This window comes from Ochotona princeps, chromosome 19 (genome assembly GCF_030435755.1).
Source record: "Ochotona princeps isolate mOchPri1 chromosome 19, mOchPri1.hap1, whole genome shotgun sequence".
In the NCBI taxonomy this organism is placed as follows: domain Eukaryota; kingdom Metazoa; phylum Chordata; class Mammalia; order Lagomorpha; family Ochotonidae; genus Ochotona; species Ochotona princeps.
In genome coordinates, this window is record NC_080850.1 from 34027162 (window position 1) to 34149617 (window position 122456).

The 122456-nt window shown below is 47.5% G+C and overlaps 2 protein-coding genes across 2 annotated transcripts; both read left to right on the forward strand.

Moving 5' to 3' along the window:
* The first annotated feature begins 10662 nt into the window (after positions 1–10662).
* On the forward strand, positions 10663–108095 carry TRPC7 (transient receptor potential cation channel subfamily C member 7). Its single transcript, XM_058677900.1, has 12 exons — positions 10663–10748; positions 11189–11966; positions 37193–37375; positions 66624–66788; positions 72921–73137; positions 82391–82624; positions 85813–86077; positions 96285–96480; positions 100821–101042; positions 101559–101639; positions 106181–106256; positions 107392–108095. Exons 1-12 carry the CDS (start codon positions 10663–10665, stop codon positions 107559–107561), a joined length of 2673 nt encoding a protein of 890 aa, XP_058533883.1. The 3' UTR covers positions 107562–108095.
* Positions 108096–116942: 8847 nt separating this feature from the next.
* On the forward strand, positions 116943–117808 carry SMIM32 (small integral membrane protein 32). The gene has a single exon (XM_036497095.2). It carries the CDS (start codon positions 117412–117414, stop codon positions 117727–117729), a length of 318 nt encoding a protein of 105 aa, XP_036352988.1. The 5' UTR covers positions 116943–117411; the 3' UTR covers positions 117730–117808.
* Positions 117809–122456: the final 4648 nt, after the last annotated feature.

The window sequence follows — 122456 nt, forward strand, 5'->3', positions numbered from 1 at the left end:
GTTTCATGACATCTTTGTCTACCCCTAAAAATCACTAAGACCATTTGTTCTGTCAGATTGTGGGGCTCAACAGGGCTGCTTGCATCATCACCTGGCCCTGTTACAGGAGTGTTTCCCTGCCCTGGACTTCATCGAAAGTTGGCAACATTCCATGCTTCCCAGAGTACAAACTGGGACAGAGTTTATAGATGTAGCCTCTGCAGCCTCTGGGACACAAAGTTATCACTGTGCTTTGTTCTTTATTAGAAGACTTCAAGACACAGTACTCTGTCCTTTACTTTGGAAGGAATGTGCCAGAACTGACCTGATGGACATTGCAGTCCACATCAGGAAGGAGTTTGACAAGAAATACCATCCCACTTGGCACTGCATTACAAAGTCTTCCACCTCCAAGTGCCAGCATCCCATATGGGTGCCAGTTCATGTCCCAGTTGCTCCACTTCCAATCTAGCTCCTTGCTTGTGGTTTGGTAAAGCAGCAGAGGTTAGCTGAAAACATTGGGACCCAGCCCCCCATGAGGGAGGCCCAGAGGAGGCTCCTGGTTCCTGGCTTTGGATTGGCTCACCTCTGGCCATTGCAATTATTTGAGGAGTGAGCCATGGTACAGAAGATCTTTCTCTGTCTCTCCTCTCTGTAAACCCTATCTTTCCAATAAAAATAAAATATTTTTTTTAAAAAAGAAGAGATGTGCCAGCATGCTGGACTCCTAAAAATTTTGGACTCAACAAACCCAAAAGTCTTCTATTTTGTATGATTTTATTCTCTATCATCTGGAGTGCATGTGCCTCACTAAAGACCTTCATCATGAAGACCACCTGATGCTCGTCTAGACCAATCAACAATATCTGTAAAATAAATCAATGTTCTGTACTCAGGAAGTTCAGATCCCTTTGAATTCTTCTAACAGACAGCTGGACATTTAACATAACCCCTTAAAAACTAAATATGTATTGTGTCCATGCCACAAGAGTTTGAATCTTTTATTTTCTTTTATAACTTAGGGTAGAAAATATGTTTTACAAAATAATGACAACATATCTGAGGCCTATTAATCTACCCAAACAAACTAAATCTGGGTTACTGGCTGGGATCAGAGCTACTATTTGCTTAAATTTGAAATCATATAAATTTCTAATTCTATCGCCGGTGGGATCAACAGGAATGAATCATCATAAATGAGGATGTCTCAAGGATTATCATCTCTAATTTATCCCTAAGTGATTTAGATAGAAAATTACATTATTAAGGGTATCACTAATTCCTACCACTTTCCTTTCCAAAGAAGGAAACATAATCCATAAGATCTTTTACTTTAACATCTTAGCTGGGGGTGGGGAGCTGTAAGCTAAAGGCCTTCCATGGGCCTGGTACGGTAGTCTAGTGGCTAAAGTCCTTGCCTTGCATGTGCCAGTTACCATATGTACGCCAGTTGGTATCCTGGTTGTTCCACTTTCCATTCAGCTCCTCGTTTGTGGCCTAAGGAAGGCAAAACCTTTGGACCCTATACCCATGTGGGAGATCTGAAAAAAGCTCCTGGTTCCTGTCTTCGGGTTGGCTCAGATTCAGCTGTTGTGGCCACATGGGGAATGGATCAGCACATGGAAGATCTTTCTGTCTCTCTGTAAATCTGACTTTCCAATAAAAATATTTTTTTTTAAATAAAGGAGCCTTCTGTTTGGTTTTCTCTGATGTGACAGTGCTTAACCCACATTACTAGGATTCGATGTGGAGGCTGCACCAAATGTCAAGTATACCAAACTCAGTTATCATTCTGTGATGAGGAAAATTATCATTAGGTTGGTTCAAGGACCCAGTGGACCTCTTGTATATCCAATCTTTTCCAGAGCTCCATTTACTATATGGTCATCATGTGCCACCACCATCTAGTTACTGATTTATTTTAATGTTATTTGAAAGGCAGAGAGCGCTCTTTCATCCACTGGTTCACTCTCCAAACGCCTGCAGAGTCGTGCTGGAGCCAGAAGCCTGGAATCAGTCTAGACCTCCCACAGGAATGGCCTAGACACAAGTGCTGACCATTACTTTCTGCTTCCCAAGCTGCGCATTAAGTAGCAACTGATTTGGAAGTGCAGGAGACTGCACTCACACCAAGCACTGTGATACGGGCTGCTAGTGTCCCAAGCGGGAACTTAACCATGGTGCCAAAGGCCTTCTCACTTCAGCATAATACTAAGTAGTTCTTTGCTCATTAACATTCTGTTGAAATGAGCTAAATCTAATTGTTTCTGATTATGAAGAAAATAAAAGTTTTTCATCCTTGCATAATAGAAAATGATCTAAAGGAAAAGGTCTTAATTTGGAGAAAAAATTTAAATGTATTATACTCAACAAAGCAGAACCATTAATACTGGGATGCTTGTATGAGGACAATATCAAACTTTTTAGAGTTTTAAATAGAGATTTACTTAAACTTCTCCTGAGTTTGGAGAACATTAAAATATGTCACACATGCCTCATATGGGAACTCTTTTAGGTGTTTTGTATATACTGTTTCAATTAATTTTCACCATAACTATGGGAGGAAAATCATTTTAATCCCTTTATTATTCACCATTTATGTGTGAAGAGTCTGAGACTCCATGACGTTAAGTATTGTGGCCAAAGTCACACAGTTAATAAGTGAACCAAAAGCCAAAGGTTGTTCCTCACACATTAAATTGTCTCCAGAGTAAATGCTAATATCACCTGAATGAGTTAATATAATCTTATTTACATATAAAATTATAATGGACTTGTATAAGACATATTATGAGCCAACTTTCATCTTAAATATCATGTTTGTAGTCTTTTTACAGTGCCAAGGATTACTCCAGGAGTCAGCTTCAAGGAATGAGCACTCTGATTTACTGTTCAGCAACCCACACAGGTCCCAGAAATAAGCAGAGTTTCTATCTTAGCCAGGCAATATTTCGATTGAGGAGGTTTCTTTCCATTGTTTATGTTTTTGAAATTCCTTTGTGTTTTGAGAATCAGACACCATTTAGTAATGCAACAGCTACTAAAAATATTATGGGCTGTTGGAAAAATAGATTTTTGCACTGGGAATTTCAAGATACGAAAAGTTATTAACATTAAATGATTTCTTCCTAATTCAAGATAGTGTGAAGCAAAAGCATAAAGCTAGAAGACACATCTCTCACAGAAGACAAAGTGGGGTGTGGCGCTGAGGCTTAGCAAAGAAAGCTACTTAGTCACACTTTGGGCTCCACTGGATTTAGTTTACTTCTCAACTCCCTACCTCTATAAACACATAGACCCAAAAACCATTCATCCCTCAGGCAGAGAACCAACTCATTCCTCATTTTTCACCTGTTTAAATCAGTGAATATTCTGCCTCAGGAGGCGAAACACTCTGCCTTATATAACCTAGGAGTGTGCGTGTCTGTGTGTGTGCCTGTGTGCTGTGCAATATTCTAGGAGGAGGAGGGGTAGGTGGGAATTCCGAGAGGCTATGGTAGGAAGACAGAGTTGCTGCCTTCCTTTCAAAGCTACATCTGGCAGAGGGGTGGGGACTGTACCAAGCCATCCCCATGCTGCATGCTGGTCTCAAACACGGATGCTCCTCTGTCATATTCTCTGAGACATTTCTCCTGGATTAGGAAAAGGACGGCAACACGGGTCTGCTCCACAAGGCGGGTTTTTACCCTTGCAGCACAAAGAACCGGGGAGCGCGTGTTTGCATCCCTGCAACTCCACTCTCTGGACCAGCTCCGCGCTTCAGCACCTTGGAGAGCGGCATTACCCAGCCGCTGCCCATGGGGAGCCAGATTCCCGCGGCTGGGCGCAGGCTTCCGGGCATCTAGAAGCGGACGAGCCTGCGCATTTTACCCTCATGTAAGAACTACCACAATTCCTTCTATCGATTTTTCTAGTAGAGGTTGCTTTCTAAATGAAAAAATAGGATTAAACTTTTACCTATTAGCCCTCCCTTGGGCTTTGATTAGATTTTTAGAACTGAGTGTGGATTTGAAATCATTCTAATGTGTTGAGTTGTTAAGTGAATTCTTTTTCTCATATTGGAAATCTAAGTTTACAAAATAATTTAGAAATAGAAAACTGCTCCTGGTTGCCTAGTCCATTTCTGCTGGAGTAGTACTGCTTTATTCCTAAAGGAGAGTGTGTGTGTTTCTGTTTTATTACTGACAGCTTTCTAAATGGGTGATTTTGTGGTTGTGTTTCTCTTAATATAAATACAGAGATGAGAGGAGGAGGGCCACATTCTAATAAGAGTTATCATTGAAGAACTACAGGTGGCAAGAAAGGTTGTTATGCTTTTTACTTTGCTGATAGTATAGTGTGAGCTGTATATCTCCTTTAGACATCCATTACAAAATAACAAATCTGCTCTTAATAAAACAGATACAATCTGGCAGAGCTCAGACATGATCTTTGATACTCTGTATCTCCTTTAACTTTGAAGTGATAAATTCACTTGCATATGATTGAGTAGACAGAACCAAGATGCTACCGCTATTAATTGTAATTTAAAGGCTTAGTGGATTCAGGTTAGATTTGAAAAAGGCAATAATGATTGACTCTGTCTGATGACACTCCAGTGAATTTTTGCCTCAGAATGCCACCTGCTGGTCGGCCCTGTTTCTGAAGCACAGGGCATACATCAGTTTTATGAATGAACTCACATTAATTCCAGAATATTCATTATGGATTTGATGCAAAACCTGTTCTCTACGATATTTTTAACAATAGCAGTGACTCAGTTGTTTAATAACTTATGAAGGTTCTATGCCACAATTATAATTTCACAAATGGTTATTTGCAAAAATACTTGCTCCTAAGCTTAGAGGCCTGAAGACCAACTCCCTGAGGCAGTAATTAACCCAGAAAAAAAAAATCAGAAATATGTGGAACCTTGCTGAGGCTAACTGCAGAATGCATGTGGTATTTTGGATGAGCACAACCAGAAGTTCTTGCTCAGTAAAAGTGTTCAGCACTTCCCCCTATATACATATTCAGCATGTCACTTTTTTCAGTGTTGTCATTTCACAATTTAAAGGCCTCTCCAGCTTTGCTGAAACAGATCTTCATTTCAGACTCATTTATCACAGAGGCCAATGGAAAAAATCAAAAGATTACATGTAACCATTTTATTCCAAAACTGACTTCTTAAATGCAACTATTAGAACTTGTTTCAGCTATAGCTGGAGCTATATACAATGAGATACTGACATCCAGTTTCTTAACTCTACTTCTAAACAGGCAATGACCAATATGAAAAGACAGGAGCAGCAGTTCACACAAAGTACTACTGAAATATGGAAAACAGAGTAACTTCCCGAAATGGTATTATTAGGTTAAAAAATAAATTATAAAAGAACCATTTATTAACATTCAGTAATACTCAATAATATTTTTCAATCCAAGATGTACTGGAAAAAAGTACCCCACATTAGCAGAATTATTTGTAAAGTATATCTTAATACAATATATGGTCATGAGTAGCAGAGTGATAGGTTGCTTACTTCCTTTAGAATCTGGTAAATTTATGGACTCATGTATATCATGGGTGGAAATTAGGTGGTATCATATATATAAACATGCTCATATAGATGTTGCACAAATTGTCATCGGTAGCTTAGCTGGGAATCTGAATGCCTTAGTTTCACAATTAACATAATTGTATCAAGCTAATTTTAACAATATGTCACTAGAGCACTTACTAAGCACAGATAAGTAATTGACATCTATAATCTCACCTCAGCCACAACAGAATAAGGAAAACGATATTTAGCAGAAGTGTGGAAAATGGAAATCTGTAAATATTTTTAGCATTATGAAGCAGTAGAGACATCTCAATTTTCTGCCCCAGTCACTCAAGGGAACTAATATACCCTCTGATATCATCTGTCTCATCCAGCAACTTACCAGCCAGCATTTAGTGGAGCTAATTGGAAATCAGTTTTATGCTGGAACTCATATCTTCATTTAAAGTTGTCAGTCATATAGAAAAGAACAGCTATGGGACGATATTGCTCCTGTATTTGTCAAGAGGAGGATTCTAGTCATCGTTAATATCTCAATTTCACTGATCTCCTTAAATCATCAACACAGATCAAATATTTAAGGACTGATTAAGTTTATGGCAGTAACTATACACCAGGCATCAGGGTATTACGTGCCAGGTGAATGAGCCATCTAAGTCATTCTCCTGCCCTCAATGTTCCTGTATTCTAATGGAAAACTTAGAATGTAAAGAATCTTAAGGAAAATGCAGGAAGCAGAACGGATAGAGGTAGTATGCCAGCCAAAAGCATGGGCTTTGAAATCAGACAAACATCCTACACACCCACAAGTTAGGTAGTTTCAGGAGAATATTGTATTTATCTGACACTCATTTTCTTATCTGTTAAGTGGGAAGGACAAGGACACTTAACTCATGCAGAAGTTTATAAACATCTTCAATAATAATCCATGTAAACCTAGCATAGTGGCTGGCAAGTGGTTAATATGCAAAAAGTCTTAATCATGATAATTGAAAGCATCATTTTGGAAAATAGTTAAGCTTATCACATAATTTATTTAAGAAAATATTTCCTATAAAGCACTTAGCACAGGTCTGGCAATACGGCAAATGTGTAATATATGCTAACTATTACTATTATATAATCATTTTTTTGAAATAGCTGAGCTGAGTGTATCAGTGTAAAGCTCGTGAAATGCAAGCCAATTTAAATAATTGTGTACTTAAGTGTATTAATGTGCAGATGTCATCATTATTACCACAGGCATTTGAGGTTTTCTAGGATCCCGAGTGTCTGGCATGCATGATTAAATGTTCACTGTGAGGAGGGCTGGGTGTTATTACTCCCTTTTGATTGATGACAGGAGTGAGAGTTAGGGGAAGACTCCAAGCCCTCTAGATGCTCCTGCCCTGTTGCTCCGGCCTGTCAGAATAGAAGCACTTGGGAGAGGACACAGGGACTAGAGCTGGGCTTTCCTAAGCACATCATCTGCATCCAGGAATCTGGTTTTACATTCAGTTCAGAAATGTTCCAGGTTGAATTTCTTTTGGGTTTGGGTAATTTCCAAAGACCTCTGATGTATGTAGCAATCTTGGGGGGGGGGAGGGGGGACACAGATATCTCTAAAAAGACATGATGAAATGGCCTTTTCTTCCCAGTAATTAGTGGCAAGCTCTGTCTTCCAGAAGACATTACGGTCATGCTCATTTTCAGCTGGACTTCAGGTGCCAGATTCCTATTTTCATGGATTACTAACATCTGGCTCCCTTCAAACTGGGTGATGCATCTGTAGGAGCAGCTTGATAAAAATAGAAATGGAGAGATCAAGAGGGAGTTTAATAATCAGTCCTGCTCTCAAATATAGTTTTGTTTTCATTGGAACCCTTCTTCTCAATGACATTAAATGTCAATGTATGCATTCAGGAAAATGAAAAACACAGTATCTTAACTGAGGTGTTTGATGAGTCTGATCACTCAGTATTTCAATAATATATGCAAATAAGTAGACATTGGTATTCAAAATTCATTTTTAAGAAAAATATTAAAGTAAGAGCAATTGTACATCAACTGCATGTTAGGAAGAATCACTTCACTCATTATTGGCCCTAACTCTGTGGTAAGATCACAAGAGTCCAGAGGCCTAACTCACTGGATGAAAGAACATAAGCTTGTCACCAACTACTGGGGACCAAAGCACCCGATCATGCTGACACGTCATCCTTTGCAGGTTCTTTCCAATTCATGTAATACCTATGGCTGGTGAAAATATCTGTAATATCAAGATTAAATTTCAAAGATATGTGAGAAAATATAAACATGGGTATATAAATGTTAAGAAGGAGTCAGAGCTGAGAGGAAACCCACAGTGAGGTGAGAAGGCCTCCATCAGTAACTGAATTCACACGGCTCCAGGATCCACTGCAGCAACTCCCAAGGAGGAAGCGAGCAGCATGCCCCATGAGCTTCTGCTTGGTATACATGTCCTGATGGTTCATAAGTCCCCCAGTGTAATGCTAAATTCTACAAAAGAGGAAAAGACAGTTTTGTGTACCTCAAGGCAAATGTTTAAAAATGGAAAAAGAGGCTTGTTTATTTCTTACTGGGTGTCTGCTTTCAAGGTCATTGAGAAAAATGCAGGACAATTGGTGAGGACATTTTCATTTCTGACAAGAGCTGATTAAGTTATGGCATCAAGATGTATATGATGTTCCAGCCTTATACTGAAATTCTTTCCCCTAAGGCTTAGTCTTTTCATTTTAGCTACCTCAGCTTCTTCTCCTAAAGGACTAGAATACTAATACATTGCTTTTCATGTTTTGTTGCACTTTTTAATGAGAAGCATTAGCAGACAATACCTGCACATCCTAAAGTTCATAGGCTGGAGAATCTGATATTTGTATGACTTTAGATGGGGTACTTACATGTTCCTAGTGAAATGTTTCTTTGTCCTGTCCTGGTTCCGCAGCCCTTACATTTCCCTTGGATTAATCTCCCTGAGGCTTGCTGCTATGTAATAGCTGCATCCCTCTTGAGCAGATTCTACTGGCAAGTGACATGAGTCCTGCAGTAGTGCCTGCCTCTTCCAAGACTGTTGAGCTTTCATATCTGATGGACAGCTCACATGCTCCCAAGAGAAAACTGATTTCTCTTTGGTTTCCTTCTGATGGCTACGCCCTCCGAGCTGCCTCACAAAGGGATAGACGTCTATCAAAGAACAGGCTGAATAACTCTGTGAGAAAGATGATTAGTCTAGCATGGGCTCAGCCTTCACCTGGGTCTGGATGGATCACTGTATCACCTGAAACAAGGCCCTTTGGGTGTATGCATACACACACACACTGCTGTTTTCAACTCAGTCACCTTTCTTTCTCTCTTGAAAACCCCCAGTTGGTAAATCCTTCTCTGCTCTAAAGGTTTCTATGAGATTCCCTACCTTTGGTCTGCCATTGGCACCAACAAGCAGCCACTCTCCCTGGACTGACAGTAGTGTTGAAGGAGATGGGCTCACAAAGAGCTCATGGACTTGAATCCTCAGCATTTCTTCCTCAGCAATCTTTCCTCAAAGTGCTCTTCCGGACAGTGGACAGCAGCTCAGACTCCCTCCTTGGAGGGTGCAGTCTCTCTCAGGTTTTAGCACTTACAGTTGCCTTTGGAGGCAGTTGTCCATAATTACTCCTTTCATTTGCTGCAGTTGAAGAAGCTGCTCCACTGTACAGTTTAGTAGCTGCTCCCATGAGGAGCATGACTCAGCCTCAAGTACAACTGAGTACACTCAACCCCACTCTTCTTCTTTGCTCCAGAGAGAAGCTCCCTACAAAGCTAAACTCAAAGGGGCTTGTGCAGGTCAAAGGTTAAATGAGCAGAAAAACTTAATGGAAACAAAAGATTTGACATTCATAACACTGGATGACGTAAGATTTCCTAAGTCTCAAAACACTGACACCAGAGAAAATAAAAACAAATCCTAAAGTACTTGTTAGATCAGATATTCTTTTTTTTTTTTTTAAAGATTTATTCATTTTATTACAGCCAGATATACAGAGAGGAGGAGAGACAGAGAGGAAGATCCTCCGTCCGATGATTCACTCCCCAAGTGAGCCGCAACGGGCCAATGCGCGCCGATCCGATGCCGGGAACCTGGAACCTCTTCCGGGTCCCCCACGTGGGTGCAGTGTCCCAAAGCATTGGGCCGTCCTCAACTGCTTCCCCAGGCCACAAGCAGGGAGCTGGATGGGAAGTGGAGCTGCCGGGATTAGAACCGGCGCCCATATGGGATCCCGGGGCTTTCAAGGCGAGGACTTTAGCCGCTAGACCACGCCGCCGGGCCCGATCAGATATTCTTGATAAAATGTATGTCATTCTAATATTATTTGAATAATGTAATGGGGCTACATTAGAAAAGTCAAATAGAAAAAACAGGAGAAACAGAAAAGTTAAGCAAGTCTAAGTCAGTGAGCACTTAGAAAACATCTGTTTTGGGACCTTGTTATCTAAGACCCAGAAGAAGGGACCTGCTTACGTCTCAAGGCTGAATAGAGATAGAATATTTGGAGCTGAGCTCAAAATAAACAGTATTTGTATTCACTATACTCTGCCATTTAAAAGACTTCTCAAACTACTGTTAGGCAATTTGTCCAAAGTCACAAGGCTGGCATATGGTGGAGCCAAGATTTCTACTGCAAGCCTACTGACATTAAAACCTGTTTTTCTAGTCTCCTTGCTCTTAGCATCTTCATTTGAGATGGGGACATTAACAGGATCCTCCTCTCAGTTTTAATACAAAAAATTATAAAACTTGACAGGTGGAAAATCTTAGTACCTGGCATAAAATAGGTACTTAATAAATATGAACTGCTATTACTTCTAGTATTTGTATTAATCTTCAGACTATGCATTCAGTTAGAAGTAGATCTATCATGTAAGTTGACCTACCACTTCCATCCACATAAAAACTCCCTCTGGAATGCAGATACCCTGGCAATGACTCCGAACATCTCTGCTACACCCTGCCCCTTAGCAGGGGCTCAAATTGCATGAAACTTGGAAAGCACAGACTCCATGGAGAAGAGCACAGGATGAAGAAACTGATGCTCACATATTACTGAGTTTTCACCACAGGGAAAGCACTCACTAGGCACCTGGGCCAACAGCAGCAATAACTATGGGGGCCAAGTCCACAAGGCTACCCCAGGAGATCCGGGCATCTCAAGAGACACAAAAGAAAAAAATAAAGCCAACATTGAGCAGGTACCTTCTACATGCCACCGTACAAAGTTTATAATCCTCCTACAGACTCTCTGGCACACAAAAAGTTACCTAAGTTGTACCGTTAAGAAAACTAGCACAGAAGGATCACACTACTGGCTCAACTTTATGAAAACAGAAATAAAACCACTGCCACAAACCTCACACACGTTCCCACCCCCATCTCCTATTCCAGTCACCTGAACCAAGAGATGGCAAAAGCCAAGTAAAGAAGTTGGTGTACTACCATTTTAAAATCCAGTTCGGGAGCCAATCTGCATTATGATGATGATTCAGACTATGAGCTCTAATAACGTTTCACCAGTTCTTTAAAGGTTTCTAATTCTTTTTCTACCTTGAGAGTTTATGCTTCCCCCAAGCCTGGGGAGGAACCGCCAGGCCCCTAGGAGAGTAAATGAATGTCTCTGCCTTACCGCCCACAGGTTGGGGAGCAGCACCTTCAAAAACATGCAGCGCCGGCACACGACGCTGAGAGAGAAGGGCCGCCGCCAGGCCATCCGGGGTCCTGCCTACATGTTCAATGAAAAGGGGACTAGCCTGACGCCAGAGGAGGAGCGCTTCCTGGACTCTGCAGAGTATGGCAACATCCCGGTGGTCAGAAAAATGCTGGAGGAGTCCAAGACCCTCAACTTCAACTGCGTGGACTACATGGGGCAGAACGCACTGCAGCTGGCCGTGGGCAACGAACACCTGGAGGTCACTGAGCTGCTGCTCAAAAAGGAGAACCTGGCACGGGTTGGGGATGCACTGTTGCTGGCCATAAGCAAGGGCTATGTGCGCATCGTGGAAGCCATCCTTAACCACCCAGCCTTTGCACAGGGTCAGCGTCTGACGCTCAGCCCGCTGGAGCAGGAGCTGCGGGATGACGACTTCTATGCCTATGACGAGGATGGGACACGCTTCTCCCATGACATCACGCCAATCATCCTCGCAGCGCACTGCCAGGAATACGAGATCGTGCACATCCTGCTGCTCAAGGGTGCGCGCATCGAGCGGCCCCACGACTACTTCTGTAAGTGCAACGAGTGCACTGAGAAGCAGCGTAAGGACTCCTTCAGCCACTCGCGCTCGCGCATGAATGCCTACAAGGGCTTGGCAAGTGCCGCCTACTTGTCCCTGTCTAGCGAAGACCCTGTCCTCACTGCGCTGGAGCTAAGCAACGAGTTAGCCAGACTAGCCAACATTGAGACTGAATTCAAGGTAACTCCCACTCACCACCTCGCGGGCAGACGGCCCTGTGTGCGCCTCAGGTGTGTCCAGTAGCAAGCTGGGTTACCTTCCGGTGGAAGAAAAGGGTAGGTCAGGCTCACAGGAAGTGAGGGAGACTCATCTCACTTGAGGTAGATGGAGGCCAAGGGAAAAACAGTACATCAGGTAGAAAATTCGAGCCTACGTAAATGCAGTAAAGAGGTGACTTCCACACGGATCCATTAGGAAGCAAGCAACACACGAGCAGGCTTGTATGTTGTAGCTCACCTCTGCACACATCAGCTCAGCTCCAGGGAGGGAGCTCAGGAAACGTTGGGGACACGTGACAGCCTGAGGTCTGTCCCCAGTACGGGGCTTAGAGGTCTCAATTATTTCACATGTGTTTTTGGCTTGTCTTCTTCCCCTCTCTATCCCACCTTGGACTGTGTTCATCTTGGGTTTGGTCTCAATTTAAAGCTAGAAAGATTGGGCTGCAGCTTTTCCTGAGCCTGACAAGCTATTGCTATGGTTCTGACTCTATGCTGAGGAGGAAATACATGAAGACAATAAAAAAAGAAACTCTCCCAGTGGAGCTGAGTTTGTTACCCCTCCCCTGCATAGAGGGACCCAGGGCAAGGTCCTGTGTTTCAGACACCTTGAGGACTGCTTGACCTACCAGTCCAGGCCAAGAGATACAGCTCCATCTCCAAAGTCCATGACTCAGTCATGATCCTGTGCATTTATTATCATCTGACACTCTCTTAAAAGAGAAGACTGGGACCTAATATAGGAAAGTCTTTTGGCACCATGTTTAATAATAACAGCAAACCTTCAGTGGGCACTTAATGTGCATCAGGCACTAATTGCTTTGCTTACATGTGGTCACAGGGGTAAGAGCTCAGATGGCTAGTAATCAGTAAAAGCACTGCTTTAATAATGGAGGCCCTAAGATCCCACAACCAACTCAACAACTCAAGGAAACCAGGAGCTAGAGGCCTTGCTCATGCATTCAGCTGTTCAGTCTATCATCTCTCTAAATGAAAGAGGGATTCCCCAGTGCAGAAGGCAAAGCTGAGAGAATAGGAATCACAGCTGGTTCCTATTCTCATCTTGCCTCCTGACAAGGGACTCTGCACAAGATGCAATGGCACATAAAATGAAGTATCACACACAAGCCTGATGACCAAACATGTCACCAGCAAGTGTAAGTTCATTATCCAAACAAGATGTCAATGCAAGAACTATCCCTGGATAGGACATGAGTAAACGGAAAAGGGTGGGGACTTAGTCCCAGCAGAGGAGAATCCCTGACCCTCGGCTGTGTTGTTCAGGAAGATCTTAAAGGGGGAGACAGGACTGAATTGGACTTTGCTAAGCAGAAGAAAAAAGAATCAGTGGAAAAACAGAGCTGGAGGATGCAAATGAAGATGAGATCTAGGCTGGCCCAGAGCAGAGAGTTGACTTTGTGATCAGAACTCAAACTCCTCCTCTACAAGGGTGCACACAGAAAGACCAACAAGATGGGCTGGGGGCAGACCTCAAAGGACCTTGCATGTCAGGCTTTGAATGTTAGCTTACAGGAGAAAGAATATTAGTTAAAGTTTACGATTTGGAGGCAAATGTGATGAAAACTAGTGCTTGAGAATTTACTCAATTAGTACATTATGTGAAGTGTGAGCAACCGGGACCAAATAAGAAGAGAATTCAGTTGTGCATGCAGGCCATGGAAGGTTGTCTGGGGGTTAGGATCACTCAGGATCCAGAGACAGAAAGACCAGACCACTGGAAAGCTCCAGGGCATCACACACTGTGGATAAAACATTCCATGGTTAAGGTAATTTCACTCCCTCAGTTCCCCCATCACAGACCCACCCACAAACGGGACACACCTTCCTAAATCTCATGGCTTCATCTAGAAAATGGCTGAACTTGGTAGATGTCGATATAGAGATTAAACAGTGGCACTCCCAAGAATGTAACTGTTTCTCTTGTGTTTGGAGAACAAATCTCACCTAACAACATTAAGGCCAAGGATATCCCAGGGAAGGTGATAGAATGTTGCTTGTTCCCCAGTCTTCAGACTAATTGTTCAGAGGGCATATTAAAAGAAATGGGTAAGCCAATTAATTAAAATATTTCTGGCCAAGCTTTTTTTTAAAAAAAAGGTGCAAATTTATTTTTTGGATTGGATTATGTGGAAAACTGCACAATTCACTTTATCTCACATTTGGGAGTATGCCAGTCTTACTAAATCAATGGATGCTAGACCAACTTGTAGAAATGTTGCCATTTGTTGGCTTTGTTAAAATCCAAAGTCTGGCATACTTTAGTATATGCATAATGTCTAAAATTGGAAATTTGTTAAAAGCACATTATGGCATTTTAATTTTAAAGAGCAAGCTATGAAAATTGTGGACAATTAAGGACAGTGCTAAACATGATGACAAAATCCTCCCTACAATGCAATGATTTACTTAGAATAAGAATGAAGATGGATGCATTTACTGGCTATTAACATCCCCCAAATTACCTCTGAAATAATGTCTTTCAGCTCATCAACAAATGGTGCATTATAAATGAACATAACTATTCCTTTACAACTTTATTACTTATTCAGCTTTTCTTGTATGTGCATTCCTGACATTATAAATCATCTGAGAAAAGAGAGCAGCTTAGCAGGAGACAAGTCAGGCTGTAACGGAAGAATAAAGAGCAAGTGGAAGTGTACTAAAATGCACACTTGATGAGTCTGTAGTGCTTTTAAGGGACAGTGTGTTATTACTTATAGCCACATGTTGTGGTGGCAACCCAATGCCATCAGTTCTATAAAAAGCTATCAGGGCCTCATTGGAAATATCACATATCATCCACTTCATCCACTAAAATACTCACCTGGGAGTGACTTTTCCTGATGAGCCAACGTTATCCATGAAAACATGAATTTAGTTGTCCCAGCTACTTTTTTCAGAATTATTTTACTTTATTACCAGTAGAGAGTCTAGTCATGAACAAGAAGCAAGGTCAGTGGCAAGCCTCCAGTAAATTGTGGCAGGAGTCAGTTGCCTGATAGCAAGCCATTATTTTTGGTGTGGAAATTATACAGCTGCTCAAGGATTTCTTAAATCTCTCTAATCTTCTTGGACTTAAAAAGATATTAAAACTTGATGTGGCCACTGGGGCCTGCACAGTACCCTGATGGGCATGTGATAAGCCAGTGCACACTCCACAGAAATGCTTTAGTGAAAGCAAGGAGGGAAATCCCAAAAGGATAATTTCAACTGATGAAGCAAGTGATTGTTTACCTATTGTTTCAACTCTTCCTAGACACACAGCCTCAACAGAAGTATTTGATGTTATGATGAAATGGGGAAGCTCTAAACACAGAGCTGCTTCAGGGAATAAAACCCACACACATTAAAGAACTGCAGACCAGTCGCTTGCTGCACTATCTAGTATATGGAGATTAGGATGTGTCTTCTTAATCTTAGCCACAGTCTCTAAAATGAGGTCTGGGAGCACTAAGTGCCAATGACACTGGGGCTCATTGGCTTATCAACACAATGGGAGCCAGAGAACACGCAGACCAGCCCTGTATGGTTCACAGGTTGTTCATCCTGGTCAAACAAGTTCTTTCTCTGCAGAAATACCTCTACTGTACAAAAGTAAAAATAATTTGTTGATCTCAGTTGGATAACAGCTCCCATCCCCAAGAACATACTGAGTTCTCTGCAGCTCTTCAAATTAGTCTTCTTGGTTTTCTTCATTGATCATCCCTGTGATAAAATTACTTAGGATCCCCTTTATTTTGCTGGTACCTTCCCAGTCAAATTCCTCAGCATTTTGTCTACATGTCACTAGAAATTTACCTTTGTTCCAACTCTCTTATGGCAGCAACAATATCTGGTAGGTCAGCAAGAGGGTCGCAAGGAAAAATATGACAAGGAAATATTGGAAGAGTGTTTAAGGCTTTAGAAGGAAAAGGAAATAAGACATGATGAAAGGCTGCCTTTTCCCTTTCTTGTTTTTTACTTCAACTTAAAAACATCCAATGTTCCTGAGTTAGAAAACTATAGAAGGCCAGCGCGCGCATACACACACACACACACAGAGTATCTTGATTATTTAACATCTTGTCTTTGTGGAGAACAACAAAGCTATGACTGAGAAGCTCTTCCTGTTCACAGAGTGTCAGCAAGGCTTTTCCTATGCATGAAGGAATCTTTTCTTACAGACCTCAGTGGGGAGTGAGGCAAGAGGACCAAAGCCTGCACTCTACTAAAGTGTTGGTATGTTCTCTGTTTATCAGTGCACTGCTACCCATGTGCATTATGAAAAACAGGCGATGAATTGTGCATTAATGTTGTGCTGTCATTTTAAAGCCCATAAAAAAACTCCCTGGGCCTAAAATATCATAAATTAAAAATGCAAATAATGATAAATCAGACCAATTTGCCACCTGCTGTGATTTGTACTGAGATCCCATTGTGGAAGGTAAAGCTGTTGAGGTGACAGTGTGTAATCTGCTTGCAAACTTCTCAAATGGACCAGGAAGAAGGGTAGAGGGAGGTAGTGACTTCATACAGTGAGGGACTTGGGGAACTGGGCTCGGAGTACATCTGCCTTCTGGCTGTCTGCAGCCAGGGAAGCCCAACCTGGGTTGCAGTGTTTGCACCAGTTTCCCATACACTGTGAATGTTTTGAAGATTTTAAAATTGCATACAACAACATGCTAGGAAAATATATCGCCTTGTTGTGTGAAAGCCTGCCTGGTAAGATAAACAAATGCCTGCTTAACACACAGGAAATGAATTGAAAATTGTTTCCTTTTCCACAGCAGAACTGTTTTCTTAAGTTCTGAAGCCAACAGATCTTAAAATATAAGCGTGTGTATTGGCAGGGGAGCGGGGGTATGCATGCGCTCCAAGTTGGGGGTGGGGGGCAGGATAAGAAAATCTCGCAGGAAAATCTCCATAGAAGGTACATTTGCCAGTGTCACTCTATCCCCGTGCTTGAGTGTGACGCAGAACATTAGGAAAGGTGAGGAGGATCACAAATATTTGATGGAACAACAATGGGGTTACCCTTCTCTGAGCATACACAGGTGAGCTGAAGGCAGAGCATTTGTGCCTACCTACCAGCAAGTCCACACTAGGACCATGGTTATAGGCCCCATATCCAAAGGCAAGACCAAGGGACTGGTTTATTTCTGGAGGGGAAAAATTATATTCTGTCTATGGTAGTTTTGTCTTTTTTCAATATTTCCGTCTAGGCATCTGGAGGAGTGTGTTTACCAGAGCATTCATTAATGAGTCATCACAGGAAAGTAAATTAATTAATGTGTCCTTTAATTGTAGTACTTCATTGGGTCACAAACAACGTCTAAAATCAGACGATGTGTCTCTTCCACAGTTTGTGCCGAGGGTGTCGGCCGTCACCGTGAGTGACAGGTATTCAGGTGGCATGTAGGAGGGCACCGTGCTAGGACAGCTCTAGTAACCAGGCTTCACTTCCAGACTAGGAGAGGAGATCGCATGTCTTGGTCCTGGAATCTGACCTGTTCTCCATCACCTACTACCCACAGAATCTTAGAAGTTAACTTTCACACTTGAAAAACAGAGTGGGAAGGAGGGAACCTTTTAGTTGTAACCTGTCTAAACTGAACACTTCTTTTCCCATCCAAACATTTGCCCTATGTGGCCAGCTCTGCAGGTGTCACCAGGAATCACAACTTACTAAAAACTGTCATACGTTATCCTGTTTAACTTCCAGAAAGTTTAGGTACAAATTGAATATTCAGTAAATATTAGCTTAGTTTAAAAAAAAAAGTCACTGAGTGAATTGAGACTCCCAGAGTCTTAGTGAGGATTAAGAGAGATTAAGAACATAAAATTTCTTCACAAGAACCAAGCACAATCAGGCACTATCAAGTTTCCATCAGACAGCCTGGTGGAGATCTTTCGTGCATTTATCAAGCCCACTAGATTTTCAGAGCCACAACTTTTCCTCCAATTTATAAATTTCCTCCAACTTATAAATTTCTGCATCTCTACTCTGAAAGTCTTCTTGATTTCCACCAAGCTTCCCACCTATTCAGCAGATCTTTACATGTGAGCTCCATGGTTAAAAATAGATCAAGGGAATATTTCCCGACTGGAAAAACAGACCAATGAAACTGAAAAGCCAGGAGTACTGCTAAAATGTTACTGTGAAGAGCAGCAATGTGAGCTTGAAAGATGGAAAAGCAAAAGTGAGGAGGGAGGAGCTGGGCAGGCACAGCCCTTGCCAAATACAGAATATTTTTTGAAAATTATCTCTGTGGAGATTTATCACCATGCACAAGATTGAATGGAAAAAAATTACCACAAAAGTGCAACCATCAGTCTAAAATATCAGATACAGAGAAAACTGACACAGTTCTTTGAGAAAATTAGCCAATGAGCAGTAGCACAAATTACATCAAATGGAAATGCAGGAATTTTCTCTGGAAAACAAAAAGTCACAGTGCTGTGTCAACTGGTCACAGGAGGGTCTCCCTCATCAAGCATGCTGCGCACACCATCAACATGGAAGGCTGTGTTGTCACATTCAGCATCAATGCAGAGGTGAGCACAGGGTGAGTCACAGGACAGACATTCAGAGGCATCCTTGTCAGGGAACGACCCCAGGGTTCAGCATGCAGATGGAAGGCTTGGTGTAGGTGCTGGAACAAAGTGATGACCTGGATAAGGTCCCTGCCGTGCAGTAGTGCAGCCTTCTGAAAGAGGCAGGCCCTTGGCCTTTGTATATACACTCACAGAGACAATTGCAGCATCACCAGTCATGCTAGAAAACAGGCTTCCAAAGGACTTAGTGGGGCTCCTGTATTCATGTCAGGACAATCTGCAGGGTAAGCAGTGTTCACAATGAAAGCCATGGATACACAACAGGTGAGAAACGACAGAGAATGGTAAGGATACTCCTAGGAACACAGAAACAGCACAAGAAGGAGTGCAGTGCCGAGAGCGAGAGGCCCAATCAAAGACTCGGGACTAGGCGAGCACAGGCCACTTGCAGGGCTCAGAGGGAGACGTGAGAGGTGATGAGGATGATGAAGAGGGCTTCACCACTGGTCGCCATGGAAGAAACTGGGACTGTGCTGTAAGGGGAAGGCAGAGCCAGCGGCACTTCCAGTGGATGCCTAGGTGACTCTTCTTTCAAGTTTAGAAAGACTCACTCTTCCTGCTGTCATAAATGGACTGAAGAGGGAAAAAATGAAAGGTGTTGGAAGACCCTGGGGAATAGGAGACCTTCCCAGGAGGGTGAGAGGCCAGCATATTCAGAAGGACCTGGGCATCTCAATCAGTGGGTGAATCTCCCCAGACAGAGCCATGGCACTGGCAGGAGGGGACCGTAGCCTGGCTGATTCCAGGATGGCTCTCTTGTCCATGGACTTTTTCCAGACCCTACTTCTCTATGGCTGGAGTCTCTGCTTCACAGTGAAGCACCAGAAAGGGTGAACATGTTCAGCTTTGTAACTGCTTCTCTCCAAGGCAGGAAGCAGGCCCAGAGAGATGAGAGGAGGGGAGGAGGACGTACTCCAGGCTCGGCCAAACTGATCAGTGAGCGCACTGACACCATGGGGGCTACTAGGAAAGGAGTTAGAGTGTGATAATCCCACAATGGGAAGAATTTATTGGATTTTAATCTTTCCACAACATTTCCCCTATTGCAGGGCCCTTTTTCTTCCTCTGTTGGCTGTAGGTGATCAAAAAAAATTTCTCATTAAAGGAGCAAAACAGCTGAAAATTAGGTCAGATCTGTGGGCTGGAGAGAAAGCCGGAGGTCAGTCGAGCCAGCAATGTGGGAATTCCATCAAAGCGTGTGCATGTGTGTGTAGTGTCTGTGGGAAGCAGCCAGACATGAGGTGGGCGGACAGCTGACAGGAGCAAGCAAGGGAAACTTGGTCCTGGGGGCACTGTCTCTCTCAAGTATGAGAAAGAAAATAAGTGTTGGATTTACAGAAACAGGAAATACTACTCATTATAGACTTTTTAGAAAATATAGAAAAGCAAGGAGAATTTTAAAAGCATGAATCTTACCAGCTAAGAATAAATCATATTTCCATGTATTTCCTCCTCCTGTTCCTCCTGCTCCCAGGCATACTAATTTGAAATAATCCCTTGATACAACGAGTGAAAGATTACCACCAGATTTGTTTCTCCTCCATGCTTTAGCACCAATATCATTCTCTCACTCCCCCTCCCCCTCCCCAACACCCAACTGCAGCATATTTAATGTATTCAGATACAGGTGTCACTGTGTGTGTGTGTGTGTGTGTGTGTGTGTGTGTGTGTGTGTGTGTCTTTCCTTCAAAAAATAACATTTCTCAGATCTACATTTTCGAAGTTCTAGAGCAGGGGATAGGAAACTCCCTCCCCTCCCGCACCCCGAAGAGCCATTTGGATATTTATAACATCATCTGGGGGAGGGGAGATATACAAAATTATCAACTTAAAATTAGTCTGCCAATGATTTATTACATTCCAAGTCCCATATGCAGTAACCTAGGCAGGGCCAGACCAAATGACTTTCACAGGCCTCACATGGCCCACAGTAAGGCACTACCTACCCCTGTTCTAAAGACTAAAAATGCTTAAAGAGCATCAACTCCTGTCATCTTCACCCTTACAGATTTTACATTCTAACTGAGATTGTGGAAAAATAGATTGTTGATTTGTGTGTACCTGTGTGGGTGTGTAGACTTATAAATTACACGAAAGATTTCATTTAAGTAGGATCATGTAGTATCTGTCTTTTTCAGCCTGATTTACTTCACATAATACAATGTCCTCTGGATTCATCTACATTGCCACAAATTATGAAATCTCCTGTTACCTTCTGCTAGATAGTACTGATGATATGTACGAGTACAGCACAGTTTCTTTATCCATTCGTCCATCACTGGAGCCTTCAGTGGCTCCCCAGCTTGGTTACTGGGAAGGGTGCTGCAACGAACATGCAAGTGCAGACACTTCCTCAGCACTGATTGCTGTCCCTGAAGGATTCTTACACTTCACCTGTGTAGTACTTCTCGCTTCATTTTTAGAAATTTCTTCTGCTATAAGGGGCAAGTTCCCTCACTGTCTCCGTAGAAACACACTACTTCATTTGCTCCCAAGATTTGAGATTTGATCCATTCGCAAAGTTGAAGACTCCTATTTGAAAATATCAATGAAGAAACATAATTTAATTAAGCAGAATGAGGTTTGATGCTGGAGGAAATGATTACCCATTTCCCATCTAGCCCCAGCTACATATTTTTCAGCCACAAATTTTAAACAGAAAGTTAAAGTCATATTCAAATTGGTTTTAAATTTTTAGGATTTTCCCCCAAGTTTTAAATTATTTTAGTGTTGCATTATTCTTTCGCTATTTATTATGTTGTTATTTTATTTTCATTATTATTATTTTAATTGGGGGAAGTGCTGCAAAATGGTAACAAGTCATGCCTCCTGCGTTTCCCCCATCAGCTAAAGGATTATACAAAGCTGGCAAATGACACTGCCACCTTGAAATCCAAAATACAAATACATTCAATGCCAATCAGGAAAACTGAGATTTGATTGAAAATTACATTTGATTGAAGAATGAAAAAATCTCCATTAGGCAGAAGTAACAAGGCATAAATATCAGTGGGCCTTGATGAACTAAGTATGTCCCTCTTGGCTTTCGTTTTTGTTTTGTTTTCATTACAAGCTATGTGAATACTCCGTATGATAGATGTCACACACTCAGACAGTGTAGAGACAAGGAATTTTATAATCAATAGGCTTCAACTATCCTGTCATAGGATTTCTTTTCAAACATATACTGCCTGAACTATGCCCATGCATTGTCCTGTAAGCTCCTATCATATGGATCAGGTGGTACTATATCGTCGCCACTCCTCTACTGACACTGCATGACCAAGAGGTCTTCAGAAGAGGGTACAAGCTCTGTTTACAGAAGAGGCTTCACAATGCAAGATCCAGGAAAAATAAGTAAATTAAAATTTCGTAACAATATAGGGATATGAAAATGCCCGAGGTTGAAATTTTCTAACGTATATTCTCAAAAAGGAAAAGGCTACCCCAATGCTTGGTAGCATGGTCGGTCCTCATATTACTGTGATCTCGTCATTTCCCAACCCTACAATGTGAAATTAATAACCATGTCCTGTTATCCTGGGCTATGGAATAAACGGCTATTTACTTATCGACAGTAGTGCTTATCCTATCCTGACGGCCACACTAAGATGTTAAGCACTGTATGTATGCCAGCTCTCCTCCCACTTCTTCATCAATCTTTCCCATCTCTTCTGTACTTTTGAAATACAGTACATGGTGTCATATACTGGCAGCTGTTTGGACCTGGGAGGTCAAAGATGATGCTTGCCTTTGGCTCCAGCATTCTGCATGATAAGCACCAGGGCACAGTCTCTTAATAGCTCTGCCCAACTTACATATTTTGCAAACAAGGATTTAAGCCTTTCCCCATTTAACGTAGGAAACTTGGACCAAAAGGCTTTGGTCTCTTCCCCGGTAATATCTAATTTTGTGTGGAATACTCCAAAGAATTTAGCCAATTCCTTCTGTCAACACCATCAGCAACTTGAGGCTTTATGCACTTAAAACTGGTATTTTAACATAAACATGCAAATGAGCTCTGGGAAGTGTGTAGGTACGGGGAAAAATAAATCAAACTGAAAAAAATCAGGAGCAGAAATGTATTCCTCCAAATGACATCTTCTCCAAAACTGCAAATTTAGAAACCAGATTTTAAGCAGAGTGTGGAATCTGTGTTTTAGCCAGAGCAAATATTTAAGGTGTTCTCTGATGCTAGTCAGATTCTGGAAGGGTCACTTGAGGGAAACAAACACCTCAGAGTTTTGTGGTCAGACTTTCCCCAGGAGACGGCACATGGCACAGGTGATACAGCATCCTAAAGAAAGGTGCTTTATGGAAACAGCACAACAGGGCCTTCCCAGGTGGGTCTCAGAGAGGTACTGAGTCAGGAGTCCGTGGCTTAGTCATTTCACCATGCTGCAGCTCGCCTTCCTCATTCAGGAAGTCAGGTGTTCGGAGGAAATAACCCCTTAAGAACTTTTCACTTCTCTACTACTTTCATCTTCTCATAACATCTTCATATAAAACATCCATATTGAGATTTAAGAAGAGATTGTTATTCCCATTTTACAGCTGAACAAATAGACAGGGGTTTAAAATATCTATCAGAAAATAGCAATCTTCCTCTGGGGTGTCTGATCCTTGTATCAGATGAGATCCAATCTCCAGCAGGGGACAGGACAGGTGAAAAGAGGTTATGACATGTGGTAGAGAATGAGCGAAGGGTTGTGAGAACACAGAGAGAATTCAGGTAATATCCAGGTCATGTGGAGACTTCTCTAAGACAGCATGCGTTGAAGTAGCAGCCTGGCATAAGGAGGAGACCAGAGTAGCCCAGCAGGAGAGAGAGTGAATCCAGAGGCATGAACAGCTTCCACACAGGAAAGGTGTAATTGGAGGAGAGCTGCATCAATATAAGTGGTTCATGTTGGTAAGGCAGGCTGAAGGATGAGGAGAAAGATCTTGTCTTACAGCTGTTTAAGCGAGGGAATGATGGGCTAGCCTCTAGGTAGAAGAAGGCAACGTGGCAGTCATAATTCAAAGATTGGTACAAAACCTCAGACATGAAGAGTTGAGACCCTAACTGTGGGGGCAAGGCGTAGGGATCAGATGTATGAGACACTTATGTTTCAGGATCCAGAGATCTTGCTAAAGACTGACAGAACCCAAGAGGAACTCAGGGTTTCTACTGCCAGAAGCTGAGTGGATGGGGACTCCATTTGTCAAACACGAAGCAGCAGACAGGTTCTGGTGTTATAAGGAAGACTCCTGTGTTGAGTTTGGAGCTTTCCCATTTTGAAGGGCCTGCAGGATTTACCCGTGTCGATGAGCCTGGCTGGATAAACACAGCCTGGAGTTAAAGACACAGGGGAGCAGCAGTGCTTAGGTGAGAGCTGAACTGCGAAGACGGATGAAATCACGGCAAAGTTTTAGGCTCTTTGCAAAATAAGTATAAGTAGTACTTGCAAGAGTTAGCCAACCATTTGTTGAATCGATCAGATTAAAGTAAAAAACTGGAATCTGGTTTTCCTGATTAGATTTTAAATGTATTTTAAATGCTTACTACTCTGCTTTTAATCCATGTCTTCTGGGACTTTTAAAGAGTTGTGGCAGTCATCTACGTGTTAGATAATGGGCCTTTAACAGTCAGCTTTGGCTCCCAGACTGTCTCACTGAGCCAAATCCGTCTCTTAGATCAATTCCCTGGTAGCCAAATATGAGTTCTGACTCCTTGACTTTCTGTAACTAAGATCCTTGAATCAGAGCATAGGTATTAAGTCATTTTATATAACATTTACTAAGTCCCATAATGTGGTCTACTCTGAGCCAGCTTTCAGATGCATGTAGTCGCTCAGTCAGCTATCCCACCACTGGCAACACTGAGCCCTGTGACCCGGTCCCTCGACCCTAAGAATAAACACAAGACTGGGGATTTCTCCAGGGATACCCCAGAGCTACAGCAGAGCCACCTCCAAGCTGAGCTGGGAAAGCAATGCTGTTCTCAGGTGGCACAGAGGAGCACCGGCTCTGGCTGCAACACAGGGCACAGAGGCACCAGAGGCAATCCTGGGCTGTGCTCCTGCTGTGGAGGACTCGCAGGCACTGATCTGCCAACCGGCTTTTGTTTTCCTTTTATAATTAGCAGGGCCTTACACTTGTTTAATAGCTACTCTGCCATCCAACTACTAGCCCTCTTAATCTACAGGAATCACAAACAATTTTTTTTAGTTTTAGTTTTATACATATGCTGCGCTTTAATTGCTCTTTGAAACAAGCCTGGTGCACATTTATTATTCTGAAAATGGGTGAGTCATGACACCATCCTTCAGAAAGATATGTTTTCTGGTGATGGCAATTCCAAATTAGTGTTTTTCTGAAATGTTTTCACAATACAGTGTTAGTACAAATGAGATGCATACTTCACATTTGCTCTGAACTTTTTAGATCATCTTTCTGTTATTTAAAAAAAAAGCTGTCAGGAATCAAGTAGGGCAAACAGCAACCCTGGCCAAAGGGCATCAAAGCAGAATGTCCCTCTCCAATACAGATGGTTTTTCATTTCAACCCAATGAAAACTAGGTAAATTTAAAAACCATAACATACCCCCAAATTTTCTTCTACTTACATTGGCAATGTATGATAATGTAGAAAATGGGTTACTACATATGAAGAAAAGGAAAATCACTTACAATCTCACTGGATGGTAACATTATAAGGAAATCCCTGCCAGCATTCCACAGTTCAAGCAGGCCACACAGAGATCATCGTTTTCTCTCTCTGTACCTTAAACCTTGCTGGTATCAAAACTTAAATATTTCCCAAATCCATTTTTATTCCCTGCCACTACTGCACTAGGTAGACTGCCATAACAGATCCCACCTGACCCTCTGACTCTGGGCTAAAGCACTCCACAAAGGCATCCTCTACACAGGGCTGGGAGACCGCATCTAGGTGCATATCCGACCATGACCTTCTCCCACTTTGACCCAGCTATCCCACTTCTAGGTAAATATCCAAAGCAAATGCAATCAGCATGTGAAACCATTTACTGCATTCTCATGTTCATTGCAACACTATTCACAATAGGCAAGATAGAAAATAAACATGGGTGTAAATTAATGGATGGAAAAAGAATGATGCAGATATGGCATGAAATATTATAAAACAAATGATATCTTGATATCTGCAGCAAACTGGGATAGAATTGAGGTCACTGTGTTAAGTAAAATACACCAGACACAAAAAACAAGCACTGCATATTCTCTCTCATATGTGGAAGGCTAAAACAAATAAATCTGAACTTGGAATTGGGATTGGTAGAGTAATAGGGTATGGGAAGGGTAGGGGACAGAGGACACAAAAAGGTTAGGTAAACGGAACTAGTGGTTCACAGCCTGAGGGGGCACCAATAGAACACAGTAATGTATTACCAACTGTACCAAAAACTGGGAGGGAGGAGCCAGCAAGCTGCAAGGACGGAGGAAAGGTGAGGGGTGGCGATGCTGATTGCCTGACTGGTCAGTTTACGCTGTAAGTCTGTGTCTAGATACTGTGTTACATCCCAGCAAAATTAGAAGACAGCATTTAGAGTAATGCTAATACTCCTGAATTGTGAATATTCACAACCTGCCACGCTGAAAGGAAAGCAGCGGACCTTTGGCAGCCCATGCTCCATATCAGAGAAGACAACCTGTATGGTCCTGGTACTGCTTATTTCTTCAAATCCGTCTTCATCTGCCACTCTCTGCTCCTAACTACATAGCTCCCTGGATATCCACATGTCATCATTCTGAGCCCTCTATTTGCCTTCGCTATGTCACACCCTCAGCTTGGAACGCTCTTCCTCTGCCTCTTGAACTGAGCAACTCTGATTTAGCCTAACTCTGATTTAACCACTGACCTGTTTCCTTCAGGGCAACTTCCCTCTCCTGCCCAGACCAGGGTAAGAGCTTGCCTTTGATGTTCACGCTCCAAGGCCCTGAGCCTTTTACCAGTCCGTTATGGCAACAATAAGATCTGTAACAAACCACTCCAAACTAACAGCCTACACAATCACCATTTATTTTCATGTTCATAAGTCTCTAGGTATATCTCACTCTGGGGCCCAAGACGGGTAGATAGGAGCTACCAAGGGCACACTCCTTCTCGGCAGCAATCAGAAACTCACAGGGACCAAGGGAAAAATGCATGGTGCTTCAGAAGGTCTATTCTTAGCCATCACGCTATCATTTTCACCCACATTTCATTGGTTAATGCAAGGCCTGTGATTAAACCGAACATCACTGGCAAGAACAACATTCTTCATGGAGGCAAACAAGGAGAGAGGAAAAATACACTACACAATCATCTATTCTCGTGTTCATTTCCTAAATGCTTTCTATTGTGTAAGCCAAAATCTTCAGATCCTTCATCTCCTTTCCTTCCTTGCTCATTTTGTATCGAATTTATCAATATTTCTTCTTGACTGTATCTTTCAAAGACACCCAGAATTTGATCGTCCTCACTCATTGCCTTTTGTGGCCAAGTCAGGTTCACCTTTCCTCTGGGTAACTGTAACAGCTTCTCTGGTTGCTGCCTGCCTCCTTCCGCTCTTGCTGGTTACAATGTATCACAATGTGATCAGAATGGTCCCCTTAGCACATAAACTCTAGCTCCACTTTCTGAAACCCAGTGACTTGCCATCTCCCTAAAATCAAGCCACGGTCCTGACACTGCCTGCTCGAACTTGGCCACCTGTCCTCCCCACTCCAGGGGGCCTCATCTTTCCCTGTTCTCCTCTTGCCCTCTTTGCCCCAGCAGCTGGCCTCTCACTATGTCTCCAAAGCCCCTGTTGCTCTCCCACTTCTGCCTTTGTACTCTTCTCTCTCCCTCTCTTCACTGGAACATTCTCCCTCTCTGGAACATTCCTTCCTCATACGTCTATGTAATTCTTTCCTTCAACTCTCTATTCCAAACCACTTCCTCAGATTTACCTTCTCAGAGAGTTCCTCACCATTCTATGTAAAACAGCAGAGCCCCATTTGCAGTCCTCATTTCACAGGAAAACACAAGTTTTCTGAGCCAGGAAGGATGTTTTGCTTGTGACTGACTGTCAGAGCTAGAGCAGCACCTGCCTGCCACAAGGAGATTCTTGGTGAATAATCTGTTGGATGACTGACAAGCACTTACTTCGTAAAACTGAATGATCAGCTCGTGTGTCACTTGCTCCTTGGGAGAGCAGCCACGTCTTTTCCTGCCTTCTCCAGGGCAAGGCAAACCTCCTGACACACAAAGGCTCGGAAAGCACATGCTGAACTTGACAGAACATCTCTAAGTGTGGATTCCTAGAAATCACTCGTGCTTTGGAGCTACCAGTCATCTCCTGAAGTCTGCAGCTAACTACTACTTCAAGACATTCCAGATGAAGTATCTTCCCAAGAATTCCAAATGTAATAGAACTCAGTCTTTTAAAACAAAACTGAGAACACCTCATTCCAGTTTATTGCAGGACCTTCCCTTGACTGTCTGACTACTAGCCCACCTGCTAGTGACTCAAGAACATGGTATGTTCAGTTCCCCATGCCCAAGGACAATCACGTCCCTGGTGTTCCCCTGGCTGTGGAAATTCAGGTTAGTGCCTAATTCAGCTAAAGAACCTTTGTCCCTTAATAGTGCTTCACCTCTCCCTTTTTCTCCGCACCAGACATCCCTTACACACCCTGTCCATCATGGTCATGTTCAAGGTTTCAGAGTGTGTGTCTGGGAAGTGGGCATTTCCAGCAAATACGTGTTTACCAGTGTTCGGATCCTGAACTTTGGAGGTAACCATCCCTGAGATCAGATCCTGTGTCTGGGCCCCAGGTCTCCTGTAAACAAACAGTGGAGATGTAGCCTCTACTCCCTACATCTGCAGGAAATCCAGTGAGCACCCTATGTAAAGCCATAAGCCTAAGGCCTGGCATACAGTGACCTTCAATAGGGGACAATTAAGAGAGGTTAAAACAGTAATAGGCCCAGCTTTTAAAACTGTCTCTCACTCTAGTGGGTACAGAGATCCATCAATCACTCATGAACCATGCTTTGGCCAACCCCGTGAGGGGACAGGACAGGGAGGCACAAGGAAGGTGCCACTGCCTTTTGTGAGTGAACATATAGTGCTTCCCTCCTCTTCCAACTAAAGCATCTTGACCCATTTCCTGAGTGACATCTCAGAGAATGCACTTTGCCCTAGATGTATGGTTGACAAAGTTTGTGCGGCCATGCACGAGAGAGAGAGAGAGAGAACACAAAAGGAATATAGATGGAGGGAGGATGGCCCATTGGAACCCCAGTGAGGTCAGATGGCTGTAAGGTGTGAAGTATGAGATACAGTGGAATCTGCAGTTTGGGTTCACTGTAGTTCCAGTAGGAAAGCAAAATAGCTCAGAAGCTCTTCTGGGTCCACACACAAGGGAGCAAAAGAGCATCTTTTGAGTAGGTAAGAATGTACAATGGATATACATAAATTCCTGCCCAGATAAAAAGCACAAACATGTTTGTTTAGTTGTGAGAAATCATTCAAAATATTGAAAATATATACAGATTCTGCGCACACTTGCACTGTGGTTCATGTTAGCTAATATCCATAGCAACCCACATGCTGGTCAATATCCTCTCCCAATGGAACCTGGGACTCGGCACTCCCTCCTCCTGAAGTGTCCACTACCTGATGCTCTTCTCTCCCCTGCCTCAGCTCTCCTCAAAGCCTCCTGATCCCTGCAGCTCAGGTGGCATAACTGAGTCCTGTCCCATGGCACTTCTGTCACCCTGTGATCTTCACCTACTTACTTGTATTCTTTCTTCAAGACTCAACCCCTCAAGGGTAAGGACTGTGTTTCATTAGGACTGCATTTCCAGTGACTGACACACAGAGGGTCCTCAGATTTGCTAAATCACTGGGTATAATTCTTGAGCCACTAACCAAATAGCTGACTTGTTTCCTTGACAGACAGCCTGTGTCCTTAGGCAAACCTCTGAGTCCATCAGAGGGGATGTGCAATCCATTACTCTGGGATTTCACAAATGTCATGCTGATGTGCTGAGGGTCCTGCTCAATGTCGGTGGCTGCCAATTAAGTAAACCAAACACCAGACTGGAAACCACAAAGTGCCAGTGGAGACGGTGGTGCGGGCCCTCTACAGGCTCAAGGCTCAGCGACCAGGGGCCTGCACCTGCCTTGTGAGTGGTCAGGCCTATACCCCCAGCCCCTGTGTCACTGTAGATACCTTCCTGCAGAAGATGCCACACAGTGAGGCTGTGTGATTGAACCCACAGTTCTTGATCTTCCATCACTAGTCTATTAGATGTTTCTTCTGTTTGAAGGCCAATTCCCAAATAGGTAATCTACATGCTCGTGTTCTCTGCTAACCTGTAATCCCAATATCATTATAATATTAGCCGACACCTGCCTCCTGTTATGTTTAATAACCTACATGGATTATATTTTTGCAGTCTTTCTCTTGCAAGAACCCTATAATGTAGTGAAATCATGATCCCCATCATGTAGCTTGAACTAGAACACAATCCAAGATTAAATTACACACTCAAAATCCCACCACCAAAGATGCACAAGAGCTGGAACTGGAATCCAGACATTGATCACCCAGACACACTTCTCATGCAGCTGCCCTTCAGGACTGGGATGTAAAACTCTGAGATCACCCACAACACACATACACGTACACATACAATCATCTTTCCCAAATCCTGACACACAACACAGAGGCCCATTGCAAAATGTAGGTAATACATTCGCAACGCATAAAGAAAGAATTCCTGTGGAGAGCAGATAAACTCAGGAAGGCAGTAGGTAACCAGTGGCAGAACTGGAAACAAAGCCAAATCTTTGTGGAGGGTGACTTGGACAAGGAGCCAGCCTCACCCTGGATCTGAGGACCACGGAGCTGTCTAAATACTCTCTTCAAAAGATGAAGCAGGAACACTGGCTGTCCCATGGACTAACCTCGAAACATCTTTCTTAGATCTGTATTTGCCTGGATGATCATTTGGATCGTGGATTATGGATACAGTGAAGGTTAATGAAACAACTGTGTGCAAAACAGCTAGAACAAGGACTGAAGCTTTTCAATTTTCATCTGCAATAATGAGCGCAGGTTCTTACTCAGCGCTTCACATCCATTAATTATTTCAGTGATTCCAGTTATAATTAAGAAGAGTTCGTCTATGTCTGTTAAATCTTAACATGCAGAGTTCTCCCACCCATCAGCCTAGTGGGGAAGCACGGAAGGAATGGCATTAGGGAAAGATGCAGATCTATCATCCTGTGTTAGCCACAGGCACCAGGCACCTGTGTGCCCAGCACTGTGCTCCAGGGCCTCACCCATCTGGCCTCACTGAACCCTCAAGCCATCATGTGACGAAGTCTCCTTTGTCATCATCACAGGAAATCGCTGTCTCCTAGGTTGCCCTCAGAACATGTCTGGAATGCTCCAGAAGGTTCCTCCATCATTGCTCCATCTCATAATCCTTTTTCTTCATCTCCAGATACCCTCCTACTTTGCCTCTGTAGACCTCAGGCTCCACAGAGCCCTCTGAGAGACTGACGCTGAACATAGCTGCAGCCTTGTCAAGTGGGGTGGGTTTGCTCCCTTGGTCTTCACAGCACTGGGCTCCTGCAGGAGAAGGTGGTTTCCTTCCTGATCCTAGACTCTTCAGACCTTCCTCCTCCCTTCCTTAAGAATATCCTTCTTGGAATTACTGTTCATCAGATCAAATAATCCATTATCCCTTATTGTTGCAGTCTGCAGTGATACATCATTCTATGTCATTTCCCCATTGCCTTGGTTCTGCTGTTTAAATTCTTATTTTATGATTTTGTACAAAAAAGTTTTTATTAACATACAATACTTTGGGCCCAGTTTTATGGAATACAATGCAATATTCCAACACATATACATTGTATAAACCAATCAAATTAGGCAACTAGTCTTATTTCCTTGTATTTTCTTTATGTGTGGAGCCCACTCTTCTAGTTCTTTACACAGAGCTCCACCTCCCAGTTCTCCACACGGTGCATGGCATCTAAGTCTTGGACACCTGAATGTATACACAGATACTCACTTCCCCAGCGGTCCTGACTTCCACCTCACCTTAGTTACCCTGAGCTTACCTACTCTCTTCATGGTCATGATCAGTAAATGCAAACTCTCCATCATCTAAGCCCAACAAATCATACTCTGAGAATAGCAGCTCTATTTCTTCAACCTCCCTTGAACACCCAAATTCTACCAATCCTTTGCTTCTCTCCAAGGTCTCCAAATCACTGATCTTCATCTTTCCATGTTCCCTGTTCCTGTCAAGGTCCTGCCTTCCCTTCACACCAGCTCATAGTCCATGAACTGTCACTACAATCACTCCCTCATGTACACTTCAACTCCTTTGTCCTTGATCTGGAAAGAAGGAAAGGAAGGAGGGAGAAAGAAGAGGTGCGGGGGAGGGGGAAGGCAAGAAAGAAAGGTTTGGAGAGTTCTTACTGTTTATTCTAGCATTCTTGCCAAACACAACCCCACCCTAGTTGGATATACTGCTATAGAACTTCCAGATCTAGGTCTGCTCTTCTGATGCACAGAAAGGCAAACACTGATATCAGAATAGTGGAAAGGAAGTAGGTGTTTATTCCAAAGTGCAGAGCAAGGAGTCAAGTAGCTCCAGCTTAATTCCTGTGCTCACCAAGGAGTACGAGGAAAGATTATTACAGGCTGATGCAGGGGTTGCAAGGTGCACGAGCAGCTTGTGTCCAAGTTCCTGGCTGGTCACTAACCTTCCTCTGACTGGTCAATGATCCCATACTCTTTCACGAATTTAAAGTGAGCTTCAGTTGGTCTGGGAACTTATAGGAAAGTGGTAGTTTCTTTCTGTCCTGGGCCTGGAATTCCCCTAAACAAATCCCTTCAGGTAATGCTGGCCAACAAGGTCTTATCCACTGATTAGTAAATGAGTTCTTGACACCTGTGGTCAGAACATTAGGGCCAGTTGTACAACTTTCTCAACTCAGAGAATTTCTTTTGATAAACAAATGCAGCACTGAGGAAGACAGATGACAGGCTGGTTCCTGGATATACATTACAGAGTTTCAGTCTCAACATCAACTACTTAACCAGTTCTCTGATTCCTTTTGCAATACAACTACTGAGAGGAGATATCTGCATCCCTGGCTCCAATCTCCTTCCTCTAATTCCCTTGTAATTCTCTCACCACACCCTCCACTCTCCCAGAACTGCTCCAGACAAGTGGGCACTTCACGGCCAATGCTCAACTCTTAACTGGTCTTAGTGATAATTCTGCTATCAGTTGGACAAGATAGTTCTAGCCACTTCATGAAATATTAGAATGTTTAGAAGACTTTTATTACAACCCTTATGTTCGTGAAAATATTTCTTAATCTCTGCCTAAAGGTCAAAGCAGAAGCCCATCCCACATTTACAGCAATCCTGTTGCTGCTGCTGCTGATCTCTTATTTGTATTTCAGTTGCAGTTTGTGATAAACATGTTGTCTCCATATCTCCACCACTGGGCCCCTGAAGGGAGAGGAGGAGGGAATGGATTTGAAGCCTGAGCTATTTTTTTTAATGCAATTTCCAAGGTCTCCATTGAGGAATGAGTGTTAATTATCCTGCATTGTGTGGATGTCTCCGCAGCATCCATCTGAGAAATTCACTTAACTTCTGACCCACTGGGGTAATGAGCTTCACCGCCTCTCGCTCTCCTCTCGCTCTTCTGATCTAAGTCTGTCAGTAGTTTCGAGCAAAATAAAATAAAATGGAGAGTTGCAATTTTTAACCAAAGTTAAACAAACTAATAATTTCCTGAAATTGATGCTGTCAAAACAAGAGCCTAAACTGCAGGAGTTCAGTATATCAGCAAGTCTTATTAGGCAGTTTTCTCTTGTCCTCTGTGTTACCACCAGAATTTCAGCTGAATAATAAATAAGTTTTGGAGATTTCCGACAGAAGGAAAAGGAAGAAATTTGGGGCTAGTTGACAACCAAAGAATTTTTTTTCTCATTTGCGCTGAATCAAGAATAAGAAACAAATGGAGGGCGAGTGTTCTATAAGCTGTTCAACATATTTACCTAAAAAGCTCAGAGTCAAATAAATTTTGGGTTGAAAACCTCAAAGCTTTAATGATAACATTCTGATCCTAAATACTCTGGAAACCTTCAAAGCTATGTCAAACTATGTTACTGAGCATTTTACCCACTGTCTTAAAATTTTTTTGACTTGTTTTTATTGGAAAGGTAGACTTACAAAGAGGCAAGACATAGAGATCGTCCATCCACTGGTTCACTACTCCCAAATAGCCACAATGGCCAGAGCTAAGCCAATCTGAAACCAGAAGCCAGCAGCTTCTTCCCAGTCTCCCATGCAGGCATAAGGCCCAAGGCCTTGGGCTGTCCTCAACTGCTTTCCCAGGCCACAAGCAGGGAGCTGGATGGGAAGCAGGGCTGCTGGGATTAGAACTGGTGCCCATAATGGATCCCAACACTTTCAAGATGAGGACTTCAGCTGCTAGGCCACAGTGCTGGGCCCAAGACATTCACTTTTAAGAGAGAAACAACAGCATTTTTATATGCCGACCCAGTAGAGACAAGGAGGAACTGACGATGAACAAAACGGGAAGGGAGACTACAGGAAACTTGACCTCTATAGGTGGAGATATTGATATTCAACATGCAACTAAAAGAACTAGTCCTGGAGCGGAGCAGGCTGGTTAATCCACAGCAAGAATAGAAAACAGAGTACATGGTACATAGACAGGTACATGTGAAGGTAGAAGCATGTGGAGTTTCTCTTCTGATGACTCATATTTTCTTAATAAAATAGGAGACAAGGACTCAGAGTTGGGGGTGAGGGAGATGTGCAAAGACTCTTTGAAGACAATAGGAGAGCAAGTTACCCTACAGCACAAAGGGTCACCAGAGACCAGAGGTAGTTCACACCATGATCAGTCATGCCAGTCATGTGTTCTCAGCCACAGTTGCTATGCAGAGGCAGGATCTGAGTGCTGGAAAGGGACAGCCCACCCACACCAGCCTTTCATCAAAATAGGAGCAGAGGAAGAGAATCGATGGAACACACATACATGATTTATAATTCTAAAATAAAAACTCTCAAAATGGAAGGCAGGTATCTAAGAGGATGCATATCAGTGTAAAGGGAGTATTGTCAAAGGCATGTAGGCCTGCTGAAATTAAAGGATTTCTGCAGTCGGGATCCCAGAGGGACTTACAAGAGGTATGTGGTAGAGAGAGGGAGACTTGAAGTTGGGATCAGAGAGGTATCTACCACCCTTTCTTTCAGCATCCTTGCCATGACACCTCCAACAAAGGCCTTAGTTACATCTTTCCCCAACCACCTGCAGACAGCAGAAAGTTTATGTCTTCCAAGCTGAGTGTCTAATGCAGACAACAGAAAGCAGTCTACCTGATTTGGCTATTGTAGTGCTCCCCCTCTTGATGGCAGCCTGGCTAAGAGAATTCCAGGAAGTAACATTCTATAATGAAGTGGAACCTTTTGTCTTCTGAACTGGACTCAACCTAGACACATACTGAGGCTCTGAACATTACAGCTGGACTTGCTCCTAGCTTTCAGAACTGTGGGCTGAAGTTTAGGTGAAGTCTTTTCTACTTCCTTTCCTATAACCCTCTATGCACTCTGGGCAGTGGTTTCCATCAACAGAGGAGGTCTGGTCCAATGTCCTTTTTTTTTTTATCAGGGAGACACCCTGTTCTCCAGGAAAGAATGATGCAGCCATTGGAATAGGGCTCAGAGACTACAATCATGGGAAGGGTTTATGGGGTGAGGCAACCACCTTGTTCACTCTATGAATTTGGTGTTGCATTTCCTACCTCTGGTTCACTGTAAGGACTCTGTAGGATATCTTAGCCAGGATAAGGTTTAAGCAAGTTTTCCTTAGCTCTACTTTCACGCAGGCCTGAGGGTAGGTTCTCAGCCACTTTTTCTCATGTATCACTCAGAGATTACATTTCTCACTAACTCATTTTTCATTGCTTGCTACACAGCAGACTCTCAACAACAAATGAATGGACATGTGCATGGGTGGATGTTAAGGACAGAGGAAGACATAGCACAGATCTGTATGTTATCCCCCAGCTCTGGGCTAGGTGCTAAAAGCTAAACACTCCAAAAGGTTTTATCTAATTTTTCTCCATGACAATGTACCTGGGCTAAGCAGTCATTTTTTTACTCAATTTCACTTCCATTTTTTCTACCCTTCTCCAGCCTAAATCCTATATAAAAATAAAGGGTAGCCATTCTCATCTGGAAATATTTTCTTGAGCCTCCTTCTTCTAGCAATCACCCATTTAGCCCTTTCTCTAAGTGACACTTGGAGACAGCGTCCTGGAAGAAGACAAAAATCATGAACTCAGAAAAAGTGGCTGAGCTCCTAGAGCTGGACAGGTTCCCCACAACACACCCTACTAAGGAATTCAGCTTCTGTAAAAGCAAACCACACTCCTGTTTGCTGACCACTACTTAGTGTTCGGAGGACTGTTGACAATGATTCACATGGAAAGTGACATTTGACTCTTGTGTTGTCTCCGAATAGACTCATTTCAACTAAGAAACCAACAAGGAGGCCCCTAGGGGGAACTATTTCGTGGTAGTAATGGGATGAGAATGACTTAAGATGTTCTCTTGTCCAGTGATCAGATCATTTTCTGTATCTAAGCAGTCTGCTTGGGGATAAAGAAGTCAGGATGTCACCACAAACACAAGTCAGACTCTGAGCAAACATGCAGAAAGGTGTACCTAGGGGTAGGGGAGTGGTAAGCAGGGGCAACTCATTAAAAATAAATAAATAAATAAAGCAATGACAACAAAAACCTCAGGCCTAAAAATGTTTATTCTAGAGTCACGACTTACCACACAAATGGATGTATAGTAAGAAGAGATTCTGATAGATTTCAAATTGCATTTGATTTTAAAATGTGTAATTTACACACAAGTTGTCTGGCTCATAAAAGAAAGCCCCCAGTGTACATTTTGGCCCCAGTGTTAGCACAGCAGCCACGCCTCTCCAGTAAACTACCCCTGGGAGCAGTCATTGCTGCAGGCGGGGGTACAGCAGGGGAACATTACTTCTATCAGCCTTAGACGTGAATGTCCTCATTGCTCCTTTCTCAGTAGTTGCTAGCAACTGGGCACAGGAAGCTGCTGCTTTGAAAGAGCTCAGTGTGCAGCGTGCCGGGCACTCTACTCATTTACAGAGCAAGGTCAAAGAGAGAATCCTGCACCTGTCCTCAGAAATTGTGACTCAGTAAGTCTAGGACGAGATTTGACAAACTGTAACCAAGGTGATTCTGACACAGGTGGCCTATAGACCACAACTTGACAGGTGCTGACTCAGGGAAAATGTCCTACACATTGTGTGTCAGGGGAGACTTCCCTGCCTTCTGGATCCAGCATGCCCTCTGTTCCAGAGTGCTCTGTAATCTCATACGTGTGAACAGTTGTTGTTCAACACTGCTGTGCTGGACAAGCCCATCTGTGGGGCTCACTGTGCCACACCCCTGATTTCTCTTTATTCTGTTAGAACGATTACAGGAAGTTATCTATGCAATGCAAGGATTTTGTGGTGGGTGTGCTGGACCTGTGCCGAGACACAGAAGAGGTGGAAGCAATTTTAAATGGTGATGTGAACTTTCAAGTCTGGCCCGACCACCACCGTCCCAGTCTGAGCCGGATCAAACTCGCCATTAAATATGAAGTCAAGAAGGTAAGCCTCCCTCTCCCTCCTGACCATCCTGCCTTCCTGTACAGGGCTGCTGCCTTAGCTCTGTGTGCATGTCTATTTTATGTGCCCACAAGGTGACTGTGATGACACCTGAATTCCCTCTGGGCTGGGAAATGCCCCCTTTGCAGAGCTGTGCAGAATCTTTCCCATCACCCTCTTTCTTGACCTCAAGCCCCTGTCCACCAAGTAACAGAGACTGAGATCACAAGAATTAGTCAATAAGTAGACCTGACCCTGGAGAACAAAGAGATTTTCAGCCTAACGTCACCGTGAGGGCTCCTATTAACTAGAAAGCCACTTCCTATGTCTGTAGAAGTATGTTACTCCAGTCTTCCGATAACATTTACATTGTTTTTTTCTGTGTGCCTGGGAAGTATCTGTGTTGAAAACAGGGTAGAAGGTTCGTGGGATCCACAGTCCTGGGAGGCTTACAGGAATGTCACTCCAAAGGGGTATCAGAGTCAGTAGGAAGTTCCAGGTAGGATTCCACACTTCAAGGCCATTTCCACTCAGGAGCCCTCAGAAAAAACAGTGGCTGCTCAGAACGAAGTCCTGCAGAGTAGAGGTCAGTTGTGTTTGCACTGGCTGCAACCAGGACTCCCTCAGAGCCTGCTCTTGTGTCACCCGACATCATTCATCCTGATGAAAAGAGAGAGCTTCCAAGTCCCATCCATTCAGATATCAGAGTGCTTCTCACATAAGCAAAGCAGCTGGAAAGTTTTTGAGGGGACTTGGGGTTGTTTTTGGCTTTCATGTGGTCAAAACTGACTGATTTTTTAATGCTCTCAGATGAAACTCTGGGCAAATTTCCTCTTCCGCGATTATCTTAACTGCTGTGAGGTAAACCAGTCTTCAACCAACCACTTTTATCTGTGTTAATTATCTAAGGATCACTTTCAATTTGATAAAACATTCCTGCCCTTTTACTTTAATAATAATCATAAATGGTAAAAAAAAATTGCTTTTCTCTAAACTCTGCGTCCCAAAGGTAAAACCGATGAACCATGCATGGCAAAGGGGGCCATAGAGATTATTAAATTGGGGAGGGCGGGGATTAGGGAAATCAGGACGCCATCTCAAGGATAATCCTCTCTTCTATGATCAGGGAAGCTCATTTTGTATCCCAGCCCAAGAACTCACTGAGACTTTTCCCAAAGTATCACAACCACTTCCTGAAGCTGCTGATATATCAATAGCCCTGACCTCAAACAAACCCAAACAAGCTGGGAAGGCTGCTACGTAATGGTAACATGGAAATGGTAAAGTTGAGCTGGAGTTCCCAAAACTACCAATGTTCCATTCCTTCTCCAGGCCAGGGTATCATCCTGCTTCCCAATACAGGGTAAGCTACAGATGTGAGGGAAGCCCCCAGAACATAAGATGCTTGGTGTTCAAGGATGATATCCACAGTTTTGTCTATTAGTGAGCAATATCAACATTCCAAGGAAGGCAGATGTTCACCATTTTCTTGAAATACAGATTCAAATCCCCTGAGCAACACCGCCACGTAGGATGCAGTCACTCAGTTAGTTCAAAAGTCTAGGCTCTCACAGCTACATGTGCCCTTTCTTTGTCGATTACCAAATACAAAATGGCAAGTAATGAATGAGAAGAAAGAGTGAAACCCAGGGTGAGCATGACAGTTTAGGTAAGAATAAAAAGGTTTCATAAGGGAAATTATTTGCTCTGCTGGTATTTGCCAATTAGGAGAGCTATAAAAGATCTCAGGAAATATCCATCATGAATGTCAAGTGTCTGCTGCAATCCATAGGTACGAAGGTGATAAATGACCCGTATAAAAATGCCTTTCAGCGAGCTCCAGTGGATAGATTTTCTCAAATCATGTATGCCACTGTGCAATGGCAGACAGGCTCCTGGCTTTCCTTGACATTTATTCTATTATGAATTATCAGTGAAAATACTTAATATAAAAGGCTTATTAGTATTTTAATGAACTTCCATTTTATGTGTAACATGCTTATGTGGACACAATGTCATCCTGAAGATTTGTATTCTGAAATAACTAGTATTGAGGCCTATTTAGAATTATCTGATCTCTTATAGATGAGACACAGAGATAGATATCAAGTATATTGGGGCTTGGAACACAGCTCCTCAGAATCTGTCCCTGTGATGGCAAATAAACCCATTAATCCAATGATTAAAGTAAACAAGTTGTTTTGCAGAGTTCAATGGGTAACTATAGGCATTCTCTTAGAAAGACAAGAAGAAAAAAACATTTTGTTTTCAAATAAAGACCTTGAACTAAACATGGCTAGCATATTCCTTTGCATGAAAACACATCAAACGCATCACTACTCTTAAAAAGACAGGTATAGTATGTATTACTGACCACAAAACTCTACTTTGGGAAAATCAGGTTTCCATATGTCAGTCTTTGGAACGCTCCCATAGAACCACCTTGCATGTCCACGAAATGTCTGGATGTCAATGAAGTGGCTGCTACTCTGACTGCTGCTGTGCCCTGTGCCATGTCTATCACTTGCATGTTGCATCTTTCCAGGCTGCTCTCTAATGTTTCACTGGCTGGCTGGCTTAGCCATCTTCCCATAAATCAAAATGTCACACAAGTTGCTTACAATGCTGCAACTGTAATAGGTGCCATGAGACTTAGGAATAAGACCGCGTGAGAACTTTAAAAGGTGGATGTGAGCTAAGCAGTGAGGGCAGCGAAGGCTCTCTGAGGAGCTTATGCTTACCTGAGAGATCAAAAAGGGTTACTAGAGTCAAAGATGGCACTTCTGGCCAGGAGAGCACACGTTCAAGGCATAGCCGACAAACCTGAAGTAACAAGAATAAGCTGGAACAATGAGTCAGCCACCAAGCAAGAAAGCATATAGAGGAGTGGGATGGAAGGTGAACCTAACGACAGGGACTTGTTTATTTTAAGAAGTTGATCAACATGTAAATATCTGATTTGAACCACACCTGACTCACAGGTATCTCTAGAACTTTCCAGAAAATGTAATCCCAGTGTCCATTCAACAGGGCCCAGTGAGCTGGTGGACGTGCACTTTGCGTGCCGGTGAGAGCAGCAGGGGGTCCATCCTTTGTTCGGGCGGAATGGAAGCACAATGGAAATACCCCTGAACTGTTTTATTGCAGTCATTTTTTCATATCTGAAATTGTATTATTTCATATTTTGAATAAGATTTAAAAAAATAAATGGCAGAGGTATAAATCCCAAAAAAAGGGGGGCTAGCCCATGCAGAGCCTTGCAGAACGATTTTGTCATTTAGAGAGAGAATAAATAGGAAGTCATTGAAGGACTTTAATCAAGGATGCTTAGAAAGATCAGAATAGATGGAGACAGAGGGTTCTCCCACAGAGAAAACACTGGAAGGAAAAAAAAAGCAGGCATGTCTGCAGCAAATGTATCAGGTAAGCAGTCAGGCTATTTATTACTCAAGATCAGTTAAGTCATGCTGGGCTGACAGCAAAAACCCAAGTTTTAGTGGCTTTTAACAACAACGACAAAGTTATTTACCCACCTTACATCCATCTTGGAATGACACCCACTCAAATATTGATGCTGACCAACTCCCACCATCCTATATGTTTCCTCCTTGCCAGAGGAACACTCAGTCCTAGACAGTCTCACCCCAGCAATGGCCTGCTGTCACCTGAAGGGCCGTTGGCCCCACCTGCACTCACTGTGAGAGTCCTGCCCCTCCCTGTCACAACAAGGGTCAGGAAGCAGTATCCTGCAATGTGTCTAAGAGAGGAAATTAGAGCTGTTGGGCAAACAGCACTCAGGATTACCACAGAGAAATAGTGGACAGTGCCACATTGATGACTTCACCTTCTCTGTAAACAGGAAGCATTATTTCCCTGGTCCAAGCCAGCCTGAAGAAGCACAACAATGGGAGCAATTCTGTGGGAGGACTAGAGATGGACCCTGGAGCCAACAAACCAGCCAAGACTGAGATTCAGAATTCTTTGGCAGTGGCCTACAATCATTCTTATTCATTCATTCTGATTCACTCATTCATTCTCTCTCTCTCTCTCTCTAGTGATTTTTATTTTTTGTAAGTTTTTTTGTTTGTTTGTAAGGCAGACAGAAGGTGATTCCCAGACACTGTTTGAGTCCCTAAAAACCCAAAACAGCCAGGAACACCATTGCCCAGGTGGATGCCAGGGACCCAATTTCTTGAGCCATTACCTACTGCACATTAGCAAGGAGTTGCAGTCAGTAGCCAGGACAGGATGTTGAACACAGGCACTGGGTTATGGGATGAAGGCATCCCAAGGGCCAATTCACCCCAGTGCTCCGCAGCTCCTGCCTCTGGCCTGCATCCTTAATCAAAGTACATTCTCCATAAAGCTTAATTTTTGGCTCTCACGCTTTGGATTCATCCTCAGACACAGGGCCAGAAGCAAAGTAAATATGCCCTCAGAGCAGACTGCAGGGCGGGAGCAGACATGTTTAGGGGAGACGGTGGTGGGGTCACCAACTCCCATGTCATCGCTCCATCTAAAGGTAGGTGAGGGCCTCCAGTCCCATCAAAGCCTCTTGGTTTGTTTTTCCAAGACATAATCCTCTCTCCCCATCTGGGAAAAGTCTTCAGAGAAGGAAACAGGATGTGTCGGAGCAGTAGGGCTAAGGCTGGGAGCTTGGCTATGCTTCCTGGATATGACCTCTGTGATGTGTGGGCCGGCCAGGGCCTCACGGATCCAGAGGACACTGCTCCAATTTGTAGGAGCCTCCAGCCTGACCCTGTGTGCAGAGAGACAGTGATGCTCAGTGGTGGGCGCACCCCTGGTCAATAGCCATCCCCTCCCGCATGTGGAGAAGGACACTCTGGAGAGGATGAATACCCTCTGCTGGGTCCCTTTCATTTCCTCTGTCTGCACAAAGCACAGTCAGGGCCAGTGAACAAAGGGGACCCAGGGACATCAGGGCTTTCTGGAGGATTCTGAGGGCCTGGCAGCCATTCTCCCACTGTGTTTTCCTGCCGAGGCATCACTGTAGCAGATGCTCAGAGTCAGGAAGATCAGAGTTGTCGCAAACACAATCTGGCTGGCCAGGCACTTCCCCAAATGGTGCCGCATGATGCCCTCAAGCTGCCAAGCACTGCTGGAATCCACAGGAGTTTGAAGGCATCTTTCATCACCCTCCTCAGAGATCCCACTAAGTATTTTCTGGCTCAACCCTGGCCACAAAACTGATCCCTGTCCAGTGTTCTGGCTCAGAAGGACCTGCCTTTTGCCTCTCTTTGTCTTATTCAAACAGCCAATCTTTGGAAGAGAAAGAATAACCTAAGTGGTTGGCATCCTTTTCTTGCCTGAGGGGGGGGAAAAAACTTCTGGGAAAGGAATCAAAGAACCCCCTGGGCAGGAGTAAAGCATTATGGTCAGGAGTCTGACTGCCTCTGTTCAAACCCCAAGTCTTACATTTATTAGATGCATACCTTCAAATAAATTATCTAACTTCTAGAAATTATTTATAACTTTTGGGCCCCAGTTTTATCATTCATATAATGGGAATACATGACAAACAGCAGTCAGCATTTACTATTACACATCCTTAGAATGCAGTGAGTATACAATAAATCAGCCACTGGGAGCTGTCTGCCTTAATAGTTTTATAAGCAGAGATACTTTAATTTTTATTTTATTTTTAATATTGCTTATATGACTGATGTGTACACCTGTGTGAACTTGTCAACCTCAGCACCATAATCTGTTGGACCACGTAACTCTTTGCTATAGAAGTGTTCTGTGCATCATTGGATATTTAGCAGCATCCCTGGCCTCAATCCACTGGCATCAACTCCCCAGCTTATAGTAACCAAAAATGTCTCCACAGATTGTCTCAAATGTCCTGAGGACAGAGAAGAGGAAGCTTAAAATCACACCCTCCTGGCCTAGGAGCCTGACTCTTCCACTGTTGACCCCGAGGGCAGGAACTACCTTACAAACGTGCACTGGATCTTGTAGAGCAGGGATTCTCCAACTCAGCTACCTAACAGAACTTTCCAAGCCTTACCAAAATCACCAAAACCTGGACCCCCACCCGTGGCTTCCAAAGCCATGTCTGGGTAGGGTCACACTAACTGGGTATGTGTGGCAGGCTCTTCAGTGATTCCCATGTCCTGTAAATGACAGTGCTGGGGGCAGTGGCAGGATCACTCCACATCTGTCCCAAGGGCACCTGCAGAGTCGTGGAGAAGCAGCAGGGCCTTTCCCTGCAGAAAGGAACTCAGCTGGACCACTGCGCTCCTCCCTCGGCTATTCCCCCAACTCACTAATGAGGGCTGACTCCCCTTTACTCCAAGCAGGGGGAAAGCAGGGTGTCCCATGCTTCCTCTGCCCCCTCAGGCATGCTGCACACTGTCTGGCAAGACTTTCTATAATACAGTTTTGCAAAAAAGATTCCTGATCCTCCAGGCAAGGGTCCTCACAACCGGGCAGAACATGACTGCCTCTGGCTGTTTTGCCGTCTTTTGTTTAGCTCTTTCAAAAGATAAGCACTTGTACAAAAAGATAATCCTCTAGCGTGTGTTTTTCTTCTTGGTTATCATGTTGCCTAGCTGCGAAGCCTTAGCTATATGACTATCATTCTGTTTGTTGTTAAGCTGCGTTTGCGAATATAGTCAGAACCTTGCAACCACTGCATCCTCCTGCAGGGTCTGAGGAGCACCTAAGAGAGGAGCAAAACTCTCCCCATCCCTCAGAGACACAGCTGCAGATCAGATGCATTTGCTAGCCCCGAGTGCACAGGACAGCAAGCGTCATTTTCACACTGGCTCTTCAGTCTCAGAGACAAACCTGAAAGGTTATAGTCTACTCTGAGGGCTAGTAACTAACTCCAGGAATGCAGTTAAGGACTGACCCCACATTTCTGACTTATTATTTCTATACTAAATGCTGATATATGAATTTGAAGTTTTACTGAGTATTTGATATTTCAAATATTCCTCCCATTATGTATCACTATAAATTTTCTTTAATTAACCTTCAGCTGCCTCAAATCATTTAAAAATTTTCTTAATGGAAGGGGGGAGATTTGTAAGCTTAACTGCAAGTGTAAATCATTGCTTAATAAGGACATTTTAGTTTATGAAGCCCAAGACAGTCATAACTCACCTGGATGAGTACAACAGCGTCTAACGGGCTTTCTACCGCTTTCCTCTCCTTCCTCCCATCCTCCTCACCTACACATAAAAGCACGCAGGCAACAGTCAGAGAATTTTTTAAAATCAGAGATCATGTTATGGCCTCACTTAAACCTTCTATCTATGGATCAACAAGCCAGGCACAGTCCTGGCTAGTCCTCACTAGCAGCAGCACAGCCTAAGACAAGGATTCCCAAGTTAGCACTTCAGGAAAACTGGGATCTCAGGAGAAACATGCAAAGCAGGGGCAGAGCCACGATAGGACAGGGCAGAGCCACGATGAGACAGCTGAGCTCACAGGTGCTCTCCGAGAAGTCTGGCGTTAGCACGACCTCATGAGGAACAACGGGATGTGAGTAGCACCACAGAGCTGTCCCAGGAGAAGGCTGGGAAGTGACCACTGCACACCTGTATCCGCCGGTCATTAACTGCAGGCAACCCCCAAGGGGAGAGCACAACGTCCTAGGACTGTCTGGAAACAATGGTCTCACAAGCTGAGAAGTTCTAGAGAAAGGTATGGCCATGAACTTCAGTAGTCAACATCCCTAACAGCTGGGGCTGGATGCACCCTCCCAGGAAGGGCAGTTCTGGCACCACATGAACACCTTCTTCTCCAACCTTAACAGTGGTCCACGCAATGCTGCCTCATCTCCTTCCTTCAGCAGGCCTGCTCCTGGCTAGTGCCCTCCCCAAGGGTGGGACAGGTGCCTCTTCCTCAGCTCTCTGTTGTCTCCTCCTTAGCGTTCCAAGGGACCTCCTGGCTTGCGACGTGAACTTGGCTGCCATCCTGCTTCCTCCCTCAACAGCCACTCCCTGTCCTGGTGCCCTCTTTGTCATGAACATGATTTTTTGTTTATTTGTTGACTGTTGCCCTCAGCAAGGGAACTTTATGGCAGCAATTCACGTATTTCCAACCTAGGACAAATCTAGGCAAGTAGAAGGTTCTCAAAAATAGTTGTTAAGCAAGTGAGAAACTAAGAGAATGACTGTGCCACACTGAGCTTTCTCTTGGTTTTTGTTTTCTGAAATATAGCGAAGTTCCAAGTTCAAGGTGAGATGCATTCCAAAAGCTGCTGAACAAACTCAGATTTCTCTTGAGGATTAAAGCGGGATAAACAGGAAAGTATTCCAGGTGGATGACTAGGTTAGGCACCGTCTCATTCTTAAATTCCTATAATTACCGTCACTAAGTTCCGTGGAAACTTGATTCATGACTGATGCTCTTATTTTACTTAAAAACACAAAGAAGTCACCTTAATATAAAACATAATTTAAATAATAATAATTTAGCCTCCAAATTGCATCAAAAGAAATTAATCTTAGAGTTTTTACCCCCTTCATAGTACACTTTTAATAATACACTTGCTTAATAAATATACTTACTATAGAGGTATAAGTTTTATAAGTTTTCTTTGTATAATCATAACACATTTATTGGCATACTCGAAAGTTCATAGGAAATGGTATTAAAAGAGGTTTATTTTGGTACAAAATTTGAAATACATGTACAACAGGGTTCTTTAAACAGTCATGAAGATGTGTTTTATGAAAAAACAATACATGAATTTCAAAAATTGTGGCAAAATAAACTTATCTTGTAGTTCTATTTTTCCTGACCTGCTCAATGCCCTGGTACTTGTGCACCATGAATACTTATCACTAACTGTTCGCTGTACACTCATCATCTCCTAGTCAGCCCGCGTGCATCTGTGCTTGGTCCTCTCCTGATGACTGTCAGCAGCTGGAGCAGGCTTGAAGGAGGAGAGGACAATCGGGTAACCCCAGCCAGCAGCTAAATCTGTGGACAAGTTAGGATTAGACCAGGACCTTGTCAATCAGGAGCATGCATCCCATACGACTGCACAGCGCTGAGGCCCACCCTTTATCAAACAACTAAGGAAAGAGTAATTCAGATACAAATGAATGGGGTGGGAGGTCTTCATGGAAGAGGAGAGAGTAACCTGAGTCAGAGCTCAGATGAGAAGGGGGAACACAGACCAAGGAAACAGCGTGGAAGTGCAAAGGGGAGATGGCATTTGGAGACCTGCAGTTGGTCTAGGGGTGGGCAGAGGGACGCTGGGGGAGAGAGCCATACAGGAGCTGGGAGGGCAGGAACCTGGGCTAGAGGGAGAGAGGGCAGGCTCGGAGGCCTGGCCTGCCAAGTGCAGCGGCTGAAAGGGCAGTGGGGGTATGGGGTCCCCACTGCAAAATAGCAAGGGCTGCTCCAGGGAGAGGGGACGGTTATATTTCCAATTCTGCTGCACAGTCATCATTACAAAGATAAGGAAAATATTTAAAAGTTAAATTATGCTGCTCATTCTATGCCCCCTGTATCAACTGTTCTCTTACAGTATTCTAATTCTTTCCCAAATGCAGATATGTATTCACATACTTAGACCAACAGGGTAAATAATTTTATGACATGATTCACCAAGCATTTGAATGTGAACATTTTTTCTGTTAACATAAGACAGATATCCCATGGTTTGTATTTTCTCTGTCAAGCATTCAGTTTTTCAACATATTTATGTGGAACTATTATCTCTACATACATAGCTTTCTTTCCTGTTCTATTATTGCTTTAAATTAAATTTTTCGGAGTGAGGCTACTAGGTCAAAAAAACATAAACATTTGCTATGTTTCTACAGATGCAGTGCAAAATTATTTTCCCAAAGGGATACTAGTTTTCTGTTGCAAATGGTATTCAATTGCACAGGTTTCCTCAGTACTTTTCCAATACTGAGAAATTATTAATACTGTTTCCCTGACTCAGTAACTACAAAATACTTTCTTATGCTCATTTTTGAAGTTCATTCTTCTGAAGGTGTGTGGAGACAGGCATTTCCTGTCATGTTCCCATCATATTCCCAAGGCTCCACACACTAGACCATTAATATCCCCCAGCATTTCTACACCGAAGCCTTAATACTTTCCATGTTGATCTGTCGGACTCCTGCGCAACATAGAACTTTCCACACATCTATGACCACACTGTGGTGTAGTTCTACAGGTAGTTTCACTTTAATGAGTAGTAAGGTTTGAATGGTGTATACAGGAAGAAGCTAAAATGAGGGGAAGAATCCAGCAGGGAGAATGAGGAACTTTAGGATATGGCTGTGTTCAAAGAAAGAACTTATGTGACCACCATTTGGAGGCAATCAACAGAGCTTTGCATTCAGGTCACGGATTCAGTCTATCACTTCCATATGACAGGCTGGACTACCAAAAACTGGACAGAGTGCTCCGATTCTGCAACTTCCCTAGCAGAGATCTAATTTACGTGATGAAGGGCACAGGACACCATTTCAGAGCTTGGAGGACTTCATGATAGGAGGGTTTGGCGCCAGACCCAGGGCAGGACTGGACCCACAGTGGATGCGGAAGGCATTAGGGCAGAGGACAAGGAAGAAGGAATCGGGGCTTGAAAGAAACCCTGAGAAGAAAAGGTAGCTGAGTGTAGGGGGAGCCAACAGGGGCAACATCCCTGCTCTTCATAAGAATGCTGTATCCCCATGCAGTCCCTACCCTGTCTTTCGTGCTTTACTGATGAGGGAAGCAAAACCCAGGAAAGAGGTGCAAACACCACCTAAGGAGCTGGTAGGAGGTGCCGCAGGGACATGAGCTGGCATCTGTTCTGAGCTCTGTTCTTCACCACCACACTCTGCTGGTGTCCAGGGGCTGAGATAAGCTGCCCCATCTATCAGGCTGCCAGAGGCACATTCACAGTGAGTTAGGGCCAAGGCAGCCCAGGAATCTTAGAAACACTAACCTCTCAGCTGATCCTCAGAATATTTTCAGTGAAAGCAACATCTTATACCTGTTCTAAGAAGGACCTTCGCTTAGTGCGCAAAAAGGAAATGTTTAAGTGTTGGCTAATTCCGAGGCTGTTCTCAATGGCCATTAGGGTGAACTTTAATGAAATTAAGACCCATTAGGGAGGATTTACAAAGACAAAGTTCCAAGAGCCAAATCCATTAGTACCAGTTACAGACCCTTAGCAGATAATGAACCACTGCCCAGAGAAAATGGACTCTGTTCTATGGGGTCAAGGGACACAGAAAGATAGACAATGCTCTAGTAAGGTTCTATCAAAATTGTGACTGCTTATCACAGTTACAAAGAACCCATAAACACCCTGCAGGTTCTTCACAGATTGTTAAAGATGTGTTCCTGAAATAGCCAACTCCCTTCCAGACAATCCAAAAATGTATGTTTCTGCAGAAAACACATACCTTTCAACATGATATGAAAAAAGATTCTACGTAGAGTCACGGTTAGAATCATAAGCTCTGGAGGGAGACGGCTGTGGGTCACCTTAGGCAGGTCACTCCCTCTTGCTTTCCCCTCCTACTAGACCATGAGTCCAACAGTTCTTGCCTTAGACAGTTTCAGTACGTACTAAAGGCTGCGTAAGAGTACAGGCCAATGCTGTCTTTCAGGCATTGTTCTGGGCATATACAGTGAGGCAGCCAGTCGTTAAATGTTACGAGTGGCAAACAAGGCACAGCCCATTTCATGCTGTCATACTCTCTGACTTTAAAAAAAAAATACATATTGCTAACCTTGATCTGCTCTGTCAGATTGTATTGTATGACTATTTTGCACATAACTTTTATGTGCATATATACATTAAATACATATTCACCAGAGAAACAGGTACAACCAGTATGAATTTGCTGTATGAATCTTAGCGATAAAAAATTGTCACATGTTAACTGCTCCTTCATTTAAGTCAAGTTCTAAAGCAGGTGTGTCTGTGTTCACAGCCTGGCTGGGATTTCAGATAAATCACTCAGTCTTTCTGTGCTTCATTTGCCTCACACGTTCAGTATATGCATATGCGTGTCTGTCTGAGACTTGTTGCAAGGATTGAATTATTTATCAAAATCACTTAGAATATTTAGAATACATGAGATAGGGCACGTGTCTCTTACCCTGGTTGCCAAGAAACTGTCTCAGTCACTCTGGGACATCCTCCTCTGTGTCATGACACAGTCCAGAGGACTCATCTTTTTTTTTTTTTTTTTTTTTTTTGCAAAGTCAGATATACAGAAAGGAGGAAAGAGAGAGAGGAAGTTCTTCCATCTGTTGATTCACTCTCCAAGTGGCTGCAACGGCTGGAACTGAGCTAATCCTAAGCCAGGAGCCTGGAGTCTCCTCTGGGCCTCCACGTGGGTGCAGGGTCCCAAGGCCATCCTCGACTGCTTTCCCAGGCCACAAGCAGGAAGCTGGATAGGAAGCATGGCTGCCAGGATTAGAACTGGCACCCATATGGGATCCCAGTGCATGCAAGATGAGGATTCCAGTTGCTAGGCCACCGTGCTGGGTCCGAGGACTCATCTTCACATCCTTTGCCTTTCTGTGGACACAGTAGGCCACAACCAAGTTCTATCTATCCCAAGCAGACACTCGAGCTTACGGATCCAACAGACTTCCAGGACCACCCACCAACCTCAGACATTGCAGCAGGTGCTAGGCACACAGCAGGACAGGCAAGAACCCCTTCCTTCAGGAAGCAAGACCTCTGGGCTAGAACTAGCACAGGGGCCCTCCGCTGAACTGCGACAGTGAAGAACCATCCCTCGAACACTCTGAGATGACTCTCATTTCTGGCTCAATCCACCTCCTGGACCGAGTTCAAGTAGATGTATGCCTCCTGATGGGGACTCCCAAGCCCTACTCTGTTCACACAGTCTCAGCAAACGCCTCCCCAACAATCAAGCACTTTCCCCTTCAGCCTCTCCCCTCCCCTGGACTGCAGTACCCTCAAGAAAGCCAACATGTGGTCCTCAGAAATCCAGAAACCAACACACCTCCCCCATGCCAAGAAGCTGTTAGCTTCTTCTTAGGTCAGGACAGAGAGACAACACATCCTCAATGTCACCCCCCTCAGGAGGGAGAAAAAAAAAGCAAGCTGTGCTCCCAAACATGTCTTCACCCACGGCAATTACCCAGGCTCATCTCCCAGTCCCAGGCAGGTTATTCAGATGATGTCCACAGAGACGGGCTGAAGGGAGGAGGGTGTGTGAGCCTCCAGGAATGGTGTGGCATCTAGACCTCAGAGCATGTGGAAGAAAGGAAGAAGCCAGAGGGAAAATGACAGCCACTGGCAAGTTACAGGATTCTGAGACTACTAATGCATCAGGGTACAGGAGCCAGACCTCAAATGACCAGAAGGTCTAGGAAAACCAAGATCACAGCTTAGGAGGAGAGGAGCAGAGAACGAGCACCCAGTTCAAGAGGAGGTGAATACCAAGGAAGACACTCGTGTCCAACAGCTCCATGGAACCAATGAGATGGAATAGTGGAGAATGAACTGGGACCTGAACAGAAGTGTTCCATTTACCTACTGATGCATAAAATTCAGTGGCTCAGGAAAAAATATCTTTTATTTTACTCATAATTCTATAGATCAGGAAACTGAACAGGGCTTAGATGAGAAGTTCTCGTGCTCAGCTGTATTCACCTGGTTGGTGGGCTAGGATGGACGGTGCCAGAAGGCTATACCACTTGGCTGCCACCTCGACTCGGCTCCTTCATATAGCCTCTTTCCTCCCTGGGGTTGCACTGAGCTTCCCACAGTACAGAGGTCTCAGAGCAGCTGGTGATATGTGCGATGGTGGGGGCAATGGGAAAGCTTTCCCAGGAGGGAAAGCAGATGTTGGAAACCCTTAAGCCCTAGTCTTGGAAAGCTCTACTGGATCACTTTCACCACATTCTGCTGGTGAAAACAGGCCAGGGCCACACTCCTCACCTCACAAAGGGGTACTGATAAGTTCCCATTCTAGAGCATGTAGAATTCTACAACTCTAATGTGTTCCTATTCTAAAGACATCATTGTCACTAGATTTGGAAATGCCATCTGCCCCAGGAGGAGAGAAGAACTGGAGCTGACACTCGTGGGAGTATACTGTGTATATGAGGATATGAGGCAAAACAGCCATTCATGTTACAGACTACACAGCAATTTAACATACCACATACAACACAGCAATAAACAAAGTTCTTGTTGTTGTGGAACTCTGACATTCTAGTGCAGATTCTGATAAGTGATGAAGAGAAAGCAGAGGAAGTAAATGGGAAAGGACTGCATGGGAGCAGGCAGAAGACTTTGGTTTGAGACAGGATGGTCAAGCAAGACCTCGGTACATCTCAGGAGTTATAAAGAGGCAAATACAGTAACAAAAGCGGAGCATGAAAGGCAAGAGTCAGATTATCAAAGGCCTTTATAGACATGGGTAAAATGGGATTGATTTTTTTTCCTAGTAACACAAAATCAACCTTTCATTTAGCCTGCTGTCTAGACAAACCAGGCTCACTAGTCAAATTATGCCCCCTGCCTGCCATGGGGAAATGAGGAAGGGAGAGTATAAAACCCAGCCCTATGCCCTCTAACGCAGCCCCAGAGCATTGGGCTTCCATTCTGCCAGGGGCTGGTGTCTTTCCTATAGGTTTGAAATTAGAGACTAGAAGACACCCAAGTTTTCTTGACAGGAAAAAAAAAAAAAACATAAGATTTCTGCATAGCTCCAGATGGCTTTGTAAATTAAATTAAACCCACAACTGGCCCAGGAACTTTCCCCATCATAATCACATTATTGATCATTAACATTTAAAGAGGCTGTAAACAGACGACTGGACATTACAATAAATGATTGTTGTCCACGATGCAGGTTCCATGAATCAAGTGTCCCCGGAGCCTTCTGAGACTGTCTGATGCTGTAATTCAAAGAGAGGATGTTGCTCTGCTCTTTGGACCATGGGCTACAGTGAGGGCAGGAATGAGGGATAACACATACATATGCACAAAAAAAGCAAAGCCTACACTATAGATCTCTGATGCACAGAATTAAAAATTGTGTTACCACTCCCTTAGTGTTCCCAAGGCCCCTGCTTTTTCCAGTCACATGTGGTCTCCATCTTACCATGATTCCCAAACCCTGCAGAGTCTCCTGTCTCCTATCACTCCTCAGCAACAGTCACCCTGAGCAACCTGCACCCCGCCCCCCGACAGGCCAGGCTCTGAGGCTTCAGCAGTAACAGCAGAAAGACAGTTTATTAAATGTCTGACCCCACCTGCCCTCTGTCAGGTCAAGTGCTCTGGGCACCATCAGTCTGTTTGCAGATGACACAGACATAGCTGTAATTTGCTCAGTATCACACAGCAGTCACAGGCAGAGGCCAGGTTTAATCTAGGATCTGTGTAACTCCAGAGCCCAAATGCTTGGCAGCTCCCTCTCCTGACTCTCTTGATTGCCTTGGAATAGTGTTCTGATTCAAAACAGAAATCCCTCCCCCAATTGGGGAGGGGATAAGGGAATATGGAACTGTATCATAAAATGATAATAATAATAAAATGTTAAAAAAAAAAAAAAGAAATCCCTCCCCATGTTGGCAGCCTTTCCCTACCACCCCTCCACCTCCAAGCTGGGCTGGATGCCTCTTCCCTGCTGTTCAGGGTATCCCTGGCTAACCCTGTGATAGCACTCTTGGGACTACTTTGTGCGTATCAGACTGCTTTCCCGGTAGGGTTGGGGAGCCCTGGGATACAGGACAATATGGACCTCTGTGTTCCTGGTATCTGACTCAGTGGAACCAAGATGAATGAATGAACAAATACAGATACAGAGATAAATTTGAATGTGGGCAAATTTGACTTTAAATATTTCATATCTCATAGAACACAGCTTCTGTTCCTGAAGCATTTGAACATGCTAAGACCAAGAAGTTTTTTTATTTGCCATGGACTGTCATATAGCAGCAATCCAAGTAGGACCAAAATTGACCCAATCCATCACAAGATTTCCTGTGTACACCATGGCATGAAAAGTTGGTTCCTGAGGCCAAAGAACATGGCTTCCTCTTCAAACAGCAAAGACAACAGTTCAGGGAACCCTGGCACTGAACACTGTCTCATTGCATCCTCTTTACCATCTCAAGTAGGGGGACCAGAGTTCACCTGCATGACTGGCATGTCCCTTCACAGAAAGCCCTTCAGTGTTTGGGATGCGGCAGATTCCTCAAAGAAGTGAAGGTCACAGATGCAACTGTCCAAATGGGAAGCCCAGGGTGGCAGAATAGGACCAGGGCAAAAGAAGTCAACATTTACTGAGGGTCTTGTCTAGGCATGTAAGTCCCCTGTGTAAGTAATAAAGTCCCGCAGGGCACTAGAGGGTACAGAGAGGCAGTGTGAATCACAGGACTGGGGGGGGACAGGAACCCTCAAAAGTGCTTACTGTGCTGTACATGTGAAGAATTGTTGTGGCTGTGGAAGAGAGAGGAACTTAATCAGTCTATACACCCCACTGTATATAAGTGCCCAGAACCACAAGATGAAAGAGTCTGAACTGTCTATATTGGGTATTTACTAGTCAGATGGATGCTACAAGGTAAAAGAACAAGAAAATATAATTAGTTTTTAAGAAAACATGACAGAAAATTTTCCAGAAGGAAATCTGGACAAGACCTAGGTGGAGGGGTACCTGAGTTTTGAGATGGTCCTTGGGCATTCCGCAATCTCTCTTCTTGAGGGCCAAGATGAACTGTATATAGAAAAGTAAGAGTTTATGTCTGGGATCTTTCACCTTTCTCCACTGAGAGCGGCTAGCTCATGTACCCAGATGGAGGTAAAATGAAATAAGAAGAGTAATCTTCCACCTCAGATCACTGGAGGCAGAAATGTGCATGCCTGAACCCAGGCTGAAAGCAGCTGTGGAACACGGGAAGGCACTGCTTCACCCTGGGTATCAGCCCCAGGCACTCTGCCAGGGAACTGCACTTTCATATGGGGGGAATAACGGATATGCAGAGAGACATTCCTGAAATCAATGGACAGATGCCTAGAGACCAGAACTGTGGAGAACAAACAGATGCCCACATGTTAAGAAGGCATCAATGTTCAGAAGAATTCAGCAGCTAGCACCACCTGGGACCTCCTGGCCCCCAACAGAGCTGAAGCGAAAATCAGCCCATGAGGGCATGGCGGAGGACACAGGGCTGTTCCCACATGGCAGCAGCATGTACCAGAGCAAGAGGCTTCCCTGCACGCAGAATCACAGATCTACAGCAGAGATGCAGACACGCAGCAGAGGCTTGGCCTGGGTTCTGGATAGGCCCACCCCAGCTCTCACAGAAGGGGGAGTAAGGAGCTGAGGTCCTGCACTGGATACATTCAATAACAGGAAAAACGACTTGAGTCAAATACGGGTGTCTGAACTAAATAGGAATACATAGGAAGAGGCTCTCATTAAAAAAAAAAAAAAAAGGAAGAAGGGTAGGAAAAGAAAGAGAGAGAGAGAAAAAGGAAGAGGGGAAAGGAGAAGGGGAGAGGAAACGGAAGGGGAGTAGGGAGGAGAGAAGAGGAGGAGGGAGGGGAGGGCCAAGGAAGGGAAGAGAGGTGAAGGAAGAGCAGAGCAGAATGGAGAGGAGAGGAGCGGAGCAGACCCACCTATCCCTGCCATCCAGTCTGAAAGAGCCCAGATGATTTTGACTGGGGACTTAGCAAGCTTCCCAAGCACAGGGACCTTGTTCATTGGGTCTTCCATGCTTGGTGTCAATAGCCACTAACATACACCCTGAGCAGCGGAGGCCAACTGTCAACCCGTGGGACTTAGCACCTGGCAACACCTGGAACATTTATACTCCACACACATTACTTCTAATTCTTGAACCAATGACAATGCCATTATTTCAGCATTTATGACTCACTATCAAAATACTGGCAATAGTAACATTTCATAAGTTTGGAAATTTAAAAATTACAGCTTAAAATCAGTGACGCTAAATCTTGAGTATATTTTAATTATAAAATAATTTGTACAAAATAAGTTTTACAGAAACCAGCACTATAATGTAAATTCAGAATAACCAAAATTATGTTAAAGTATCACTATTAAATAATTACATAAATGTAAAATACAGAAGATGATTTTTAAAGCAAAGGATATCAAATATGTTACTGTTGAATGTTCAGCAGATTTCACTGCAAGAAATATTTGGAAAAATTTACAGACAGTTCTAAGTAAATTCTAAATACTTCCCTTTGGTTCCTTCATCTGCTTTCAACTGAGTGTTTTGATAATACAGAAAATCTTTCTTAAAATGTTTGAGTATCCCCACCCTACCACGACTCCACCAACCTACAATTTTTATGTTGCTCTAAAGATGTGCTTTATGTTTGAAGAAAACATCTGCATTTTATTCTATGCCTTTTCCCTTTAGCTTGCTATGGATACAGATTCCCCTAAGGCGTTCCTGTATCAATACCTACACCTTTGAATGTATGTTGTGTTGGTAAAGCCTTCGAACTGGAGGAAGAATTATTCTTACAAGAATAACTTGATTTTTAATGATCATCACTTCTTCCTCTATATAAAAATCATGGGCAATTAAAAAAATTAATGCACAATAGAAGTGATTTCTATTTCTTACTTCTATTTCAGAAATATTATACCACCAACAATGAAATAGCATTTTGGGACTTAAAAACTGAACCATGAACCAAAAACTGAACCATGAACCAAAAACTGAACCATGAACCAAAAGCATTTTTTAAGTCGCTAAAACTCCCCCAGGTACTCATGACTGCGGCCATTTTACACACAGAGAAACGAAGCTGAAAGTTAGGCTGCTTGATACCTCATTAGGCAACAGCGGAGTCAGGACCGGCACCCGGGCAGGCTGACCCCAGCGCTCATGTCTGTTCCTGACACCACGACACTGGGTACCTGAGAAATGGCACCCCAACCATCAGGAAAATTGGTTACAATATGGAAACACCTTGGGCAATTGTGCAGTCAGATTTTAGGCCCAGGCAACTGTGTGGAACCCATAGCTCTTTCTAGCAAGATTCCAGTATCCCGTGGGATTTGGCAAAGGGTCTGAGATCTTAATTAGGTCTTTCAGCAAAGTGTCTTTTCTTTTTTTCTTTTTTTTTTTAATAGAGTCAGCAGTTTTCAAAGCTGTAAATCTGGACATGAGTGGCCTCCCGGTTAGTCTGGTCTTGGCAAAGTGGACATCAGGAAGTTGAGCCACTATGAAATCAATTCAATCACTAAAACTTTAATCTGTATGTGGAAAAAAAGGCTGGGATTGCATTGTGGGCATATGGCTTACTCATTTAAGAGAAAGAAGTTGCTAAGAAAACGCACTGTCCCTCTCCTTTCATAAAACTGGTTTTTATATAAAAGTGCCATATAACTGACAAGCAGGTGTAAAAGTAGCTAGAGATGAAAACTCTAGAAGCATCTTCAGTGGTGACAGCCCTGACCTTTCATGAGCCTACAGAGAGATCACAGGGGTTCCCTGTGCTTTGGCAAGCCTGTTGATTTTAAATGTTCCTTGTGGAAACACAACAGTTCAAAACAGTATCTTTGGAATCAGTCCAGGCCCTGTTATAATCACTCTTGTGGTTGGTTGTAGACAAGTTAATGTCTTAAAAATAGGAATATTAGGCAAGTGTTGTAGCAGGGTATATTAAGCAGCCTCTTAGATACACACACTTTCTTGGTTTGAGTCTGGCTATTCTGTGCTTCCAATCCAACTTCCTGTTTACATGCCATGAGGCAGTGCATGATGGTTCCTGCCACCCACAGGGCGGACCCCAAGGGCTCCTGGCTCCTGGATCTGGCCCAGGACTAACTACTACAGGCATCTGGAAAGTGAAGCAGTGGGGGAAGGTTTTCCATTTGTCTCTCCTCCTCTTTCTGCCAACCTGCCTTTCAAATAAACAGGTAAATGTTTAAATAAATTAAATTAAATACAGATATAGCCATTTAAATTAGGGATATAACAATAGCCCCTCGGGGAACTAGTGTGAGAGCTAAGTGATACAATGACTGTTAAGTCCATAGCCTGAAACAAAATAGATGTTCAACATATATTAGTTATTCCTTATTATATTTGTGTAAATATTTTCAATTAATGTTACTTAATTGCAGTATACAGTACATATAGCAATCAAATTATCCTCATCTAATACATAAGATAATCCTCAAATCTCATTTTAGATCTACTCCTTGACCTTCTGCACAAGAACACAGGAGCCCAATAGTTCAGTCTTCATCCCCTTGTCTTTTAGTAGAGATCTGGAGACAGTTAAGCGGACATCAGACCCTGAGTAACAAGGGACTTGTTATATTTAGAAACTATTCTGGGACGATGAGTCACAGAAACATTATGAAGCAAAATCTTAAGACTACTTAGAAGAGCGTTCAGTTTATCAGTCACTCAGTAGAAGTTTACAGAACACCTATTATGTACAAGGCAAGGCTGCACGCTCTGGGTGGTACAGCTGGCTCCTTTAAGGACCTGAGAGGCAGCAGGCAAGATTCTGTGTAAACATGAGAATGGCTATTCACAGACTCATGAACTGTGACTGATGCTGAACAAGTCATACAATGAGACCCAAAGGAGCCAAAGACATCTCTGGGGGCAAGCGACTCCGCGGGATGGGGAGGCGTAGGGAAGTTGATCTCAGAATCTGATCAGAATCAAGCCAGAGACGAATAAGATGGGCCCTCTCTGAACACAGACAAGGGTTGGCCACTTAGGTCAAAGTTTGGGGGCAATATCAAGAGCTACCTGGCTGGAGGGGAAAACTAAGGAAGTGCAGGGAAAAACAACAGTGGGACAGTTTGCTGAAGTATCTCCCACTTCTCTGATCTCAAATGAGAGCTTAATAATCACTGGTTGGGAGAAGTCTCTGCCCAACTGTGCAGAGTGACCTCTATGTGAAGTGGTCACATGGCAGAGGCACAAACACGGAGCCAGCTGCAAGCTGACACTGAGCCTGCGGGGGACTCTGGCCATGGCAATGAGGCCAGAGTGAGGACCAAGTCACTCTCCAGAACATCCTCAAGGCTTGCTGCGCCAGAAGATTCCTCCATGGGACATCACAGCACTCAGCATCCTCCTCGAGCAAGGCCAGCCACAGCCCCTGCCTCAATGCTACACTCGGCATATAGCCCACTCAGGAAGGTGCCCAGGGCTGCTTGCTTTGGGCCCAGCCCCTGAGAATGAGGCATGAACTGGTTTGAGGCTGACTTTTTTCTGGGACAACAGATGCTGCTGAGTCATGGGTGCAGTCTTCAGAACAACTCCTCAGCTGAACATTAGTGCAAGTAATCCCCGTGGTTTATGAAGACAAGAAATTTGCCTAATGAAAGGTGGGAGAGTTTCCCACGTTCTGTTGGGGCTCTGGGAAATGCAAATACAGAACAGCCTTTTGAGAATGACTGAGCACACGGCCTAACTGCCTGCTCCCTCTGCTGTTTAGTAGACTTCCAGAATGGCTCAGTGAGCAGCTTCCCAAAAGGACTCCCAGGAGTGCAGAGAAGCAAGCAACATGGCAGTCCTGCCTAGGATCTGGTGTGTACACGTGGATGAACAAGCAAGGGACATTAGGACTGACAGACATGCGTGTGTAGTCAAAGAGCAACAAGGGGGATACGTGACACACACTCAGATCTGAGAGAAAGGGGAAGTTTCACAGCAGTGCTGCAAAAAAGTGAAGGGGAGTACAGTGTGCCTTGGCGTAGCTCAAGAAATCAAGCACACTGATTTATGGCCCAAAATCCCCGTGAGCTAAGTCCCAATTCCTACTCTTGGTTCACTTCTGGGCACACTTCCTCCAGAAGAGACTAGGAATAGTTTTCTGGTAAGCTCTGTAAAGTTACCAGACTAACTGCCTTTGCAAACTAAGAAAGTGGTCATTTTCCAATATCCTGGCATTTCTAACATGAACGTAAACTCAGATGAAACCTGAATTCCATTCCTCATGTCCCTGGAAAGGAAGCCACACTTCCCACCTCCTGCACTTACATAACTGTTACAGTGCTGGAAATGTACCACACGGCAGGGACAGGGAGCAGGAGGACACATGCTTTGGTCCTGTGGCTAGCACCGGGTTTGCAGTCCGAAAACAGAGAACATCTAACTGTGCCACTTACTCATTCAAACTGCTCCCACCTATGGAGCACCACACCAGTGACAGCAGCGGCCCTCTGGCAGGAACTGCTTTCCCAGGAGAGAATCACACAGGCAGACAAGCATAAAAGGATAGAATTCCATGGGAAGAAATGGGATTCACACAGCAACTTCTACTCTGGCACAGAAACTCAGAGACTCACTGTTCTCTCCTGAAGGATACTACCCATTGTCCCAGGCGAGAGATAGAGATAGAGATAGAGAGAGAGAGAGAGAGAGAGAGAGAGAGAGAGAGACCGAGAGAGAGAGAGAGAGAGAGAGAGAGAGAGAGAGAGAGACCGAGACCCAGAGCACACTGGAAAAGATGCACCGGGAACTGTGCTGGGGAGAAGGAACACATAAAAGCAGCCAAGAACATCCACTCTGGAGTCAAGTGTGAATAGTAACGTGGATTCTATGCTCCACTAACAGTCACAGCACCATCAGCCTTTGGACGTAAGCTTAGGTGTCACCTTAGAGCGCAATAAGGATTCAATGAGAAAATGTCCATGATGGGCTGCTCAAAGGTGAGCTCACCATGGGAACACTCAGGAAATGTTTGCTTTCTGGCATTTTATGACGTACAAGGAGCTACAATCAAGACAGAAAGTCCATGCCAACAAAAACAGGACAGTTCAAGAGGTCTCTGAGAGAATGGAGAGAACTTGGGCTTTAGAGCAGAGTTGGAAACTCGGCTTTCAAGCTGTGAGACCGTGGGCAACTGAGATGATCCAGCAGCAGTCACCTCAACTAAAACAAACAATAACAAAATCTCTATCTGGAAATGTAAATACTCCATTTCTGGAAGGTTATTGTGGAAATTGCAGTCAATATAAAGTCCCTTCCATAAAGGGACTCAATAAAAATCAGAACACTGGGACAGTGACCTACAGCTTTTGTTTTGATGGCACCCACGTCTGAAGACTCCTGCTGCAGGTGGGCTCCTTCTCCTCACCACCACCATCTTTCAGGGACTATCATGAGTTACGTTCCTAAGGGGGCCACCCTGGAACGGCAGAGCTAAATAAATAGGTCCAATGAGCATGGCAATAACTCTAATCCTATACCAAAATGTCCTATGAATTTAGAACTTATTAAAACAATGTCATATTTTGCTTTTTTTAAAAATTGTAATCAAGAGACTGATTCTCTAAGGCAATTCAATTCTTAAAAATACCATGTCTATATGTACTCTGAATCGACAGCACCACCTCAGCAAACGCTAGAGGTAAAAGAACTATTTACCTGCACAGCCCTGGAAGGGGGAGCTGGGGGCCTGGTGGAAGAAGAAGCAGTAGGAATGACAGCAGGAATATCCACCTTCAGTTCTTAATATCAGCACCAGGTCATACAAGGCACATCCTGCATTCATTTTCCTCTTTCAGAGATCACAAGATAAGGGCCATGAGGTGATTGGCTCATGCTCACAGAGCTAGAAAATGGCAGATCCAGCACTTAATCAGACTGGTAGCATAGAGAAGAGCAGTTTGAGGTGAGTTATCCAGGAGGCTCCACACACGTGGAGCTCACATGAGCTTCACAGAAAACAACAAACAATTCAGCAGAAATGGAGCCCAGAGCACATACTGATGACTGAAGGAGCGCTGGGTATCCATTCATTCACCCAGCAGGGAGGTGTGCCTGCTCAGGAACTGGCAGGGATTCATGCTAAGCCTCACTCCACTTCCAGATTTGTGCACAAGGATGGTGACTTTCATCTCCAGTGCCAAGCACGGGGCCTGGTGAGAGGGATCCTGAGGAAAAGCTTGCTGAATGCATGAGTGATAAAATGAAAAAACAATAACTGACCTTTCCATCTCTCTCCAGTCTCTCAACTCCCATGACTTGAGAATGCTCCCCAAAACAGAAAGAAAACTTAGCATCCCTGAGCCCAACCCTATGAGAGGCCCCAAACAGGAAATGGCAGCACAGAATTAGTCTAATTTCAATTTACTGTCCACACTGAGACCAGCCACTTGGTAACTGGTGTGGTCTCTTTTTTTGCCTATGCAAACAGTTTTCAGGAGAAAAGATTTCCCTAAGCAAATGCCAGTGAAGAACCTAGTGAAAACTCCTTGACCACAGTCACATCAAACAGTCGTCAGGCCTTCTGATGATCTAACTGTATAAAAGAAAGTTGTTTTCTCCATAAAAATTTTGAATTTCATGAATTTTTTTCTCCAGCTAAATTATTCTTCAGCTTATCAAATCATGCATTGACACAAATCATTACTGTGTAAATGAGGCCTGGCATCAGAGAGAAAGTTCTGTACTTGAGAGCTGCAGAAATCCTACAGCCTCCAGGTTAGCTCTCTCTCTTCCCTGTAGAAAGGGGGAAATGCAGGGTGTCAGAGCTTTGAAGGCAGGAGAAAAAAGGCATCCAGGGAGCAGTGCTCTTGGCAGATCCAGAGGCCTCCTCCACCCCGCTCTGACTGAGGGCTCTGCAATCAGCACAGCGTGGGCCTCAGTGTCTGTCCAACAGAGTTGATGGTAACCCTGACTGCCCCCAGCAGGCAACAGCCTGAGCCCACAGCCTATACAAACCAAGCTTACCAACAGTGGAACATCGGGAAGTAGGAACTGCACAGACAGGAAGTGGTCTAAGCCATCCAGCTAAGTTACAAGAACCTTCCAGTTCTGGCCATGCAGAAAATGTGTAAAGGCACCAGTACTTCCATGAAGTGTCTGCTGAGACCAGATGGAGATCAGAAATAAGGACTGAAGGCCAGGGTGGAGTCGTATGGAGTGGAAGGGAAGAAACAAGGAAACAGGAGGCATGGGGGAGAAAAAGAATTAACAAGAAGATAGACCATTGGTTAGTTTTTAACCTGTTCAATGCATAGCTTTACTTTTTAAAAATTTTTATTTATTTGAAAGGCAGAGAGAGACAGAGAAATCTTCCATCCACTGGTTCACTCCTCAAATGATTACAACACTGGGTCTGGGTCACACCAAAGCCAGGAGTCAGGAATTCAATCCAGATCTCTCACATGGGTGGCAAAGGCCCTGACACATTATCTGCCACCACCTGGGTGTGCCGTAGCAGGAAGCTGCAATCAGAGGTGGAACTCTGCTCGAATCCAAGTACTCTAATATGGAATGCACACACATCATATAGTATCTTCACCAACACTGCAAGTGCCTATCCCTACCCAATATTAACATAAACACAGGATACACTGTTTCCCAGGTACTGCTCTTAGCACCTTACTAACTCACTTAATCCCCTTCATTTTTACAGAAGGAAAGCTAAGCATGAGAAACACTAGGAATGAACCACCAGCTGGCCAGCATGTGGCAGGGCTAGGACTTGGAGCCCAGCAGCCTTATGGCTTAACCATCCATAAGGGAACTCTCACACCCTGTCATCTATGGATATCTCAGCCATGAGTGTTAGAGTTACAGAACACAATCCTAAAATACTCAAGAGCAAGTTCATTGTTCTTCAGTGACTATTTTTTTTAAAGTGAGACATGTCCTTATGGGTGAATATATAGAGAAGAGAAAATGACAGAAGATGGTTTTCCTCCATAAAATAAAATATACATAGTAGTTAGTGGGCCAGTTAAAGGTAAAAGAGGATGGGGCCAGTGCTGTGGCACAGCAGATTAAGCCATTGTGTGTGACTCCACCATCCCATTTTAAGCAAGGATGCCAGTCTGGGCTTCCCACTTCTAATCTAGCTTTTTGCTAAGGTACCTGGGAAAGCGGCAGCAGAAGGCCCAAGCTGGACTTCTGCCATCCACATGGGAGACCCAGATGGAGTTCCTGACTCCTGACTTTGCCTGGTTTAGCCCTGGGCCAATGCAGTCATTGAGAGTGTGAACTAGTAAATGGGAGATCTTCCTCTCTGAGTGTCTTTCCTTCTCTGTAACTTTGCCTTTCAAATAATTTAACCAAAAAAAAAAAAGCAAAGTAAGAGTCAAGCTGCAGCAGCTGAGAGTCCCCGCTCATACTACCCAGCCAGTCAACAGTGAAGTGGATACGAGGGTCAGGGAAAAATCCTAGCAGAAACTAGCTTTGGCACAATGGTTGTCACGTCAAACAAGACAACTGGAACAAACGTGCCATCAAGATCACTGGCTTGCGAAACAATCGTGGACCAGCAGCCTGTGACTCTTGGGGTTTGCTGCCCAGCCTGGGTCACCCCAAAGACCTATTTCCATTACAGAAAATCCTGAGTACTCTCCTACCTCTCCTCAGGATTTCACGTCTCTTCATCCTGTTCCTCTCCCAGTTCAAAGGATGGTGCATGCCATTTACAGATGTGCTTTCTCTTTAAAAAGCAGCTGCCTAGGCCTGTATGCCACCACACCTGGACACAGCCTCAACTCCAGACCATTTACAACCCCCTGCTACAGGGAGTGTGAGGCCACCAGGGAAAACAAAGGCAGTCACGTCTTCTCTTCCCTTGAAGTGTGCTGTGCTGTTGGCCAGAATGGCTTGGGGCACAAACAGCCTAGGAAAGCTCTCAGGTGATACCCATCCTCTCTGACCATGCCATCCTTTGTGGGCCAAAGAAAACCAGCCGCAGACAGCATCGGTGTTGAGCTTTCGTTCCCTTCTAGCTGCGGCCTTCTCTCCCACGGTAACTCTCCTCCCGCCTGAGCTCTGCCTGCCTTTGTTCCCTGGCCTCGTGTTCTCTCAGTTAGGTTTTCTTTGTGTCCTCCTACTGTGTTTCATTGGCTACCTTCATTTGCCATGGTTCAGGAATAATATTTTTTGTGCTTCAAAAATCATACTGCAAATTCTTTGATGCACACTGCATCCTATGTAAGGAAGCTGTCTTACAAGACCTGTCAAAGTCCAGAAATGTGCCCATATAAAGATACATTTCCAATTGGGCTCTGGCTCCCAGCTGCTGTTGACTTTCTTGAAGTACTAGATCATAACTCCCATCTACAGGTAAGCAGCATGTCTGCAGCTATATTGTCTGATTATGGAGGAACACACACAGCTGCGGAAATTGCAGTGGTCTATTCAGAGGAACAGCCCCAGAAGAACCCCCTCGAGCCCCTCTCCCAGTTCAGCTGGGACCACTGACTCCCTCTGAGATAAGCTGGGGGCAGCAGGGATAGTGTTCATGGTGGTATAGTTCAGATTTCTGTAGACAAGTGCTGACTCCTCTGCAAAGAGGCAGCAGAGGAAAAAGCCTGTGTGGGCTCTTCCCAGGTCCAGATGAGAGACCAATGGTGGGGACCACGACAAGCATCCCTCCAGAGTAGCTGCAGTGCAGCAAGCCATGCGCTGAGTAAAGTCATCATCTCCTGCTGTTCCATGGACATGTGTTCCACCCTCTGAGAAGGGCCATTTCAGCACCCACAGAAGGTTGGCCGTTGAAAATGAAATCGCCTGGCCCCCTGCACACTCTGGGACTGCAGGCTCTATATGATGTCCTCTTGCTGTGTGAGGCAGAGAAGGGCCAGGACACCATACCACCTGCTGCTGGGGATTCTTCTCGGTGGTGGGGAGAACCCACCACACTTACTCTTGGAGGAAAAGGCCCTAATGGTTGGGATGAAGACAGTAATGCCGCAGGAGAACTTCATCTGCATTCAACATCTGAGTAATTTTATTGAAAAATTACTGCAGGGCAAAATAAACCTTTACGCATGCCTCCACATCTGCCTACTTTGGTGGGTTCTCAGAAACTGCAGGCAAGAATAGGTCACCATCTGCATTAATTTTCAAACCACTCTAATTTATACTGTTCTTAGAATGAAAAGGGAAGGTTTCACATTTCCCAGGAATTGCTCTACATTTAGTTCTCTTAATATCCAATGAGGCAAATGGAATGGAGATTGGCATTTTATGCTCCAGAGTAATCAACTGAGAGGTCACCTCTTTGAAAACTAGTCAGCCTGTCTTTCCCAGCGCTTGGCGTGTAACATTCCCATACCACAGGGGTGTTCTCAACAGAGCCCACAGGCAGGCTATCCCAAAGCAAAGCATGGCTTCCTCCTGCTACAGCGGTCAGGGAGATCAGCTAATGTGTTTACTTTTCACAAATGTAGACCATACTGTCACAATTTTTACGTAAGTATTGTCTAATGACTGAGACCTGGGGTTAACATGAATAAATAGCCACATAGCATCAAATGTGTACAAAAAAGGAATGTTTTCATCAGAGCAACTAAAAAAGCAATGGGTTTGTCTATGCTTGGACCATAACGGGCAGAAAAGAGCTGAGCCCCCAAAAGAGTCAGATGCCCCTTAGCTTCTTTCTGTACCTCCTCATTCTCCTCCTCTTCAGAATGGAGTTATTCTGCCGCTTAGTCCACAGAGTGGAAGATAACTTCCAGGATTACACATCAACATCCTCCTAAGTAAAGCATCTGCTTCTCTCATAGACTATGCCAGGAGAGAACACGTTACAGAACAGCTGGGGTCCAATAAGTTATGTGGGATGAGGGGAGGGGGAAAACAATGTTACATGGTATGAAAGTTCTATGCAGAAAGTCCCAAAAGAGGGTGGCAGTGGTCAGCAGGGTGCCTCATGACCCCGAAGGCAGGCACTGCATGACATCACGGGCATCCAAGGTGTTGGCATATTCCTTGGAAGCTCCGTGTACTCATGCTGAACACCGCTGGGATCCAGGAGGGAAATGCTGAGAGATGGAAACAGGCCTCTGGAAACACTGTGAGCCCCTGCCCCTAGACCTCAGAGGAAATGGGAAGGGAGCCTTTTTTACAACATTTACTCCTCCAAAAACAATGCCATGGTCCGTTTTGCAGATGAGAATGCTGAGGCTCCGTGGCTAGCCCAAGTCACCTAGCTAGTAACCAGCACAGCAGACCTCAGGCTCATGTCCATCTCCAAAAGCCTTTCCATGCTTCACTCATTCCTCTTTGTGTTGCTGCCCAGACTTCCCAGGGCATAAAGTGTCCCTGTTCAACTCAATAGCCTGAGTAGACCCAAAAGATGTCAGCCCTCTGTGGGCAGAACACCAATTCAGCCAGTCCTGTGAGGACCCTGACCGTAGCACCAGCTCCCTGCCTCCCCGCCCCAGCCGCTCTGGCTCCAGAATTCTGGTTATCTCCCCCTAGGTGGTATGCAATTCAACTGCTATCAATGCCATTTTCCTGTTTTGTTTTGTTTTTTTTGTTTTTGTTTTTGTTTTCACAGTTCGTTGCTCATCCTAACTGTCAGCAGCAATTGCTTACCATGTGGTATGAAAATCTCTCAGGCTTACGGCAACAGTCTATCGCTGTGAAATTCCTGGCTGTCTTTGGAGTCTCCATAGGCCTCCCTTTTCTCGCCATAGCCTATTGGATTGCTCCGTGCAGCAAGGTACAGACTGCTTAAGGTGCATGTCGTTGGCGGTTATTTTTTTCTCTCTTCTTAGCATGACCTGAAGATTATTCTGTTCAAATCAGCAGCTGAGCTCTTTACACATTCAGAGACAATAGTTCTGAGATACTTAGCAGAAGTAGAAAACCAAATGAGGAGAAATCTGAATGCTTTTTTCATCACTTAAAAAATCAGAGAGAAGAGCAATAAAATGACTAATTTTAAATATATGAGGGATCATCTGAAAAAAAAAATCAGTAATAGAACAGAGAGAGAATAAAGGCATACTTCATCTTCTAATTACCCAGGGTGCTAAGCATGTCCTCCAAACCCATCATGCGGTCATTACAATCATGGTTGTGGAGCAGGCAAGCTGGTCCTGAGTACTTTCCGCTTGCTAAGCCCTTTTGATGGGATATCTCATTTCTCTACCTCAAGTACATGATGTGTGTGTGCTTCATGAAGTCTGTTTAGATACGAAAAACACGTGCAGGGCTACAATGAATGCAGCTCCCACTGGGTGCTGCAGACCCACCATGACACCCTCCTGCTTCCTCTGGCCTCCTTGATGGAGTTTGGGCCCATGTGAACAGCTAGTCTGGTCATAAGCAAAGAAGACTAAGAAAAAAAAATACATGACTGGGTTATTTTTCCAAAGGGGAATGTCAAGTTCATACTGGTGACTGGATAAGCGGATCCTACAGGTGCATGTCCTGTTGCCTTCTCCACCGTCCGTCCCCACAACCCAGCCAGGGGACCCAAAGCTACAGAGCATACCAGCACTCCCAGATTCAGGCAAGAGTCAGGGCCTAAAAGAAATATCACGATATATTTCAAGAGTTTAAGATTGCCAGTAAAGGTTCCAGAGCTGTAGTCACCTAGTAACACATTAAAAAAAACAAGGAATTCATCTTAGATAATCAATGCTCAATAAAGAAAATATGACTCCAAGAGGACTCATCCCACAAAGAATTTCATCACTAATGAGGTTAACATAAGTGTCACCAGTGAAAATGACCCTCTTGTCAACTCCACTTAGACAGAACTGATGCCAGAATGACGGGCCCGTGACTTCGGCGCTGCTGCAGTGGCTCTCACACCAGACAGGCAGTGGGCTGACTGCCTCAGAGCAAGTGAGAGGGCACGAAGGCAGGTCAGGGCTTGAACTCCTTCGTCTGTTAAATGGAATTAAAAATGAAAGGCCTAATTATGAATATTCACAGTGCTCATTTGTTAAAAACTTTGTTTCTAGAAGAGTCTATCATGCCATGGACCTTTGAATCAGAATTTCTCAAATACACAAGAGCAATTTAAAACCCTCACAAAACCAATGTGATCAAACCACAAATTTATTTTTGTGCCAAAAAAATGTTAAAATCCATTCATACTTTTTCCATAGCATGAACCTTTGGAAGACACTCAGGCATGCTGCTGAAGGCTGGTTTATTTGTTTGGTTGGCTGGCTGACAATGCTGCCAATTTTCACTTTTGCTGTGAAGCTGAGTGTCACAGCTTCCAGGAACCTGGGGCTAGCCAGCAGCAGCAAAGCGGCGTGCCTCTGCCTGCCTGATGGCGCAGAGACAGGATGCCTGCTGCTGAAGAAGACCTTGTACTTTTCTGAGATGCCTAGAAAAGAATCTTGGTAAACACGCAGACATGTGGTTGCAGGGAGGGAACTCTGGAACGTGTTGGCCCCCGTAGATGAATTCAGGAAGACAGCACCACCGGGAGCCATGAGACACACGGCAGCTTTTTGAGTCTTCTGAAACATTCACAAGGAAGCAATTGCTGGACACTTTGGCCTACAATGGGTATTTCCTCTCCTCTGTTCAGATGTGTGATCGGCATTTGGTGTACTCAGAACTTCCAGGAAAATTAAAAATATAAGGTTCCTCCAAATAAATATCATCTGATCGCTGAAACAGCTGTAACCCCCATGCACTTCCTAGATTTCAGTGCAAGAGGGCATGCGAAGGGCTAAGGGCCAGGTCTCAGTGTAGCAGAAGATGACTGCTGAGGGCCCCTGCTCACTCAGGTGAAGGAGTCTCTCATTGAAGTGCTCGCCAAGCTTGCTCCAAGGCAGCCAAAGCACACACAGCCCATATGTTTTTGACTTTCATTTCACCATTTAGAATAAAATCACTTCAGCTTAGGAGTGATTCTGCTAGGGTTTACGAAGACACCCCATCTGCCATGTGACAAAAGCAGCTTCTTTGCATGAGCTTGTACTGCCCAGCACCCCACATCCTCCCAACAGCTGGACAGAAAAATCTACTAATGGCCTGGGATCCCGCCTCCCAAGGAGTCATTGCCTTGTATCTTTCTATATCTGCGATGCCAACAACAACAGAATCAATCCCATTCTATGGACCCCACATTCTAATATTCAACTTCCCTCTAAGGAATCAGACTTCAATATTATTTTATAAATGTATTTGTAAAATATCTCTCTCTGCCAAACTTTATCAACTGGCTAATGCCTATCAATGTCTAGCAAATGTTACAATTTGTTTCCAATTGAATGGTACGTTTACATCCTAACAGCTGGTGTCCTAATTTAGAAACTATTTCAAACATCCAAATAACTTGATTAGCCTGCTGAAATGATCTCATCACCCCGTTCATATTGTTGTCAACCTATTATTACATACCCTTAGACTTCTAGAGGGTTGATAAGAAAGACAGTTCAAACAACAGACAACAAAGTTAAGAGGATCCAAAGAAGTTCAGCTTACTAACATGTTAGCTGAGGGGGGTAGCTAAATCATAGATGTTACATATGGTGATAAATAAAGGCTTGCAGAATGGGAGAGGTATGTTGGGATCAAGAAAAAAACCAGGATTTTGTCTGTCATTTTCCAGTGTCATCACAGACAGGGCCACAGGAAGGCAGCTCGCTGGGACAACAATGAGTTCATATCTATGTGGCTGCAAGCTAGGACTTCCCGCAGAGTTCTTTAGCTTCTCAATAACGGTTCAGCTGCCAAAAGGGTCTCCTTTTTAAAAAAAAATTAAATCTTATTTTAAAGACAGAGTTAGAGAAAGAACATAAGAGAGACAGAGAGACAAAAATTTTACATTCACTGGTTCAGTCCCCAAGTGGCTGCAATGGCCAGAACTGGGCTAGTCTGAAGCCAGGAGCCAGGAGCTTCCTCCAGATTCCCACGTGGGTGCAGGAGCCTAACCTCTTGGGCTATTTTCTGTTGCCCTCCCAGGAACATCAGCAGGGAGCTGGATTGAAGTAGAGCAACTGGGACTCAAACTGGTGCCCACATGGGATACTGGCACCATAAACGGAGGCTTAACCTACTGTGCCATGGCACAAGTCCATCACAAAGGGACTTTTTGGATGATTAGGCTGTTTGTCATCCTCTGCTATTCCATCAAGATGCACAATTTAAACTGCTTGCCTATTAAAATTTCAGAGCTAAAAGAGTAACAGCCACCCTTTGGGGGTTCAACCAGCAACTCTATAACAGGTAGATACAGGCTGAAGTAAGTGCCATGCAACTACGGAAGAAACACATACGCTGTAATTCTAAATGGGTGACAGGAGATGCTGACTTCATTTATTACCTGTTAAGCTTCACTGTGCAATTACCCTTAAAATTAGTCCTGGCAGTCAAGCAAGGAGAAGTAGAAACAATTTTAGAATCCTAACTGATATTGTTGCAGCACACAATCTAGAGTCCTTACCACCACCTAATTCTTGCTTGGAGAAATATCAAAGTGTCAGTCACTTCCCCTTCTCCATCCTCCCAAACATGAGCACCTAGTAAAGACCAAGAGGGGGAGAGCAGCTTTTAAAGCCAAACAATGTAAAATAGGGCTAATGTAGCCACATGGTCAAGGGGCCAAGTAAGAGAAGGCAGGTCCTCCTAGACCAGTTTCTCTCAACACTTTCTCTATCAGAAAGCTGCACTAAAAAAAAGAAGGAAGAAAAGAAAAAAGAAAAGAAACAATCCCATATAATTTAGGGAGTGTTCCCACGGAGGGAAATTCTGTAGCAGGACCCAGAGCACAGATGCCCCTCCATTGCCAGTGCTTCTGCCCCCAGGTCCAAAACGAATGCCAGCACCTGTCCCCTTGCTGGGATTAATTTCACCCCCCTTGACAAAAGATCAAGACACAACAGGATAAAGTAACCCACAGAAAACCTGTGCAGCTGAAATTTAAATCAAGTCTCTGATCCAGAGATCCACCTCTGGGCACTACCCTGGTACGCGTGCACGCACACACACACATACACATCTATATTCATAACACCAGCGTTACAACCTTCAACTCCTAATGTACACACCTTAGCTCACTTAGCTGGATGACCTTAGAATGTACTTGATTCAGATCTTGAGAAGTGTCAGGACTTTCATAGAAACAAGTCAAAACTACCATGTGACAAACCATACCCATTCCTCTTCTTTCCTTTGGAACCCTACTTTGTACATTCTATCATTCAATACCTATTCAGCCCCCAGGACAGAATGTGGGTTCACACTGTTATTAAGAACACCACATTAGTGATACCTAGTAGAGTTCTACTTTAAACGTTTCAAGAATTGGGAGCAGTGCGATGGTGGGACTTACTGAGAAATACATCATTAATTTAACCAGGATCTCTCTAACATTTGAGAACCACTCAATTTTAAAAGTGGCCACACTTCTTTCCTGAAGGTTTGATCCCAAGTTTGCCTGCATTCAGTTTTATAACTTGTGAACTCAGCCCTTGCCTGACACCACTGGCCAACAGTGAGTGTAACGTTTCAGACAGGGCACTCCGGTAGTACAGGCCTGGGAAGGGATGCAGGAAGCATTCTCTTTATGCTTCACCACAGCTACAGCCATGTCCCTAGCTTGTGAGACCACCAGGTCTATTAGGAGCTTACGTCTGCCATTCTGGGTGAGGCCCAGTAGCATGAGACACAAGATTGTGCAGACCAACAAAAGCAGATGCCCTCCACCCCACCAAGTGTCCAAGGATGCAAGTCATCTGAGGCTAACTTAGTTGCTTTCATGCTCGGGTATCTCCTAGGGTAGCAAAATGGTACCCAAAAAGCTTGCGTTCTGAAAGCTTGCATTTCCTAAAATGGTCTCAACTCACAGGCTCATGGTGACGCCCGGCCTTCCGTGGGGCCTGCATTTCAGGCTCTCCAGGCACAGCGGTCAGCATGCTCCCTCTCCTGAAGTTCTGCTGCCTCTTTCCATGCCTAGAGCCGTCACTTGACCCATCCTGAATCACTCTGTAGCTCAGAGCTGTTGGCAAATACTAGCTGACTTTTCTCCTTTCTTTTGGCTCATCTGGCAGCTTTGTTAAAGGAGATGTTTTCCCCAAGAGTAATTTGCTTCAAAAATAATCTTTGAGAGTAAAGTAGGGAACATCACAAAAAAAAAAAAAAGAGAGAGAACCACTGAAATGTCTGGAACTCATCAGACCCATATCAAAGCGCTACCACTTACAGCGGCCCAGGAGGGGGAAGAGCCTCCCTTTCCTCAGCTCACTTTCACCCCTTGTGACCCCCACGAAGCGAGGAGCTGAGTCCAAGCTAAATGGCCACATCACTACAGAGCATTACCTATACCATTTCTATCAGAATTTTCAGTAAACATAATCATGTTTCTTGACTAATCCTGTGCAGGAAGCTAACAACTTAGAACAGGTAACAAAGGAATAGCACTTACGAAGACACAGAAAGACTAAACATCTAACCAAAAGGCCCAACCAAGTGGAGGGAATAGCACAGTATCTCCTCAGTGCACTTTTTAAAGCTGGGAAGTTTTTTCACAGACTGTTTTTCCCTGATTCGACAGGCATACAATTAACATCCATGTGGCTGGGGACTCTGTGCAAGCAGACGTGATGTGATGGCAACTCAGTGTATCCCGTTCAGTTCTCTTAGCCCCTCCCAGTATGTCCTCTAAACAGGAAAAAAGTGAAATCAGTAGGAAAAAAAAATAAATCTGGCCAAGAAGCACTTTCAACACACATGTAAAAGAGAATTGTTGTCTGGGTTTGGTTAGTGCTGCCTGTCTTAAGACAGGTAATGCTCCAGTTAGGGTGCAGTAAACTCAGCGTTATAGACGTGCAGTCACCAGGAGTCGCCAGTTTAACTCATCTCCCATGCATTTTGTTTCCAGCTAGGACGAACCCTGAGGAGCCCTTTCATGAAGTTTGTAGCCCATGCAGTTTCTTTTACAATTTTCTTGGGACTGTTGGTTGTGAATGCTTCAGACCGATTTGAAGGCATTAAAACGCTGCCAAATGAAACCTTCACGGACTACCCGAAACAGATCTTCCGTGTGAAAACCACACAGTTCTCCTGGACGGAAATGCTCATTATGAAATGGGTGTTGGGTAAGCAAGCCTTGCTTTGGTTCTCTCCACCCCTAACTCTGACAGGATAGGACAGTACTGCGCTCTGACTTCCAGACCGCCCTCTCCTCTCGAGTGCACTGTGGGCAGACAAAACAGGGAGTGGACGATGACCAGTAAGAAAGGTCAAGTCGTTGGTTTTACAGGTGCTGCTGTAAAAGATGTACTGACTGGTATAGAAACTCCAATTCTGAAAGAAAAATGTTTCATTAAATGTGTTTCCATTATACAAAACTGGAAATAACCATAAAGTGGTTTTGCATGAAAAATATGTTAGTTTGGCTATTTAAATGCAGTCTCCTAAAAGCCTTAGGACATGCATGCTGCTGAAATCTGCCACTGAACTGTCCAGCAAACTGTCCCAGTGTCCTCACTGATCAGTTAAGAACGGCTACCTCTCTCTTACCCAGTTCGTAAGAACTAGTACTAGTGGGAATAAGCAAAATTAAATAAAACCAGCAATGGCTAAAATTGAAGAGGTAAAAGCGTGCCAAATATTTGCACTAACAACTATAAAATTTGTTGGCAAAATAATTATCAGTTTTGGTAGAACCAGACAAAATATTATAAAACTCATGATCAGTGATACTGCAAACAAGTAAAACCTACCAATAATTTGTAATGTGTACATCAATTTTTTTTTTATTTGATGGGAATCTTTTTAATAAAACCATAGATTTTTCAAATGAAAATTTCAACTGCACAACACAAGGATGTGACCAATTAACTCAACTGACTTAATGGTTTTCACCCCAAATTCTGTTATCCTGACAAACATTTCATACAAACATTGAGCCCAAAAATACTCCATGTTAGAATGCTTGTGCTATCAATCAACAAGATCACAAATGAATAAATACTTTAAGAGATAATACCACACACAGACTGTGCTAAGTGAAGTTTCACTGTGCTAACTTTTACTATGCTGAGTGGAACCACGAGAGCACATGATTTAAGAGCAGGCTGAGAACACCTGTGAGACTGGTCTCTGCTGAACAGGCACAGAGAGGCCATGGACGGATTAATCCAAGGAGCAGAGGAAGGATAGCATACCCGGTGGCAGGTTCACAGAAACTAGAACTGACCAGCAAGCCAGCAGTTCAGATCTATAACGGGGGAGTCATGGGCACTAAAGTAGGGGGAGGAACACACAGAAATCTGTTCCAGAATGAGTTCTGCAGCCTAACCTTCTTAGTTCCGAACCTACAGAATCTGCTTCAGTTCTTCCTAGGACGTCTGCCACAGCTTCGGAGTTTGTCTCTAGTAAGCACTTTCACAACAGGCACGTTAAAAAAAAAAAAAAAAACAACAACAAACCACCTCACACACTGGATTTATAAATCAAAGTTTCAAATACAAACAGCACCAGTAACCCATTCTTCCTTTCACTCTGGAGCCCCAGAAAGGTGATGCAACCCTCCTTGGCCTTCACTTGGAGCAAGCAGAGCTGCCCCAGGTTAATGGCTCCTGACTAACCATGATGTTTCATCCCCAGTCCTCAGTATCAGAGTATCACCCCCGGGAAAGGGATGCATCTCGAGTCAGAGCAACAAAACTGGGCATGCTTGGTTCCAGCTTCCACCCACCTAAGAGCAGCCTGGTTCTCCAGGATGCTAAATCGGAACTAGTATGCAAGGACAGACTTCTCGTTCAGTGATCTCCTTACTAAGTTTCAGAAGCTCAGTATCATTTATAATATCAAATCTTTAAGACAATGCCAAAATCAACAGAAGAACATATGGAACCTATGAACCCATCCCTCATCTTCAACAAGAAGCACCTCATGGCTGGCCTGGGTTTCATCTGTTCATTTCCCAGTTCCTTCTCCTTAATCTGAACTACTGCGAGGTAAACACCGGAAATCATAAAACTGGATATGTAAGCACTCTTGTGCAAGTTACTAAAACTTCTCTTTTTCTAATCCTTTCTGTGTGCTTCATGCTCATCGTTCTTGGTAGTGTCTATGATTTTAATCCCAAACGGTGAATTTTTTCATGGAAGATACTATATAGTTAAATCTGAGATCTTATTTTTTTCTAGCTCCATTTGCTTCTTCATCATGTTTGTATTCTTTAAACCCTTGAACACATGTGTATTTATACTAACTCCTTCAAGGGTCCACATCTCTGTCATCGCTGGGCTGGTTTCTCTTGCCTCATCTTTCTGCTGGTTATGGTCACCTTTCTGCTCCTTGACATTTTCTGACTGAATGCTGGGCACTTTCTGTGGAGCATCCCAACTCCGCTGTCCTCCTGGGGAGAGCGCTCTGCGCTGACAGGTTGCGGCATGTTTTTAAGAGTACCTCTGTGGAAACTCTGCCATGGGATTATTTATCTTTGTCCCATTCATTGCTGGGGTATCGCCATCAACTCTGTGCGGGCAGAACTCAGATTGTTCAGTTTTGCTGCTCCCTGGCTGCTTGTTCAGGCAATCTCATCCTATGTGTGCATGCCAGCAAACATTCAAAAGATCTCCTAATTAAATTTCTGGAGTCTTTTTGCTGTTGTCACTGGGAGTGAGCTGTGTAGTTTTTGTTTGCTTGTTTGCTTTTGCACTGTGCCTTTCTCCCTGAAGCTGTGCCACATAACATCTAATCGTCTCCATTTTCCTGAACTCTAATCTCTGTCTCTTCAACTCGGTAAGAAAGCCTGATATGCTTCCAGGATCCCTCTCCTGCACTACAGACTACACAGTTTAGGAATAACAGTCCCATGCTGCCTGTTCCCAACGCTTTTGCTTTTTTCACTGTTTGTTTGATTGCCTGTCACTCTATCATGGCTGGTAACAGAAATCAGGAAACTTTTGCTAAAGCAAAACCAGATAAACACTGTCAAACATAATAGAAAACTAGTGTTTTAAATATTTAGTTGGTAATTAAATCTCTTTCATTGATAAGCTGAATAGCCACATGACTTGTTTCCTTTTTTCAGCTCTGGTCAGATTTTACCTTATCAAAATAGTTAGGCGGGTGAAACACACTCTCTTATTTGCCACCTCTGGTAACATGAGTGACTCCAGGCAGACAGAACATGTGCTAAAGCCCAGATGCAGGAGTAAGCTGGACATTTCCAAGAAATAGTGAAGAGAGTTATATGGCCAGAGGAGCTGAATAAGAAGTGGAGGTAGAAAAGAGATCAGAGAGGTGGCCTTCACAGAATTTAGAGTGCGAAAACAACATCATATCATTTCAGTTCTTCAAGAGTCACTGGCTGTTGTCTAGAAAAACGATCATTACAGAACAAAAGCAGAAGCAAGGACGCCAATTAGGGGACCTCTGCAGTAATCCATACAGGAAATGATTAGTCTGAAGAAGTGGTTAGGTGGTAATTATAGTCTGAAGGCAAAAAAAAAATAGTTAAATTTACTATTCGATTATTAGAAGCAGAGCAGCCAAGGGCAACGTGAAGTGCTTCAGCTTGAGTCATGGTATCTAGAAAGTCAGTCAGGATGAGAAAATGTGGAGAGCAGCTCTGAAGAGGGAGGTGAGATCAAAGTGAAGACTTCAATTTGAAATCAATACATATTAGACACTCCAGTGGAAATGTCAAGTTAACAATGGATATGCAACTCTGAAATTCAGAGGAAAGGTTTGGGCTGAAGATACTAAAAGGCACTTTTATGAAAATACAAAGTTGATGAAAATACGTATTATTTTTTTAAAGTATGGAATTTTAAAACTTTTTGCACCAAAATAAATTCATTTTTAATTTCATTTTTCAAAAACTTTCTCAAATTCCATCATAAACTCTGGCATACTGGTATATTCAAAACAAATTATATGAGATGACCTGGACTGAAAATGTGGACAAACTGATAACCAAGCCCTAAGGTACAATAATGCTCAAGTACAGAAAGATGAAGTAGCCAGCAAAGGAGACTGGGGCAGGAAGAAGGCCAACGCTGCTGACGCACAAGCCAATCCAAGTAACTCTATCAGGCACCAGGGAGTGATCACGTATGTGGAATGCTGCTGCTTACAGCACCGTGAGGCTGACTCCTGCCCACTGGTTTTGCAGCTAAAGTTCCTGAGTGGGTGACAGGGAGGAAATCCATGCAAGCAGAAGATGTGGCCTTATCAGAAAGATGGACACTTTATCACTGACAGAAGGGAAGGTAGAATTGAAGGACCAGGGCACTTAGGAGCATGTAGAAGTTCTTGGAAATTTCTATTTCCTCATATTTTTGGTCAATAAATATGCTCCCACTACACACATGTGTGTCTGTGTATCACACATGTTAAATATTTATTTTATATTTTCTTATATTATCTGTATCTCACAGGTACTGTGGCAGGTACTAAGGAAGAAGATATCTAGAACTAACATCTTCTTATCTTAAATACCCCCTTATTACTAAAACAATAATAACCTTGGAGAAAAACACCTGAGTCTTGTGTTCATGTAGAGAAGGTTCTTTGTGCCGCCATACCCTCCATCCTGCACCTGATCCACTGTGCTCAGGCATGGAGGAGCTGACGCTGCATCAGACACCTGTGCCATGGATGTGGACTTGTACTCCCAGACACCAGGAAGGCCTTGTATCATCTAGAAACATAAATGCTTAACTCTTTTCTCCCAGGACATACTACACATACAACTGCAGCATGCTGGACACTTGGTTGTATAAATGCCCAAAGCCTTACTCCCACTCTATCAGCATCCTCTCTGCGGCTGACAGGAGCCTCGGGACCCTCGCCAGCTCAGTCTGCTCCTCTCTCAGATGAAGGGCTTGGCAACTGAGGTGCCTGGGCTCGCCAGTCTCTCTGCTTCTGCCCCTCCCACCCCCACACCTCAGTCTCTTCTCAACGTGGGAGCCAGAAGGATCCACTCCGAACAGAATCCCACCTTGTCACTCTCTCCTCAAAACTATAACGGACTTGCCAGCTCCAGACTAGGATATCTCAACCACAGGCACAGGAACAGGGGGTAAGAAGAGACAGAGAGGTGGGAAGGGAACCCAGGACAACACAGCACCCAGGAGGCAAAGGAAGAGCATGACTGAGAAAGGAGGCATGGATTTTTCTGGCAGGAACTACTCTCCCACCAACAGTGGGGGGGTGCCTTCCTCCCCACAACCACACCAGCAGATGTGGTTAGCAGATTTCCAAACATAGGCCAATCTCACTGGAGTTAGGCAGAACCTCAATGTGGTTTTTATTTGTATTTCCCTGATAGTTAGGGAGCCTGTGCATTTTTTCCTAAGTCTATTGGCCATTTGAATTTGTTCTTTTGGAAAATGCTCATTTCCTTTGCCCATTTCTTCACAGGGTTGTTTGTTATACTGTCCTTTTCTGAAGCTCTTTGTATTTCCTGAATATCCGTTTCCTAACAGCTGGGTGGTATGCAAGGATTCTCTCCCACTCTGTCGGCTGCTTCTCCGGTTTGCTGATCGTTTCCCTTGCTTTGTAGGAGCGTTTAGTTTGACGTGGGTCCATTTGTTTATTTTGTGTTTGACTGCCTTGTGTTTTTGGTGACTTCTTAGAAAAGACTGTTGCTTCTTAAACAGATACCTCCTTACTGGAAATTCAGTTGGTGGTAGGAGGTATAACTGCCTAACACAGTAGAAAAATGCAATTTAAAACCTGGGATAAGATGAAAGAGCTTGGGACTGAATACCCAGGCCTGACCATGTCCTTTCCTCTTCAGTGGCTTTGCCTCTGAATCCATGCTCACATCTGCTAAATGTGAGAACTCAGCTGCTCCCTCACCCACACCACTCAAGATTATAAAACATCTGAGGGCCAAGCCAAGCCTTAGCTCCAGAATCACACATTCAGGTTGGGTCAGGAGCAAAGTTCTAAAATCTGGAGGGGAGTGGGGGATTCCTTCCTAATGCACTCTCATAACGATGTCTTCATTGACTTAGCTGAGTCCCAGGTAAACTCTACCACCAACTTGCCAAAGCTCCTCCCAGCAACGAAGATGTGTCTGTGTCCTGTTCATCAGGGTGAGCCCCAGCTCCCTGAGCATGAGCTAAAGTAGAAGCTGCCCAGTGTCCACCCGGCCTTCACTGGCCTCACCTGCAGACATGCCCCAACCCCACTCCTTCACCCTGAACACCGTACCAGGAAGGGCCTGCTCTCCCTCACTCCCACGGCCACCATTTGGAATACCCTGCCAGTCCCTCACCATTCACCTCACTGACTCCTGGCTCATCACTCCAAGTGTCACCTCTTCCATGAATCCACCCCTTCACTGAGTCAACAGATCTATGGCAATAGCCCAGTACTCTGCTGGGCCCCATAACCACAAAGATGGCCCTCTAACTCCTGCAGCTCCACAGTTCCCTGGGAACTGTTCATGACAGCAGCTGCCACCCTCCAGTGCTGCTCTGGATGGGCACACCTGTGTGCAGCGCTAGACTGTGCTTGCTGGGAAAGTAGCCATTGTCTTGGTTGCTATGGCCCGAGAGAGATGCCTGGCAGAGAGGTACACCCAACCACATCACCTAGGCACATAAATGAGTACCTGATCGGTGAAAGTACATTTGTGCCTTTCAGAGGGAACGGGAGGAGACGCAACAGTGGATAGCAAGGATCCAGGACTGCTGGTGTGATTTGGAGCAACTCATATTCCACCTTCATATAGGATTCTTCATCTGCAAACTGGGTTCACTGCAGTCACTATTTCTCAGACTAATACAGAAAGTGCTTAGCACAGGGCCTGGCACCCAAGGTACTCAACTATTGCTATGTGTTACAACCAGCAAGAAGAAGGAGGAGGAAGAGCCTTGCTGGGCAGATTTTAAATAGACGACTACCTTGAACACACTGATGCTAGATTTGCCCCCAAGGTCCTGCCGCTGTGGCAGGGTGGGTTTGGATGTTATAGCCCTTGTGGGCTGGTAGCCTCTGAGCCTATTTTACCACCTGTGAGTTCACCAGACAGCCATGTCCAGGACCAAAGGGAAGAAGCTTGCCTGAGGAAACCAAGAGGCAGACCGAGGGGGCTGAGACAGTGGAGAGGAAGCCCCGGGAGCCAGGATCATGGGTGTACAGGCCTTCACAACTGCAGTTTCTCAGGACTTTGATGGGGCACCCTGCTTAAGCAGCCTGACTCAGGAACAGGCAGAACCACCTTTTGAACTGGGAGGCTCTTGCTCTCCAAGGTGCAGGCCGTTCCTCAGCACCTGCTGACAGCAAGCTATTAACTTTTTCAGCAACTTTCCAAAGGGGTTCTGGGCCAGGTCTGCTCCTCAATTATCAGTGACCTTGCTCTCTGAGCAACAAGCAGCCTTGAGTGAAGGGATCTTGCCTGAAAGGGTGGCAGGTGCCCAGCCTCCTTGTCCCTGAGCCCTGGAGCTCTAAACAACTTCCCTGATTGACGTGCTGGAGGCAAAAGCCAGAGCAGCCCAGCTTGGATAGAAGATGCTGAACCACCCTTGGAACCCTGGAAGCAAGGGGCCTCATTTCACTCACTAAAGTGCCTAATTTCACACATTTCTTTTTCATTAAGCATTCCTGCTGCTCAGACCCTTGGGCCCTTGTTATTTTACTTATGGCCTTGGAATAATTTAAATTAGTCTGGGTAAGTTCATATTTAAATTGAGGAAGACTGGTACAGGCATTTGACCATGGAGGAAGAGATTTGCAATGCCCAATGAACCAGCCACTGTATCGGTCAGAAAAGTCAGTTTTCCGTAAATAGTTTGCATTTAAAATTCATACAGCTTTCTGTGTTTGAAGCTACCCCCACAACCTCATTTCATTCCTTCCCTAAGTATAAAATCCTAGGTCCATCCACAAAGCAAGAGACTTACCCAAAGCCACATAACCAGGAGTTAGTGGCCAACCTAGCACTTGAACCCAGTTCCCCTACCCTCAACATGACAGTCTGTGGCTCTCCTCCTGCCTGGCTGCAAGGCAGTTCTACCACGACAGCACCAATTTTAATTCTGGCAGAGAGGAAATGGTTTTTTTCTGGCATGAAATGGTTTTTTCTAATAACACTTTAAAAAGGCCAATCTGAACAGGCACACACGAAAGTACATTTTAGCAGCAAGGAAATTATTATTTCACTGAATTATCCCACAAATTCTGACAGGGCATGCTTAAGAAGGGGCTCTGTTAAGAAAAAGGTCAGGGTGGGTGGGGAGAGGGGAGGGTGTGGCAGAATGTCTTGCAAACCAACCTGCAGTATTCTTTAATATTTTCTGCCTTGGAGGCTGCAATTTGACAGAGACATGCTTCTCTTCATCAAACCACCATGACACTTCTGTAAATAGCTGCTCTAAATTACTCTTCTCCCAAGAAAACCATTCCAATTCCTTTCAGTGGGTGGGCCAGTTTCACTAGGGGAAAAAAAAAAAACAGGTATGGGGGAGAGGGGAGGAGTCCTCAGTGTGGACTGGTCCTGTCCAGCCGCTCAGGATCCACACGTGGCTACAACACTGGACCACGCAGGTCATGAAGGATACAGGCCCAGCTACCTAGCCACTCACAGAGCCGGTTTGGCCAAGCTGAGGCATGTGGTCTGTGTTATCTAGCCGGGAAAACATTTACCCTTAAAAGACGATTAAATAACCAAAGGGGAAGAAAAACAGTCAATAATCCCAAACTAACCATCACTGACAACGTCACAGAAATACAGGGAAGGGCGCCCCACTTGGGAGTCAGGGGAGAAAAGCTGTTTTTCTTACTGGTGCTTCTCCAATTTCCTTTAACTCCTAACTGAATGATTCCTTAAAACATGCCAGATAAAAAAAATTAAGAAAATATTGGGGAAGGGTCGGGGGAATCCCAGAGCCTATGAAACTGTGTCATAAAATGAAATAAAGTAAATAAATAAAAATGAAAGCCACACATACAAATCTGCCTATCTAAAAAAAAAAAAAAAATGGCATTTGGGAAGTCTTCAAAACGCCCAGGGAAAACACATATTATTTTTTAAAGGCAACGCATGAATTTCAAACGTTTTGCGGTAAATTCACCTTTTAGTTCCAGGTCCCTGTGAGCCTTGCTGGACGCCAGGAGCCCCGGTTGCTGCTTCAGGGAGAGGGGCCTGCGAGGGTGGAGCGGCCGAAGGGGGCGTCCGCCCTGCTCCTCGGCCAAGCCGGCCTGCACTGACCCCCGGGCCTCTGCTGGACGCCAGGAGCCCCCGCTGCCTCGGGGAGAGGGGCCTGTGAGGGTGGAGCGGCCGAAGGGGGCGTCCGCCCTGTCAGGGTGGCCCTGTCGGGGCGCCCCGGGCCTCGGCCAAGCCGGCCTGCACTGACCCCCGGGCCTTCCCGTGTCCCGCAGGCATGATCTGGTCCGAGTGCAAGGAGATCTGGGAGGAGGGGCCGCGCGAGTACGTGCTCCACCTGTGGAACCTGCTGGACTTCGGCATGCTGTCCATCTTCGTGGCCTCCTTCACGGCGCGCTTCATGGCCTTCCTCAAGGCCAGCGAGGCGCAGCTCTACGTGGACCAGCACGTGCCGGAAGACACGCTGCACAACGTCTCGCTTCCGCCTGAGGTCGCGTACTTCACCTACGGTGAGTCGGAGGGGCCACGGCCAGCGGGGCCTCAAGCGTTCGCGCTTCCGGCAGGCACCTGGTCCTGCAGCCGCGGGCTGGGGGTGGGGATGTGTCACGGGGCGGCATTGGCTGGTGGGTCTCTGTCCCCTTCCCCTCCAAAGGCCTGCGGTAGGATTCCACTAAATTATATTTCAAGTTTTGTTTTAGAAGGAGAGGAGGGGGAGACAGAGACCAAAGCCAGGCATAGGAAGCCGTTGCTGGCCCCCTCGCTGCTGCCTCCGGGGGTCAGCAGGACCCTGGAGCTGAGGTGTCCACCTCAGACACTCCGTCCCTGCTAGGACAGACCGCAGCCACTGCTTTCTGTAAGAAATGCTTCGCTTTCCTAGGCAGGTCTGAGAGAACTAAAGACGCTTCCTTGTGTCTTAGAGGCCATGCTTTGTGTTAGGAGTCCCCATCAAGGTCAGTGCTCAGCGGAAGCCTTCATTCTTTGGAGTTAGTTGGCTGATATTTTCGGAGGCCAAAGAGTCCTGGCTGGAGCACCCAGCTGTGCCGAAAGGATTTCACTGTGTCTGACTTCCCCCTGGGAGAGAGAACAAGCAGCTCGGGGATACAAGCTGGCCTTGTGTCTGCTGGGAAATGAAACTCATGCTGAGTGGCGTGCTGTCCGTCCAGGCTCGGCCTGCCCGGATTCGCACCCCACTCCTGTGGCTTGCTGGGAGAGCTTGCCTGCCTCGCATTTTCTTGGCCTCCATTTAATGCTAAGTTTCAAATAAAACGTATCAGCAGACACCAAGTGCTCACTGATTGGTGAGTCATTCCCACAAGAGCCCTTTTCAATCCTCTGTACCAAGACAAGAAAGCGAAGGGGCAGCAGGTGTGTGTTATTTGCCAATAGGAGCTGGACACATCGTAGGCACTTGTGGACGGCAGCTGCTGTACCCTGAGTGTCCAAAATCTCTCTGGATGACACCAGCCAGCTCCTGGGACCTCACTCTGCAGTGGTGTGCAGAGGGCTGCCCACTTTCCATGTACATCACGTTACCTGTAAATGTGGTGGAAAACCCCAATCAACCGTCCCACCTCCCACCCCCACTGCACCCCGGCTTGGCAAATCCAGGCTCGTATATGTCCCTCCTAAAGGCGGGAGGACCTCGGCACTGCAGTAGAGACTGCCTTCCACTGTGTCTCCCGCTGCAGTAATGCCTGCAGTGCCACCAGCTGAGCCGGCTAGCCCTCTGTACATTGTATATCTCACCGTGTCCTTGCTTGGGTGGTTCATGGATGCCCTTGGAGAGCTGGCAGAAGGCTCAGTCATGGACTAAGGGCGCCCTCTTGTGGTCAGCTGGGGTGTGGCGGGCCAACCTCCACCCTACAGCGCCCCTGGGTGGGAGCGACCAGGATTTCAGGTTGCGGGGCGGGGGGGGGGGGGGTGCAATGTTTTCTCCTGGAAATATCACCAAGAAGAAAACCCCGCTGTCTGAATCAGCATGGTGCTGCTCGCTCTCCCCCAGTCACTATCCCAGAGCAACAATTCGAGCAGGATACTTTTCCACAAGGTTCTCCCCCTGGTCTTCAGCTGGATTTGTCCTAAGAGATGATAGCAGTGGCTTTGACGGTGATAGCCGAGGTTTAGGATAAGCAATTACAGGCATCAGGAAAGAGTGAGTCCTCTTGGGTGTCTGTGCACAGAGGAAGTCGGAGCCTGCTTCAGGTTACCCACGTGTGTTATTTACCCAAAGAAAGTGACAGATACATTGGAGAGCACAACATTTGTTCTCCTTGTCGTTTCGACTTATGATCTTGATACGAACAGTCTGTAATGTTCTATTTTCAAATGTCATTGGGAATGCACTACATGAAACTCAGGACCTGGCTTTTACTGTGAGCTTCTTACCGCTCTCTATAATTATTTAACAGAGCCTAGCTTTGAAAATAGAGAGTATGTTTCTTGTTCCTCCAATGCCTTGGGGTGCCAAGAATTGCTATGTAATATCTCTGCTAGCTGCATTTCCCAGGTCCTGAACAGGACCCCATACCCCAAATCCAATCTTAAAGACGGCAATCATAATATTCACTCTACAGTACTATTGTGAAAATTACAGCCAGTGTAAGCACGAGGGCTAATTCAGTTTTCTCAATGTTTTTCAATGTGTTTTCCTTAGTGTTTTCTCACCGGGAATGCTGTTGGCTTTTCCAGCAGGGCAGCCGTCCTCTGCAGGGCTGTCTGCAACATTCTAGGACGTGAGCAGCCCAGGGCTGCCCCTGTATAACTGTTGTGACAACCACTCCCTTCCCCTAGGGAGCCAGCACTACCCTCACCTTCACAGCAGGTGGCCCAGCTTTCTATTCCTTGTATGGTTGGCACTGGCACTGCAGTGGGAACAGGCTGGCAGGTCTGCTCAGTGGCAAAAACACCCCCAGAGGCAGCCGAAACCCCTGGTGGGGGCCAGCGACCACCAACCAAGTTCTCACCCTGTCTCCCAGCACTCTTGCCCACAGGGGACAGAGCCCTCGTGATCCACCTCCCTGCTCGCGGGCCTCAGCTCCGTCTGAGAGCACATTTCTCAGCACATAGCAGCTCCAGAACAAAGCCCAAGAGAATTTTCCCCAGTCAGGTTCTTCCGGTCTCCAGTCCTGGAACTCACGTGAGGTCACATCTGGCTTATTGACCAGTCGCCTCTTGTGGCTAAGAGCTCACTGCGTCACTTGGCCAGCATTTCTCGGTGTGCTGTGTGCCAGACCCTAGGCTAGCCCTGGCCCTGGATGATTCCACTCCATCCTCAGCACCACAACCCAGGGCGTTGATTTCATCGCCTCTTGACAGAGCAGGAAAGGAGGCCCAAGATGCTGACAAGCACCTGCCCGAGACCGCGCTCTCTGCTGCCACCTCCTGGTGATGTGGCAGCACCGCCACTGTGTGCGGAGCGCCATGGCGGGCAATGCAGACAGCAGGCTGTGTGGCAGGTCTGCAACAGGTGTGCGCGGGAGGACCCCAGGAACTACCGAGGATCAGGGCAGTGGGAGGAACCAGAAGTGAGGCAGGGAAAGATGCTCCAGGCAGACAGGCCAGCACGTTCCCAGAAAGGGTGGTATCATCCAGCTCCTGGATTGACTTAAGGACGGAGGCAGGTACGGCCAGGGATGCATTAGACACCTCTCTAAGGTGGATCCCGCTCGCTGCGACTGACCCGGTGGTTTCCCTGCAGCCAGGGACAAGTGGTGGCCTTCCGACCCCCAGATCATCTCGGAGGGGCTGTACGCCATTGCCGTCGTACTGAGCTTCTCACGCATCGCCTACATCCTGCCGGCCAACGAGAGCTTCGGGCCCCTGCAGATCTCCCTGGGGAGGACCGTGAAGGACATCTTCAAGTTCATGGTCATTTTCATCATGGTGTTTGTGGCCTTCATGATTGGCATGTTCAACCTGTACTCCTACTACCGAGGTGCAAAGTACAACCCAGCCTTTACGACGTGAGTATCCCAGGCCTCTGCCTGAGGGTCTCTGGGCTGGGAAGGGATGTGGGGGACAGGAAGGGGTCTCTGGATGGTCTGTTGGATTTCCTTAGTAATTAAGGTTCAGGCTATGCTGTTGCAAGGATGACAGACCTGAGCTAAATCCTCACTGGGCATTGAATGGCAGGAGGCAGTGGGTATCAAGGGAACCTGGCAGTGCGAGCTTCCAAGGTCATTCTCACAGTAAGCTTGCAATAGAGGGAAGCAATGGATATTGCAATTATCACCTGTCACCTTGTACACAGGACCCTAGGGGAAACGGGCACCCGAGCACATGCTTGGACCACGGGAATTGCAGGCCCTGAGAAGTCAGGCAAAATGGAAACAGAAAGCAATGTCTCAGGATAGGCGGGCACCAGGGTCCCTGCGCGGAAGCCCATGGTGTCTGAGCAAGGCAGATGCTGGCTGCTGCCAGCAAGTGACACAGCTCAGGCATGAAGAGGTTCCCAGGGGGACCAGATGGCTGCACCACATCTCAGAATAACCCAGGCTGGAGGGTAATGCGGGGGCATACCTGAGTATCGATCTGCTTGTACAGGGGGTCTTCCTGCACAGAGGCCAGTCCGACTGGCAGATGCTACCACCTTGGGCCAAGTATTTCATGGGCTTCCCGGGACACTCCCTATCACCCCAACTCCTTGGAATTAAGAGTTGACAGTCTGACATAGGTGCAAGTCACCCAAAAGCCAACCTGCTGTAGATCTGGCACAGGCAGAGCCAGTGTGCCTGCCCAGCATGGGACGGGTCCCACACAGGGCCTCCCGGTGCTTCCCCACTAAAAGCCTCATGGACAAGAGTGAGGGAAGAAACAGGACGAAGGAGGGCAGATCCAGAGCAGTTGAGGAAGCGATGGACAGTCATCTGACCATATGGGCTTCTCTTCCTCCTCCACTGCGCTGGCTTCTGTGCGACCCCAGCCCTTACAGAGGGTCCAGCCCCCAGTGCCACAGCACACGGGAACATGATGAAGGTCTTGACTGTGGTGGGAGCCCTCCTAGCCACAGTTTTCTACAACATGAAGCCAGAGTCTAAATGGGGAGAGGACTGGGGTCTTTGGGGAGTCATGGGGAAAGGTAAAATAGCTTGTCCCATCTGCTAGCAGGTGGATGAAGACCTGGCAGATGTGATGGGCTCAGACAGAGAGGACCACAGGCCTTCCACAGAGAGGCAGGCAGGCAGGCATGCAGCAGGGAGTAATGCATGGGGAGTTTATCACCACCAGGGCCGCTCCTGACATGGACTGCACAGCTGTAAGTAGGATTTGATTAAACCGAGGGTCAATAGAGCAGTGAGGCAGAGAGGGGAAAGAATGGATTTTTTGCAAATGCCATCTCTCACCTCTGTCTGAGCTCTGCAGTACATCACCCCTCGAGAGATCGACCTCAGTATTAGCAAAGGTGGATGAGGACAGAGGAGCTTCATGTCCCACAGGATGCAAAGCTGTGCCTGGTGTGCCACCAGGCCAATGACAAAGCCAGAAGCTGGCTCAGATGCATCCCCAATACCAGCTCACACAGCCCGTCCCACCGCAGTCTTACCAACTTGGAGTTTCTGTAGGGGAACTGTGGGCAGGGCAGACATTCTAGAACAAAAGGAAAGAGAAGGAGCAGGGTTTCTCCATTTGTGGCAGCTGCCAACCCCCAGCATAGCCCTGTCTTAATGCCCCATACAACAGCCCATGATCAGCAGTTCCGGAACCACATACTGCACCTGCCCCAACCCAGATGGCCTTTTCCTCCAGAAGGCCTCAGAGACCTCAGGAAAGGGACTAGAAGCAAATGGATGGATCAGCTCGGCCAGCCCAAGGTGTGGATGAACACAAAGCATGAACAGGCTTAGGAAAAGCAGTGGTTTCAAACCACATGTAGCTGCAACTGGGGGCAGGGAGGCAGGGAGGCTGTGTACCCCCACATTCTAATATATGTGCTCTGAGGAACATGGGATAAGAAACACAGATCCCATTCCAGCCCCATCATACACCGAGAGAGCCGGAAGCCACCCTGGGCACTGTGCATTTCCAAAGCAAGGGGCCTGTTCATCTAAGTGGGAGACATTCTGGCGCTGCCTGGCTCTGTGCGGGCAGCATGTTGCAAGCACTAAGTTGGCCCGGATGGTCAGAGCCAGTGGGAGAGAGGCCTGGAGTCAGAGCTGTGAGCATTCTTGATGGCTAAATGTCCTTCTGGCTCTTGGAGGGCTGGGCTAGCTCGAGGGTCAGGGCTTGGCACAGAGGGCAGGATGGGTTCCTTAACACCTGGTGGGTTAGGTGGGGCCACCAGTGCCTGCCAGAGTACACCTGCCACAGCTCATTGTCTCAGCCACTTCTACAGAAATTGCAGGTGACCAATGGAGAGGAGGAAGGAGCATGCCAGTCTTATGTTCTCAAAGTAGAAAATCACAGTGCCGACACAGATAAGAGAAGCCCCACCTGGGAATGCACCTGCTTGAAGGCAGGTACACAGTTCAGACTCTTGGGACTTTTGCTGTTTGGGGGGAATACAGCTTGGATGATATTAAATGGGCTTATGGAGGATTGTTCCATAACTCCTTTGCTAGAACACACATATTTCAAAAACCAAGACTGTCTGACTGGGGGGGGGGGGTGTATGTAAGCCCTAGGGGCCCACCACCGTGGCTACATTAGAAATAGAAACACAGGTCCCTGGTTCACAGATGAAGTATGGGGTGGGCATGTGGAGCCAAAGGTACTGCTTGATGGCTGCAGCTGGACGGGCACACAGAGAGGAAAGGGCAGACAGTGTTGGGCCAGGGAGAAGGAGAGAGCCCGGAACCCCTAACTGCCCCCCATTTAAATCTGGTGGGAGACTAAGCTTGGGCTGCCTCTCAACAACTGACCCCAGCCAGTCACCGTAGCATCAGCATCCCAGGACAGCTGGGCTGAGCCTGCTTTCATCAAAAGTCACGCCTCTCCAGAGGTTGCTCTGTCTCCCCAGGAATGACTTTAATGGAAGGAGCTTTTGCAGTGCTAGGCAAAATTAGAAGCTTCTATTTTCCACAACACCTAATGGAAATTTTCCACACTCTATAAGGAGCACCAGACACCAATTTGGCCCCACCCAGTGTGTCTGGGTCATGGAAGGGCTAGCGCGGCCTTCTAGCCATCCTGGGGTGGGGAAGGCAGAGAAGAGGGACTGGGGCCAGAGGAGGGGCCCCTAAGGCTCTGTGCCTGCAAGCCTGAACCCCCTAAGGAGCCCTGCCCTGCCCCACCCTGCCTGCCAGGCCCCGTGGAGGATGAGCCTCACACACAGCAACTTAGCCCTGAAATGTAGACTGCAGACATTCCTTTCGGAGTCAGTAAGGGACTAAGGGACAAGAGTAATACTGAAATATCATTGTTGAACCACCCGTTGTGGCACACACATGCATCTGCTCCTTGTGTGCTGGCATGGGTCCTAGACTGAAGGTCTGCCAGGTGCTGCCCCTGCACCGGGCCCCAGAGCCCAGACCTGCAGAACTCCGAACCCACCTTCCACCTTTAGCACTGACATTCCCAGGTGGCAGCCAAGTCCCTCGGGAAGCTGCATCCTTTTTCTGTGGTCTTCAACACAGGAAACCCAATAACTACTTAGCCCCACTCTCCACCTGCTACCTGGGAACCTCCCCTGGGTAAGGCAGGTTTCTGCCTCATTTAACAAACTCCGGGCCAAATTCTACAGTAGGCCCTGGGGTCACAGAAGACAGGAAGTGAATTTTCTTACTTGTGGACAAATGAAGATTCAGAGGTTTAAAAAGGGGAGTGGGGGACACATAGGAAGGGGCCCTGCCTGGTGGGGTCAGGGACGGGGACCCCAAGCAGAGGAGCCGGCGGATGAGGTGAGCGCATTCCGTCCTGACTGGGGCATTTCTGCACTGCACGTAATGCAAACTCTGGAAAGTTAGAGAACCGTGAAATCCCAGAGCCAAGGTTGCAGAGCCCTTTGAGCCCCCAGAGTTGTAGCGTGTCCACAGAGGCCTCTGGTTAAGAAAGAAAGATGTGGTCAGCTCTGCCTTCTGTGGCACCCTGCCAGGGATGCTCTGGGAAGCTGAAAGGGCAGCCCAAGCTCGGCTCCAGCAGGGTGCCCCCCTCCACGCCAGGGTGATCTCAGCCCCGCCCCCAGGCACCGTGCAGCCATTAACCCCACCTTCCCAGGAGGGAAGATGTCTGCAAATTCAGGGAAGGTTCTGAGAGACAGGAACTTGAAAGAAAGGCCACCCCAAGGGGAACCTAGGTAGATCCTCAAAGGAGGCCGGACTGCTGGATGAGGGCTCGTGGTGGCCAAGGCGGTGGCACTCTGAAGGCGGAACGCGTAGATCTGGCTACCCAGGGTTCCTGCTGGGCAACCAATGCCAGGCTGTGCCATAAAACTCATTGCAACCAGTGACCATCCCAAGAAACCAGGGACAGCATGCCCCACAGCCACAGGACTGGGCCTGCTACACTCTGCTAGGGCAGTGCATGCTGACTGGGTGTTGCCCGCTGGGGCCTGGGCATGCACCCAGCCTCCTGGGCTTTCACATCTTCCTCGGTCAGCTCCCACCTGTCTCACCCCTAACCACACTCAACTCACACTGTGAAAGCCATCATCTCTTGCCTTTTATCTTTTGTAAAAAGATTTATGTATTTTATTTGAAAGTTAGGATTACAGAGACAGGGTCTTCCATCTATTGGTTCACTTACCAAATGGTCTCTGGTCAGAGCTGGGCTGGTCTGAAGCTGGGAGCAAGGAGCTTTTACTGGGTCTCTCACATGGGTGAAGGGGCCCAAGGTCTTAGGCCATCCTTCGCTGCTTTCCCAGGCCATGAACAGGGAGCTGGATCAGCAGTGGAGCAGCCAGGACACGAACTGGCACTGCTGTTGGATGCGATTGCCCACAGGCACTGCATGAGCTTGCTACACCACTGTGCCAGCACCTTTCATCTTAAAAGCGCATGGCAGGCAGAAGAGCACAAGGGGCCGCCGGACCTGAATCGCAGCTGTCTGTGGAGGAGCCAGTGCCGAGACCTTCTGGGGTCCCAGGGGGTGCAGGCAGGGCTAGGGAAGCCTGTTGTGGCAGAAATGCAATTTGAGCTGTTCTTTTCTGGACACTGCTCTCCAACCAGAAATATCACCTCCAGGACTTTGCTAAGATAGCCCAGATTGTTGCAACAGACTCCACAATGACCTAATGTCCATTTCTGTGCTCTCCATGCTTATCCTTGATGTGGGTGTTAGAAGTCCACTACCTTGGCGCCCCTGCACCAAGCAAGAGGCCAGAGGGTTTAGAGAGAAGGCCTGGCGGTGCACCCATGAGCTTCCCAACATCAACTGCTTCCTGCCAAGTCTCAGGCCCCACCTGGGTCCTCCATCTTGGTTCTCAGACCAACTGGCAAGAAACCTCTCCCTCTTACTCAGCAAGCTCCAGTTCCAGGATGCAAATAAGGTTGAAATGGTCACTCTTCAAGGTCACAAAGTACCAGGAAACTGTGCTGTGGGGGCCTAGCTCCAGGCACACAATCAGCAGAAGTGGTACTCAGGCAGGGCTGCGGCCAGCTGGGGAAGACCCATGCCATCCCTCTTGCCCCACTTCCTCAGCATCCATTCTGTGGTCAGATGCTAATAGTTCTGGACTGTAACAGTCAAAAGTGCCATCCAGGACCCACAACAGCGCCAAGAGGCGTTGAGAGGTGCCAGGCTTTCTGGCTGTGGTCCTGGAGGAACTCAGCCCCCTAGCAAGCTCCTTCTCTGTTCCTTACACCTCCCTCCACCACAGCAGCCAGGGCTAGGGTGGCTGGTGGGCGCCCTGCCCCTTTCAAGCAGAACATCTTAGCACCACGTCCGCTCTTGTCTTCTGAACTGGAGAAACAAACTTTTGAGACAGCCGAACCTGCTGCTGAGTTTTTTCAACCTGCACGGTGCAGATTTGGGTAGTTAAGTGAACTGAACTGTTCAGAGGGAGTCGCAGCCTTCTAAAAGCAGCAGCAATTTTCCTAACAATGGCCCTAACCCCTCAGGCTGTTGATCAGTTTGTTCTCTGAGCCCATCCACAAATGCAATGCACTCTTTGGGAACCTGTTATTAAAGTCTCATTATACAGGCGAGACAGCCCTGGTGGAGAACTGATTACTGATTGTCTAGCCCGCCCTTCCTGCGTGATAAGTCAGCCCCAGCCTACATCTGCACACACACACACCAACCACCACCAACACCCACCTTCTCAGCCTCATTCGCAGGCACTCTGCCTCTCTGCCTTCATTAGCAGTGCCTCTTATGCTCGGGTGGCCTATAGATCACCTTCAGACAGACAGTCACAGATTAAAAGACAGCCTGGACTGGAGAAACCAGAGCATTTGCATGAAATCAAGGGCCTGCAGGTAGGAAGGAAAATGACACGTATTCATGCAAGTCAATGAGCAGCCAGTCATTCCCTGCCTTCAGTCCCGCGGGAAGCACCCAAGGCGTAGGCAAGGCAGCGACAGGCAGCCTGCCCTGGCTTTCAACTTTGTTCAAATTGTCTTCTTCTTCTTTTAAGATTTGTTTATTTTTATTAGAAAGCCAGATTTACAGAGTGAAGAAGAGACAGAAAGAAAGATCATCCATTCACTGGTTCACTCCCCAAGTGGCTGCCAACAGCTGGAGCTGAGCTGATCCAAAGTCAGGAGCCAGAGGCTTCTTCTGGGTCTCTGACGCCGCTACAGGGTCCCAAGACTTTGGGCCGTCCTCGACCCCTTTCCCAGGCCATAAGCAGAGAGCTGAATGGGAAGTGAATCAGCTGGGATATGAACCAATGCCCATATGGGATCCCTGAGCATGCAAGATGAGGACTGTAGCCACTAGGCTACCACACTGGGCCTCTTGTCTTCTTTTAAGTTGAGACCACCAAAAGGGGAGAAATACATTTGTTGTGGACATCAGTGTATTTCTGTCATCTGGTGGAGTACCTGGCACCTAGTCCCAGCTCAGTTGACTAAGTGAACAGCTCAAGATAATAGCTAGCATCGGCAGGGCTCTTACTGTAGGGGTAGCTGGGGCTCGGACACCACTTGACGCAGCCATGGAGACTTGAAGCCAGGTGAGCACCTTTGCCCTTATTTCTCAGCTATCTCAGTGCTGCCTCCTTTGACTGACACCGTTGAAGGGCTCTCTGGCAAACTGCACAGCCAGCAAAGGGGAGTGGGACAAGGATGGGAGCCAACAGCTGCCAATGTTCCCGTAAAGACCCTTAGGTTCAGCCTTAGCACCGGCTGGTTGACAGTGCGGGCTTTTTGTGAGCCGAGGGGTGGCGCAGTAAAGGTCTTGTAAGACTCAGTTGCTGAAAGGCATCCCCCATTACCGGGCTTCCGCCCCATCCCTGGCTTCCATGACCCCACACAATCCTAACCCCCAGATCCAAAGCCTGCACTCTTGGGACCAGTTATGCCCCGTTGACTCCATTCCAAGCCCAACCTTCTCCCTGAGAATGTCACTGTAGGCGTCCAAGATCAAAACAATGCAAATTTTCCTTTCCTGCCACCTATTAAACTACAATATGACACTAGCATGACATCTCCAGGCAACTGCAGATCTCTTATCACCATTTTTTTTAAAAAAGGAGCTAGCTTCCCAGGTATAAACTATAGATTAAAATATTGCTTACAGTTTAGGCCAGCCAATTGCATGACTCAGTCTGCAGTATCCCCTCCAGTAACAGCATTACACTGAAACTCCTTGGTTATTCCACTGAATTTTTATGTCTAGAGCCCCCAGAAAAAGCAGTGACTAGTCATATTGGTGATGCACCAACTTCTGTAAGGAAGACCTTGGTTACCTAGTTCATTTTGCTCCCTCCATAGAAGCAGAAACCACAGATGATCTGCTTCAAGAGCTTAGAAGAAAGTGCTAGAAATGCCATCTTTTGGCTAAGACCCCTTCCTGCTCAGTAGTCTATAACTGGTTTTTGCTCTGAAGGGGGGTGTGGCTTTCAGTCTAGCAGCCTTAGGGACTCTGGGTCCCTTGTAATTAGAGTCTCCTGGAGATGACGGCCAGGTCTAAGTCCAGAGGTTAATCCTTAAGCCACAAACGAGAAGTAAAACCAGTGTACACTAATGAAGACTTTCTGGAAGCTACACAACCAAACACATCAGCCTTATGAGCAAGCCAAACAGTCTCCAGTGAGGGGGACTGGCTGTGGAGGGTCCATGGCACATGGTTAGAGACCAGTCAATATTCCTTTGTGGGAATATTGCTTCCCAGAGTAGCTCCGTCTCCTTCAGATTATTAGGGCATAATGTTTAAGTGGAGGTGCCAAGGACAAATCAGGGTTTGGTGGCAGAATTCAAGGAAGAAGAAAAATGAGAACAAAATGTGCATATGTATATGCTGACCTGAGGCCCATTTTCCTGATCCAAATGCAGCAGGCACCCCTGAATGGGACCTGCCATCGCTTGCCTCATTCGTATGAGCCAGTCGCTTGCAGGGTTATCCAGGGAAGACAGCGAGGTTGAGTTAGGAGGAACAGCTCTCAAGCACGGCAAGGGTGCTCCAAGTCCCAGGTTGTGCATGGCCAGTGCCTGGCCTCGGACCAGCCCCTGTGCGCCCCAGCTCCGCCCTCAGGTGTGCAGCCTTGGGTTTCCAGTCAGTCCTGCCAGGAAGGGAGCAACTGCTAGAGGCTGAAGCCCTGCCACCTCCTTCCAGTCTGGAGCTAGGGGCTCATCCAGTGAATTGGGACTCTCCCTGCTACTGTTCTCATCTACCAGGGGGACAACCAGAACTTCATGCTGTGGTGGGAGGACAATCCCACGGTGCGCATGCCATGCAGTGAGTGATCTTTCCCATGCAAGTGGATCCTACATCTCGCATGCGAAAGCCACTTCATCCACCCTTTTTGCAGTAGCATCCAGGGCAGGAGCTCAGTCCCAGTTATTAACTTCCAGCCCCCAGCTAAATTCCTGCTGGCACAAAGAGGAATTCAGCTTGCAAAACCCGCAGTTGTCAAAGACACCAAAAACAGAACATGGCAACACAAACCTGCTTCCAAGATGAGTTCTGCAGACTCAAGAACACATCAGGAATGAGCCAGACAGCTGGCTAGACAGGCACCCCACCCACCACCTGCGCACGCTGGATCTCACAGCCCGAGGGATGAGTACTAGTATTTTTGTACATCTTGTCAAGTAAATACCAGTCCTTCCAAAACAGATTTTTGTAAAATCCTTTTTGAGATGCAGCTAATCCTGGCCATTTGTGGGTGAGTGTCGAAAGCCTGAAATGCTAAAGGGTGGGGGGAGTGCTTTGTCATAAGGGTACCACAAACTGAAAGAACTGCATTTACCCATTGAGATCATTGACATGTTCGATCCAACCCCAGCCAGCTGTCAGACTGGATTTTGTGCCATCTGCCCTACCCAGGGTTCACAGCCATGGGGCAGGGACTCTGATATGAACTTGAAACTTAACTTAAAACCATTGTTTTTCAGGATCCCCATACTCTAGAGTGGCCAGAGAGCAGGGTCCTGAAACCCAGCAGTTCCCCCAGTCTACACACACATAATGTGCAACATCCACCTTGGGGAGCTGCAGTGGGCCTTAGGCCCCTACCTGGGTATTCACACCAAACCCCCCACCCTTATTTCCAATCCTTCAGCCCCAGCTGAGGACTGAATATGCCTGTCTGGCTCAGGTATGTCACCCGAAGGGAATGAGGAGGAAGCCCATGGCAGAGGTGCTCAGGAAGATGACGTGAGCTGCTGTGCAGGACGTGCCCAGCAGGTGCAAGGCGCCAAGGATGCCAGCTCGGTCTCTGGACGCCACCCACTTCCCCCAGGGAACCTCCGTGGCTCTGCTTCATGGGGATCCAGGACGTGTAAGAGCCACTGCGGAAGCAAGAGTGTGCTCTCTGAGGCTAATAATACACAGGAACAAACATTTACTCTGGTGCCCTGGTGTTTAATTCTGAATTTTTAATTAATAAGAGCCAGATGAAAATGATAACACAGCCAGGAGTCCCAGTGAGTGGTGGGGATGGAAAAGAAGGAGCTGCCCTTTGCAACACCCTTTCCAAGTTGCAGAGATGGCAACAGCTCATTACTTGAGAACGAAGCCTCAACCCCCAGCAGCCCTGACCCCCAGCAGCCCCTCTGGTGGAGCTGGGAACTTTGTCACAAAAGCATGAGCCCATGCCAACTGTAACAGGACTGTCTGCTTCCTTTGTAGGGTCGAAGAAAGTTTCAAAACCTTATTTTGGTCCATATTTGGCTTGTCCGAAGTGATCTCGGTGGTGCTGAAATACGACCACAAATTCATCGAGAACATTGGCTATGTTCTCTATGGTGTTTACAATGTCACCATGGTAGTAGTGCTGCTCAACATGCTGATTGCCATGATCAACAACTCCTACCAGGAGATCGAGGTAAGTAAGGCCAGTTCATGGGCAAGGCACTCCGTCCCCTGGGTTGGACGTTGCTACCAAGCACAGCAGGGATGGTGACAGCATCATGTGTTAGTCATGGGGAAGCCAGGGCAACAAACAGTAGGGGCTCTTCCTGCCCAAGGAGTGCCCTCACTGCTTAGAAAAGAGCTTCCAGCCAACTCATCCCCTGGCACAGCCAGCATCAGCCACACAAAATGGCCCTACTGAGAGCAGAAGGAACCAGGAATGTGACTCATTCCTCCTGGGACAGGGCACAGGTGGCCCACAGCACAGCAGAACAACTGTCTACCAGCCCACAGCACCATCAGCCTAGCACATGTTTGCTGCTCCGGGGGTGCTGCATGCCAGGCCTGTGCTGGGCACCAGCAGTGTGGAGATGGACTAACACATTGTCCTCTCACTGTCGGAGCATCCTCCCAACCCCCACAACACTGCAGTTCAGCAAGGAAAACTCACATGACCCTCAACAACTCACCATGCCCTGGAGCCAGCGCAGCTGAGTTCAGGCAGGGACAAGTAACAGTGATGGACTTGGCAGGGAGCAAGGTTCCGGCGGGGAGGCACAAAGGCCATTTAAAGATAAAAACAGTTTTACCAGACAGATAAGAGGGTCAAGAGAAGGCAGCAGGAGGCAATTAATCAAAACGGAAAGCACACAAACCAGGAGCTACTGACTTGAGCCGTGTTTAGACCAGCTAGAAATGGAGACAGAGTCAGGCCTAAACCTCATTCAACTTAAGATGGTTTCTCAGAACAGTGGTACATTCTGTCTGCTGGAGCGGAAAGACCTCCAGGTTTCAGTGTTGTGTAAACATTGCACATGGTGTGTGCTGTCGTGTTAAGATACGGACTGCACACTCAGGTGTGACTGGGTAAGCATGAACAAGATAAAGTCCCTGAAGGACCCAAAAGAAAAACACAACAGGGTCCCTGCCGAGGTGGGGCTGGGAACATCCTATCAATCATGACCTACAAATCATGCTACTATTTTACCCATTCTACAGTAAATAATCTTTTAAAACTAAGTAATGTGCACTGGCTCGGTATCTTAGCCTAGATCCATGCACGCATGAATGTGACCTGCCAAGGATGCTCATTACAACAGCTGGGAATAGCCTATGAGCATCAGAAATGTTCAAGACACAGTTTAGAAAGCCATGCACCTTCCAGGCAGACAGACCCCTTTACAATAATGTGAGAGAACCTCTTAAGATATAAATGCAAAAACAAAAAAAGTTGCAGAAAGATACCTGCAGGTGAGCATTATTGATATAACAATGCAAATGCAAACAGAAAGAAGAGGCAGGAAAGAAAACTCCTCAGATGCTCCTCACTTGACCTCTGTGAAGAAGAAATTTGACGTGAAGCACACGATCGACTGCCTCTTTGGGTGTGCACTGGCAGCAAGCTGGGGTCAAAATCAGAACCCAATTTTGACCCTGGTACCCCAATAGGGGATGCAGGCAGCCCAAGTGGCAGCCCCTGCACCAGATCCTATCCCTGTGTATTTCCTATAGAGAACTATACAGAACCTGGATCGTTACAGCTGCCATCGAATGCACTACCACCTGTGTGGCTCATATGGTGCTAGTTCTAGAAGCTGGACACCATCAAGGTGCTGGCACCTCTGGTTTCTTCTGAGGCCTCTCTCCTGGCCTGCTGTGTCCTTGAGCTCCGCTGGACCAGTGCCCTCCTTTAGGATTTCACTCACCCTTCATCGTCTCTGTAAGAGTTGCTTCTCCAAAACTGCCACAGCCCAAGGTGCTAGGCATCCAGGCTTCTGCATGTGGACTCCCAGGGGACAGAGGTGAACCCAGGACACACACCTGCCCAAAGGGGAGAATATTCCAAACAGCAAGAGCAGCTCTGCCAAGGTGGAAAAGGGCAAATCCCACAGGTTTTTGAAACTGGTTTACCTGTAAGAACAGGGTCTGGCAGCCCAAGAGGGCCTGCATGCAGAAAACTAGAAGGTACTGGAAAACCCCAGCATCTCTGTTTGCTCACTTCAGTGCCTGTGGCTGGTGCAGGAAAAGCTGTGTGATTGGCTCGTACCACGGTGGTGCAGGAGTTGAGTGAGCTCACTGCTGCCCACTGCTCTTCCTGTCCCCACGCACCCTGAGCTGAGAAGCAGCACCTGTCAGCACACTTTACTTGTAAATCTTCCTGGGAGCACAGTGACACACCTACTGAGGCACTCGAGCACCCCCTGTCCAGGCCAGGGACTCGCCTGCCCCTGTTTTCTCCTAGGACCCTCTGCCTCCCATCACTCTGCCCTGTGCCTCCATCTTGCCCCGCCTCCGTCTCCATCTCTCCCTACCACAGCTTTCCTCTTGGCATTTAAGTCAGTCTCTTGATCTTCAAAAAAAAAAAAAAAGGAGCCTAACAATCTTCAGCTCCCAGCCCAGCTCCCAGCCTCTACCCACTGCTCTGTCCTTGACTGCCAACTTTTGCAAAAGTCTCACACTTCTCATTGCCTCAGCTCCAAAGGCCGCCAATGGGCAGCCTCTTCCAACCCCCAGCTCCTCCAGCCTTTAGGTCAAGGCCAGCTGATGAGTTGTTGAACAGACTCAGGTCATCAGCCAGACCATGCATTCCACCCAGGCAGGGACTATGAGCACAGACACTGGGTGAATGTGTGCTAAATGACCCCAAGTTCACTGCCAGCCTGGCCTAGGCTGCAGAGAGGAAGATCGTATTTATGAAGGGCTTAGTAAACGCCTGGCATCGCTGGCTCTTTTTCTGCATTTGCTCCTTTGATTCTCACAACCATAGAAAGTACGCGTTAGTGTCTTCAGGTGACGGTGAGGAAACCGAGGCCCCGCCAGGCTAAGTCACCTGCCACGGACTTGGCCTACCTGTAGTAAAGAGCAAAAGCAGGATTTGAACCCCAGGAGGCTCTGGGACCTGCCCTCTTATCACTGTGCCCCCCCATTTCCTCTCGTGGCCACCAGGCCTGAGCCTTTCACAAAACAAGGCGTGACCTCTGCCCTCACCAAGCTTCTAGCACATAAAGGTGACACCTAGGCCAGGCGTTGGTCTTCAAGGAGAACACAAACAGGGGGCTTGGTCCTGGCCTCACACTTACGGGGTACAGCCAGCAAGCTGCCTGGGTCCATGCTGGGGTCACAGCTACCTCACTGTGCAGCCATGACCTGTGCTAATGGGCACAGGCCCAGTGGCTACCTCGGGGCTTTGGGAGCCAGGCCAGATTCCAAATCACATCCTCCTCCCAGACATTGAAGTGCCATCGTAAGATGCAGTCAAGCTAGAACTAGCTTCTTCTCCCTGAGCACACCAACCAGTAAGATGTGCACTTTCTAATAAACAGTGTGGTCCAGCAGGGGCACCCACTCACCATCCTAGGTGCCCAATGAGTACCTGAAAGGTGGTTTAGCATGCCCAGCATTTGGCACAATGGTTAAGATGCTGCTTGCGGGGTACAGGGGCTGCACGTCCACGCCCAGGTTCCCACTGCTGGGTATCCTGGGAGGCAGCAGGCATGGCTGAAGCACTTGTAACTCTGCCGCTCATGTGGGAGATCCAGACTGAGTTCCAGGCTTCTGGCTTTGGACTGGGCCAGTCCCAGATGTTGTAAGCAACTGTGAATTGAACCTTCAGATGGAGGAGCTGTGTGTGTGTATGTGTGCGTGTGTGTGTATGTGAAATAAAATGAAAATAAGAATTTTTGAACAAAAGGTCAGAACATGGCTAGTCCAGATTAGATGTACTATAAATAAAAGCTTGATGCTGAATCCAAAGCATAGGGTGTGCAGGAGAAAAAACACACACTACTTATTAATGTTTTTACAATACTTATGTGTTTAGAAAAACAGACTCTAATGGACCAAATGCAAAGACATCACTGACTCTGATTCTGCTTACCATACATAACGTAACTGGTAGAAAATTCACACTTACCTGGTGGCTCATGTCTGTTGGTCAGCACTGCTCCAAAGGCTGTGTCCCTCACTGTCGTGGCACGTGGCAAGCCAGCGAGCACAACTGCCAAAGTCAGAGGGAAACACGTTGGGGTGGCCGTGGGAAGCTGCGAGTGGCGAAGGCCAGCACCCGTGTCCAGGGGGGCTGCAGTGAGTGCCCAGCAGGTCAGCAGAGAGCCTCCGGAGGGCCTGGGACACGTGCACCTGTGCAGAGTGAACGTCCAGTGTCCAGGCTGTGTGGGCAGGAAGTGGTGAGCCCCAGGGCACTGCAGCCCAGCTGGAGAGGTGCTGAGTCAGCCACGTTCCTCTGCACCACGGCCCTGGCTCGGTGGCTCAGTGGTGGCCTTTGATGGTGGTACTGTGGTTTCCTTTGCCCCACAGGAGGATGCAGATGTGGAGTGGAAATTTGCACGCGCCAAGCTCTGGCTGTCTTACTTCGACGAGGGACGAACGTTACCTGCTCCCTTCAACCTAGTGCCAAGTCCTAAATCATTTTACTATCTCATACTGAGAATCAAGATGTGCCTAATAAAACTCTGCAAATCTAAGGCCAAAAGCTGTGAAAATGACCTTGAAATGGGCATGCTCAACTCCAAATTCAGGGTAGGTAGCCTCTGAGGTATAGGGAGAAGGGAGTTGGTGTGTGTGATTTGCAAGCTGCAGCTGGAGGAGTCATGGCTTCGTGCCATCCCCTGGGCACATCAGCTAAGGCTCCCAAACCCAGCAGAGGCTGCACGTGGCACCAGCCCTTCTCATGGAAGGTCCTTGGAAAAGAAGATGCGGCAGGGTGCCTGGCTGAGCAGCTGGGGCGTGCATTTGAGCCCTCCCTGGCAAGGAACTGAGGAAAAACTTCCCTTCCCACTGTCGCCCCCTGCTGCAAAGTATCAGTATTTGCCACAAAACCACATAGCTCTCTAACTCCGTGCAGAAGCTGACCAAACTCTATCCCATGGCCCTGGATTACCTGCATGGAACAGTCCCCAGAGCAGCATACCCGGAACAGCATGCTAGTAGGAACCCCAGGGAGACCACCCCCTCCCTGCACGCTGCTCAAGCCCCGCCATGTATATTGGTATATATGCAGTCAAATGTGATTGTGGGTTTTTTTTTACCCTCCAGAAGACTCGCTACCAGGCTGGTATGAGGAATGCTGAGAACTTGACAGCAAATAACACTTTCAGCAAGCCCACCAGATACCAGGTAACTACCCCTTTCACAAGCAGGGACGCAAGTAGCTGCCACCAAGACATGGGGTTAGTCCTGAAGCTGTGTCACCTCCCGAGAACACAGCTTCAGCCTTGCCTTCACTGAACAAAACGGTCAGAGTGGCTGTGGTGCACCAGGAACCTCCTGTGGCCACAACTGGGGTTTCTGCCTTAGTGGCACCTAAGTGTGGGAAGGGACGGGAACCCACAAACATGGGAACATACAGACAAGAAGCAATTCAGATTGAGCAGAGTGCCAAGCCATAAGCAATATTCAGAACGGCGGGATCCAGGGATAGGACGAGAAGCAAGGACCTCAGAGGGCAGAGGGCTTACCGGGTAGAGGAGAAAGGCAGGAGATACGAGGCAAGCAGAGCCACAGGGGCCCCGGCAGGGTCAGGGCAACAAGACCAGCCTCCACCCCGCCCTGGGCAGCAGGTGGAGTCCATCCAAGTTCATTAGAAGGTCAAGGTAGAGGTAAGGCTACAGGGTAGAGAGGTGACGACATTGCGTTCACGCCTTTACAAAGCCACCTCACTGCTCTAGGTGGGGACACTGGTGCTGGGAAGTGACAGTAGGGGTACAGGGGCAGGGATGGGGGAGTGAGAGTTGACAATACACAGGTTCAGTTTACCTTGAGAGCATTTGCTGGTGGGCTGCAAGGAGGCAAGGAGGGCCCAGTGTGGCTCCCAGGTCTCTGCCAAAAGCAGCCAGCTAGACACTGGGGTCTCCTGTGAGCAACCAGCCTCCAACCACAAGTCTTCCATATCCACGGTGCTAACGTGTGTAGCAGAACTTTTCTTCCTGCAGCACCGGCAGCACTTTGGGAATGAACGCCCACATCTGGGCTGCGTGTAGTCGCCCTGCTTGGGAGCCCCTGAGTGATGGCAGCCGTGGGCGATCGTTTCTGCAAGCACAGCCACTCTTGCCCCGCCACGGTCTCTCTGGGGTCAGCAGGTGGACCCACACTAGTCATTGGCTCACACATGTAAATATGAGTCTCTCCTGAGCTTCCCCCACCCCGGCCTGGAGAACTATCCCCCTTCCCAAAAGGGAACCATTACAGATGCAGCAGCCTGGAGTCACCCATCCAGTAGGGGCTCAAGCCAGCTGGGCAGTGAAGAGGGTTTAACGGTACAATTCAGAAACAGCTCAGCTCTGAAAATTTTATCGGATGACACAAACTAAAAACCAGGCAAGTGGGCAAATCATTTAATCGTGCACAAAATTGGAACTGCCCAGTTTGATCTGCTTTGAGTTAGGTTACAGGCCAAATCCTTTGGTCAGTGGAAGGATTTTTTTTAATCTCTTGCCCTCTCAGAGAATAGTATAGATTATCCTTGTCAAAGGGAAGATAGAAAACCTTGAGCAAGTTAGGGCCAAATCTAAGTGGTTGAATCTGGGTTTTGACCAGAATCAACCTCTGAGATAAATGATGACCACTAATGGGTGAATGTCCTGGAAGCCCTTTCCCAGTCAGCTCCAGGAGCAATCACTTCCCTCTCCCACCATCTCAGGCTCCTGTCTGCCTTAAATCCTCCTCCCTACCCCTAAGAACTTCCTGCCACGTCTTAGATCCAGGGCGCAGCGCAGCCCCAGGCTATTGGCGACCTTGGCAAACTGGCTGCTCACCTTGTTATGTTCTGAATCCAGGGAGGGAAGCCCGCCAGTTACGTATTTATAGTTGTCACAGAAAAAGAAAAACTAAGGTGGAGGCAGCGGGCGTTAGATGGAGAGAGCCGAGGGCACTGCAACCAGGGGTGGGAGCACCCTGCACTCATACAGACATCCCCCTTTACTGAGCCCTGTCTGGTCCCTGCCGGGCAACCTCCTGAGCCATCCTCTGCTCACCTGCAGAATAGACAACGTTGAAGAACAGGAACAAGCTGAACCCCAGCCCATGTGTGGCTTCAGTCCCTGGCCCATGTGACAGATGAGGGACCTGAGGCCCTGGGGACGCCCCTCCAGTGGACTCCCAGGCTGTCTGGACTCTGTCTCTCTTGGACTCCAGGGTACCCACAGGGCCCTTTATCATTTTTTCCCCCACCAACTGGTTTCTTGCTTTTACAGTGCTTTATGTTTGTTTTACTCCAGTCCAGCTCTCTGGATATGAGACCAAACAGTGGGACCCAACCCATGATATTGTGGCAACAACCAAAGTGTGCCCCCCTTTAAAAGCTACCCTGGGACCTGTTCCAAGGTCAGGAGTGCCAGTTGGTGAGAGTGGGGGTACAGGATATATGCTTCTTGCTGGGCAAAGCAAAGAAACCGCAGCCCAAATAAACCATTGGCCACAACCCCTGTGATGTCATCTGGTCGGCCCCCAGAGCCCGGTGGGGCGTGCACTTGAACGCCTACCATGAAGCCTCTGCTGGGTGCATGGTGGGCTCCACTTCCTTCTTCCATTCTGGTGTCTCCCGAGCCTTGAGCTCCACCTGCCCACTTTGCGAAACATTCCTCAGTTTCTTTCCAGCAGGCAATGTGGTAGTGGCCTCTGGGTCCTACTTCACTGGCCACGTGCATTGTTGCACTCATGTTCTCCTCTTTATCTGAGCTTTTATCTGCCCTGGCCACACAGGGTGTCATCTCTCCCACAGAAAGACCCGACCTGGAGCCTCCATGCACACGCACCTGTTGATGCAGACGGCTGACAGCTGCCTGGGTTTCTTGGAGGACTAGGCGTAAGAACACTTCCGGGGAAGGGGCCAACACGATCAGAGCCTATAGGACACACCCGACGCCTTGTCACTTGCCCCTGGAGGGCACGTCCACACTGAAGAAGGCTGGTGGGCACCATCTCTGCTCAAAGCCAGGGGCGCACTTGGCACTGGCGGCCAACAAGCACCATGTGTGCCATGAGCAGCTGGGACTCCCACTGCTGCAAACGCTTCTGCCACACACCGCTTTCCCCCCAGCCTCTGGCTCCACATATCACATCCAAAATACCAGGACTGTCTCACGGACAAAGCCCGAAAGGCAGGATGCTTGAGGTGTGTTCTGAAGAGGCAGAGAATGATAACTAAGTCTCTTTAACCCAAGACATCCTGTAGGCGTGCACAGAAAGAACACATCCGAGTGGCTTCCAGAGTAAGGAGAACACAGTTAGTGATCAGGGAGGGCTTTCCCAGAGGAGCAATTCGGGGCAACACTTTGGTTTTGTTTTTCCGACTCAAAGTGAAAACAGTGCCCAAGTCTCTCGGAACGGTCTCCGTCCATCGGACCTGGATGATCTGCCTTTTGGACCAGCAGGGGCTGGCTAGTGCTGCAGGGCAGGCCACTGATGGCATCAGACCCGGGTCTCACTGAATAGGAGCAGTGGAGGCAGCTTGCCCAGGAACTGTTGGGCAGGATTTGAGACCTACCCACAGAGCCTGGTGGGGCCAGGAGCACTGGGCCGGGGAGACCCAGGGCTCAGCACCTTTATGGAACCTTGGAAGTACAGGACCAAGCTAGGTCCTCACCATGGAGAGAGGCATCGCCTGCTGACGATGGATGAGATCCGTGGAGCCCTCCCTCAGCATCCACATCCTTGATCCCTTCTTGTCCTTGAACCCATCTCATCAGAGAACAACCTGCTCACAGGCATCACACACTAAAGCAAAGACAGCATCCAGGTCCGGGCAGCTCTTTCCTTCTGGAAAACTCTTCCCTCAGTCCTCAGGTGCAAACAGCTGAGCCATCCTCACTTGGGTGAAGCAGGGTGCTCCTGGCCGCTCCTCCTTGTTGCTCAGCTCTCCTGAGAGCGAGCCACCACAGCCACCACCAGACGTTTCTGCCCCTCACTGCCACCCCCACCCTGTGTGATTTCACAAGAACTCTGAGACAAGAAGCTGGGTGGCAAAATACAAAGTTCAGCTCCTTGCAGTCCTTCTTACACTCGGCTCTATTCTTGGTGTGTGCTGAGTGTTGGCTCCTGCCTCATTCGCTTAAAGAGCACAGCTTCTGCATAATAAATACAACTCCAGGGCCAGAGCCTTCCCCAGCATGGCCGGAAGTGCGAGGCCAAATCTGTGGGATTTCGTGGGAAGCTGGCTCTCCCTAGAACACCCAGAGGTCCCCGCCTCCACCATGTAGGCCGTGCAGCAGCTGCTGGGGATGTTCCAAGATGCAGTGCGGAGTGTCCTCCGAGCCAGGGCCTGGTTTGTGCAGCTCTCCTCTCATAAGCACTGCACATGCCACCCCCAAGGGACGCAGCTGCCCCTGGCAGGCCAGCTGAGACCTCGTCAGGGTGGACACAGGCTCTGGAGCAGAGCCAAGGGACAGGTGTCTCCACCTTGGCCAGGGACAAGTGTCCTGTCCTGAATCCCCAAGTCAGGTGGACACTGGCTCCTGGGGGAGAGGCTGGTTGGGTTCCCACCTACTCCGGCCACCCAGGAGAGGGACATGCCACAGGGCTAGGAGGCGTCACGCTGCCAGGGCAGGGCACCCCTGGAGAGGGACATGCCGCGGGGAAGAGAGGCATCGCACTGCCCAAGGCAGGGCACCCCAGGCCAGTCAAGGCTGGTTTCATCCTCTCCTTCCTTCTTTACATTTTAGAAAATCATGAAACGCCTCATTAAAAGATATGTCCTGAAAGCCCAGGTGGACAGAGAAAACGACGAGGTCAACGAAGGTGAGTGGCCCTGACATCACATGTGGGTCTCCGGGCACCGAGGCTGGAGACTGTGCTAATCAGTCTTGCCTCCTTCTAATGAAACATGGATACCTGCTGCTGTGCAAAGAGAACAGGTTTACTTTGCCTCGTGGTTCTGAGGGCACAGGGCTCTGGCCAACATCAGGGGCAGGATTGCTTCACGGGTGGGGTTCAGTCATGCAGCCTCTACTCCGGGGACCTAATCTGATCACATCCTCTACGCAGCCCTCAGAGCCCACCACCAGCAGGCTGCCCCTGGAGCTCATGGCCGGCAGGCTGCTCTCAGAGCCCATGGCCAACAGGCTGCTCTCAGAGCCCACCGCCAGCAGGCTGCCCTCAGAGCCCACCGCCAGCAGACTACCCTCAGAGCCCACGGCCGGCAGGCTGCCCTCAGAGCCCACGGCCGGCAGGCTGCCCTCAGAGCCCACGGCCAGCAGACTGCCCTCAGAGCCCACGGCCAGCAGGCTGCTCTCAGAGTCCATGGCCAACAGGCTGCTCTCAGAGCCCACCGCCAGCAGGCTGCCCCCTGGAGCCCACAGCCAGCAGGTTGCCCCTGGAGCCCACGGCGGCAGGCTGCCTCCGGAGCCCACGGCCGGCAGGTTGCCCCCTGGAGCCCACAGCCAGCAGGCTGCTCTCAGAGTCCACGGCCGGCAGGCTGCCCATGGAGCCCACAGCCGGCAGGCTGCCCCCTGGAGCCCACGGCGGCAGGCTGCTCTCATAGGGGCTCTGCCTGCCAAGTCCTCTTTCCTTGTTCCTCTACTTCTAAGGCCTCCTGGGTTAGATCTTCCAGGAAAGTCCCCCTACAATGAGGTGTGCAAGCTCAGCTCCTTCCTACCTGCTAATGTTGCCAGGTGCTAGGACACGTACCCCTCGCCACAGGGGAGTTGGGCTCCTGCAGTGAGAGGTGTCCTGAGTGCAGGACCTATCGCTGGGGTTCAGGACAGCGTTCCTGCAGCAGACGCACCTGTCCTTCTGAGGTGGGTGGCACCTGGGGCAAGACACAGCTCTGGCTGCCTGGCCTGCACCCTGGGGCTCTCTGCCCAGGGAGCTGAGCCCCTTCCCCTTCCCCACGGTCCCTGCTCACACTCAGCCCAATGCTGTGTGTCCTCTGCAGGCGAGCTCAAGGAGATCAAACAGGACATCTCCAGCCTACGCTACGAACTGCTGGAAGAGAAGTCGCAAGCCACTGGAGAGCTGGCAGACCTCATCCAGCAGCTGAGCGACAAATTCGGCAAGAATTTAAACAGAGACCACATGCGGGTGAACAAGGGCAAGGACATTTAGTGGCCCCTCCTCCACCGTGGCCTCCGTGACTCCAACCAGCATTCCAAGGCCCAGCTGGATGCCCAGGACAGCGAGGGAGCAGGGGCCTTGGCTGACTTTTGCAGCCCGGGGCTCAAGCATAGCCGCCACAGAAGCAGGGATTGTGCCCCAGGAACGTCCACATCCCTGTGTCCGCCACAGGAAAAGGCCATTCTAGATGCACAATGTGCCCTCCCGCCACCCTGGGCTGTGGTGTCCTGGAGAGACCCAGCTGTCCTCCCACCAGCCCCTTTTCTCACCACCGCCACCCTCCCCCAGGACTGCTGAGACGGGAGGTGACCTGTGACCTACTCTTAAGTGCCAGATGAGAACACAGATAGCCTAATAGTAACATAGTTCTATTTGTTTATATAAAAAAGTTTAAAAATCCTAAATCAAAAAATCGTACTGTAGGTAGCTCTGTTTAGAAAGCAACACCAAATTCCAAATGATGTATTTTTACCTTTATTATCTTGTATTTACTATTTTTACCTAAAATGGAAAGAAATAAAAATTACCTCAGCCTCACCTAGGGAGCCTCTGTGCCCCATTTTGGAGTGACCTGGGACCCCTCCACCCCCCAGGGGCTGAGATGCCATAGTGTGTTTGGGTGAGGAGGTGCTAGCCCACAGCCTGCAGCCACGACCCCGGGAGTTACCAGCCCCAGCTACCACCTCCAAGCACCTGCTCCTAACCCAACTTCACTAAGGTCAGGAGGGAGTGGCATGAAAGGTGAGAGAAGTGGGTGGTCACCCCAGCCCTCCTGAAGAGCTTCTCTCCCCACCCCCAACAAAGAGGCCTAGGTGTGGGTGGGGAGATGGCCACCAGAGGGCGCCCAGTCCCACACAATGCTGGACATGTGTGCGTTGGAGAGAATATTGCATACCGCTGGTCCCCATCACTCACTCGGTCTCAGACTCAGCAGGCTCTGCATCTGGGGCCCAAGCATCGGGATCCTCCGCAGCCCTGTGAGGAGGATCAGGGTGACAAACCCAGATGCCTGGAAGGGAAAGGCAATCACACACACACACACCACTCCTGCACCATCAGATGAGGTGCCAAAAGAAGTGAAGCTGGGCCCAGTCATGAGGGGGTAGGAAGGGATTCCCACAAGCTAGACAGTGCATGGTTGTCATAGTAACACAGGTTTCATGACGTCACAGCATCCTGTGTATAGCTGGGGGTTCTGTGTGGCTTAGGGGTGGAACCCAGTCCCACCTGCCCCACCACCCTGTGCTCAAACACAGCAGAAGCAACAGCAGTCAGCAGGTACAGCAGATGTGCCCAGCACAGGGTATTTTTACATAACTCTGGCCCAGCAGCTTGTCGCTTTGGGTCCTGGAAGGACCAGGGGCAGATTTCAAAGAACAAAGGAGTTCTAAGCACCATTGCGAATGTGTGCTTAACCTTGTGGTGTGCTGCTGTGGAGAGAAGACCTCAAGTGCTTCTCAAACACTCATCCACACCCCCAACCCTGCAATGGGTGGGGAATGAATTCACGCAGCTCATAATTTACAGAGACCAGAGGCAGGGCACTGGGGTTGGGTCCCACACTGCCAGCAGGGCTCTGCGTTCAGCCTGGCCTCCGGGTAGATGAATGGGCTTTGTGGGAACAGCACTTGACATATCCTGGGAAAACACGACCAGCATTTCTGGAAGATTTTCTTACAGTTCTCCCACTCCCTTCATCCAAACACTGATAAACACATCTGTGATGCATTAATCAATTTCTCTAACTGCGTTCAGCCAGACACAACTGACAACCTCATTTCAAACTGTGGGCACCCCTTGCCTGTTAAACCTGAGTCTCAAATCTGTTCCTAGCAGAGAAAAAGCAAAACAAGCCCCACTGCATAACTGAAAACAGGGAAAGCAACTGGCACCCTCCGTTCAGCTTTCAGCCCCACAACCCAGGTGGCAGGTGGCCCAGAACCATGTCCACGGCTGCCAGGTTGACGGAGGCAGGGCTGCGCTGGGAACCTCTTTTCTGGAATACTTTAGAAGAGGTTGGGAGCTGACAGGTGGAGCCAGGATGGAGGGTGACGGGGTTCCCAGGCACTGACACCCACCCATGCCTAAAGCTGAATGGACCAGGGCGGGAACCACCCCAGAAGGTGAAGAATGGAAGCTGAGAGAGGCACAAGGCCAGAGAGGGACGAGGTCCCAGGACCTCTCTGAGAAGCTCACAGATGCCCATACACTTCCCCTAAATACCTCCGAGCCCCACCACGGCTGCACCTGTCAGTTCATCCCAGCCAGACGAGCACCCAGTTATCTGCCTCCTCTGCTCCATGGTAACCCGGTGTGGTGGCCACATCTGCTTGATTCTCCGCTGGGGACAGGGCCGAGGAAGAGGAGGCACTCCACCAGCCAGTGCTGGGCCTGTTTTCTGAAGTTCCTTGAGATGGTACTGCTGGGCCTGAAAAACCCAGGAGTTAGCACCAAATACAAGCCCCTCCCACTGCACCCCAGCACCGCTGTGGCCGCACCTGTTCTCCATCTACCTCCCAGAGCCTAGAAGGAGCCCCACCCCTGTGCCAACACTGCGTCTTACCTTTGGGCCAGGCCTCTGGGAAAACCAGTGGTTAAGCAATGAGTTCCATAGTCCTCGGTCACCTCAGCGACACTTTGCAGACACAAACCCTCCGGAGGTCCCCAGATTTGTGGTGACAGGATGTGCTCACATGGGAAGACAACACAGCGGCTCCCAGCACCCATCTGGGACTGGCCAGTTCTTCTCTGCAAGGCCCCACATCCCAAGGCAAAAACCTAAGGAGCGCCTGGGAGGCTTTAAACAGACATGCAGTATTTGGGGACAAATCTTCCAGGGCCCTGGACAGCTCCCCCACCTTCCTCTGTGACTCACTGATGCCCTGGGGAGGTGGGGAGGCAGAGTCTGAGAGCCCCCAGAGACTCAAAGCCAATAAGCTGAGGTCAGCTTGGGCAGGCAGACCTCTGCTCCCAAGGGAAAGAGCTAGCATGGACTGGCGGGCAAAGAGATCACCTCTGACTGTGTCTTCTCCTCCCCTCCACCCCTCCAATGCACATCCACGGCCTTGGGGCAGAGTACCTAAGGACTCATCACACTGTGGTGAATCCTATTTTTTTTTTTTTAAGATTTATTTGAAATGCAGAGTGACAGAGAAAGAGAAAGTGAGAGAGAAAGAGGGAATCTTTCATCAGGCTTCCATCAGCTGGTTCACTCCCCAAACTGCCGCAACAGCCAGGCTAAAGTCAGAGACCAAGAGCGAGGCAAGGCAGACTGGGGGCACAGCCGGAGGACCACCTTTATTTCCCTTGGGTGGGGGTTCCCCTCCCAGTCCCCAGCAAGACCCCGGAAGTAGCCAGCAGACACTGTGAGGATGACGGACTTCCGGCAGGTGAGGGTGCCACTTCATTCTGCAGACGCAGGAAGGTGGAGCAGGCTGCAAGGGTCAGAAACTGCATGAGAGGCCTCTGAGCACATGACGTGGAGGGCAGCAGGCCTACGGCAGTGTGGGTAGCCCTGACACAGAGGGTCCTCGGGGATGCCAGCAGAAGGGCAGGGACCACCAGTCTGAGAAGAAAGAGGAAGTGACTTGGCCTCATTTCACACACAGAACACAACAGCACCTCCAGGGTCTCCCGCTCTGTGCAAGTGCATCACAGCATGGACACTAGCTGACCATGCCCCCTGTGCTGTCCCCGGCTGCAGGGCTGAGCCCACTGCAGCAACACACTCTGCAAGCCAAAGCCGGCTTTGCAGACACAGCCTCTCATTGACATAAATTTAGATTGAGAGGGAAAAACACAGAAAGATCTTCCACCTACTGGTTCATTCCTCAGATGGCTACAATGGCCAGGCAGCCGGCAGCTTCCTCTGGATCTCCCATGTGGATGGCAGGAGCCCAAACAGCTGGGCCATCTCTCTCTGTTTCTCCCTCAGATGGGAGCTAGATTGGAAGTGGAACAGTCAAGACACAAACTGGTACCCAAACAGGATGCTGGTGCTTCAAGTGGCAGCTTTACTCATGATGCCACAACACAGGCTCCATAAATCAAAAATTTTACAACAAGAGACTAAATGTGTGCCCAAGCCCATGGGGTGCTGTTGGGCACCCTGATGCTCCCCAGTAAAAGCAGAGATGAGGAGGGGGATTTGGAGCATGAACTCTGGGGTCTTCTCGCCCTTGTCCAGTCCCCAGATTCAAGTTTCCAATGATCCTCTTCCCAGCAGACCTGGGTGCTGTGAGCCACATGTGCCCCTCCCAAAGGCAGCCTGCCAAGATCCAGACAGCCTGGTGTCTAGCCTGGGAGCCCAAATGGGGATCATGCAGACTTCCTACCACCTTGGAAATGGCAGTGCCCATGTTGTTTCCAATTTAGATTCTGAAATGCCACATAAAGGACAGCTTCAGTTCTGTCACTTAAAACTCTTTTAAAGAATCACATCTCCTCACGTGACTCAGCCAGTCCAGAGCCCAGTGGCTTCCTCAACCATGCCCCCACTCTCAGGGCTGGCAGAGCAAAGGACCTCACCTTGCTTGGAGCCCTGATGGCCTGAGGGCTGAATCTGCAGCCCAGGACCTCAGCCTCCTCTGCCTCAGCCTGAGCTCCAGGCCTTTCCCTGGCACTTGCAGTAGGGTAGGGGAGAAGATGGCGCCGCAACTGGCAGGGGCAGGAAAGATCAGGGAAGAAGCCAGGGCCATCCCCAGACAGTGGCCAAGGTGGAGTGCTGGAGCTGCAGACCAACTGCAGAGAGGGGCTCAGGCACACAGGAGAACTGGGGGTGTGCTGCAGTCATCCTTAGCATCTGGGGGGTGGGCTGTGATTCCAGGAACCCCATGCCCACCAAGGACAGCAAATTCAAGGCTCCCCATAAGATGTAGTAAGGTATTCGTAACCACCCTGCATACATCTTTCCAAATACTTGAAGTCACCTCTGGTCAATGTGTAACACAGCATAGCTAGCACGGTATAAATGCTGTGTTCACTACTGTGTTGTTTAGGAAATAATAACAGGGAAAACACAGGGCTGTCCATGATCAGTGTAGACACAATGATTTTTCCCAAATAAATCCATGATTGAGGTAGGCTGCAGCCGCGCAGCTGGGGATGGTGGGTGGGGCAGGCTGCAGCTCACAGGAGGGAACTGCCACTGTGGGTATTTTTGAACTTTTGGCCCATCATGGGTATAAATGAATCCACTGTGCAGGTGCTTCTTGGAGGACCCAAATGGACAGAGCCCCATAATGCTAAATATCAAGTTCTCACTATAGTCAGCAGAACTAGAAGACTCTGGTGGGGCTGGTGTTGGAGGCAATGGCTAAGACGGTGAATAGGATACACCAGCATGCTGTATCAGAGTGTCCATCTGCTGCTCCTCACTCCACTCCTGGGTGTTGCACCACCTGGAGAGGCAGCAGGGGACAGCTCAAGTTCCTGGGCTCCTCCACTCACGTGAGAGATTTGGCTGGAATTCCAGGCCCCTGGCTTTGGCCCTGTCCAGCCCTGGCATTGCTGGCATTTGGGGAGTGAGCCAGCACATGGAGTGCCCATTCCCACTGTCATTCATACTCTCTCTCTCCCTCTCCTCCCCTCCTTTCTTCCCTCCCTCCCTGTCAAATAACTACATTTCACAATAGCTGTAAAGAAAGACGTGGTCATTGTGTGACTCCACTGGCACCACCTGGAGGAAGGTTGCATCCTGCTCGAGGGGCACAAAGCAGACTTCAAGTAAAGGTAACCCTGGGAATAACCGAGCTCTTACTCACGGAGCCCCTGTGCCCTGGCTTGCCCTGTCCTGAGATAGACAGGTGCCCCACTGCTGCCGCAGGTGGGCTGTGGACGCTGCCTGCGTGCCTCCCCTTGCTGTCAGAATCCCTCCCCCTGGCTCCACACTGCTCCCAGGAGCACCTCTGGCTGGAGGGACAGGGACGTGAGGAGCCCAACTAGGGTAAGCCAGCCTACTGATCCCAAACCACATGCTACTCCCAGGTCCTTCTGCTCCTTCCATCATGGGTGGCTCTGTCCCAGGTTCAACCCCTCCCCAGGACTCAGCCAGAGTGGTGGCCTGGCTCTGAGCACATTCTTGACTCACCCCAAAACCCCTGGGCCATCCTGGTAGCAAAAGGGAGGCAGCTTCACTGAGACAGTCCAAGCCTGCTGAAATGTTGGCCACACTTCCAAGTGGGTGGCACAAGCATTGCCTACCCATTTCCTAACTGGTTAAGAGACCACCAATGGAGGACCTTTTACTTGTTGGTTCCCACCCAACAAGCAGGGGTCAGGGAAGGCTTAAAACCCCCAAGACCCTTGTTCAAACTATTGCTGCTAATGGTTGAGGAAAGTTCTGTGAGCAGGGTCTTCTCCTGTCTTCACAGAGGACTTAGCGGCAGCCATTCTGTTCTGTAGCAGCCTGGTCCCACCCCCTGGTCCACAGCACCTTCCCTCTCCAGCAGCAGTGACCTGCAGCCTCCCGACACCAGTTCTTTGCACCTGACCTTTACTCCCAGCCTGTCCATCCATTCACCTATCCATCCATGTCACTGGGCATTTCAATCCTCATTCATCTGCAGGCACTCGTGGAAGAAACAGAACCAGCTCTACCAAGTACCACGGGTTGCACCGGTACCGCTTGTGAAACCCTGGGACTTGGAGACTCCCTGGATCCAGCTGCCAAGTGGCTCAGTAGTGGCAGGAAGGGTGCCTGAGCCTTCTCCACCATAGGCCATAGCCGAGCAGCAGGCAAGGCACGTGGGCCACGCGAGACAGCCACGTAATGGGAAAGAGGTGCCCTGGGGCCTCAGCCCTGTGACCCCCCCTCTTGCCTGTCAAAGCTGACCTCTGCGCCCCCTTTCGTAATCTTCCCTGAAGATGGAAATGTATGGGTACACAAAGCTCCCTTAATGGCAGGTCATGTGGGCATATAAAAAGCTGTGTCAACTCTGTGGATGCATTTGCTCGGTGCCTGCCTTGCTTCACTTCCTGCCTGGGGGTGTGCGGGGAACGTGACCCTCCATGCCAGGCTCTGAGCATCTTTTGCACAAGAATCAGTGTTCTCACCACTTGGGGAGCCTAAGGGCTCCCCCACAAAAGGCCAGCCATCTCCTCTGACCTGGGGATGGGTAGGGAAAGGCAGTCTGGCTGCAGGTTTGTGGAGGACCATCTCAGGAGAGAAAACCCTGGAAGGGGGGGTGGGTCACACAGGTAGATGTGAGGCCCCCAGTACCACTCCAGCAAATGTCACTGCTGGGTTCTGCTTCCGCTGTGACAACAGGAGATGGTAACACCTCTCACAGGTTGATAAGGGGAACCAGGGTGACTGCAGAGCCCCTCTGCAGGAGCCAGCAGTTCCGGGAGCCGCCCTGTCCCAGGAGGCTGCTCACGAGAATAGCCAATGTGCAGATTTGGCAGTCTGGGCGCCCAGGGTCAAGTCTCAGCTCCAAGAAATGCAGCTGTGTTGGTGCATGAACAGCAGCAGCTGGGGGCGAGGAAGGCGCTGTGGCAGCGCCCCAGACAAATGAGCAGTAGAGCTGCACCTAACTTTAGCACACTGCCCTCCTCAGACCTGCTTCCTGGATGATCACTGTGTGCTTCCACTGTGACAATCGCCCACCACCATCCCTCACTAGATAGTGCAAGCTGGGGCCTGTTCAGGTTCCACTTAGAACATTTGCCTGGTACCATGGGTGGTGTATGCAAACCAGGATGCTGCCCACACAGACTCCAGGAGAAAATGCCAGGTCAAAACAGAGTAACTCCAGCCTAGCACCCAAGTCTCCCCAGGACTTAGCAAGTTACCTGCAGCTGGGATCCTGCCAGGGCAAAAGCCACAGGTATCTCCCTGACTATGGCTGACAGCACCAGGCAGGAGGCCTGTCGGCTTTCAAAGTGTCTTCCAGGATTCTGTTGGCTGAGAAAAGAAGAAATACCATCCGAACTAGGTCAAGGCTTCAGAGATGGATGTGCACCCCTCTGCTGAGTGGCCACCGCCACTGCTGCTGCCATGTGTGGCCGAGAGTGGTGCCCTGTGCTCATGCAGATAAGACCTGCCTCCCCCCAGTGCCAGCTCTCTCAGCTGCAAACACCAGTGTAGGCTTGTGCAACAGCAGCCAGTTCCAGGGCCCCACGCCTGCTCTGTGGACACGCCAGGCAGCCCTCCAGGGCACCGTGGGCTTCTCAGGACAGTGACCAGGAAGATGTGACAGTGCTGACTCCTGCTGGGTCCTACCCTCCACACAGCCCACTCCAGGCACAGGGTGTCCACCCCACCCTCCTCCGCCCTCCAACACACAAGGCCTGGCCACAGGGCTACCAGCACAGCAAGCAGGAGGCTTCCAAGTACGTTCATCAGACAAGCACTCGGCAGTTAGGACTTGGGACCGCAATTTCAAAGCTGCTTGCAGAGGCGTTGTCTGCTGGGCTGAGCAGGGGTGGCGGGGATGAGCTCCAGCTAAGGTCGGTCTCACACACCTTGGTTCCTCTCACCATGCCTGTGTTCAGAGAGCAGGGCCGGAGCTGAGAGGACACCTGCCTCATCTCTCTGCCAGTGCCAACAGAGCCTCCCTGTGAATCCAGTCCTCAAAGGGAGATGAAAACAGGCCAGCAGAGATTTGGATGTGAATGTGGCTGGTGCTGGGAAGGTCTCAGGTACAGCAGGTGACAGGGCTGCACTGTGTCCTACTGGGCTGTGCCCATCCTCCTCACAGGCCCACCAGGGGTGACCCAGGCTGCTGGTCTTCATTCTAGACCTGGGAGCTGGGAAGGCTTCTTAGAGGAAGTGGAAAGGTGGACTCCTAAAAGGGCAGACGTTTCCATGCTCTGCCACCCCTCAGTCCCACGGACTGCCAGCTCCACCCTGCCCACAAGGTTTGCCGGGGCTGCCCACGGATGGTGAGTTCCACCAGAGAGATCTGCGACAGCCCCTCTGTGACAGCACACTGACAGCCAGGGTTGCTGAGCAAGACAGCTCCCGCTGTGTACCCGCGGCCCCAGCTCCTGCAGTCTTCCTGAGGCTCTGCCCCACGGCCAGGCGTGCCCAGAGCTACCCAGCAACCTGCAGCGGCTGGGAGCAAACCTGGCCATGCTGAAAGACAAGGAAGCAGACGTTGATGTCTTGGTGCCCAGCGATACCCTGTTCCTTGTCTTTTTGCTGCAGCCTTCCCAGGACCCTCTGCACGTCCTGTATGTCCGGGTGTTGGCAAGCAGTGGGAGCTTGGGTCAGGGCGGGCACAGCCCAGCCTCTCTCTGGCCCTCATTGGTGCGCAGCCGCTCCCGGAGCAGCGCCTCCACCCGCCTTGCCGCTGGCCCTTAGCGCTCTCAAAGCCTCCGGGGAGCTCAGTCTCCTCCTGCTCAGACTGGAGGCAGCCGCCCGGAGGGTGGGGACGGACTAGCAACGCACCTGTGCTCTCGGCAGGAGCCTAGGCTGCAGGGCTGCATGGGCAGACGCAGCAGGCTCCAGGCCACCTGCCCTTGGTGCGCTCTGCATCTCCAGCTGCCCGCTAGCTCCCCGAGCCCGAAGCTGGAGTCTGAGCTGGAAGAGCGGCTGGGAAACGGCGAGAAGAGTTGGCGACTCTCGCCCACTGTCCTGGGGGCAACTGCAAGAAACGGGAAGCCCGAGGGGCACCAACACGGAGCCGAGCAGCTCTGAGCGTGGGGACTTGCCACCCCGCGCGCCAGGCGGCTGAGCACGGAGGCGACCGAGCAAGAGGACGTGTCCCCAGAACCAGCATCCCCTCGCTGGTTCGAGGGCAAGGACTGTGGTCAGTGGCACACAACAGGGCGGGCGGGGCATGCCATGGAGGTGGATCAATTGGCTGTGTGAGGCAAAGTGAGGAGGGAGCCGCGGGCCATGTACGGCGACCTGTTCAACGCCACCGCCACCGGCAGCCCCGAGGCGGCGGTGGGCGGCGCGCTGGCCCCGGGAGCCACGGTAAAGGCAGAGGGCGCTTTGCCGCTGGAACTAGCCACAGCTCACGGCATGCGGGACAGCACGGCCACCAAGCCCGACCTGCCTACCTACCTGCTGCTCTTCTTCCTGCTGTTGCTCTCCGTGGCTCTCGTTGTCCTCTTCATCGGCTGTCAGCTGCGCCACTCGGCCTTTGCCGCTCTGCCCCACGACCGCTCGCTGCGCGACGCCCGCACACCCTGGAAGACCCGGCCAGTGTAGCGGCTGCAGAAGCCGGGTAACCTGAGCGCTGGAGCAGCAGACGGGAGCCACATCAAATCCTCTCGACGCCAGGGGTCGCTGCCCCCCCCCCGACCCTTTCTGACCAAGAGCGGCAACCCTGGACAGGTGGCACTGAGACCAAAGGGAGGCTGTGTAGGTTTTCAGTTCCCCAAGGGGCCTTGGCTGGGATTCCCTGGCCGGGTCCTTGTACCCCTGGTCCAGTAGAACTATCCTGCCCGGGCGCAGCAGCCTTGCCTGCAGCCTGCTAACGTGCCCTCTTCACTGGCTTGGCAAGAGCACAACCCGCAAGAGATTCCTACACTGACTTCCCTGCCAGGAGGCAGTATCCCCGCGGCTACTTTCATCTTTTGCTCCTTGACAGTAAAGAACCCCACTTGCATCAGGACTTCGGAAAGATGACCCTGGGGCGGGAGAGGGTGGCACCCACCCTGGGGAAATGATGGGACGTGGACGTGGGGTACCGGTGGATCCCGCCTGAAGCCAGGTGCCCAGTCTCCTGCTCAGGCCCCAGGGAGAGGTGTTGGGGATCCACACCCCTACCTCTCCTGGGGCCACGTTTCTACAATAAAAGCTCACCACGGTAGACTGGGCGCTGACAAGGCTCTGGTCTTGGGTTGCGCCGCTTCGGATAGGGTATTGTGGCAGGTGGACCGAACAGGACAGACCCGACTGCGACTCACCTTCCCCAGGTCAGTCTGGTGATGCCCCCTCCTCTTCCGATCTCCCTGGTAGGGCAGGGACTTGCTCCGGGAAGTTTTTGCAGGGTGGTCTCCATGGGATAGGGCACAAGGCAGCCTGACCCCTCTGAAGGTATTCCTTCTGCCTGATGTCCAGCCCTTTGCTCCCCTTGGCCAGAACCACCTAGTGATGATCAGGAAAAGTGGGGTGGGTAAGCTTCTCCCCAAAGCAGCCTTGGAGAACCCCCCAAGAAAGAAATGGATAAACCCAGCCATGGGGAATGAGGTGGTTTGTGATAACCCTGAACTTTTTGAACATTAACCTAATTATAGCCTCTTGCATGGAAGTTTCAAATTGTTTCTGAAGTCATCTGGCTCAACTTGAGCACCAGAGGTTAGAAAAGGCTCAACTAAAAATGCATTTGGTGACTTAGTCAATCCACTAGTTCAAGATTTTCTCCAAATTGTGCAGTCCTGTTGACTCCTGCCCCTGGCCACACAGGCATATGAACCTACAACATCTCCACGGGCTGTTAGGCACTGAATGTTCCAGAGACCAACCAGGTTGGGAAGACACTGACTGGGACCTCCCATTTCTACCTAGCCAGTCTCAAGAAGGCGTGGAGATGACCAGCAGCCAAGTCCCAATGGGCCCCACCATGCATGCCTTCCAGAAACACCACCAACCAATCCCTATTGGGGCCAAAGCTGTGATCACATACATTTTAACTTGGTCTTTGGAACTGACGATGAGTCTCTTCAGCCTGCAGTCAGAGTAACCCAGCTAATCTGCATGAACCTCATTTGCAGAAAAATCAGATGGAATAAACGTAAGCCACAGCAGAGATCCTGGCTGGCACGTCTAGCATGGTGCTGCTGCTAGGAGGGACTCTTCAGCCATGATCTGGAGGCAGCGAGGGGTAGGGAACTATGCAGTTCCAGAGGCCAGACCTGAAGGTAATATGCAGGTGGCAGGAAACACAGACTCTCTTGGTATTAAGTCCTGGCTCCACTGCTCACTAGCCATGTGGCCACCTGCAAATTGCTTGATGTTTATCTCTGAAATATGTATTAAACCATTTGGTTTTACAGCATTTACACAGAACAGTATCACCAGTGTAACATGCTAGTGCAAAGACAGCACCCGAATGTAGGCTATTACTATAACTGAGTTATGGTGGTGAGGCAGCACTGCTGACTGGGACAGCTGACCCACACTAAATGTATTGCAAGCTCAGTTGTCTTCTGTGGCCACAAACACCAAGAACTGGTCCCTTAGGGGAGAACAGTAGAGGCCGATTGGTATGCAAATTCTTGGTACTGAGTCAGTATCAGCTGCAGTCAGAATGACCCAGGAAGCTCTCATAATTGCTTACTCTGGTGCAGGCATCAAGGGGTTAAACCCCAAAACTGCTAAGATACAAACTGCAAAGTATGTCTCTGATGTCTCTAGGGTCGCAGCGGCTTTGACCTCCAGAAGCAAGAGATTTCACTACTTTAAATAGATGCTTCTGGGCCGAGTTCCTGGGTGACTAAGGCTACACAAACCTGCACCTAGAAAACAACCAGAATCAATTGAGTTCTCTACTAGCCAGCACTATGAAACAAACTTCTTTGCCTTTGCTAGTGTTGGACTTGCTGAGCAACCATGGGCTCTTTTTGTTTGTTTTAAATACTGGGCATAACCCAATTTTCCTGGAGCAGTAGGGATGTGGTCAAGTTCATGTCTGCCCTCTGCTGATATGTAGTGTTGGACTGCAATGTGGTGACTGGATATGTGAGCGATGTTATCCACTGAGCAAACGCATGTGCTCTCCCAAAACCCATGCACTGAAGTCCTAAGCCCAGAATGGCTGCATTTGGAGTTAAGAAATTAAGATGCTGCAAGTGTTATAGGTGAGGTCCTGACTGGTGAGGACTCACATCCTTAATGAGACCCTAAGGAGCCTGCTGGCTTGCTCTCTATGCATACACCAAGACAAGGCTTTGAGAATACAGTGAAGACATAACCATCCACAAACCAGGAAGAAGGCACTGACCAGAAATCAAATCAGCCTGAAACCGGCAACTCTAGCTTCCAAATCAATCTTAGTTGTCTAAGCCACCCAGTTTACAATTATTTTTGTCATGGCAGCCCAAGCTGAGACAGAGAGGGTATCTGGGGGACAGATCTGTGCCACCCAAGATGTCTTGGAGCCACATTTGCACAGCTGGGCATGGCATGCTACATTTGGGAACAGAGCCAATGCCATAGACGTTAGGGCTCCTCTACCAGTCAGCCACCAGGAGCAGACAAGTTTGAAGCAAAGAAGTTTGTGATAGGAAGTGGGAAGGTGGTGCAGATGTTAGGTACCGGTAGAGGCAGCAGGATGCTGAACAAGAGCCAGGGCACCTGGGTTGGGTCATCCCTTCACTGCCTGGTCACATTTCTGAATTTCTGCTAGCTGGTTTCCTCATCTGTCAAATGGATGCTAATGGCACCTGGCCCTTAGTACCATCAACGCTTGAGTGCACAGTGTAGGTGAAGCATCAAGCTTGGGCTTGATGAGGACCAGAGAGCCATTGCCCCAGTGCCTGGGGCAGTACCAACAGCAGCCACCTTGACCCATAGACCTTCCCAGATGTGTGTTGCCACAACACAGCAGGCACCCACCGCATCCCTGGCATGCCCAGAACTGGAGAGCAGCTGTGCCAGTGTGTAAACATGCACTTCCCACCAACTCCACTCAGCTACCTCATCCACTCTGGTGGCTTCCACTGCTTTTCCACAGACTCCCTCCACACCATCCCTGAACCTACTGAGCATGTCCGTCTGCAGGTCTGACAGGAAACCGCAGCCTTATGGAGTCTAAAACCCATCCTTCCAAATGAGATCACTTTAATTCCATGTCTGCCCCATCCTGCTGTCTCCCTTTTTATGCATTTTCTTTAGAACTTACCAGTGAACACACATCTTTTCTTTAGCTGGTATAGCTTCTCATCAGCCACAATGAAGAGCCATGAGGGAATGACTTTTCCTTTTATTTTCAACGTGATGTAAATTACTGCATCCTTTATGGATTCCCAAAGGTAACTTGTCTGGCCAAACACAATCTCTCCTACACTCCACTTCACTCCATCAGATCCTGTCTCAAACCAGCATCACTTACACCCTATGCCCACTTTTGCCTCTCTGCAAACAACACACTCCTCAGAAACTATTGCCTGTCCAGCATACACTTCACTGGCCTCTCCCCGCTCTCAGGATTAACAAAATGCTAATAGCAGCCACAGGCCCAGCATCATCTGGTAGCACCAGCCTCCTCCTGCTAATCCCCCTCCAGTAACCCACACTCTGGTCACTGTTTGTCCCCTTCTTTTGGCTAACACCTTCTCATCCTTCAGTCCTCAAAATCTTTCCTCAACAAGGACATGTCCCGGTCCCTCAGGTAAAGTACTTACATCCTCTCCCGGCCCCACATCACCTGCTGGTCACAGCAACAAATTAGCTGATTAACTGACAGCCAGACATGAATGTCTCTGCTCACTAACACCTAAATCCATGAGATGAGGGACATGTTTCTCATCACTAACATTTCCCCAATGCCTCACATTTTAACACAAAACAGGCAACTCAGTATTTGTTGAATGAAATACAAACAAAACTAAAGGTTAAGCTAAACCTGGCTATGCATTCTTCATTTGAACAGGTCTCTTAAATTTTCTACATTAAATTTCTGTCAACTGAAATTACTGACCTCAACTTTCTCTTATTTAAAGGCTTTGCAAGTGAACAGTTTTGTGGGGGAGGGAATCCACAAAGCTATCAGCAGCCCTAACTCTACAGGGGTAACATCTCCATTATCATTATCTCCTGTGAAGATGAAAGAGCATGCAATTTCAGAGTTCTATCTACAGCCCTTTCTGCTGGAATTGCTTCTTTACTTGCAGGAAAACACACATCTCAGCAGAACCAGTCACACCTTGTGAACTGCCCTAAGGACCCTGAAGTTACTACTTCACATGCCGACTTCCTCAGCTTCTCCTGTA

What these genes read in the sequence shown, in the direction of transcription:
- TRPC7 (XM_058677900.1), top strand. Translation starts at nt 10,663, where the DNA reads ATGGGGGCCAAGTCCACAAGGCTACCCCAGGAGATCCGGGCATCTCAA. An exon ending in CATTATGAAATGGGTGTTGG is followed by an intron (nt 73,138 to 82,390) that starts GTAAGCAAGCCT and finishes CGTGTCCCGCAG; the next exon opens with GCATGATCTGGTCCGAGTGC. An exon ending in GCAAGCCCACCAGATACCAG is followed by an intron (nt 101,640 to 106,180) that starts GTAACTACCCCT and finishes TTTACATTTTAG; the next exon opens with AAAATCATGAAACGCCTCAT.
- SMIM32 (XM_036497095.2), top strand. Translation starts at nt 117,412, where the DNA reads ATGTACGGCGACCTGTTCAACGCCACCGCCACCGGCAGCCCCGAGGCG.